The sequence below is a fragment of the Centrocercus urophasianus genome, unplaced genomic scaffold, assembly GCF_019232065.1.
Source record: "Centrocercus urophasianus isolate 14NV4802_14NV808 unplaced genomic scaffold, USGS_Curo_1.0 seq_12, whole genome shotgun sequence".
In the NCBI taxonomy this organism is placed as follows: domain Eukaryota; kingdom Metazoa; phylum Chordata; class Aves; order Galliformes; family Phasianidae; genus Centrocercus; species Centrocercus urophasianus.
This window is the reverse complement of record NW_024884364.1, coordinates 53,958,633-54,102,811: the sequence shown is the minus strand read 5'-3', so window position 1 is coordinate 54,102,811 and position 144,179 is coordinate 53,958,633. Positions and strand designations below refer to the sequence as shown.

The window sequence follows — 144,179 nt, the reverse complement described above, 5'->3', positions numbered from 1 at the left end:
CACAGCAGCTGGGATCTCAGTTAGTGGGAAGAAGGGTGGTGTGCCAAGACACTATGTTTTGCAAAGAGCTCTAAGAGAACTTGTTATGCTTTATAGCAGATCCTTGGCAAAGGTTGACAGCAAAGGACTATGAACTTAGCTCCTCACTGCAAACAGAAGAGGTTCCAATCCAGGCTGGAACTTCATCTTTGTATTGTATAAAAATAACCGTGACTTTAAGCACAAGCAAATCCGCAAGGAAGAGTTTCTTTAGTTTTCTGTGTGAGCAGAATAGGAAGGGGGGGAGGGGAAGGAGGAAGAAGCTGAGCTAAAAATCACATTCAAAGCCCATGACAAATCGTTCCACACAGACTTGTCACTATTCTTACACACAACCACTTTCTCTTTAGGGAAGCTGGTCGGTCTAAATTGAAAGGAGCAGCACAGATCCCAAAATGATGAAAGTTCAGTTACATTAAGGAAAGAGATTTTTTAAAATTAAAAAAAAAAAAAAAAAAAAAGGAACTCCCTTATTAAAAGGAACTTATTACAAAAGGGAGAGGGAGGCAGGAAGGAGTAAGTCTTGAGTAAAGCCAGCGTAAGCCAAAATGACAAATCACAAGGCAGTCCACAAAACAACACACACCAGAAGAAGCAGTAGCTGACAGCCCATTTTAATTTAAAATTAACAGGTTGCCCAAGGAGGCTGTGGATGCCCCATCCCTGGAGGCATTCAAGGCCAGGCTGGATGTGGCTCTGGGCAGCTGGGCTGGTGGTTGGTGATCCCGCACATAGCAGGGGGTTGAAACAAGATGATCACTGTGTCCTTTTCAACCCAGACCATTCTATGACATTCATTATTATCAGAATGAAGTGTAAACATTGTAGGGAGCAAAAGCAACTGCATTAGTTCTCTGCAATAACTTTCTCTTAACTATATTTTGGGTTATAATCTTAAACCTCCAAGCTGAAGTAGGTATGTTCCAATTGAGCAACTGAAGAAACTATCCTGCCTCAGTTAAGTCAGCTCCCAAAGCAAAGCACAAGAAGTCACCACGTGTGGCCAGTTATAGCCTAACCCCTCACAGGCAGGTAACAAAATGGAAGCAACTAAAGCTGGAACTTACACTTATTCAGTGAAGAAAATAACTGACAATCTGTAATGGCCTCAGGGACCTCTATTAGAGGAAGGTCTTGTGCTCCTCCCATATTCCAGCAAACCCATCCAGTCAGGAATCCAACACAGAAGTAAAAACCCTGCAGCTGTTTCCCAGCAGACAGCTCTATGAATACCTTCATGTCAATCATGAGGCAACAGTTACACAGCATGCTTTAAGCAAGGACTGCGTTTTACAACTACTCTAAAATAGTACTTGGTAATCCAAGATCCAGGAAATATTTCAATCCCAATACAAAAACAAACAAAAAAAAGAAAACACACACCACTGTTCTCTCTGCCAAAGATCAGACTGGGACGTAATAGCATTAGCATGAAGTTCTATCTACGAAGCCATCTCTTACAGCCCCTTTTCCCATAACCCAGGACCTCAGAATACCAGCAACTTAACCAGCATCAAGCTGACAGACAAAGGTTCAACTCTCAGTTTGGAGGGGAATAGAAGAGGAAACCCAGTAATGGGACAAAGTTCATTTGATACTTCTCTAATAGAACTTAAGATAGTTAATTGAGATGGGAATTCCACCTATGCAGAAGTTTGTGGAAACAACAAAAAATTAGATTTGTGAGGTTAACTGACATCTTCAAAACGTCTAGTTATGACTTCCTAACTTATTTCATACTTTTTACTCTTTTCAGTACACAGCTTCCAGTACAAGGTATTCATCTGATTCCAATCTCCTGATGGCAGCTGTCTTTTAAGTACATGTCATGCTACACCTGTATTTGGACATCACTGCTGTCACAGCTGTGTCTTTAGATGTTACTGGAAGCATGCAAACACATTTTGCTGAACACATTGATCATATACATCTTTCCAAAAGTGCCATGAATTGAAAACAAGCCTATTCCTAACCAAACGTTTCCACTAACAGGAAAAAAATATATACATATATATATTTGCACTTTCTTCCCAGAGAGAAAATAAATGCTTCACTACCAAAAGCATATTCTTCCAGTTTATTCCTCTGCTGATTATCCACTGCAAGAATGAAGTGCCTCTTCAGAGCAGCCCAGCCTGCAATAACAGAGCTGTAGCTGTAGTGAAGAGAAAGGAATTGCACACTAATTATAAGAGCCAAGAGCCTGAGAAGGCTATACTCAAATATCTAAACTATTGTAGCTTCACTTCACCCCTTCAAAGGAACAAAAAGGCAGACTACTCGTGCTACTTAAACCTAGCTAAAGATTCAAAGAAAATCTTTGCTTGCTTCACAGTGTCTCAGAAAACCAGTCTATCTGGTGTCAGTGCTACATTTAAGAATTAAAAAAAAAAAAATTTCAGAGATACGTGGGATTCTGGGTCATCCCATGCATCATCTTTTCATATCTTCAGCTCAGGCCAAACAATGGCAGCGAATCACTTTCAAATGGAGGAATACGTTCTGTGCATGAAGTTTTCTGAAGGAACACTTCAACTAGCAATATTTTCTGTAAACTACACTACTCATAAAGGCAAAATTAAAGGGTATGTCAAACCAAGCTACTTGAGAAAGCTTAAAACCATCCAACAACAGTTACTAATAAAACCATTCCTTCTGTAAAATCTTGAGCTTGTAAAACCTCTCACAAAAGAATGCGATTGTTCATCTGAATAGAAGACACAAAAAAAAGCACCCCGTGCTCAGTCAGATTGTGGGCATTTTTTAACTGACCTTTCAGTCACTTCACGAAGACACAAAATTTGAAATAGCACTACTGCCTTTACCCCTTCCTCAGCCCAACTCCTTTATACCACGGCCTCAGCTGTAAACACACTGAGCAAAGTAACCAAGAGGACACTGCCAAGCCTCACTCATCATAACACATCTGGTTATGATGTGTTCAGTTTCCAAAAGCTGAAACAGATTCAAGCCTTCATTTGAAGATTCAGAAGTTACCGTCCTGTAGACTTTTAGGAAACCACCTTCAAGTGTATTTCATTCAAAATAAAAACAGTGGCAAATTTATAAGCAGGTGAAAAGAAACCAAAATTTTGCTATAGAACAAATTCTAAATTCCATCTTCATCATCACTATAAAAGAAAAAAAAGAAACAAACGTTTAAGAAAAGTCATACCTTTTCTTGGAGGTAGTTCACCATTCTGTGTAAATTCTGTTCCAGGATACACAATCTCCCCATCTTTTACCATTTCATTCCACAAACCACAGAGTCCGTCTCGTGTAAAAGCAAGCTGTTAAAAATAAATTACATATAATTACTTGCAATTGTATTTTTCCTAGAATCAACCCAGACAAAATTAAAAAAAAAAACCACCATGTTTCATCTGACTAGTAAATTCATTGTGTGTGTTTGATAGAGGCTTGCATCATCCTCTGATTCTGCAGTTACGCTATTTTCAGATGAAAAGCTGAAAGCTTAGGTAGACTCAAAAACAGCAAGATGATCTTTCTTTTGTTGAACAGTTCTCCTCAAAAGCATGATTTGATCACCTCAAAACCGCACACGTATTCAAAATGACATCAGGCAGTAATTCAGGTAAATACGTGAGGGAAATCCTTTTCTCCCTTCAGGAAAAGCTATGCTACATAAAGTCAAAAAATGGGGAAGCACGAAGAAAGTCAGCACAGCCTCCTCTACAGTGACTGAGGAGCAGGGCAGTCAAAGAACACAAGACAACCAGACCATGCATCACAGGCACATTCAGCCAATTCAAACCACCCTGCTGTGCAGAGCTCTGGTCACAACACTCCCTTTTCCTTCCAGCTGCTACAATACTTCCTCTCACGTGCGGATTAATGCATTTGTGTGAGCATCTGCTGAACCAGATCATGGGACTGATGAAGACTAAAGCAAGCTGTGCTCAGGGGAAGAGCCAAGGGCAGTCTGAGCTTTAGCACAGGTCAGTTCTCAGTAAATTAAGTGTGTAGTGGAACAAACACGGCGGATCAAATGGCAGAACCCTGCCAGCATGAAGTGCTCACAAAACTACCAGCTATAAGACTGGCAACCCAAGGATTTACCAATTTGCACCTCCCTTGAAGAACCCCATTGACCAAAATAACCTAATATTCTTCTGATGATCCTCTCTGCTTTCCAGAATGCTGTAAAACAGGTGCCTGCATCAAGTGAACTCCTTAATAACCAGGCTACTATTTGCAACCATATAGCCTAAGGGAGAAGGGGAGTAAATGAAACTAGAAAACAGAATGCCTTCAGTATTCTAGAGCTGTGCAATGAAGACATCTAAGGAAAATCCTGAAAGCTTACTTAGAAGCATCTTTGTAACATAACTGTAACTAACATACAAATCCAAAATGTTTTAACTGAGGAATAATATAAATAACTTATATAACTGCTGCAAATATTTGCCACTATACATACAAGCCCATTTATACTTTATCAGTTTCCCAAAGATGTTTTAGGAAAGGTTACAATTTTTATGAGTCTCAACCAATAGCACGGAAATCATTAGCTGATCTAAGTAAGCTAAGACAAGAAAAATTAAAGTTGCACCACCGTAGCAAACTGTATTCCCATATCAGCTTTTTGACTTCCCACTGTGCACTCCACAAATTCAACAAGTCCTAATGATTTCATTCTTTTTTCAGCATAAGATACAAGATCACAAAGCATACGCATTTCTCACTTCCTGACCTCAAGGGGATACGAGAAATAAGACAGTCTGACCTAGACCTTATTCAACTTACCTGTGATTTACCAGGTGTATACCACCAGAATTGTGCTGTTACCATACTTCAATGAAGGTGACATTCCCTGCTCTTCAGAGCTGGAGAAGACATAAGCCTTCTGCAGAATTCTGTGCATTGCTAAACACTTTACAGCTGGCTTATTGTTTTAAAAATTGGAATAGAGTGAACTAAAGTTGTACTCTAATAATGTAAAAGAAAAGAAAGAAAAAGAACCCTTTTCCATCACTGTGTTTCTCACATTGTTCTACATCTATAAGTATTTCAACAGTAAGAGAGAGAGAGAGAGAGAGACACCCACCTCTTTCATATGATGTGGGCATGTTCTTTAGTGGGGCACCTAAATCATTTAATTTTCCCAATTCTTAACAATAGCTTTGGTTGAAAAAAATACCTAACACAGCTATTTCAGTGTTTCTGGCTCCTATATCATTGAAGGATTTACACAGAGACTTTTGTTTATTAAACTGTATTCTCATACATTTTACTTTATATTCTCAAATCACCCTGATATAGAAAATAATTGTCACTGCCCTTCAGTTTACACACACTAAAGGCCTAAAAGCTTTGGATTCAAGGTTCTTCATAACGCAACAATATTTTAATGATAAAACTTACTACCTCTGCAAACACAGCTGTAAAGCAGAATGAAAATTCTCTCCATTTCAACCTCTAATCTTTACACATAGCACAAAGCTCATGCAAGTCTTCTAAGCAACTAAACGCTGAAAAAGTAAAAAAAAAAAAAAAAACTTCTTCTGCCTTGGGTTTACTGACTGAATTCTTATCCAAGTCATTTTCTTGGTATGCTGCAGAAAGATAAAGCAACCACCGAGATTATAGGTCAGACACAGCTCCCCCTCCTTCTCCAAATATGCTGCATGGAAGTTTACACTGTAAGCGCTCTCCGGAAAAACAACCTTTCTTTCATTCACTCTGTAGTTAACATTTTGTCAGAGGTTTAATGGGGAGGGGGGAGGAGGTAGGGGGAGCAGAAAAGGAGGCAAGTTTGAAGGTAAAGAAACACTGGACTTTTCTTTTAGCAAATAATTATTATCTTGTAGCCACCTAAAAAGACGTTTAAGGAATAGTATTTACAATTAATACATGCGTGATAGCTGAAGGCAACTCAACTCCAACTGTAGCAAGTTCACCATTAATCTGTTCAGTGTCCAGCAGACACATTAAACAGTGAACTGCTGCTACAGTAGCCAACAGTTCAAGCAAAGTTTGGGTTTTCAAAGAATGATGGGGGAACACAGTTGAGAAGCAGCTCTGCAGAACAGGTCCTGGGGGCCTGGTGGACACCAAGCTGAACATGAACCAACAACCCTCCCATGCTGCAATGCAGGCTAATAGTACTGCGGGCTGCAGTAGGCAAACTCTCATCAGCAAGAGGGAGGTGATTTTTCCCCTCTGTTCAGTACTGGTGCCCAGTTCTGGGATATCTCAGTACAAAAGAGACATGGACACGCTGGAGAGAGTCCAGTGAAGGGCCACAGAGATGATGAAGGGACTGGAGCACCTCTTTGATAAGAAAAAGGCTGTAAATGTCCACAGAGGACTCAGCCAGGCTCTTTTCAGTGGTGCTCTGTGTCAGGACAAGACACCATGGGCACAAACTGAACCCAGAACCCAGTCTAGTCAAAAGTTAAAGACAAAAATACAAGCACATCCACCTCAGTTCCTTCAGAAACATGGCTAAACATGCTCCAGAAGTTACTTCATATTAACAAGGAACAAAAGAGGTTCTGCCTAAATACTAGGAGCACTCCTGTGCTGTGCAGGTGATGGAGCAGTGGCACAGGCTGCTCAGAGGCTGTGGGGTCTCCTCCTTGGGGATCTCCAGCAGCAACCTGGATGTGGCCCTGTGCATCCTGCTCTGGGTAGCCCTGCTGGAGCAGGGGCTGGAGCAGATGAGTCCTGAGTTCCTGCTAACCTCAGCCAGCCTGTGATTCTGTGAAACCAGCAGCTAAAGGTAGCAATAAGTCAACTCTATGGCATAAAAGCCAAATTTCTGCTTTGATTACATAATCTTGGTTGCTTTCTTTCTACAGCGTTTTAAGGTTTATCAGGAAATCTGTTGCATTCCTGGCTTGTCAATTAGTAGGTTTTCTCACCACATTTTCCAATTAGTTCACTGGGCACGCAAGTATTAATTACAGTATACTAATATAGGGAAAGCCCGTATGTTTCAATATGAATAAATTATTAACAGAAAGAATTTAGTACCTTAGGTTTATTGTGGGAGTCTGTATCATACAGTCAATTAAATACATTAATTATTAGAAAAAGAAAGGGTTTGTGATGACTTTTCACAGATATTCTTCAGGAGCGCATCATACTTTCCTGTCCCTCATCACTCCTGATGTACTGGGGTTGCAAGTACAGGAGTACAAGCCTAACACTGTCCCCACCAGACACTTGACTTATGCAAACCTTCTTCCCTCTAATAATTTAGTAACTTCATTTGTGAATGTTTAAAGAGATTAATTTGACAAACGCAGTAAGTTTTCACTGAATGTTTGCAACTAGCAACACCTCCAGCAATGTACCCTCTGTAAATTTACCACAAGAACCCCCAGGTCTGTTTGCCCTACCACCCACACACTTTCTTTCCAAGCCTGAGACAACAGCAATGCCCTACTCCACCCCACTAACCAGCAACCCTTCAGCCTCAGAACACATTCTTAATTCTCTTACTCCTTCCACCACATTAAAGGCCATTCCCCAAGCCCAATATCTCCCTCATCTTTCCCATGACACCTCCTGACTTTCTTTCAAGTAAGACCACAGCAATCTCATCTTCTACACACCTCATATTTACAAACCGCAGCCCGCTTCCATCATTTACCACATATTCTCATATTCAGACCATGTCTTCTTATCTTTGCATTTCCAAAGTACGGATCACACCAAATTCATACTTCCCTCACAGACCAGGACTTCAGCCCTAACCACTTCTCTCAAGTCAAAAAGGGCCTGAGGAGCCTTCAAAGTGAACAGTACTGTAAACTAAGCAGACCTCTCCCTAATCTTTTGCTAATCTTGTATCTACAGTTAAACTGTAATTTATTCCGTCTGGTACAAGATTTAATTAAAGTCAAAAGTGTATTCAGTTTGCTGACATATGCTGTTGCTATCATCCAATGAGCCTAGCTGTGAAATTCTGCCCCCTCACATCACTTTCCCACTACCCTCTACAGAACAAGGCACTGGCATTACTGTTTCCTTAAATTTCAAGAACACAAAGCATTGCAACCACAACTCGATAAGCTTCTGAGAACTCTCAACACAAGATTTGCTTTCAATAGGTTATTTTAAAAACAATCATAAGCTGTGACTTGGTTCTAAAGTCAACTGCTTTAAATCAGACAAAGCTTATTCCATGTGGGCCACAGATGTTGTCCTAGATGTGGTTTCATGAACTTTCCTGCAACAAGTGTAGAAGCCTCTATAAAACTTAACTGGAGCTCAAGAAAAATGATGCAAGGACAGAAGAAAAGAGAAAAACATCAGAAGGACTCATCCAGGTAGGATTGCTGTTTACATAACTGCATTGGAAACAGGAGATAATCATAAATGTCATTATGGATTTAAAATATAAGCTACTTAATAACCTTCACCTCAGAACTGTCATCATTTAAGGGGTGGCGGTGGAGAGGAATCTGTTCCTCTACTCAGCTACTTCTGCATTAGCTGCTTGTAAAACATTAATTAAAACAGATTTTTCTTTAGAAACAGATGAAAAATATTTTCAACACAGGAACAGTAAAGAAAATCACAAGAACAAACAGTAAATCCTTTCCCAAATCTGTCTACTGTTTTCACTCTTTTGATTATTTTATATTTGTTTCCTTGTTCTGTTGTCTTTCATTTCAATGTTCCATCTAGCTTCCTTCCTTTCCTGCTAACATATGCCCTGAGACCCCAGCTGCTTATCATACCTATAAAAAGTACAGTGAACATCATTAGGTTTAACACATTGCTCTGATAACAAAGACAATAAAGTTCAACAGTCTTCTAATTGCTTCAACAGATTTGGGTTTAAACTAGAAATGTCCATTTGCCAACAGACTACCAGGCTGCCATTTGTAGAAGTTTATATATAGTTTATGATAGTTTATAGTTGATAGTCATGTGCCCAGAAAAATCAAATCTTACCCTTAAACTTGGAAGAGAAATTCTCTAACTTCCTCCACTTGCACAGCAGTAGCTCTGACTAACCCAAACACCTGCACATTGCATTTAATTTCTCCAGCCTTTCATTTCACATACAGCATAGTCCTTACCTTTCCCCCTGTTTTGAAGGGACAGCATTACTTCCATTTTTAAATAGCTAAAAATTCTATATTGCAAACTTTGCTACCCTTAAAAATGTAGCAGCTTTGATTTGCAGTTTATCCTTTTTTTTTTTTTAATCAGAATGCTGAATCTAAGGAGAAAACAAACAGGAAATCCACAAAACAGAAAAAACAACTTTGACTAGTTTCTTGCTTGAAACAGTCAAGATACCATTTATTTGCATCACCTTACAAGCAGGAATACCAATCTAGATGCCAGGATAGTTAATCTTTCATAAAAATCAGAACACCAAATTAAGCTTTAGATAGAAGGTGAAAAGGTTTGGGACAAATGCAACTCTTACAGGTGGCTGATTCATCTCAAGACTTCTCTCAGATCTGGGCAAAAATAAAATGACAAATAGCCTGCCAGCCATGAACTGAATGAAAACTGATGAAAATGCATCCTATTCTTACCGTAGATAGCTTTTGTACCTTCACTATTGCTTAAAGTATTTCTCCCTTCTGCAGGAAAATGAAAGCTTTTCTCCCCTATCCTCTGCTATTAAGCACTATAGTCCTCCCCAGGACACAGAATAAGCAGACCAATAAACATCAAACGCACACAAGCATCCCATTAGCTGACTGACTCTACTTCTCCATTATTCAACCATCACTAATTAAAGTTCTCTGTGTAAGGTTCTAAAAGGGTAGCACGGTACGCTCACTTAATTGGAACTATTTTAAGCACAATTTGACTTGGCAAAGTGGATATCTAGGTTTAAGTAAACAATTTTAATCTTGCCTGCCTTCCTTTCTTTTTTCTTTTTTTTTTTTTTAATGTTTCTCTTTCAAAAACGGATGTCTTTATTAGAGCAGCCATTAAAACACAATCTCCCCTTGCATATAGATTTTGTGATAAATGAGACAGTTCCCACTCATTAAAGATAAACGCGGTAGTGTTTTAAAATGCATTAATTCAAACCTAAAAAAAAAATACTAGGAATGTAACAGGTGATCTTCCAACATTAGCAGCAATGCCTTATTTTATTATTTCCTAAGATTACTTAGCTGTTAGATAACACAGTATATTATTGACATTTGCATTCTGAAAATGTTACATATTGTATTGCTGATGCAATCTCATACTTGAGCTAAACCATCTGAATTTTTGAGCTACTGTAGCAGATTGCACTCTTTCAAACAACACAAAGCCTAACTTTGGTCCAACAGGAATCAGTAATTTAGTAAGAACAGATAAAAATAATAACATTTGTTAAGTAAAGCTCACAAAATGAATGTGTCTAGACACTAGTCTAGTTTTAAACTACGCTAGCAGCCAGAAAACACAATAGCAGGCCAATTCCTTATAAAAACCTGAAATTCCTTATAAAAGATCTGAAACAGTCGTGGGCGGCAGGCAGGTCTTTGTAGAGCATTTAGGCTTCCTATCATAGTATGGATTAAATTAGTTTCAGATAAGTTTCAGATCAGCAAAAATTATGTTGCTTACATGCAAGTTTCTACTAACATTTCATACCACTTCAGTGACTGCTGCAAGATAAAGGCTCTCTGTTCCTACAAAAGGACATGTGTATTTAATATTCTCTTAACAACAGTAAAAAGATGCTACAGCACACTGTCTTTGTCTATTAACACAAACATCATAAAACTGAATAAGGGCATTTAAATTTGGACTGGATACAAGCTAGAACAGTAGCTCTCAAAGATGATTAAACACAATCTGTCCTGAAGTCCACCTATCATTCTTTTCTTATTACAATAATACCACCATCTTACATACTGCTACTAATGCACACAATGTTATGGTATCATTTATTACATTATTAATGCAACACTGTCTTGAACTAAAATAAAGAAGAACCCAATGATCTTCAGAGAGAGTTCAGTGCCTTTAAGCTTTTAACAATAGCTGCCACAGACATCAGTCTGATAGCAGGGGCAAAAAAATAAAAGCGGAGGAGTCAGAATTTGGAGACCACTAGCCAACCTAAAGAAATATTATCCTCCAATTCTAATTATATTCCTCATGTTAAGCAACAACAAGGAACTTCAATAGCAAAAAAAAAAAAAAAAAAAAAAAAAAAAGCTAATTTTAAAGAGAATAACCTCTGTATGTCTTCTAAGCATAAAGATTCCCTAGTATAACTTTCTCCAAAGGATCCTACCAACACGCTCCTTACCTGTTGTACAGCAGAAAGATATATAAAGCTAGCTGCAAAGTAAAGAGTTTCAGAGTCAAATTCTAAGAAATACTTTGTAGTTGTTTTGATTCATTCACTTAAATTGGCGTGTCTTTCTTCAAACCTCTCCTGTGTTACAATCTCCAGTATTACAATCGTAATTCCAATTTCTGTTGACAGTCCCTTGAAAACTGACAGGGCCTTTCAGTAGATAGCAAGTAAAAATACACACAGCAGGAAATCTGCATGTTCAGAACACAGAGAGGTATAAGATTTACACCTGTAAAGAGATCTCACACATAGCTAGGTCGTGCCAGTTGATCAGTAGCTAAAATAGTCAATCATGCAATAGAGAAATTCCCCAGAGCCTAAAACCCCTTTACTTGACAGAAGACATCTGCCATTTAATACACCCAAAGGAGAGATACGAGATCCATATATACCACTAATCCTTTTTGTTGTTGTTGTTGGACCTGTGTAATACCAAAACCTGCTAACCTCGTAAGAAAATCGTATCATACCTTGGTGGCCTCTTCACATTCCAGAGAAGAGAAAAACGCTTGTGTCCAGGAGATCACAAACGATTACTGTTCTCTTATTTCATTAATCTCATTATTTTGGCTGGAGTACGATTGGAAGAAAGCAAAGGGAATACCCTGGCAATTACAAGGCAAGTAAATAACAAGTTTAACTTGTTATTACTCAGAAGAAAATTTTATGAAACAACTTGCTCATAGAAATTTGTCATAAATTAAAACTTCTTATTGTTTAATGGAATTGTTACAACCCATTGGCTGCACAAACATCCCATAAAAGACAAGTACGTCACTGCAATTATATGCACTTAGTTGAAAACAATCCTTGAGGTACGAATGGCAACACTGCTGTCAAAAGTGCACATAAGCAGAAAAAAAAGAAAAAAAAAGGAGGCATGTTGAAAAAAGGCTTTATAAATGAAAGGAAAAATAGGACAAATCACATCAACAGTCACATTTTTCATCTTGTATAATAAAAGAAGAAGCCAACACACACTCAGCAATAGTTAAAAAATGATTGTCACTCACCAGCTACAATTTTCTTCTATACTACAATAGCCAAAGCAACACTACAACTCAGCAATCAGTGTCCAGAATAGTATTTTTATATTTCTTCACACATTCATCTCTTCAAATTGTTTTGTACCACACTTATTTACCTCCTATGCCAAAACAAATAACTTTGGACAGAAACTTCAAAGTCTAGAAAGAATAAAAGAGGAAAGACAGAATCATCTAGCTAACTCAAGACCAACCCCTGTCATTTTATAGTATTTACATACAAAACTTACTGTATAATGTAACCTTCAAAGCTCTGTTATTCCAGAATCTGATTTAGCTCATTAGAAGTAAAATACTGCAGGTAGCTGCTTCTGGATCACAACTGCAAAGGAACAGTTCCTTGTCTAAATGCAACAGCTGAACTACCCAGACCATCCAGGATATAATTTTGGGTAAAGTCACTCAGGATGCCATTTATTTTTTAAAATTTTTTATCTGTATCAAAACATTAACATCAGCTTGCCTATCCCAACAGGAACTTCAGCGATTTGAGCAGGAAGTTGGAGGTCTATTCAAAGTAAGGCATCTATGTGTAACATCTGGAAGAAGGAAGAAGTCATACGACTCAAGGACTCGCCCATTTTATCCAAAACTGACCTATATCACTCTAATTAGTCAATGTTTTCCTCATAGCTTTCACATTTGAATTGGGAAAACAGGATAACGTGCTCATTCTTGCATCACACAGTCTAAATAAATAAGCAGACCATCTTCTACAGCAAAACTTCCACCAAATACCAGTACATCTCAACAAAAAACAGTTCCATTTTGGCCACACCTCTTTGACAGACTCAATGCAGAATCAACTCCCTTGGGGTAAGAGAGCATTTAAAAGGAAGCCTATGCCTGTTAGCCAAAAAAAATGACGGTAAAAGCATATCTGAACCCTTTCAAATATAAATTATATTCCCATTATCTTTTGCAGCAGTTCTCTCGTGCACTAGAACCACTAGCTTTTAGGCACACAAGAAGTTCAGCGACAGCCTAAATGGAGAACTTCTGAGTTCAAACAGATGTGTGCTTTGGCTCTCTATAAAAATAACACATGTAGCCCAGCTTGCTTTTCTGCAGAGAGACTGGAGCAACAATGCAGCTCAAAATGAATTTGTGCTCCTTCAAGTTCAGACTGATGCATATGCATCTGGCTCAAGAGCACTGCTGCTGATGTCTGTCAGCAGTTTGGATGACAAGCATCCCCAGTCCACATCCGAAAAGCGCGACGCGGCAGTCCGATGCCTTACCTGCAGGTCTGTCTTCAGCCATTTGGAGTCAAACCTGGCCTGAGCAGCCAGACAGAAAGATTCCGAGGACATCTTCCCTTCTCCAGCCTCCTCTCCAGGCTGGCCGAGCAGCCCCACCTGCCACACAACGACACAGACAGCCAACCAGCACGTGAGATAAGCCACACAAGGTTATTTTCGTCCTAGCCACGACGGCCTCCGCTTCATCTTTCAATACTACCCGCCCCCCCCCCGGGGCCCGGGGGCTGGGGCCCCCCCAACGCCGGACAGGTCAACGCGCTCGGGGCAGAGCACCGCCGGACCACCGCCCCCCAGCAGCCCCGCTCCCCTCCCCGTGATGCCCGGAGGGCAGCGCCCGCGGCCTAACGCTGCCCCTCACCCAAGGCACAGCGGATCGATGGCGGATTACGCAAGACACCAGTCAGCGGCCAGCGGGGCCGCCTCACCCGCCGCTCCCTCCCCGGGGCTCAGCCCCTCCCCCGCACGGCCGCCCCACCCCCACACTGCGGCCATATCCACGGGGCTGAGCCAGGCGATGGGGGGTGGGGGTTGGTTCCCTTGGTAGTTCACCCCCACCTCGCGGCAGCGGACGGAGACGTCAGGGTACGACCAGCACTCACCGAGCGCCCGCGATGGTGGTGGCGGTGGCTCCCCGGCCCGCTCTGTCACCGCCCGCTATCCCCGGATTAATCCTCGCCCCTCCTTCCCGCTCCCCCCCGTCCCCCCCCCCCCACCCTCCTCCGCCGACAGCGGCGCTGAACGCTCCCTCCCCCGACACTGGAAACTGGGGAAGCACAGCCCCCTGCTCCCCCTCATACACACAGACGTCAACGAGGCTATCGACAAATCAGGAAGGGAGAGAGGCGGGACATCCGGTGCGAACCATCGAGAGAAGCGGTGCAATGGAGATAGACGGGTCAAGCGGAGAGGGGTCGGGGGTGTGACCCTCGGCCTCCTGGTTCTGGGTCTTGATGCTCCTGTCGCCGTGGTGGATGAGGGCAAACCCCAGGGCGGCTGGGTGGTGAAGGTGTCATAACGGAACAGCCAGGCCTGGGGCTGTTAATGTGCACTGCAGATGGAGCCTAAATCAATCCAAGAGTAGCAAAGTAACAGTCACAGATTCACAGAATGGCCAGGGTTGGAAAGGACCTCAAGCATCATGAATCTCCAACCCCCTGCTACATGCAGGGCCACCAACCTCCCCATTTAATACTAAACCAGGCTGCCCAGGGCCCCATCCAACCTGGCCTTGAACACTTGCAGGAATGGGGCATCCACAACCTCTATGGGCACCTCACTCACAACCTCTCCACAACCACAACCTCTCTCAGCACCTCACCATTCTCTCTGTAAAGAACTTTCCCCTGACATCCAACCTAAACCTTCCCTCCTTCAACTTAAAACCATTTCCCCTTGTCCTGCAGTTTTCTACCCTCTCAAAGAGTTGATTCCCCTCCTGTTTGTAGGCTCTGAAAGGCTGCAATGAGTTCACTCTGCAGCCTTCTTTTCTCCAGGCTGAACAAGCCCAGCTCCCTCAGCCTGTCTTCGTAGAGGAGGTGCTCCAGCCCCCTGATCATCTTTGTGGCTCTCCTCTGGACTCTCTCCAACAGCTCCCTGTCTTTCTGGGGAGCTGTTGGAGGGGGCTCCATACCTGGACACAGTACTCCAGATGAGGCCTCACAAGAGCAGAGTAGAGAGAGACAATCACCTACAATCACCTACAATCACTTCCCTGTCCCTGCTGCCCATCCCTGTTCTGATGGGATATATTCCCTTTAGAGACCAGCTTCAGTTCCACATAAATAAAACCACAATTTCAAAGCAAAAGGATCAGTAGTGAGCAGTTCATTGGCAACCAAAGTGGCAGAAACAGCGTGAAGAAGTGAGGCCAAAGGGAAGGGTTGTTCTGGATGGAGTACGAAGAAGGGAGGTGGGCTTGGCAGGTGGGATGAAAACTGGCCTTGGTCAACTCTAGCATGTGAAACCACAGGCTGCACATCCATGAAATTCTGACATGACTGGGACCCGTACCAGCATTTAGACAAAGATACATAATATTTATTATTATTATTTATTATTTATTATTGTTGTTTAAGAAACAAGACATGGAGTTGTTGGAGCGGGTCCAGAGGAGGGCCACGAAGATAATCAGAGTGCTGGAGCACCTCTCCTATAAAGATGGGCTGAGGCAGCTAGGCTTGTTCAGCCTGGAGAAGAGAAAGCTCCAGGGAGACCTCATTGTGGCCTTCCAGTAGCTAAAGGGGCCCATGAGAAAGGTGGAGAGGGACTTTGTCCTGTAACGTAGGGATAGGACAAGAGCTTTAAAATAAAGATGGGTAAATTTAAATAGGTTTAAACCAGACATTAGGAACAAATTCTTCACAGTGAGTGCAGTGAGGCACTGGAACAGATTGCCCAGAGAAGCTGTGGATTCCTGTTATGGTTTAACCCAACAATAGCTCATCACCATTGCAGCCTTTTGCTCGCTACTCTCTTTCTGCCCCCACATGGTATGAAGGAGAGAATTGGAAAGAAAATAGAATTTGAGTGTTGAGATAAAAAACTATTTACTCAGACAGAAGAGGGTATGGAAATACAAATACAGTTTTATATATATGTATATATAAACATACACATGTGTATGCATAATTGCAACACAATTACTTGCCAACCAAAGCCCCGCTAGCAATGCTAGGTCTCACCCCCTGCCAACTGTCACCCCTCAACCTCAGAGCAACAGCTAGCGGTGGTCAACTACCTACAACTCTATGGCTTTCCATGTGGTTTCACATGGTATGGAATGGCCCCTGGCCTAATTCAAGCCACATGTATTAGATTTTCCCAGCCACCCAGGCTGCATAGTAAAGGTGGTGGCTCTTCCCCAGGTGTGCTTCCAATGGTCATGGATTCATAGAATTACCAAGGCTGGAAAAGATCTCCAAGATCATCCAATCCAAATGTCCACCTACCACCAGTATTTCCCTGCTAAGCCATGTCCCTTATTACAACATCTGAATGTTTTTAAACACCTCTAGGGACAGTGACTCCACCATCTCCCTGCTTAGCCCACTCCAGCACCTGACCACTCTTTTGGAGAATGCATTTTTCCTAATATCCAACCTGAATCTCCCTGACACAACATTCTATCTAGTCCTATTGCTAGTTACATGGAAGAAGAGGCCGGCCCCTTCTTGTCGTAGCCTCCTTTCTGATCACTGTAGAGAGCTACAAGGTCTCCCCTGAGCATCTTCTTCTCCAGACTCAACAATCCCAGTTCCTTCAGCCACTCCCCATAAGACCTGTGCTCCAGGCCCTTCACAGCTTCACTGCCCTTCTCTAGACACACTCTGGGGCCTCAATGTCTTATTGTAGTGCAAGGCTCAAAACTGAACACAGCACTACAGTTGCAGCCTCAACATAGACAAGCACGAGGGGATAATCACTTCCCTGCTCCTGCTAGCAGCACTATTTCTGATACAATCCAGGATGCTATCGGACTTCTCAGCTCCCTGGACACACTGCTGGCTCATGTTCAGCCAAGTGTCGACCAACACCCCCAGGTCCATTTCTTCCACACAGTCTTTCAGCCACTCTGCCCCAAGCCTGTAGCACTCCCTAGGGTTGTTGTGGCCAAAGTGTAGGACCTGGCACTTGACCTTGCTGAACTTCATCCCATCCCTTACTTGTTGTCAGCAACAACCAGGACTTTGATGTGCTATTAATGCTGTTTGGGCTGAAACCAAGATAATGCCCCATTCCTGGTTCAAGACATATTGCATGTGGCCCTGGGCAGTCTGATCTAGTGAGTGGCAACCTGCCCACATCCGTGAGACTGGAACTAGATGAGCTTTCAGGTCCCTTCAACCTAAGCCATTTTGTGATTCTAAGAAGCACTGTAATAATTATTACTGGTAAAGAATAGTGAATTTGACTATCTGGTGTTCATTTTCAAGGTAACAGAAAAGGTGCTGCTATGACCTAGCTGCTCAGCTTGTCAATCACAATGGACCTCCCTGAAGTCAAGACCTGGTCTCCTTAAGTGAAATGCTGTACAGCATTTCTGAACTGCCTGAAATTTTATATAAAATATAGAAAGTTCTAATTTCACATTACTCTCTGAAACTTAAAAATATGAACCTTTAAAACAAAAGTAGTTTCCCTTGAAAAATCTGCCCAAGTGTGAGCACGTCAAAAGCTTTATGTTAAATATGAGGGAACTGAAGGTTCTGTTACATGTTTCATGTCGTGTCTACTCTGGCTAGTCCACAGCCACGGACTAGCACACCAGGATGGAAAATGTTTTAGTCTCCTCTTTCCTAGTAGTCTGGAAATGTAAGGAAATAGTTATATTTTCATATTAAAATAATTTTAAAAAGCACTTTGCAATTCACAGAGGCCAAACTAGAAGGAATTAGTACAACTTGGTTGAAACAATAGTCCCCACTGATTATGCCTATTGCTTTAAATTATTTGCAAGTTGGATCTCATTGAGGTACTTTGCATGAGCTACTGTCTCTGTTATTTGTTTGTTTGGCTCTCCAAAAATGTCATTTGCATACCTTTCAGACATATTTCTTACTTTTATTAAATAGCAAGCAGCAGTAATCTTCTGGTGCTCTTGATGAAAATAGTTTGAAGAGTGCATAACTAGCTAACTTGTAAGACTTGAATCTCTAGTCCAATTAGCAGGTAGTCACTGGGTTCAAGAAATAACAAAACATATTTGGGTGCAGTAACTATGGGGATTCAACAGATGGAAATACTTTTGAAGAATTTGTGGATTATTTTGTATTTCCAGATTTAGATTTCACTTTTGATGAGTAATTTTAATTTGCATTTGAAATGTGCTGTAATAGCATGGTACAATCTCAAATGACATCTTATTTACAGAAATACTATGTACCCATCAAATTTTCCACAGAGAAAAGTATGCTCAGTAAAACAGCTTCAATAATTACTTTGATGACATGAATAAAAATCATTTTATTTTAACAAATAATCAGAAAATGCAAAGGCTCTGATGCCTGCAGTTTGTCCTTATACACAGTATTTTATTAATTATTTTACCAGTAACTAAGTTATTGTGAAGTTGTTTAAATGACAGCGCTTTGTTGTTTCTCTACTGAATGCCCAAGGCAGTGAAGGTGGTAATACAGGCGTCTGACAGACTTCTGAAGGCAAGTAGCTGAAGTGCTGTTGGCTGTTGGCCACTCCACAGCCAAGCACTCCACTCTTATGATGCATATTTCCATCTCAAAGCAGGATTATGTGATCCTTTAAATCAGTTCTCCAGGCATCATTCTCTGTGTATCAGCTTGCTAAAGCAACCTACATTAAACTCAAGAAGATGATTAAGTAGATTTGATGTCCCTGTCTTAGAGACACCAACATCCTCAGGAGTTGCAGGGCAGGCAGCTAGTGATGGTGGAAGAAGGCTCTCAGCTTCCACTGCAAGTCTGCCAAAGCCTTCACAATATTTTCTTGTTTACTCTAGAGAAATGAACAAATGTGGAAAAATCTAATTTCCATGGACAGATACAGTCAGTCGTTCACATGTATCTGCTTCAGGGCATATTATCAAATCGCTATTAATACAGACTAAAGAAAAAAGTAAATATATCAGAATGCTTTCTAAGAGGATCCCTCTCCGCTGCACTTCTTATAGCACTTGCAAACAATACAGTGTGCTCTAAAAATGCCTGGCTTTGTGCACGAGACCTCTCTTTTGCTGTGAACGTGTTGCAGGGGACACAGTAGCTTCCACAAAAGAAGAACAAATGAACAAATGATGGGAATGATATTTTTTTTAATCATCGAGGACCAAAAACATCAAAGCATATGTTTATATGAAATCAGTATCCAATCCTACCTACAGACATTTTAGGTATAACTGTTCAATTTTTACTAATAAATATTTTAAATGTGTTATAACAGCAGTGAAATATGGGGCATTCTTTTTTTTTCTCATTTGATCTCAATAATTGTTATGCACGGGGAAGAGACAGAAAACCATCTCTGTAAGAGCAGCACCCAACTGTTCACTGCAAGACAATACTTTTTTTGTTTGCAATTTTTTTCAAGAGCTATTTGTGTTGAGCTCTCCCACTGAGCTTGGAAGTCTTTGTGTATTATTATCCGCAAAAAATACAAAATCCAGTCCATTCTGAGCTTAAAACAGGTCACAAAGAATTTCCTGGCTTATTCTTAGTGATGAAGGCTTTCCCAAAGAAAGTAAGAAACTTCTACAATTAGCCTTTATTATTTTAAGCCTTTGAACTGAACTGTGGGCCAAAATTTCAGTTTTACACAATAAAAGCTCACGATGGGGACCATTATTTCTTCATTTTATTATTTGTAAAGAACGCCGTCAGTTCAAATCGGTCAGTACATATTATTCCACATCAGTGCTTCCTACTGAGAGAAAACAGAGCAGAGTCAGAATGTAAAAGGATTCTCCTCCTCCTCACACGCTAGTATTTCCATATAGTCATCATGACAGTTACTAGTAGCCGTTTTTATTACTGAAAAAAGAAATATGATTTACATAAGCAGAAAAACCAAACAAAGAAAGCAGCTTCTGTGTTCAAAAACCAAAGCCTTTCATGATCAGTACCCCAATCCTCTTTCCCTATGCATCCTCAGGACAACAAAGCAACGTCTGCCTCTACACATGACTTTCTGCTCCTTTCCCACCTGCAGTGCTACCTCTCACTTTTTTCTCTGTTCTAACCCATAGGCTTCACGTTCATCCACACACCCAAGATGATCTCACTCCACCTTTACTGGACAGTGACATATGCCCGTTTGAGTTTGTAAAATGTACTGTTCCACTATAACATAGAATTAAGTTAAATCTGCCCCTTCTTTTTGCTTTACCTCGATCTTAATGACAAATATTGTTTACACACAGAACTTCAGCACGCTTTTCTCTTGTAACATTTTTATTTTGTGAAGCATTCTACCTAAAAATCACAGAGCATTGTACAGTTGATACAGTTCAATTGCAAAGGTGGTGCTGGGAAAGCAATTTGTGTTATTAAAAAGAAACGAAGGATAGAGCAATTAAAAACTGTCACAATAAAGCCACACTTTCCAAAGGTAGCTAATTAGACTCCATTGTTAATTACATTTTGAACAGTTAATTATTTTTAAAACTAAGGTGAATCCTGTCCTCATTAAAGCAAGCAATAAAGTTTTTGTTCTCTTAGCTCAAAATTCAGCCTCATGTACCTTATATTGCTCATCCAGTGCCAAATACACTTGTTTTCATTCTCCCAGAAGAATGCTATCCCAACAGTTAATTCTCCAGGTGACATCCCCCATTACAGAGAAGAAAGGTTGTTTTGCCTCCCCCAGGCCAGCCCCAGTTTTTCTGTCCAGAAATGTTCTTGCTTTACAGCCCAAACCAGTCTGGTCTGATTTGCATCTCTGAACACAGGAATAAGGAATTAATTCTCTGTTTCTGTGTCTGTTCTTTAAATTATCAATTCAAAATATTCATTTCATAAAGTATTTGAGATAGATGTTGCTCTCTGACTCACATATTAGCTTTGGAAATGCCAGCTTGAGTATACTCATTAGGCAGATCTTCAGGAGACTTTGGAAATAAATGCTACATAAACATTCAGATATCCAGTACAGACCTATGGAAATGAGAAGAATTTGTTATACACGAAAGGGTATAGCAGAATTTCATATTGCTGCTCATCAACAAACATTAGATTTTCAAAATCATCAAGATAGCATTTTAAAATCCACCAAAGCATCAAGGAAATGCTACTATCGGTACCAATCCATTTTGTTTTGCATTGAAATTCATTTTACTATTACTCTGACCTGTAAAGTGAGGACAGAATGATCTCTATTATCATAATATTGTGCAAATAGATTATCAGTAGGTGAATGCGTTCTGACTGGCAGAAGGCTAGTTGCCTGGTTAATGTTTAGAAGGTAACCCATCACAGACACTGCAACATGCTTCACAGTCAGTATCCAATTAGGGCAGTGAGTACATTCTGAACTTTGAGTTTAAGCAGATAAACAAAACTGTTTATTTCCACCTAAATTAGAATGCATAGAGTAGTTCATTGCAGAAGACTTAGGAACAAAATTGAAATGATTTGGCAAAATGAGAAAAGCGTGAGATCACTCGAAGATCTAGACTTCAAGTCTAAGCCCTTTAGATAGTATAGGTGGATATAGGAGGATGAAATTTTGCTAGACAGAGATAGGAACAATATCCTTTAGCCAATAATCAAAGCATGAGAAAAATCTCCAACAATATAAGAAGGTATGATGCTAATTTTAATTCTTTCCATTTACAAGCTACCAAGTATTGAGTTTCTTCTAATGCTTGGAAGATAGCCAAAAGCATTTTAGCTTTTATGCGGGGAAACGCTACGAACACTGATGGGAATCTTTACTCATTCAAACAGGAAAGGAAGCAGTGTTTCTATAAAGAGTTTGTTAACCTACAGCCATATGGTATCCTTCCATACAGGAGTGCTTCATAAGGAAAAAAAAAAAACAAACTTACTTAAAGAAAAACGTTTGAATATGTTGGACTTATGCCACGCTTTGTCCTTGCTGCCTTGTGCTAAGAGAGGTATTAGCAGCCAAATAGAAAGGTCAAGGACAGGTTGATGAAAGCGTAAGCCCAGGGATATCCATGGGAAGACAGGAGGAAAGGGAATCAAGATAATTTGTTGGATCTGTCCCTAATATGTACAGTGAATACCAGCACAAAACAGCCTCAATCTGCATGGCTTTTGAATCAGGAAACTGAACGCGGCTCCCCTTCCTCAGATGTGTAAGAACGGTTGTAGACAATCGCTGTCATGTTTTTCCAGTGTGCCAATTTATAAAAGGAGATTTTTGCTCCTTCTTTGTTTTGCCAACTCTCACCCCATTTATTACAATTGCAGGAAGTATTTTATTCCCAAGGGAGAATCACATGATATTTCAGCCGTGTTAATGTGTTTTGTACCCTAAAAATTGAGAGAGGGGATGCCAGCAGCATGGGTGATCTAAAATGATGTAACTTGTTCAAATAGGAAGGAAAACAGCCCACCCAGACATTGTGTGATTCATCTTGTTCCTGTGCTAGTCTCTGTTGGCTCTGTGGGATGTGCTGAGCAAGCAAATTCAAGTATTTCAAGCAAGAGCATTCACACCTAATTTTCTGCTTCAGGATGAGAGCACTAAATCCTAGGTAGTACTTGTACCTTCCTCCTAATGCTTTCTTCAGTATGATAGTTTTGTGTCACCAGATCACAAACAGATCACAGATTTGTCTCTCTGTCATGCTATTTCAACATCTGAACCATCAGTATTTTTGAAAAAATAGACCTTGAAAGGTTTTTTCATCTTATTTTGTTCATAATGCTTTGATGAATATTACAACCAGGAAACCTGCAACACTGGTAAACAAGCCTCTTTAAGTCTTCTCTTCCCTACTTAAGATGAATTTCTGGCCCATCTGCTGCCATTATATAAGATTTTAGTGAATGTCTATGAAGCCTTTTCTATGAGGTTGATTGACTGCTATGGTATAAAGCTGAGATGTCTACACCATGATGGTAGGACTCCAGCCTTATCCCTGCACACAGTAGCTCCTAATATTTGTCTGTAGTTTTCACCCTGTATACACATACATTTCAAAGCACTGAATGTATGTATGTTCCCTCCTCCACCATCCAAATAATGTGATCTCTGTTCCTACGTCCATCTCAAATGGTCTCTAGCTTTTGACATGACATGTTTGAGACATCAGTATTTTATAAAGCCTTTACCATATCAACCCTTCTCGATGGTACATTCGTTTTACTTCTCCTACATCCTCTTTTCTCTTCAATTTTGTTATTTATTCACACAGCTGAAGAGGAGCAAAGAAAACCTGAGCTGGCTTTGAAGCTCATATACTACATTTATAGGATATCCAAGAGGTACAATACAATATCCAAGAGTTTATGGCCTTGCACATTTACAGCAAACTAATTCTGAGGCTGACATTAATGGAGTCATTTATCAATATGTTATTAATAAATAACTTTTTGTAGGTAAAAAGATCCCTTAACTTTTATGAATTACTCAGTCACGTAAGCTTCCTTCCTGTTTTAAGGATAGGCAGCTAAATTTCCATCTGGGGTCGTATTTACTTCTCACCTGGGTAATACAGATGAAGATACAAAGTTTGATATTGATTAAATCAGGTATAAATGATTTACAGTGGTACATACTACACATACTTGGAGAGGAATGAGCAGGATTACACAGCCCAAATAGAAAACTATCAGAAACTCTAGAACAAACTTTTTTTCATTGTAACCAGTGATCCTCAATTCTCAACTCACGCTTCGTAAAATACAGAGAAGTCTCATTTTGGCTAATATCAGCCATTCTCCACTAGGAGAGTCCAGTCCTTTGGACTGTCTTGGTTCTCTCAATGATCTTTAAGAAAATATGAAGAAGAAAAATTGAAAAAAAAACATGAAGAAGAAAGGTCATAGCACTCCAGTCTCATTTCTGTGTTAATTCTGATAATGAATTCATTCTACTCATTCCATCTATGTTAATTCTGCTGTGTTGTGTTAGACCTGGCCATCTGGAAATAACAAACTGGATGTAGTTCACATTTTGTGTGGTTTTTGACTGTAGAATTTCCTGGTTAGAAAATGGCAGTTCAGAATGGCCACTAAAAATTCCCTGAAATATCAGAATAGTATTCCTCCCAGGTTTAAACAAATTTCATTAACCTTGGCCACTACGGCAAAAATATCAACACAAATGCATTGCTTTGTCCTACAGTAAGTTTTCGTTGTTTAATATCAAAATATCAGGCTAGGATAAAGAGTTTCAAATGCCCCTAAAAAACGTGTTAAGAAAAAAGTAATTCCAGAATACAAAATGACAGCATCGATAACAAATGTGTTACTCCACCTGGGAGCATGTTGAGTTCTTTAAGCCTGCAGCCACAGCAGTGCAGCCTGTTCCCTGCAGTCTTCCTCCTTTTTTCACTTCCTTCTGTTCTTTGGATACAAAAGAAGGCTGAAAAGAATCTGCTGTCTATTTGCGTTATTCATTAACTGCTAAATTAATAGCCATTTCCTTCCACCTTTCCCTCTGGGTACCAGATGCATGAGTTGCTCAGACCGCAGTCCAAGAAAATAACGTGCCCCTGAGACATGTTGTCCCAAAGGGCGTTCTTCTGACATGTGGCATGGTGAAGTCACCTGCAGAAGAGTAGTCACAGCACAGAGAGGGTGAAACAAAGTTTGGCTATGGCAGCACGAAGGCAAATGGACTGAACATGAGCAAAAGGCAAGAACTAAAAAGGCCTACCCACACACACGTTGCTGCACGTCAACCAACTCTTTCCCTAATTTTTCAGCTTTTACAGATTGTCTGGAGTGTTGGAGACCATGCTGAGGTAATATCCTCACCACTATGTCAATCCCCTATTTATACGAAATATTGTAAAGTAGAAGATGCTACATATATATGTGCAAGTGTTCCCCGTGCTCAGGAATAAGTGCAAGTTTTTATTCTCATCAACATTTTGAATAAAATGGTATTTTACAATAGATTTTAGCATCCTTTGCTATTCTGTGAAAGTGTTACACACTTTATTAGCTGCAAGTTAGCTTGACTGATAGAGACCAATGGAGCCAAGAGCAGCTAACAGCTCTCAAGAAGACCAGACCTTCAACTGAGTAACATAAGTGGCATAAGTAGTCTCACAGATACTTCAAGTGGTCAAAAGTACATAAGGGCAGTTTTGCAGACTTGCATTTGCACAACCAACTACAATTCCAGCAGCTAATATATCACCAGTGCCTCTGCATGTAGGAAAGATTTGTAGATTGCTGGCATTACATCCTGTTTAAGTGGAATTTTAGTAGAAATGAGGGCACTGATGTAGCTTTAGTATTTCACTGCTCTAAAACAACAACAAAAAAAGAACGTTCTACAGCTGCTTTTGTACTACTAAACCATTCCCTAGTAATTTTGATGTATTTTAGATTACAGTGATCATGAATACAGAAAATGTGGACAGACTCTAAGGGCTGCTTTGCCTTACTCCACTGGCAAATAGCTCCAGATATTAAATCTAAATGAGAGTCTTGTTAGATTAGTTTATCTAGAAAGGGTTGCTACTTGGCTGAATTAAGTCAGAGTTAGCCCTATAAGCATAAAATGTCCACCATATAAATGCAATAAGGACTACACTAGTTTTAATATGTCTAAAATATTACACCAGCAAAATAATGAATAATAATAACGGAAAGAGTACAAAACAAGTAGCTCTGCTAATGAAAATTATTTTGCATATATTAATTTGGCTCTGCTGTTTAGGTTTTCAAAGCCTTCTTTCCGAACTCTTCCAGAGACACAGAGTAAATATGATTTTGCATTGTAAAACATTTTTGCCTATGTTATATGCAAATATTATGTTCAGAGTAAGCTCCTGTGTGTTGCCTTGACATACCTACCTCACACATGAAAACAGATGAGAAATGGTCTACAGTTAGTCTGTAGACTAACAAGTCAGCCAGAAAATAAAACAGCAAATGATCCATTTTTTTGATCAATCAGCACCATTTATCATGAAAGCATTTTGCTTGGCATCTTAAGTATGTAAAGAATTCCTCTATAAATCAAAGGTCACAGCTCTTGAGAAGTCCTGATCTTCTGTTCTTATGTCTTTTAGAATGCCATGTTGACCACACAAGCTTCACTACTGTCATCACTATAATGTATAGCACTTTGCTGTGTACTTCAGTAATAATGTCAGTTGATTTCTGCATGTGTTTTTTTTATTTGCTGCAGTTCAGAAGCAAACACATGACCTCCTCTATTTTGAGTTACAAACCTTAATGTAAGCATTTTTCTGAAATATGTTCAGAAACCAAGGTATTACTAGAGAACATCAAGAAGGTTAAGAAAAGTACAGCAGTTCCAGTGCAATGAGCATCAGAATGGCACTAAAGGGAAACTGAAAACTGTAACTAAACAGAACAGACTGAATTTCTGAAGAATGTCACCATCTGCCTGACCACTGCCCACTTGGAGCACATGCTTGTAGACCTAATCTGCACAAATCACATCTTTCATTTTCCATCCTACAGGTACTGCTGTGTCATGGCTAAATCCAGAACGATTTTACCACTGCATTTTTCTGAGCAGAAAGTCTCATAAATTACTTATATTCCTAAAAATATTCTCTAGCATTTACAGCACACTATGTAAGCAGATGAACAACCTCCAGAGCACTTTGAGGAGAATCAATTAAAGATTTCTGAGCTGCAGCAACCAGATGGCCAAGTCTGAGACCACATCTGGACTGCCAGAAATTTTAAGCAAACCGCGTTATCTCAGTGTGCAAAAATATCACAAGAAAAATCCCAGATGATCCAATAAACTTGAAAAAATCCTCTCCAGTTCTAAAATAGGCTTATGGGTATAAAGGGATCGATGCCTGGGAGAGGCGCCAGAGATTTATGCAACCACTGCATTTGAAACTGATCGACAATGAGGGCTAACAGCTTTGAGTATTTTGGAGCTCGCCCACTTTTCTCACCCAAGAGATCAAGGGCAGGAGATTATGACCAGCCCTACCACAACCAGACAGAAGAAAAATTTTAGGAGATGCAGCACTGGCTGGATGCCTTACAGGTAATTAGATTCATATTTCCAGTACTTTACCTGCATATTTAGAGGTGGAGTTATACTGCAGCAGTTAAAAATAAATGAATACATTAGATTAATATAAATTGCAAAAAATCTGTTGCTTTCTAGGATACTAGGAGGCTTCCCACGGAGATGGAAGTAGGGTATTTCTACTATAGTCACAGAAGCCTTCCTTAACTTCAAACATGTAAGAGGTCTGGTGACAGGGACCTATTTCAGTGGTTGATTCAGTGCCCCTCTTATACAAGAGTTCTTCTGCCTTTCAATGCCAAAAAAAAAACAGAACAGCTGAAATATTCACCTTCTGTATTTTTAGTAGGAAGGGCCATGGCCATAAGTTTCATGGAATTCAAATATGGCCACTTCTGCTTCTCTGTCCAAGGTCTGTTTATGTAATTTTTAGGATGTTGAATGAACTCAAGACCTGGCTCAGAGGCCACTTTGCGTGATGCAGCTGAGCCTGCCAAGAGCAAGGCCCACCAGCCTGCAGCAGGACCAGCAGGCAGAACAAACACTGTGCAAGGCTCTGAGCATCCATTCACGTGGTGAGAAAGGTCTCTGGAAGATGCTCGCCAGCATCTCAGGGCAGCAGTTAGATGGCCAGAACCCAAGGAAGTGTGACAGAGAAATTCAGGCGCTGTAATCCATGAAAGCAAAGCTACTGAGATCAGTAGAGGAGGACTGAATACTCTGAACACAAGGACAGCGATAGACTTTGTGTCCCTGAACCAAATACAGACTCATGGTGCACAGGTGAGCGAGAAAACCTGGCCAGACATAAGGGTTCTTCTTTGAGAAATGCTTTCTGAGCATCTCCCACCGAGTTGCATTTAAACACAACTATAACAACTTCAACAAATGTAATTTCTGCAACTTGCTTACGCACATGAGCATTTCAGAATTGCTGTGTCATCCAGTCCATTTTCCAATATAGCATAGGCTGTAAAATTTTGAGTGGCTGATTCCAATTTTATGTCTTTGAGATCAAACATGAATGCTATAAATACACACCTGTTCTAGATGCAAAGCTGTCAAGAAATGAAGAATTGTCGGAGGGTCAAAGTGTGTCTTCCTGCAGCTCCTGAGAATTGGCTGCATAGGCTCCAGGCTAATCTGCAGTGCAGCTGCCAAGCCTGTAAGAAGCACCTCAGATAAAGTGATTTTTGGATGACACTTCTGGTCTGGGTCACTGCCTAAGCCTCACAGCAGTTTCCCCATGCATTCCCTGTGATTGAGACCCTGACTTGCTGTCTTAACTTCAAGCTTGGTCTCAGAACTGACTCACCACTGTGGACTTGTCCAGTGGTCTGAGCTGCTGGATGAACCCGCTGATGTTCAACCCAACAGGTCCGCAGCTCTGATCAGTGAAGAGACTTCTACTGTCCTGCTGTCACAACCAGCTCTCCTCCCTTTATGGTTACTGCTCCCAGACCAGTTCTTCCATTATTTCTCTTGGGAGCTCGCTTCAAAGGTTCATCTATGCTAAGGACAGTTCGCTATTGCTAAGGAAAAATCAAGAAATACACCTCTTTCTAACCGGTACACTCACTCTTGATGTTTTTTCCCACTGAACTGAAAAATGTCAATACCTGCTCCCCATGAAGGAGGGAGCACCCTCTGCTGCCTGCTGAGATGTTTGCTATCAGACATTTTCTTTTATCTCTCAGGTAATTTACAAGACCCATCACTAGCTTTTCAGCATGTTTTAAAAAACATTATGAGCAGAACTACAAAAAGTAGTAAGGTAGATAACTGCAGGACAGGTACCCTATCTACAAAAGGGTAGATAACAGCAGGACAAGGGGAAATGGTTTGAAGCTGAAGGAGGGAAGGTTTAGGTTGGATGTCAGGGGGAAGTTCTGTACAGAGAGAGTGGTGAGGTGCTGGAACAGGCTGCCCAGAGAGGTTGTGGAATCCCCATTCCTGCAAGTGTTCAAGGCCAGGTTGGATGGGGCCCTGGGCAGCCTGGTCTAGTATTAACTGTGGAGGTTGGTGGCCCTGCATGTGGCAGGGGGTTGGAGATTCATGATCCTTGAGGATCCTTCCAACCCTGGCCATTCTGTGATTCTGTGATACACATTCTATTTCAGTATGCTATATACAACGCTTCAAGCACAGATGTTTTTTTTGTCTTCCAGTACCTATCTCCATAAATCCGTTTTGCTTTGGTTTATCCAAATCACACATTTATATGCTTGTCCACTAAAGCATCTAATCCTATTCACAGCAAACTGCTTTTGAGGATATAGTTCCCCTTTCTCTTCTTACCCAGCTTCCACTCCCATTCTACAAGTGGTAATCAGCCATACTTGCTCTTTGGCTGAATTTCACAAAACCCAAATTAGCTGACAGTGCACGTTCCTCTGAATGATGGGAGTAGAATATTCTTCCTTCTCCAAGTTTCGTTATCTGTTCCCACAGTGCAGAACCCCACTGGTTCTGTCTATACTCCACAGGGACACCTGAAATAGTGTGTGTTAGTGACCTTTGTTATTTCATCTGATATACACTTATCTGTTCAAAAGTATCCTCTGGTCAAAACACAGCCAAACATATTTGCAAAGCTAAGTTTATTAAATATACAGAATTTCTTTTAGCAAATTTGTCAACTCAGCAAAGACAAAGATCTGTTTTGCTTAACAAGGAAGCTTTCAAAATCTCTTAACATTGATCCATTCCCTTTTAACACTTCTATAAAGTAATGCTTCAGCATTTTTTCCCCTGTTATTTTGCCCAGAATCAATGTCAACCAAACAAATCTAATTACCCAAAAAACAAAAAAAAAAGGACAGTGAGGTGCCCTAGGGCTGGGCAAACATTAACACCCCAACTTTCTTTAGTTTTCACAAATTTCCAAATACATTAGCATAAGCAATGCAATCTCTAAGTCATTTAGAGTGGCTGATTCCAAAGCAGCCACAGAAAGATGATGGTGAAGGCCTAATTCCACATCCTTTGGCTCCTTATGGGGAAAAACAGAGCTTTTAATGAGGCCAGAGGAGTACTGGAGAGGGCTGACAACATAGTGACACTGCCTAAAGCTACTAGAGATTGAGCTGTCAGTCTCAAAGTGCTGGACAAGGGGAAGCCTGTAAGACAGTGAGTCCAGACACTCCCTGAGCACCTCAGCTACGTCATTGATGGGCTTATACCATGTGGTTTGAGCAGCCTCCAGCAGATGTACATGGGAGTCTCCAAAAAATACCCTCTTCATTGCATATGTTATGAACTTATGTGTTACACAAGGATCAACAGCTTATAATAGTGTGGTGAAGAGATCTGAGGGTCACTTGTAAGAGCTTTTTCATTCCATGTCAGAGAACATGGAAATGCAGCAACTGCAGTAGACCCTCATCCACAGCATAGCAGGGCAGTCACCTAATGAACAGAGAGACAGGGTTAATGGATTTATCTGCATCTGTTTCCTAGTATGGCTTAGATTTGTACTCTTAATCACGGATGATGAAGAATGGGTTTGATTTTGGCTTTTTAATGTCAAAAGCTCAGTCTAATTCCCTCAGCCATCATCCTTACAGAATCCTTTAAACTTTCTCAAGACACCAATGCATTTATACTTCAGTCTAATTTATTTCTTAATATTTTCTTTCCATCTCTTTAAAGCACATTTCTGGACCAACGCAGTATTAGCTGTCTCTCTAAGGAAGTAAACTTAAGTCATATTCTGTCTTGTCCTCCTGCTTTTTTTTTTGTTTTTTTTTTTTCTTTCCTCTTAACTGCAGCAATTTTGCAGGAATACTTCACAACCTTTTTTTTTCTAGAAGGGGAAGATGCCTCATCTTCTTTTCTGAAGGGGCACAGCAGAGGGCAGCACATGGCATATGTTCCCCCAGCTGTTCCCAAGTGCCTCCCATGCGCTGTCCGCGCTCTTTGACTTTACAGCTTCTGCTTTAATGCAACACGTTTTCAGCAGCATCATCACACCAGAGATCAAGCCAAGAATTACAATTATTGATTTGTACATGGGATGCAACAGTGAGCAGGAAAACAAATGTTTCAGCGCCTCTATCAGCATACATTACTATAGCTGTGGGATGTATTCATTTTTACCCCTGTGCCATCAGACTTTATCAGCTCCATCGTATAAAAGAAGGAAGTTATTCTAGCAAAAAGTATTCCACTTCTGTTTGCAGTTGGAAGTTGAGGGGAAAATGTTATGCAAGCATTTCTCCCTTTTTACTTCTTGCTCCAGGGTTTCATTTCCAAGACCTCTACTTACACAATAATTCCACAGCAACTGCCTTTTAGGGAAAAAAGACCACATGTGAGGGAAAAGACTCTGAGCTATGCTAGCAGAGATAATTCTCAAGCTTTATTTTTCCCAGGGATGCTGAGGAAGCCACGACTGTTAGAGACCTCTGCTTTCTGACTTCTCCCTCTCTGCAGCAGAGGCAAGGGCCAGAGCTGGCTTACCCTCCTGATGCATTGCTGTTGAGGACTCACCTACCGCCATTGGTTTTAGCTCCTGCTATAGATAGACACAGCCACCCAGAAGCACTTCCTGTTTATTCAGCCACATCCACTGTCTTATCAAAAGCAAATCTGCAAATCTTCCTCCTCAACTAGCAAGTAAGGCCTCCAGACAATAATTCAGCTTGCACAATTAGTGGCAGCGAACAATCCTTGAACAGCAGAAGCATGATTAATTATCATCAAATAACATCTGCCTGCCTTTAGCCTGCAGTCTCCTTCCTGCTGCTGATGCTATAGGCTTCAGGGAATGGTTTGCAGGAGCCTGGAGCAATGGGAATTCTGATCTGAAGTTTCCTTTCCTAAATACTTTCTATCAGGCTTAAAGAATAACAGGCCATACTTGTATTTAGACATAGGTTCATGCCATAAAGAATCATATATCTTTTCTTCTATCTTAGTGTCTGATGCATTAATATTTTGAAACTTAACTCTGTAACACTATAGGTCTTCTATTAAGCTTTCTGTAAGGCAGCACTATCTTCACAGTAACACTGTATATGATTAAATGCTCAGTACTGGGGATCTGTTCTCAAAAATATCCCCCTCTAACTGTAACTAAGTCTCCATTGAATTGAGACCAGAAAGGAAAATCTGAAGCCAAAGTGTATAATTCCATAGTTACTGAATGTGAGAAGTATTTACCTAGCATACATCTTAGCAATTGTATGAAACATTCTATAGTCCATTTGTTTTCAACACAGATTACACCATGAGGACCTTGCACAGTCCATTTGGAGGCTGCACCTTTCTCAATGGCTCAGGGGACCGTGAATCAGCCAACAGCAGCACCGGATTTCACTCTTTCCTCCCTTTCTCTCAAAGTAAACATGCCAAAGGGCTTCCATGCAAACTTTGTACATTGTAAATGTCCTGTAAATGGCAAAGCCTCAGGAGTGCTGGCAGAGCCATTTTGAATTACTTTGAAAATTCAAGAAAGATAGGGAAGTTCTTGAGAGAGTCCAGTGAAGGGCCACAAAGATGATTATGGACCTGGAGCATCCTCCCCATGAGGAAAGGCTGAGACACCTGGAAATGTTCATCCTGGAGAAGACTCAGAGGGGATCTTATAAACAATTATATATATTTAAATGACAGGTGTCAAGTGGATGGGCTGCTCCTTCCATGGGAGCTGTGGTATCTCTCCTCCCATGGGGTTCAGCATCACCAAAGATCAGCAGCTGGTGAGGAGGCCAACACGCAGCCCTTCTCCCTGCTGCCCACAAACATGATTTTTTAAAAGGTATACAGCCTGCAATATTCCCTCATTTAAGCTTAGGCAATAATTCTGTTAAAAATAATTCTGTCATGGTGGTAATACTTCATACCCATAGTAATCTTCTCCACTTTCATAGCCACACAGCACAGGTCTAAAATACATCAAGACCTGTAAGACAGCCAAAATCTTTCAAATTCATTTGCCCACTTTCGCCATAAAGCAGGAGAGAAAACCATGCAGGAACACATACTGGTGTAATCAGCCTGCACGGGTACATTAAAACATGGCTGCTGGCATGTGTAAGCCGATCTGAATGTCTCACAAGTGAGATTTCCAAAGATTTGGGGTCAACTCTTGCCTTAGATCATACGAATTTTAAATAAGTTATATCCTGCAAAGAAATTTAAACTGTTCCTCCCAGATAAGCACTTGAGAACTTATTTCTTGCATATTTTGTAAGAGTTGCCTGTGTCTTTTAGCTGCTGAGCTTTCTGACATCTTGCCCTTGACTGAGCTCTTGATTGTCAGCATACATACTCAGTACTGGTGAGGCTGTACCTCAAGTGCTGTGTACAGTTTGGGCCCCACAGTACAAGATGTGGAGGCCCTGGAGTGTGCCCAAAGAAGTGCAAAGAAACTGTAAAGGATCTGGATCACCAGTATTATGAGTAGCATCTGAGGGAACAGGGATTACTCACCCTGGAGAAGAGAAGGCTCTGGGGAGACCTTACTGCTTTCAACAATGACCTGATAGGAGGTTGTGGTGAGGAGAGGTTGGCTTCTTCTTCTGAGATAACAGTGAGAGGACAAGAGGGAATGGGCTTATGTTGTTCCAAGGGAAGTTCAGGTTGGACATCAGGAAAATTTCTTTTCCAAAAGAGTGGTGAGGCACTGGCACTGGCTGCCCAGAGAGCTGGTGAAGTCACTGTCCTGAGAGGTGTTCAAGAACTGTGTAGACATGGCATTGAGGGATATGGTTTAGTGGGCATGGTGGGGATGGGCTGATGGTTGCACTAGATGATCTGAGAAGTCTTTTCCAAACATAATGATTTTATGATTCTATGAGCCATAATTTATAAAAACCTCAATTGGTGTTTTGCAGGAAGGGAAGAGGACCCAGGGACAAAGGACTGCAAATCATTTTACTGTTTACCTTTACCATCCATTTACCTTGGGCCAAGGTAAACTGTATGAGTTTTAGTAGGGCCAAGTGTTGGGTCCTGCATTTTGGTCACAACAATCCCAGGCAACCCTACAGGCTTGGGGAGGAGTGGCTGGAAAGCTATCTGATGGAAGGGACCTTGGTGTACTGAGGGACAGTAGGCTGAATATGAGCCAGCAGTGTGCCCAGGTGGCCAAGAAGGCCAATGGCATCCTGGCTTGTATCAGGAAAGATGTGGTGAGCAGGAATGGGAAGCAATCCTGCCTCTGTACTCGGCATTGGTGAGGCTTCACCTCAAGTACTGTGTTCAGCCTTAGGAACCTCAGTACAGAAAGGACATTGAGGTGCTGAAGCAGGTCCAGTGAAGGGCAATAACGCTGGTGAAGGGCTTGGAGAATATGCCCTATGAGGAGAGACTGAAAGAAATGGGGCTGTTTAGTCTGGGGAAAAAGAGGCTGAAGGGAGACTTTATTGCTCTCTTCCAATATCAGAAAGGTGCTTACAGTGAGAGAGGGGCTGGTCTCTTTTCTCTGGTGACAGGTGACAGGACAAGAGGAAATGGCCTCAAGTTGCACCAGGGTAAGTTTAGGTTGGATATCAGGAAACACTTCTGTACAGAAAGGGTTGTGAAGCACTGGAATAGGCTCCCCGGGGAGGTGGGTGAGTCACCATCCCTGGATGAGTTTAAAATCCGTTTGGATGTGGTGCTCAGGGACATGATTTAGCGGAGGGTTGTTGGAGTCAGGGTAGTATGGTGAGGTTGTGGTTGGACTCGATGATCTTGAAGGTCTTTTCCAACCTGAGCAATTCTATGATTCTATGAAATAACTTAAAGCTGTACGTGTTTACCCAGTGATTTGCAGCTGATCACTTACCTTAAACAGTAGATTTCCTGAAAATCATTTAAAGCATTAGAAAAAGGCATTAAATTTAGCACTGATGCACTCCACATTACTAACCATCCTCCCTTTCAAACTGATGGCCTGTTATCTAAGAGTTTAGCATAGTGCTGTTCTCCAGTGCTAGCTTAGGATTTGGTAGCATGTCCTTCCATTTCGCTGGTGAGAGAGCTCCACGCTGTGGGAGGAACATGCACCATGAGCAACAAGACAAGGGATGCTGAAAAGAGAAATTATTGCATCCAATTTACTCTTATTATTTCACTAACCATTTCTTAGTGTGTGTGTCTGACAAAACTCCAACCTCTCTCTTTCAAAGGGGATGGACTTACACTAAAGCATTGCTTTGCTCTTGCCAGCATGTGGAGAAAGACACTGCACAGAAATGAGGAGAGAATGATTCAGAGATCTCAGCTCAGCCAAGTATTTAAGTATATACCTAGAATAAGCTGGTGGTAAGGTTAGACCTTTTGAATGATAGGTACAGATAGCATCAAAAACAATCTGAAGTTCGGAAACATTTTCGTCTCACTGAAGTGATGCTTTATTTAGAAAATGCTGGCACTAGAATTTTCTATGCCATCATTTTCATATGTTTAGTTCCTCTATCCGTTTTAGACATCAGGATCTTAACTGGCATATTCTAAGGGACATGCTTACCACTGTCATTTTTAAATAAGGGTAACAAACAAGACATTCTCTATTATAACTGAAATGCAGGCTATGAGAATCAAGGGGCCATAATCTTTAAAAATGAAATCGCTTAGTATCATGACATTTGCTTGTGTGCAGTGATCGGGTGGCATTTCATTGCACTGATTTTGTACCTGACAAAAATAAAAAATAGAAATTAAAAACAAATAAACAAAAAAAAAACCACAAAAATTATCTCATTTGTTCCACCCTGTTAGTGGTCAGTTTTATTTCCTGTGACACCTTTTCTCTCAAGGACAAATTCTGCTAGCTATAGGAGGCACATACTTTTCAGTGTCAGAACCATGCCTTCTCATCACCTTGTGCTGACCTATACATTTTCTCTTGGGTTCTGAGTTTCACCTTTTTGCAATTGCCCATTTAGTGACCTCTTACTCTACTTACAATCCCTTCATTCTGTTAAAGTTAACAGGCTAGCCATCATCCTTTTCACTGCCCTTTAACCTTCCATGCTTGTTCCCTATTGAATCCCAGTGAACAATAAGCCTCTGCCTCCTTCCCACTCTGGCACTGCGGTTTGGATCCATCTCACTGTTTCTGGGAATAAGAAGTGGATTAGGCTTTTGCAGAGGATTAAGCACGGATATCATAGGGGTGGTTATAGTTAGCAGTATATGCTTGTACCACAGGAATCGGATGTTTCATCTTCTGGTGGCCCCATGTCCAGCCGTAGGTGCATCATGACACTGGCAAAAGGCCTGCACTCACAGTGGGCCTTAAGGGCTGTAGAGCTGGTGGCAGTCTTCCTGTTCTCATAGGTCGAGGCAGGTTGAGCCAGCCTCATGCTGTACCAAGAATGGTCATCAGTGGTGGCCGGGCAAACTTCTGCAGTAAGTTCATCATTTGCTTGAGAATGAGGATTAGGGTACAGGGGAGCATGCACAAGGAGTGCCTCCACATTTTTGTTGTCCTTGGATGGCAAGACATCTGAGTTACAATTCCATTTTTTTCAGGCACATCTTCTGGGGAAGGATAGCCCCTATGACTTCATCTGAGCCATTTGTCTCCATAATTAAATTCTGTCTGGATTTTGAGTAGACTAGGATAGGAGTTAATGTGTGACTGCTTATATGAGCTCCTGATAAACTGCCTGTGCTTTGGGTATCTGTGGAAAGTGAGACCTCTTCTGAGTGAGAACCATTATGGGAGCCACAGACCAGGAAAAGCCTTTCATGAACCACCAATGATGTTTGCAAATACTGGAAGACATTCCACCCCACCATCACAATGGTCTCGGTCTCCCTTGGAGTCCCTACAAAAGCCTCAGGTGCTTGCCATGCAGTCCATGCTTCCTGTGGAAAGATTTATCTCTTGGATTTGGCACAGCTGTTGTTGCTGCTAGTGATTAAAGACCTCCCAGGAATGGTCTGTATGTGCCTTGAAAGGTGGAGAATATAAAAATGCAGTCTGTGTATTCCACAACACAGTTATCAAATAATTCAAGATATCTTTTACAAAATGCGGGAAGGTGGTTGGAGCATTATAGAGGTCAAATAGCAACACAAGATGTTTTCAGTGGCTGCATGTGGTGCAGAGAGTGTTTTTTTCTACTTGTTCCCTCGCCAGATTTGGAGCAAACTATACTCCTCTCTCAGCTCCAGCTTTGTGAAGCAGCAAATCTCTTGCATTCACATTGCTGCAGAATGAGAAGCAGAGGATATCAGCTCTGCACAGTGATGTTGCGAAAGGAAGCAGAGGTCTGTGACTACTGCAAGCCGCAGGGCCAAACCAGTGTCCCTCAGAAGGGACAGCAGAAGGCAAGGTAACAAAAGACGACTTTTTCCAACCGTTCTCAAAATCCATGGACAGACTGCTTCAGAGAGTCAAAGAATGCCCTAAGTTGAAAGGGATCCAACAACAAGGATCACTGAGTCCAACTCCTGGCTCTGTACAGGATCACCCAAAATTAAAACCAGTAAGTCTCAGCCTCAGCCCACTGTGGTCTCAGCTACCACTTTTGATGTTGTGTCTTCCCACCCAGAGGGAATCTTACTAGCACATCTTCCTCTCCTGGCTCTATTCCCAGACCATTTTCTTCCATCTCTCCTCCTCCTTCTCTTACTCACCTCTTAGCAGCTCCTGGGGACAAGCCACCTCCCTGGAGACAAGCCATCTTCCCACACCAGCAGATGCAGTCCCCAGGTCCCTAATGCAGCAACCACTGTCAGTCAGAGAACAGATGTACTAAAACGCCATGTCCTCTCCCAAGGTCACAAAGTATATCCTAAAGAACAAGGTCCAGTTAATTAATTAAGATATGTGACTTTATTGAAGAAAATTGTTTTTGAGCAGTGTGAGAGCTAGGTGAGATAAAAAAGGTGCATACATGCAGACACAAACAAAAAAAAAGTGAACTTGTTGACTCATGCTAGTTATTAACTCAAGGCCTCGAGGGAAGAGCATTAATGTGAAAGTTCTAAAGCTGAAAAAATAATTTAAAAAAACAGAAGGCAGTTAGAAGACTGTAGCTCAGAAAGGCAGAGGCAGAGGATTAGCCTTCACCCAGGAGTAACAGGGGTTGCTGGCTTTTCACATGACCGACAGCTGTATGACCAATGAGAGCATGTCCTGCACCCCAATAATAATGAGCCTGTGGGAAAGGATTGCAGCCTTGAAGCTCAAGTCTAGGCATTCCACTTCCTGTTCCACACTCCGATGTTAGTAGATCCACTACCTAACCACAGAAATTGAGAAAAGCATCAATACGTGTATCTCACAATTCAGATGAGCAAGAGTTTGCATGCATTTAAGAACTAATGCAAATGGTAGGCTGTTTTCTTTCTTGACAGAAGAAAAATAACTTCCATCCATTTTGTCTCAGAATCACAGCATGTCAGCCATTTTCTCACTCTCCTGCACAGCTGTGGCCTGCTTTCTAGCAGCAAGGCAAGCCATGGCTTTGATTCTGCTACTCGTTATTAGATCATTTGATATGTTTGTGTTTTTACAACACAGATGCCCAGGTTCTGCAGAGAAGAGCACTTTTACATCCCACTATACTGTCAGTAATCACTCAGTCACACTCTCATTGCAAAGGCAGAAGGAAAAATGGGCTAATGCCTGGTCCCCCCACCATCTGTGCAGGGCATGTGTACACAATGCTCCTTAGCTATTATTACTGCTGGAAGAATTGGCACAGGTGTAGGAACCTGCAAAAAGAACAACCAGGCAGGCATGGCCTCTACCCACATTGTCCCTACCTCCTAAGCCAAGCAGTGGTTCTGGGTGCAGTGCAATGTTACTTCTGGTTCCTAGACTAAGATGTCTATCTTCCCACATTATACTGTATCTGGCATATTTATGGAATCACAGAATCGTTCAGGTTGGAAGAGACCTCTCAGATCATCTAGTACAACCATCAGCCCAGCCCTGCCATGCCCACTGACCACATCGCTTAGTGCCATGTCCGCATGTTTCTTGAGCACCTCCAGGGATGGTGACTTCACCAGCTCCCTGGGCAGCCTGTGCCACTGCCTCACCACTCTTTCAGTGAAGAAATTTTCCTAATTTCCAACTAGAATTTCTCCTGGTACAACTTGAGTCCATTCCCTGTTATCCTGTTGCTAGTTACGTGGGAGAAGAAGCTGATCCTCACCTCACCACATCGTCCTTTCAGGTCATTGAGAGGGCGGTAAGATCTCCCCTGAGCCTACTCTTCAGGCTGAACAATCCCAGTTCCCCCAGCCCTTCCCCCTAAGACTTGTGCTCCAGACCTTGACAGCTTTGTCGCCCTTTTCTGAACACACTCCAGGATCTCCTTACAGTGAGGAGCAAAAAACTGAACTCTGTACTCAAGTACCACCTCTGAGTACAGAGGGATGATTTTTTCCTTCTCCATACACAGGTGAACAATGTCCATCTCAGAATCAGCTGGCTTTTCAGCTGGAATTCCTGATGACTTTTTGCATTTTGGGAAAAGGGAAAAGGTTTAAAGGTTTAGTGCTTTCCTGCACTAGCCCTAGCAAGTGTTAGACACCTGCCATTGTCACTGAGGTAAGAGTGAAGCAGAAGTTAAAAGGAAACAAATATATAAAAGAATGATTTATTTAACAGACAAAGGAGGGAAGTCTCCCAAGTATTAATTTTGAGGGTTGGCAATACTGAAGTCAGCCAAACAGAGTCCAAAAGAAACATTAAGGAAGAAGATTATTCTGTTTCAGCTACTTGCTAAATCAAAGAGAGGAAGAGGCTTCAGACGTTCTTGTTGTTCTATTGCTAGACATGCTGAAGTAGCAATTATCCTACCTACCTTGCACAGTGCTATTATGCAGTCAGCTTCATTTGAAGGAAAGATGTCCTGAGACAAAAGATTTAAAAATACTCTTCTGTTCACAGGACCCTTTTAAAAAGTGTTGTTTCTTTCTGTTTCTTTTTTCTTTTCTTTAAGTCATACTTATTTGACAAATAAAGCTCATTGTTTCACTGAGTTTAAAATTAGATCATTAGACCACAGATGCTACTATTTGTTACAGTCATCCATGACTGAGCCACACAGTATCATTTCAACAGTGGCTACCACTAAATTCATAATTAAAATGGATTTTATCATTAAAACTAGAGATAGCATGATGTACATCGAAGAGCGTTGTATCAGTCTACAGTTTATACATAGGAACACTTGTCTTTACGGCTGACTTTACCTACAATATTTGCTAGGTATCCCATATAGCCAGAAAATATTTATAGGTACTTTCAAGTTAGTGATAGCCAAACGGCTGTATTCCCATTCTCAGTTCTCATTATGACAGTTTAGCGATAACAGTAGCTTTTGTGTGCAGATTAGTTGCTGTTACAGATCTTCATATATCCAGTATAAACATATCACTGCCAACAGCAAGTAGCCAGCTAAGTAGTAGAACTACAAAAAGGACTGAACCCTTCGGAGTAAATATTTGAGGAGCAAACAATATCAAAGAAATCTGTAAGACAACTGCATGTAAAATGCAAAAGTGGAATAGCTGAAATAAATAAGAAGAAACTCATTGAGTGACTCTAATAATTGGGCTGTATCCCTGGTGCCTCATCTGCTAACAACATGAAACAAGACTTCCAATTTAACCTAAGTTAGCTAGCATTCCTGTCTGCTGCATTGCGAGAACTCAGATTTAACCCAAGCATTTTACTCATTACTAAAACTCACTTTATGTTAGGAATCATAACATACTAGAGTGCATTAATATCGATTCATCATATAATAGACACTTTGACTACTAAGGAAACCAACTTTTCAGTATACAAATTGCTAGGACTTGAGTGAATTTCCTTGGATGGTAAAAATGACTCACTTTCTGACGTTGCTTAAGATCTTAAAGTTGTGCTTAGTGTGAGTATAGCCTCATCTTATTAAAATGTGTAAATCCACAGGTGTGATAATTTTGTGATAATGCTGAACAGCTGATGAACACATTAAGACTAACTGCATGCCAGTTGGTTTCCTTTCAGCTTAGATAAATAACTACCACAGTCACCTTCCATTATAGCTCTTAAACCAGCTCTGTTACATTAAACTTAGTGTTAAATAGAGTAGTAGTTAGAGAGACTAGACTCTACTAGTTAGAGTAGAGTTAAATAGAGAGTAGTTAGTTCTGTAGCTATTTTTATTTGAAGCAGAGCTTCATGGAAAGCCTTCTAGCAGCATGCACTTTTTGGTAGTTTCTCTATAGAAAGCAATACCATCAGCCCTTTACCTTTTCTCACAATAGGGTCCTGCTTAAGCCCAACAGCTGGGCTTGAGTTTTCTCAGTATGTTTCTCCTAGTGAAAACAGGCTACTTCACTGTGTCCTTGGGAAGATCACAGGACTCACCCTGAAGGCAACAGTGAGTGAAGCTGGAGATGTAGTTTTCCTGCTGAGAAGGCGATTATTTAGTAGGTAAAACATATTACTAGAAAGGTGGCATATTGCATATACTGAGAACTGAATGTAAGATAGCTACTGCAAGCTCAGTGGCTTACAGTTTGCAAAGGCATGGTTGGTTCAAAGCAAGGCTTCAAGTGGAAAATAGGTTAGAATAATCAGCCATTCTCTTGTTGAAGTTGGTATCCTATTGTTTAGTTAGATGACAAAAAATTCTAGTTGAGGTACATAGTAGTGAGTATGCAATCTCGCAACAATATAGCCTTGAAACTCTATTCAAAATACCTATATAAAAATAAACATTACAGTGAAGTTCAGGTTTGGAGTGCAGTATTATAACAAAGGATGTGCTGTACCTTACGAAAATTGATCTTTGAGCAGGCAGCTGACTGCTGTATTCCCTGAGGTGTCTGCTAGAAAAGATGATTTCCTGAGCAGCAATGTAATAGAAAATCCACGTACATATTGTTGGAACTACTCAGCAAATCTCATGACAGAGTTTATTTGATGAGTGAAAGGAGTTCCTCTGAGTTCTTCACTTGGGAGAATTTGAATTGCCCAAGTCTCCAAGGCATACCTTGAAACATAGTCAATTCAGCAGTTGACTGATTGAAAAGAGCAGCCCAAAGGGAATTCAATGACTATGACATGGTGGTTTGGTATGCATCTGTATACCAAAGCAGTTCTATAAATCACCACATCAAATCTAACAACACCTCTAAGTCTTAAACGTGGTCCAGAACTCCCTTAAACTCAAGCAGAAGATCAACGTGGCTACTTAACAATGAAGGCATGGGAAAGGCAGGCAAATTCTTTGCACCCAGGACTGTAATAGTCAGCTTCTTTAAATTACTGTGATTATCATGCCTTCATTGGAAGACTTGTTCTAAAGGTTCATGATAAAATGCTAGTACATGCTAGGCTTTCATCATCCTCCCAAAATACAAAGACAGAACACTAGGCATACAGGTACTATATGTATCACATCAGTTTGCAACTAATGTAGGTGGACTATACCATCTGCTGCAGAATTATCTGGAAAACCGGTGATTTTTCCTGTCTTCTCTAGTTGTTGGGGATCTAGAAGTGGTCTCTGCTCAGCATGTGTGAGTAGGCATGGTATTAATTAAATCAAGTTCTCTGCAGCATGTTGAGAAACATACATCAGAATTACCTGCCTAGCTTTTGCCTGTTGCAAGCTGGAGAGGTTCCTTCCAAGGACCTGAAAGAGAGCTGAAATGGCTCTATCTATCTGTGATACACCTGCTGTGCTGCCAGTGCCAGTAACCCAGCATCAGTCTTGCGTGATCTGTCTGAGAAGGAAGTTGCAGTTCTCCAGCATTATAAGTGACCGCTATCATTTAGCTGAACTCTGATCTTCATTTACTCCAGGCTTTAAAAATCGCACACTTACAGCAGCTCTAATGCGCAAACGTGGCAAGGCAGCAAAGGAAACCTTCCCTGTCCTCACTTCTCCACTCATTTGCAGACTACATTAGGTTGTGCTGATTTGCAGAACGCTATTCTGCCCTGGAAGGCAGTTGGTATACCCGACTGCTGTTTTTCCAGTGGTAAGCCATGAGAAGGAGAGTCTATGGAAGCTTATGAGACCTCCCATATTGCAGATAACAAATAAGGCAGCTTAATGTTGCAGATTCAGATGTCCAGTTTTGGGCATCAAGACTGAATGTGATTTTCTTAAAGTGCCAGCTTCACAGGATGTTTCAGGAGTCCTGCTGCCACTGTCTACAATGCAGTAGAGCTCAGCGCTATGGTTTCATTTGACAAAAACCATTACGGATTTAAAAGCTGAAACCTGGGCCCAAAGACTGTACAGCGTATCCTCTGATTCTTGTTAATGCAGCAGGGAGGAGAGTCAGAGAGCCACCAGGATCCGTGATATTTCAGGATACCAAGGCTTCCTTTCATTCTCTCATCTGCTGGTATGAATGCCCACAGCAAACCAAGATTCACATCACTTCCTTTCCAAAGCAGGACCAACTCAGACCAGTGATGGCCCACTTGTACCAAATCCACTTCTGTGCTCCAGAGTCCTTAGGAAGGATTTTAAGGTAATCTTCTGGCCAAGTTTCAGTGGACCAGTACACAACTATCTTCACATAAGTGTACTAATTTTGGGTTTTGATTCTCAAGGGCCAGAAAACAGAAAGGATTTCCACTGTTTTACTGTTTTCTCTACAGTCTCAGTTCTTACTGCTTCACTTGCTGGCAAAGTTGATTTCTTTAGTGCTTCTGCCAAGCAGAATTACTGCTCTTGCCTCAGGGTCTGATACAGCTGTTGGTTGGCTTCCACCCTGCTCTCCCAGCTACTTTATAAGAGTTTCAGATCAACTTCTGGGCATACACAATACGTTCTCAGGCTTGTGCCAGATACAGAATGATCTGATTTTCCTTTAGCATAGAAAACAAAACAACACTACAACAGCTGCTTTAATTTATTTTTTAAATCATTTTTATTTCATGTACATAAAACAATCACAACAGAGGAATCAAAGCAGCTACAGAGGAAGCAGCATATTCCTTTAGACCACGTAGATCTAAAGCATTTTTCTTTTCCCTGCAGATCAGGAAAAAACTCATCCTAACCAGAAAATGTCCACTCTGCACCCTGCCCTCCCCCTATGGCAAACAAAACAAAAAACTGAAACAAACAACAGTAGAACCTCTACCAGCTTTTTCATCTCCTTCTAAGAGGATCTACCTCCATCATTCATCCCTCCCTAAGAGGAGAATCCCAAGATGAGTCTGTTAAGTACAGACTGTACCTCTTGACTGATCCCAAATACCTGTACTGTTATTGAGTTTCAGAGTTGAGTTATCTACCTCTACAAAGCAGTCTGTAGACTTTTTACACCAGTCCTCACATATTGCCTGAATTAAGCAAAAAGTGGCTAACAAGTGGAACCAAGTACTATGAGTGCTTAAAATCGAGTTGGATGAAAGCAATGGAGAGGAACAGTTTGTCAGAGGAAATGCTACATACATCCTGGTGTTCCTACTGTTGTACTGGTGTTCTGTGTGTTCATGAGACATCAGACCGCAGTGGCATTCAGTACACTGTAGTACTATGATGTAAAAGCTATGCTAATCCACAGCATGTTGTTTTGCAATACTACAAACATGATGACAACTGCAGCAGGAGGAGTGCAGGACAATTGCAACAGAAATCAGAAGATTGTATTTACCATAGAAGTTTACATATACTGGGTATATGCAATTTAAGTTTGAGAAAGGTCATCTGATTTCCATTAACAGTTAAGAGCTGCAGTACCTCCCCTGTGACAAAAAGCTGAGGGAGCTGGGCGTGTTCAGCTTGGAGAAGGCTCCAGGGAGATCTCATTGTAGCTTTCCAGTACTTGGAGGGAGGAGGAAGGAGACCAACTTTTTACACAGTCTGCTAGTGATAGGATTAACAGGACTTGTTTTTAAATAAAAGAGGGGAAATTCAGGTTAGATGTTAGGAAAAAAACCTTTACACAGAGGGGACTGAGGCACAGGCTGCCCAGAGAAGACATAGGTGTCCCATCCCTGGAGGTGCACAAAGCCAGGTTGGATGGGGCCCTGGGCAGCCTGAGCTGGTGTGTGGAAGTAGGTGGTTTTTAAGGTCCCTTACAACCTAGGCCACTATATGAATGATGTGAGCTGTTATTTCTAAGGTATGCTTATGCGTTGGTTCAAAAGGTTTGTAAAATAGACAATACAGATGTTTTGAATGAAATGATCTGGTGGGATATTGGTGGAGTCAGGCTCTGGTTTTCAAGATATTTGCAAAGTCATTATTTATCATCACTGTTTCTTATTTTAGTCTGTGACTAGTCCTGGAGAACCTTTACATGGCAAGAGTAATGGTAACCAGCTGAAAGAGGCAGCAAGTGTATGTGGAATTACCCATCCAAACATGTACTTCAGCAAGACATAACTAAGCATTACAATTTAGAGATTAAAATAATATGGATAGAGAGAAGTAAACTTTTCTTACAATGTCTGATGCCTGTTGGTTTTTGGTTGGGGGTATGTCAGCTTTTTTTTACTCTTGGTTTGACCACACTGCAGAGATTTGAACTATAAAAATCGTTCATGTTTGAGCTCTGTTTGGAAATTTGCTTGGTAATTGTGAAAGCTGTTAAACATGTTTCATCCTTCCACAGGGCAAAGCACAAGTTATATTTCCTGTAATGAATGTCACTGTACGTGTTAGTAGGCTGTATATAGATCAGAAGCTGGTATAACTACCCTGTGTTTGCCTTCACCTCTGTTCTTGTTTTGTGCTTTGCAAAATTCAAAGGGTTGCTATGGATAATTCTTCTTCCACCCGATGGAAGATTCTGCAGATCTTGTGAGTCTCACAAGGACAAACCCTCTATCCCATAGAATAAGATATTTATATATTCCCTACTGCAGGGAACCCGCTTTAGCAGGAAGTTTGGACTCCAGAGGCCCCATCCAACCCCTACGGTTCTGTGTGGTTCCGTGAGATGTGTGCCGCGCAGTAGCTCCGCGGAGCAGGAAGGCTGCTCTCAGCTCGGCTCTGCCGGGGTCTCTGCTACTTCCACACTCTTTCAAACGCGTCATGGCCAGGAGTCACGCTGCCCCTGAGGACGCGATGCCTCCCGTGCTGCCCGAAGAACGCCAAACCGGCAGCGGTAAGACCCGAGGGAGGGGCTCAGCGCTGCCTCAGGGAGGCTCAAGCTGGAACCCCTCTCAGGCCACCCCGCTGCCCTCACAGGGCCCGCGCCTCACACAGCGCCCTGCCGTGACGTCAGAGTACGTGTGTATATGGGGGCTGGCGGGGAGGCGATGGTATGACGTCATCCTGCTGCCGTTCCCGAGCCCGGTTCAGCACGGAGCCGCCCCCGGCGGGCGGGGCGCGCAGCGCGGGGCGGTCCCGGTGCAGAACCGCTGCCGGCAGCGCTGGGCCCGGCCAGTCGCCGTGCGTGAAGCCATCGGCTGGGCGATGCGGATGGCGGTCGGTGCGGCAGCGGGGGACGGGGCGGCGCAGAACCCCGGCCCCGCCGCCGTGTCGCTGGGCTTGAGCGTGGCCGTGGTGTCCAGCCTGGTGAACGGCTCCACCTTCGTCCTGCAGAAGAAAGGGATCGTGCGGGCCCGCGGGCGAGGTAGGGACCCCGCCGCCCAGGGCGCTGCAGTGCGGGGGGAGCGCCGCAGCGGGCTCCCGTTCCCCTGCGGCACGGCGGCATCGAGCCGAGCTCCGCCTGCCGCGGGCACGTCGGGTCGCCCCGGGCGCGGCCAGGGCGGGCCGGGAGCACCTTGCAGGCGGCCGTGGGCTGCGGGGAAGGTGGGCTCGTTGTCTCCGGTGAGGGACGGAGGGCGCGTTCGGCGCAGTCATCGTCACCGCTCCCCAGCCCGCCTGTCTGCTGTCCCGCTGCCGCGCAGCGCTGGGAACCGCGCCTCTGCCGGCACGCGATGCTCTTTCACTTCCGTGTGGCGCCGCCGCGTTGTGCCGCTGTCTCGGGCCGTTGTGGTTCGTTCTGCGGCGGGGCCATTCCGAGCTACGGCCGCCGCGTGGTGGTTTCCTTCGGTGGAGGAAGGCGCGCCCACAGCGTGAAGTCGCTGGTCCTCGTGTTGAAAATCCCATCCCTCGTTATTGTTTTCTGATGTAAACCTACTCGGGAACTTAGCGTGCTGTCTGAGCAGCCTGGCCAGAATACGGATGTGAGCTCGAGGCGTGGAAGTCTTCTGTGTTTTGTGCTGCAAACAGCAGCATCTCGATGCTTAGAGTGTAGGGAAACTGCAGTGGGTGCATGGAGCAGAACAAACTTCCAGCTCTGCTACCACCAGCTGACAGCCTGATCTAACAAGTTGTTACACTTCCTACAGTGACTTCACATTAAGGGTCTGGGGTAAATCACTGTTTTACAGGTGTGCTCTCCCTTCAAGATAGCTGTAATCTATTTTTATTGTCCATAGAGGAATTACACTGCGTCATAACTACTGAGCTTGTTGTAAGGGAAACAAAAGAGAAAGGAAAGACTTTCCAGCCCAGCTCTGCTAAAGGTATCATCTTGTGGTACAGTCGGGCCTCATTACCTCAGTAGTGCCCTGAGTTAGGTGACTGATGGGAGTGTGTTTGTGTGGGAGCTGTGTCACAGCTGTGAAACATCTGCTCTGGAGATATGAATGAGTTTCACTTGTGTGTCTTCCCAAGTGTTTCCTGTCTCTGCATTAGGGGTTGGACTAGGTGACCTTTAAAGCTTCCTTCCAACTCAAATGATTCTATGAGACATCCAGCCAAATATCCTGTTTCTCTCTATTTAATGTGAAGCCATGTAGCCTTGAACCTAGCAGTCAGAATGAAGAACATGAAGATGTTCGGTGTCGGATGATGTCTTTTTTTCCACTGGCTTCAGCAGGTGCTGTATAATTAACAAGGAGGCACTGCAAGTCTTTTCTGTCATCTCTCCTGAGTCAATAATATCAAGTCGTTGCAATTAGTAATCCTCAGAAACGGCAGCGGGTGGCAAATATTTTGCAAAGTTATCTTACTTGAGTCAATATTTTCTGTAATTTGTGCCCCCAAGTGTTTTAATTTTATATGCAATAACAAAAGTCTAAAAAACGATTACTCCCACTCTAAAGCTGGCCATTTTCATTAGTCATTTTCTATCTCGCTTCAATTATGTAGTGTGATTTCCAAGTGCTTAATATTTCATAAGTTTCCAGAGTTGCAGATTATTATATCTTTCTTTCATTTGGGATTTCACAATGCTTGCTGTAGAATCGTAGAATAGCTTAGGTTGGAAGGGACCTTAAAGATCACACAGTTCCAACCCTGTGCCATGGGCAGGGCTGCCCCCCACCGGCTCAGCTGCCCATGGCCCCATCCAACCTGGCCTTGAGCACCTCCGGGGATGGGGCACCACAGCTTCTCTGGGCAGCTGTGTCAGCACCTCACCGCCTCCGAGTGAAGAATTTTCTCTTTATACCAAATCTAAATCTCCCCTCTTTTAGTTTAAAGCCATTCCCCCTTATCCTGTCACTATTAGACTGTATGAGAAAATTGGTCTGTCTCCTGCTTATAAGCTCACTTCGGGTACTGGAAGACCACAATGAGGTCTCCTCAGAGCCTTCTCTTCAGACTAGACAAGCCCAAGTCCTTCAGCCTTTCATCATAGGAGAAATGTACTCACTGCAATACTGCCTATTGATCCAGAAGATCTTGAAAGAGAGTGTTTTCCCAAGTAAAGGCAGAGTGGGATTGCTGGAAAAGCTGGCATATGTTGTTCTCATATTCTGCTCAAGTCATGTTTGATGGGAGCTAGCATTTGGTTTAGTAACTAGTGATTAGCATTGATGCTCTTCAGAAACAGAGCTGATAAAATGTGGGTACACAGGTTCCCTGGTGCGGTCCAGGTCATCATGAAAATAGTCATCCTTGAGATGGGAAGGCCCAGAAAGACCATCCTGAGGTTTTATGCTTCTTGGAAATGCATTGGTATGTCCATAGCTCAGAGGTTTCAATCATAGCATTTTCCAGATATTCAAATACAGAATGATCTCTCCACACTACCATACTGCCAAATCTGCTTGCATGACAAATTCTTGATACTACTTCACTGAAGCTATGTTAACAAATGAATTTATCCAAATAATTCTTTGTTTCCATATGTTTCCTATTCTCCTGGTAGTGGCTTCTATGTGTATGTTAAACTTCTTTTAAAGTGGCATTTGCTGGTGTTTTGGACACTCTTCAAACTCGTATAGCATTAGTGTTGCATAGGTATTCCAATCTGGAAATCAGAGCCTCTGGCTGTTATGTTCCCTTAAGCAGGTCTGACTTGGGCAGTTTTATTTGCCCCAGGCCAGGTCTGGACACCTTTTATTTTCTCTCTTGTTTTCCTCCCACTTGTCTGCCTTGAGGAAAAAGGTTAAGATAAAAATCCTTAATAGTTGAGAGTGTTGGAATTGTTCTATTTTGTTGTTCTGATAATGCAGTTTCATATTTTTCTAATACATCTTCCTATATTTCTTCTCCCAGGTACTTCATACTTGACAGATATAGTATGGTGGTCTGGCACTATTGCAAGTAAGTATCCTAAATGGTTTAATTTTTTTTTTTTTTAATTATTATTTTTTTTAAAATTTTTTTGAAGGGGCAAGTTGTGGTTAAGTGGCAAAATGAGGCAAGAGCTGGTTTCCAATCTTGCATCTGGCACTCGCTTGTAGTGAAGTTGCTTTCCTTCAGAAATATCCCACTTTTACTAAACTGCCTCTCTGGCTGTTCTGTCTGATGGTGTTAGAAAAAGCTAAGAGCTGGGATAAACCCAGATCAGATGTTTTTTTTCTGGATTTTCTGAACCATCCGATACTTGCAGCTCTTGGCACCCACACACTGCTCTGACTGGATTCTTGCATGTTTTCTGTTTCTGGATTGCACTGGTACACCCAGTTTTTAATAAAAGTCAAAGCTGAATAAGAAATTGTAGCTCTGCACAAAGGGGCTCATTGAGCACATTATGTTTTAGATCAGAAAGCACTTAGCCTCAATTTTAAAAACAGTATCTTTTTCTATTTCTAGTTTGGTAGCTCCGGTTTCGGCGTCGTTTTTAATTTGCTGGGTTAATATGAAGCCTTACGTGGTGCTGATTATGAGATCTGTGCAGTTCTAGTTTTAGTGTCTTTGTAAGTAATCCTCACACTCAGTTTACTCTCCAGTTTTAATCCATGCAGAGTAACTAGCTTTCTCCTTTTGTAGTTCAGTCCTAGTCTTACCTACAGGAGTTTAAATGCAAAGCTGGTTTATAGACACTAGTCCAGCCTTCTGTGGATTATTTGGAAATGTTTTGATGAGTTTCTGAGAAGCGTATGAGTCCAGCTATGTCCTTTGCTTTGATGCAACAAAGTACTTTGTTGTCCTCAAGCTGCACAAAAGGAATGGAAACTGATAGATCCCTCAAAGGATGAGGTTCGCAGCAAGAGTAGGAGCCAACAGAGCTTCTAAAGCAAGTCTTCAGCTAATTCAGGCTGAGTTTAATTAGTGCTCTGTGGGCTTCTGACTCCGTGATCACTGCTGCCTAGGAAGCAATAAATCTGTGCTTTGGTCACTGTTTTTGTTCTCTGTGAGGCTTCTGTATTGAAGTTCAGAACAGACAGTTTACATAGGAGATTTTTTGGTACAGGAGTAAGAGGAAACGACTTCATGCTCAAAAGAGCTGCCTGAATTGGCTGAAGGTGCAACAGCTGAAGGGGTTGATTTAAGTTGGCTTTTGGCTATCAGCTAGGTGCAGGTATTTCAAAACACAGCCTCAATTATTTTACAAAGAAACCAATTAAGGACTTTATAGGTTCATTATTGCAACACCGTTACAAACTGCAATAGCAAGGGCTGGGCAGGCAGGCAACTGTGGCATCTAGGGAAAGGTAATTCTTTGGCAATTAGTTGGGTGAGATTTCATATTTTTTTTCAGGTGTGGAATTTGGAGTTAGGACAACTATCAAAGCCAGCATCAACTCTATCAACTTGTTTTTCCAGTATTTGTTCAGACACTGAACAAGCATTTCTGCGTTGGCATGCTAACTCAGAATAACACTGCCTAGCTATTTTGTGGCCTTGGGATCCACTGGAAGACTTCAAAGGAAGGCTTACAGATTCTACTGAGGGACTTCTTTTTTGACTGCTAAATTTTTTTAACACTAGTCAAGAGAGTGATTGCAGGTATCTCAGTTGGCTTTACGTTCGTTAGCTAATTGATTACTTTCAGTGTGAGCTGAACTTTTTTGTGATAAAACCAGGCTGGTAGATGTGCTGTAGGAACATTCCTAATGTGTGTTAGCTGTGAATAGATTCAGTCTGTGGAAAGAAGCTAAAGTTTGTTTGCAGTAAAGCCCCTGAGGTGCATGAAGCAGACAGCTTTCACTGTTTAGATCTGCTTTTACCAATCTTCTTGCAGATGTAGACATGTCAGTGTGCATCAAGCTTTGTGTTGCAAGAATTTCTGGGATATCAGTGCTTCTTTTGCAAGCTGGAAGCCTGATGTACCTTCACAAGCTGACGTAGTGACTTGATTTACAGCAGTGATGTATCTGGAGATGAATTTCTAACCACTGAGGACTGGATAGGTTGGCAGCAAAGGTCCTCAACAACAGGCAGATGGTAACTATTACTTAGATTTGATTTTTTTAATTGCTCTTAGTTAATCCTAGTCTATTGTTTACAGTGGTTACTATTCTATGGTAATGCTGAAAAGTTTTGGTAAGTTCACTTGGTTTATTACACGTGCAATGTGATTAAAGCTTTGGAGACCTAATTTATGAGTCTTGAGTTGGTGCCGTATATTAGTGTTCTGTAGTCAGAAAGATGAGTCAGCTGATCTACACCCAAAAAAAGGCACAAACTTTTGTTAGAATAACTTGGAAAAGTGTGAAATCTGCAGATCCACAGCATGCCAGGTGGGTCCTGCCTTCCATAAAAGGTGTCCCTGAGAGCCATTGGATGCCTTGAGGATAGTGGCACAGCTGCCCCATGTGCCTGCCAAAATGCAGAACTGGGGCTGGTAGCTGAGTTACTCCATTCCCAGGGGCTGAAAGCCTTTCAAAAGACCAGTGCTGACTGAGGGACCAGCTTGTGCTCTAGCAGTGCTGCTCATTAGCTTCTCTGGCTCGCTCTTGCATATAGAGAAAGCTTCAGTGACTTCAATTAGTATAATCTTGCCATGTTTGCAGTTTTTGCAGTTTGCGTATCTCCTCCGTGCTTCCTGTGGGTGACAGGTCTTCATTTTTACTGATGTAAATGTGAGCTCGTTTAATAAATTAATGAATGTTTGCACTGTGCTTTGCAGGTGTGAAGAGCAGTTTGATGATAACAGTTGATAGTTGATGGCAGTGCCAGCCTGAGCAGAAAGACAGTGTGGATTCTTGAAATGTTTTCAAATGTTTATAATGGCTCTTAAAATCAACTTGAAATTTGAGCTGTATGTAATCTGTGTTCAGTCTCAGGGTTTTTGCCAGTTACCAAATTGTAACTGTGTGAGAATCATGTTGACCTATTATAAACGTTCTGTAAACTTGCCAACACTTGCAAAACCATCCAGTCATTTTCTCTTTTTTTTTTTTTTTTTTTTGTTTACTGGAAACTTGAGCGCATTTATCGCAGCTGTGGTGTGCAATAATGTGGTAAATTTTAGAACTGGCTTTTATGGAGTGGAGAAGTGAAAATACGATTGTGAGGCTGTTAATGTGATTTGGTATGGATATATATATATATATTTTTTTTTTTTACAGTGATCAGGAATTTCTTCTGATATTGCATAATGCTGTGAGAAGTTGAAGCATTCTATTCTATATTGAAGAGCTTTTATATATGCAGTTCATATTTCATTATTAGATTTGTTTGCTGTCCTTATTTTTCCTCCCAAAGGTAACACTGCTGTTAGAAACTGTAAGCCAGTGTGTTCGTTTTATACGAATGCACATTCTGAACAAATCCTGCATTAACACATAAAAATTCCAGCCATTTGGGTTAAGTGCAAAATTAACAGAGCTAAGCAGATCTGTAACATCTGTTTTCCACTTAAATCGATCTTTCTCAAACAATATTGGGTAACTTTTCATTCCTTCTTTTTACAGAGAGGTTTAAAAACTTATTTCTGGTTCTCTTGACAGTGGCTCTTGGTCAAATAGGGAATTTCTTGGCCTACACTGCAGTCCCAACTGTGTTAGTGACCCCCTTGGGAGCGCTTGGTGTTCCATTTGGGTAAGAGTTTATTTTTCTTGTTTTTATTTCAATGTTGTTACTACTTGGTATCAAATAGACTCTGTGATCACTGGGCATCTGCTAAGGAGATGCCAGGTTTATGAGTGTAGTGATGAGTTGTAACTTTGCCTGCTCTGCTTTGCCCAGTGAAGTATGTGTATAGACTGGTGGTGGTGGGAGTGTGGTGAAGAAAGGATTCCTGAATCTCTTCTTTTTTTCATTTGTTCCAGACCGTAGGGATCATTAAACAACTGTTTTTTCCCCTTCATTTTGATTATTCTGGACTCTTCTGCTCATTCTCTTACTCACAGTTCCCTTACTATGTAGATCTTTCTCTTTGTTTCACATTTGTTCTCTGCCCTGCTATCCACAATCCACACGTGTTTATTGATGCTGATTTTAATTCAATTGGATTTGGCCCACTTTCCTGAAGTGAGAGGCTTCCCTGCAAATGGGTGCTCAAAGTTTCTTCAATGTTATGTTCACATGAGGGGAAGGGGATAAAAAATAAGGCAGCGAATGTTCCTGGATGGATTTTAATATACAGGTAAATATTCTGTGTGTGTCTCAACACTATCTATGAAGCTACCGCAGAGAAAAGGTACAATTATTTTAAAACAGTGCTGAGTGCTGCTCTGAGAATTTTTGCACCTGCCTACTGCTGTCTGCTGAATTATGTATGACTGGAGTGGTTATCTACTTGAGGATATACATTGTGTGGGCCACGTCCCTTTCTGAAGTTTTGTATGCTAGGATGCTCTACACTGGTGCTCTACTCACCACCTATTATTTTATTCTAGACCACATAGCTTTTAATATTTTGGTCAGCTACATATTTGAGCTGAGTCCTTGGATCTTTGTAATCAAAGATGATTTTCATCTCATGGTTGTATAGCATATAAAAATTTAATGATATTTCTCCAAATCATTAACAGGTAGTTATCTGCTAATGAGTTTTTTTTCTTGGTGGATTTTTTGGTTTGCTTTTCTTGAGGTGAAACATCAAGGATTGAGTAAAACTGAGACTGGATGAATCTTCTGTTTTATAAGTAAGAAGTGTGTTTAAGGCTATTTGAAGATTCATTAATGTTTGATAATATTTCTTTAAGAAGGAAATTCATATGGCAGGTAACTTACTGCATTATTAACAGGATGTATTCGGGCTTAATTTTCTTCTTTTTCTTTGTGAAAGGTCCATTTTAGCTTCTTATTTGCTGAAAGAAAAACTGAACATTCTTGGCAAGCTGGGATGTTTGCTGAGCTGCGCTGGGTCTGTTGTTCTCATCATTCATTCCCCAAAGTCTGAGAGTGTAACGACTCAGGCTGAGCTTGAAGAGAAACTTACAAATCCAGGTACTTTGTTCCTTTTTTCAACTCGGAATGATTTTGTGAGGCTGACTGAGAGAACACGTGAGGAGGAAACTAGCAACCTAAATGACACAGGAGAGCTGACTTCTGAAGAAAATATGACATGACAGAGGCAAACCGGTGCAGCTTTTGTGTAGGAAAACTGTGACTTGATACCTCAGATTTATTGATCCATCTATGTAGAAAGGAAAACATAGATGCTTTTGAAAAAGTTTTCCTTCACAGGAAGCTTAGAACAGTGGCCATTTGAGCTTTTAACTTTCTAAAATTTTGGAAGAGTGTATCACTTTGTTAGACACGAAAGCTATAATTCTAGGATCTTGATTTACGTTGTTTTATACAGAACAAAAAATTCTCATTGTCTTTTCTCCTTTAATTCCACTCTTTTTAAATTTTAAGTTTATATTAAATGTTAATTATGTTCCAAATGAATTTTTTTTGCATGATAAAGGTGTGTATCAATAGACTGTTGAGATGTATGCTGAAATACCTATTCTTTTTCGTAACACCCCAGAAGTCCCAGGATAACACATACCAGTGCTGACACGTGCCAGATCCACTTCTAATTTTCTTTCATAAGAGCTAAGCTTCCAATTATTGTTACTTTAATTGCTTTAGGTGAGAGAAACTTGAACCTAACAGCATCAGCTATTCATAGTTACGGATGAAGGAAAAAAAAATAAAAGCAAAGCAAAAAAATTGCAAGCAAAGAAAACATATACTCTGGTCTAAATTTAATTTATCTGACCAAAATGAGTTGGAAATGTATTATTTAAAGTTTTAAAGCATGCAACATTTTTCACTAGTCCAACTTGTATACTAACACTATAATGTAAATGATATGGTCTCCCAGTTCTTCCATCTGTCCTCTCTCATCTCACTCAGTTGATGCAGTCAGTTTTTATGCTTATGCTTTTTGCTGGATCCGTGTGCTGTGCTTTAGTAAAATGAGTGATGAATGAGGTATTATCACAGCTGCCCATCATAAGGGACTTTAACTCTGACAGAAGAGAGTTTTTTAAATAAAAACAAAAAAGAAAAGGCATCTTAAGTTCTGTTCAAATGTGCAGCTGTCTATTTTACTACTTGATGATTTGCTTTCCACAAAGAATGTGAGGACATCATTAGTTTCAGGTGCCCACAACATCACTGAAAGCACAGCGTTTTGGCTCTGCATTCAACAGCAAATCATAGCTGTGATGTGTACTTTAGGTTCATTGACAGGACGTGATTTGCCTGCTAAAATCTTTAGAATGCCAAGAGTTCTTACCTTGCTGTTATCTTGTTTTGTTTTCCAGTTTTCGTGGGTTACCTCTGCGTAGTACTGCTAATGCTTCTCCTGCTAATCTTCTGGATAGCTCCAGCTCATGGACCTACTAATATCATGGTTTACATCAGTATTTGCTCTCTCTTGGGCAGTTTCACTGTTCCCAGCACAAAAGGCATTGGGCTGGCTGCTCAAGATATCTTTCACAATAATCCGTCAAGTCAAAGGGCTTTGTACCTCTGTCTGGTACTTTTGGCAGTATTAGGATGTAGCATTATCATTCAGTTCAGGTACATCAATAAGGCACTGGAATGTTTTGACTCCTCTGTGTTTGGAGCCATCTACTATGTTGTGTTTACGACTCTAGTCTTGCTGGCTTCAGCCATCCTTTTCAGGGAATGGAGTAATGTAGGAGTGGTCGATTTCTTGGGAATGGCATGTGGATTCACTACAGTATCTATTGGAATTGTTCTTATACAGGTCTTCAAGGAGTTCAACTTCAATATTGGAGACTTAAATAAACCTAACATGAAGACAGATTAATTATTTTTTTCTTTTGAGGGGAAACTGGATGGCTCAGGGAAAGATAAAGAACCTTTCATTTCTAGGTCACTGATTCAAATATGATTCAGGTTGGTAGTCAGCCTCTGATGATTTGGTGGCCTACGTGAAATGAATTGGAGGCCTCCATCCAGTTTCAAAGGAGCAGTTTTCCATTGTACCCCAGTCAATACAATAAATGACCTTAACTGGAACCGTGGATTGAGTTAGCATAGAGACTGTTGTATTTCCTTACTTTAAAGGATAATCAATCAGAAGAGATGTGAGGATATTCTGACAGACTTGTGTGTGAATCCTTGTATTACGGCTGTCCCTGAGGTATTGTTTTTGTAGGTAGAAAACATCAGTTTCTAATGCACTCAATCTGATTCCTTTCCATGAGTGATGTGTACCTTAAAAATAAGAGGGAAAAAATGCGAGTTGAACAATTTGTTAATACTGCAATCTGTTCACCGTCAAGGCTGTGAATTCTGAGACTAATGTTGGCTGAACTATGGACCGCAGATCTGTCCTTTTTAGTGACTGTCTTGGCAATTTGGTCTGCCATGTGGTGAAGACACTGGGGAGTTTTAAATTGAATTCTTTACACAGAGCAGTGAACCCTTAAAATCCTTCACTACTTACTTATCAGCTGATGGTATTGTTCAGGGTATGCATTTTCCTTTGTAACATGTGCATTAAGACATACCGCATTCACCTGAGAGTTTTTAATCGGGAGACGAAGTCTGTAAAAGATACGGAAACGATGCACAGACTCATTGCCTATATGGTGGCTTATTTCGTAAGCAGCTCAGAACTATTTCAGTGCCTTTGTAATCCAAAAATACTGCGTAAATGCGAATGTATTTGTTTCAGATGGCCTATATCGGTTTAATAATTCAGTCTCACTGTCAGTAATACTGGACTGTATTCAAATTCTAAACATGTAAAGCATCCAGGAGAGACACATTTTGGAAGAATTTACTAGCCTGAATTGAAACTCCTAGATGCTTTGACAGCTTTGGCATAGTTGTAATGGGAAGAGGTAAACTATGAGAGGACTATTCAAAGCCAGCCAACATACCTTGATTCTACTAGTTACTACTTGATTTTAATTGACTAAACACAAGAAGCTATATTGCAAAGTAGTTAATAAGCAGCAAAACCAAAATAAATGGTTGAGACAGAAGAGCATAAAATTTCTCACTGCTCAGAAAAAGATGGCCTTGTCCTCTTGTAACCTGGGAAAAGGAGATTGAAGCCTGACAAAACACAGGCATTCAGAGAGCTGAGTTTCAGGCAACCAGCTGGAACATACATTCAGATCCACTGACTTACAGACCTTTATGAATAGTTCAGCAATAATATTTTGACAGGTAGTACTCAAGTACACAGCTTAAGCTGTGAGTGGAATGATTCTGAACTGTTTAGGTTAAACCTTTTAGGGAACATTTGTATGTCAAAAATACTTAATTTTCACATGTTTGTATTTGGTAGTTAAAAAATCACAAGTCAAAAATTTGTGAGGAAAGCTTGAAAAGTAAGAAATGTTTGTTTTTATTTCGAGTGCAAAAACAGAATTCAGACAGTGGAACTCAATGATCTCTGGGTCAGGATGTTTCTTGAAACAAGCAAAATCCCAGTATGGTTCCAAGACAGCATTTGGAAAAAGTTCATGATGTTTTTTGAAGAATTCGTGAATCTTTGTGACTGGCTGAGGGTAATACAAATGTTGATTAATGAAGGTAATAGTGTTCACTCTGAAGTGGTTTTTTTTTTTTTTTTGGTGTCTGTGTGTGTGAATTAATGCTATCTTAAAACTCACCTATTGTTTGGAAGCCAGTTTGACAACTGTGAACTCCGGATTCATGGTCTGAACTGGCAGAAATGTGCTCTCTTACAGACTGGCACAGAAATTGGGTGTCTTGACGTAATAAAATAGCAGAAAAGGGGCCATCTTGGATTTGCAGATACTTCATATGATTTCTAGAAAGTTTCAGAATGGTAGACGGGGCAAATTGGACCATGGAAGATAGTTACTAATCTCTGTCGATATTGATTAAAGATGGCATATTGGTTATCAGCAGACAGTTACGTTTTGTCACCCTAGTTCCCTTTTTTTTTTTTCCACTGAAATCTGAATTGTACATATGTTATGAGACCTGTAGTGACCTACTTTTTAAAACAATGTTAGCTGTTTTCTGAAGCAGTCAAATTGCCTTTTCAAAATCCGCAATCACAAGTTGCATGTTGGTTTTGTACTAGCCTTAAATCTCCAAACGTTTCCATGAAGATCTTTAGGTTAAAGTGAAAAAGTTTGTGGTCTTATCTCAGACCTCCTTTGGCCATGTTTGTATGTTTTGTTTTAAAACATTCTTATTTATTTAGAAAGTGCCTATCCTAGTACGTTAGGTGCATATGCAAATTATTAGTTAATATTGTATCCACTGTAACTTGACTGCCCTATCTAACTCTTGCCATTTTCTGCAACACACAGGCAAGTTTACTTGATGAGCGCTCTCTACGCAGAGTAAGAATTAAGTAGCAACCATGGTCTGTGGTCCTTTGGCCATCCTTACAGCTGATAAATGTATGTATGGGTGTCTTCTCCCCGGCTGCTCCTCATCCATGATGAGCTTTCTAGAAATGTCTGGTTAACCTTGTTTAAAACAGATGTCAAAAGCCAGCACATAAGATGAAAGAAATTCTCGTGGCCTTGCACATCATTTATATCTGCAGCCTTTTACATCGTGAATGCTAAATAATGGAAGCCTTTAGTTTTGCTACTTTGTTCATTGTATAACAGTGTTTTTTGAGTACTGCTGCACCTGGACCTGGTTCAATTCTAACTTTAGAAGTGTATTAGCATTTTGTTGTCACTGTTGGTATCATTCTTCCTCCCTTTTTTAGTCTTTGCCAGTTGCTTTTCTGATTTTAAGAGGAGGCAGTGTTGAAGTTGAATTTTAGCTGTTCCCTCTTTATTTTCCCCACCTCTGTCACCTCTGTCTGCACTTGAAAAAGACATCCAAGTTCCGTCATCTCAGGGAGCAAATGTGCATAGCTGTTTCCTGAGCTTTCCCTCATGGAAGTGATGGAGCCTACATGTGTAAAGTGGAGTGATTACAGTAGTGGAATGCATTTGAGTTAAATTCAAACCCATACAAAAGGTGTTTCACTCTGTACGTCTGGCATCTGTTGTACTTATCAAACTCACTTACTTGTTACTCACTTGCCTTTGATGATTACCCCTTCAGTGTATGGAGGGTTTACATGTGTCACTCCCAATCTTTATTAGGTGTCAAACACAAAAATTCCTCAGATGCTCAGTAGGAAAATAGAAACATTTTTGATACAACAACCAAAAAAAATTTGTTACCTTAAGTACTTACATAGAAATGAAAAATACCTAAGGTTATCTGCTGTACTGACTTTCCAACACGTTATATATGTAAATAGAGCCTATTTATTAGTGAGCTGAAACTAATGTTAAAGAGAACCTGTCATATCACAGTTTGACAAGTGAGGCTTCCTATTAATAATCTTGGTTTGTACTGAATGTACGTATTTTTCTGAAGTAGCTAGCACTGAAAAATGAAAACACTGGATTTTGTTTGTTGAAATACTAGAATCTGTGAGGTTTAGCTTTGCTTTTTATTTGAAACATAGAGGGTTTGTATTTGAAGAAAGATCTGGGGTTAATAAGTATGGAGTGCTTAAAACTGGACTTTACATGTTATACCCTTCTTTCTTCGTAAATATAAAGCATTCTGCACATGTTCCTCAGCTGTCTAGCTGAAGCTGCACTGTTAAATCAATTATTAACAAATATTGATCAATTACCTGATGTCTTTTCTTTACAGAGACCAATCTTTGAAATAATTTTTTGGTGCTACTGAATACAGGCTGAAGTGATGCAGAATGTTAATGTACCATGTGAGGCACCAATGATGCAAAAAGTTATTACTATTAGTGCCCAAGTGTTTCAGACAACAATGTTGAAATGATTACAAAGTTAGAGATTAAGAAATCTTTCTTAAAAACTGAAAATATGTGGTTTTGGTGGGTTTTCTTGTGTTTGGATTTTTGTTTTCTTCTTTCTCTAAACAGCTACTCTAGAGAGTAGGAAATGTTACACAAATGGGGTATTTTTAACTTAATTCTTTTTTTTTTTTTTTTTAACTGTGGAACTTTCTTTTTTTCTAACTTTTGTTTTCCTGGAATGTAAAAAAAACAGTTCTGATGCGATGTGGGGAAAAAGTGGACGGCAACAAATACACAATATCAGGTTGCTTCAATGCTATTGCAATATACTCACTATGGATTACATACAAATGGTTTATTTTATTAGCTTTCAAATAATGTGTATATATATATATATTTGTTAATGGCTTACCAGTCAAGCTTACTCTTTGCTTTTTAAAAAATAGTTATAGGCATGTTGTATTTGCCTTGTGTAAATTATAAGAGGCTATTTATTAAGTTTTCTGATAACTAATCTATTTATTAATCTGTAATGTTTTAAAATAAATGATTTTATTTCTAGCTCAATGCTTGTTTTGTGACTCCTCCTCTTTATCACACAGGCCAAAAAAAAAAAGTATTTTCCCACTCATCTAATTGTGGTGCAGCCTAATCCCAATTCATGAGCCCAAGCTATTTTCCTTACTTTTGTAGCCTTTCTTTTACTGGTGATGGACTGTTCTTTCATGTGTACAGATCAATTACCATCTGAAAGGCTCAGTCATCATGTGGTGGCATCTACCAAAAAGTGCAGCCTTGATGTTTTAATTGCACTTGAGGTATGCTCACATATAAAATAAACCCTCCTGGCAGAAGTGTTTGGTGGAGCTTGAGTCAGTTCAAACTGGTTTAAAGGTTATCATACTCTCCTGTACATAGGCTAAAGAAACCTGTGTGACTGGTCTAATTTCTTGCCAAGAGAGCTTTCCACAGAGGGAATCATTTCAGAAGATGGTGTCCGCCCAGGTAATCCTTCATCTGAAGTTCATAGCTACTTGTATTAGGTACTGGCACAAGCATGACTTTCAGGCATGTCATTTTTCAAATGGTGGGATCATGATGAGGAACTGTTTCGGTCTTTAGGCTTGTGTCTTAGGGAACAGACCAGTATTACTGCTGGTGAAAGTTAAAAGTTATTTTAAAACAAGCAAAGTGTCTCTTGAGTATAAAATTTGCATGCGTTAGAAGAGACCGACATGGATTCCTCACAAGGTATGGATTGAAATCTTATTTTTAAGATACTGCTGATATTAATGCAATGTACTGAGATAGGAAGACCAGGAAACCAGAGGTTTTCTTTCTGTACACAGCATCTCTGATTTCCCTTTTTTAATAGCCTTTTATGTATTTATTTTTAAAGTAAGCGAGTATACCGTTGTTACCACTGAGGCCTGTGACATAACCAGTCATGAGTGTGTGTGCATCTCATCCCGTCTCACATGAGGAGGGTGTTAAAAAGACCAAAAGCTGATGGTGCCGTTTTCTCTTTATTTAACAAGAGGTGGTGGAGGGGAGGGGAAAAAAATAAATAAAGTGCTGTTGATTTTTCTGACGTGTTTGTTACTGTTTTTGTTCTTATTTTTGAGATCTTAAGCAGAGCTTATTAAGTTGCATGTGGGAGCGCAACCCTTGTAGGATCAGACTCACAGATACAGATCCTTTGTTCTGCTCAGCTGTCTTGGTTAATTGCAGCAGGGACATGGCCACCAGAGGCCGTTACAGCTGCCTGATTTCCTCATCAGTTTTCTGCCATCTACAGACAGCACTGAATTTATTACCCTGGTGGGATGCTTTAAAACTCTGCCAGCTTGTGATATTTTGCCAAGGGATACCAGACAGAGGCTCTGGGTAGATAGCTTTTTATCGCAATCCTTTCACTGTTTGTATGGGGTTGGAAATTACTGCACGAGAGTCAGCTAGCTCATATGCAGCACGAACCTGCTAACCTGCTGATGTTTCCCAGGGTTGTGTGAGTGGCAGCCTTGCTCTTTATCCTGAAACCTTGAGGGATGTTTATATACACAATAGATACTGAGCCCTGAAAAGTTCTGCTCATAGCTTTGCATAATAACTTATACTAGCAGACTTTTGCAGTGAAATTCACTGAGTACAAAGAACATGCAGCGGTATTGTGAGAGTGGATGAGGGTAGGTAGCTTACTATCATTCTTCTTTTCAGAGTAGTTTCCAGATACTCTGAAAACGTGTCTGGTGTATCATGCTGTTGTAAATTATCAAGAGATGCTTTTTGATAATTTTCTGTTAAGCACAACCTCTGGCAGTGAAATAAGGCTGCGATGACTTGTGATGAACTGAGAGCACTCAAAAATGTGTTCTGTGTGAAGGAGTAACAGTATGTTGATCAGAACTAACAGCTGGAAAAAAATAAATCAAGAAGAGTTTAAACAGATATTGAACTTTTTCAAAGACTTCACGGTTCTGGTATCTTGCACAACACAGAAAAGCCAGCTGTGAAGTGCTTAGCAAATAGCTGCGTACTGTCTGTTATATAGATCATCATGGAATCATAGAATGTCCTGGGTTGAAAAGGACCACAATGATCATCTGGTTTCAATCCCCCTGCTATGTGCAGGGTCACCAACCACCAGACCAGGCTGCCCAGAGCCACATCCAGCCTGGCCTTGAATGCCTCTGGGGGTGGAGTATCCACAACCTCAATGGGCAACCTGTTCCAGTGCAAAATTAATGTTGCATCTAACAGTCTAGTTTCAAGCCTGGGGATAGAATGTTGCCCTAGGACATAAAATAGGCCTAAAAATTATTTCTTTGAGTGTCCTGGAAAGTGCAGGACTTAAAGTGACAGAGTGAGGGGCCTTTTTGGTCCAGCTGATGAGCAAGATGAGGGATCGTGGGAGGGTAAGCCAAGATTGCTGCTCCAATTTTGTTTCTGAGTTTTACAGAAATGAAGCAGCAGCCTATGCAGACTGTGCTCATGTTCTGAGAAATCCTAGCAAAGTGTTGTCACTGGGAGATGTGACCAACAGGTCTGTCCTACTTGAAAGTCAGAGCTCTCAGGTGGAGCTATCGTGGACGTTTTGGGAGTGGTGGCAATCTAGGCTAATGTTCCACGGTAGCTTTGGAAGGTGTATATCAGTAGTTTTGAAGGAACTGAAGGGCTCTCTGAGCCTGGCACTTATCAACTGATAGAGCTGCGTTCCAGAGTCTAAACTACAAGCTGAGGAGAAACATGCCAACATCCAGTCAGGCATATGAGATTCAAGTAGTCTTGGTAGGAAACTGTGTATGAGGAGCGTGGGATTTGGCTTAAATGGACTAATAAATCATACAAATCATTCAACTATTTAAATGGCTTTTTTTTCTCTTTTTTTTTTTTTTTTTTAAATCTTACTGTATATGGTCTGTAAATTTTCCTGTAAGAGTGTAAAAAGAAAGGGGAATGTGGATTTTTGGAAGGGATGCTTGGGGTAGCAAGTCATAACAAATGACGTGCGGCTGCGAGGAAACACGCTTCTTGTGAAATATTCTGCAGTGCATTAAATGGCTATTTAAAAATAATAATATAAAAAAGTTGCCCGTAGAAGGCAACAAAGCCGGCTCAGAAATAGCGTTCCTAAGCGGAGTTACGTCCCGCCCCGGGCTCAGGCAGCTCTCCCCTTCGCTCTGAAGGTGACGGCGGTTACGCGGCCCGCAGCCGCCGGTAGTGCTGACGTCACACCGCACCCCCAGGGGGAAGGAGAGGGGAAGGCTTACGGGAGAGGCCACGTGACCGGGACGGGCGGGGCGCGGCCCGGCCCAGAGCGAGGCGGCCGCGCCCTTTCCGGCGGGCGCTGCCGGGACCAGCGGGGCGGGGACAGCCGAGCGCGGGGAAGGCGGCTGCCCTCGCCTCTCGCTGCAGCTGCACGCCGTCAGTCCTCACCCTTCCATCCCCTCACCTCATGGCGGTGCAGAGCGTAGGGGCCGGCCCCTCCCACCGCCCGCTCCGGCCTCCCCCTCCTCCTCTTCCGCGCGCGGGAGCCGCGGGGCTCCTCCCGACGGGAGCGTGAGGGGCGGCGACCGCAGGTAACGGGGGAGAGATGAGGGCGGAGGAGGCCTACCGGCCCGCCACGGGAATGAGGGCGGCCTGGAGCTCGCGCTCCGAGGGGCGGGGCTTGTGGGCGCGAGGCGCCGCCCCGCCTCGGGGTCGAGCCGCGGGCCCCGGTGCCGGCGTGCTGGGAGCCGTGTGGGTGAGCAGCCGTGAGGCCCGGGTGGGCCGTGCCTGGCCGTGGTAACGTGTGCGTGCGTGCGTGAGACTGGCGGCAGGGTGTTCGCGTTGCCGCGTTCGTCCCGTGGAGATGAACGGGTTCGTCCGCTGGTCTGTGTGACGCAGAGTGCCCGGTGAGCACCGGCAGAGCTTCCCAACCCGAGCTCGGCTTCGGTGTGAGGTGTGAAGGGAGGTCTTGGGTTTGTTTCCGTTCTGTGAAGGTAAGGGTTGCGTCTGGCGTCTCAGTCCCGGAGCGTCTTTAGGTTGCTTGGAACGCGAGGCTGCCTGTCTCAAAAGCTCAAGGTGGAACTTGAGTGAACTTTGGTCGTGTGGCTGAGGATGAGGTAACGAAATAGTTGCAGCAGGGATGGAGGAGGTTGTGTCATTGACTGTTGGGGCCGTTTTGATAGACTTCTGGGAAATGCAGGCAGGAGGGCAGCAGCTACGAAACACGCTGTAGTTGCCTAGTTGATGAATAACGCTCTGTTTTAGTGAACGTCCTGCCATTGAAGATTGTTCTTTATATAAAAGAGGATAAGTGTAAGTAGCGCAGGAAGAATAGGATGTACAAAAAAGGTAAAGAATGGGTTCTTTTCTTTTTTTCTCCCCCAGTATCTTAAAATTGAATGCTCTTTGTTTTTTTCTTTATTAATGCCGTGTTGAAGGAGTACACTTCCTCACTGTTTAAAAAACCTTCTTAAATGGGCTTTTTGAAACTGGTGTGTCTTTTGCTTTGAGCACTTGTGCCTCTGATGTGCTATCTATATGCACATGTATGACATCCTTGTAAAAAAAAAAAACAATAATAATAACATGAAGATAAAGCATATTTCCTTGTTTACCTTGTCTGTGTAATACATAAAAATAAGGATAAGACTGCGCTCTCATGGACAAGGCTGGAAAACTTTATCTCTGCTTTAGGAGATAAGGGGAAAGTTTTTCACACAGAGGGTGGTGACGCACTGGAACAGGTTGGCCAAGGAGGCTGTGGATGCCCCATCCCTGGAGGCATTCAAGGCCAGGCTGGATGTGGCTCTGGGCAGCCTGGTCTGCTGGTTGCTGACCCTGCACATAGCAGGGGGTTGAAACCAGATGATCATTGTGGTCCTTTTCAACCCAGGCCATTCTGTGATTCTGTGATTCATTCTGTTGGAATTAGAGTTGTGCTACAAAATTGGAGGTGCTCTTTCCTACTTTCTGGACTCCTTGGGCTCTGGATGGCATGCATCTTGGCCTTTCAAAGGTGCACGTGACTGAGATTTGAACCAGCAGCTCTGAAGTCTGAATTGTGTGTTAGGTCTGTCCTTTATGTGTTCTCTGCCCCCGTGTCTCAGACAGATTTTCATGAGTGCACATAACTGGACTGAGGAGGAAGACTTGGGTTACAGAGTTACCTGTACATTGCAGATTTAAGGAATCTTACTGAGAATATCTGCGTTGTTACTTTTTTCCCCAACTTAAGAGTTCTGTATATTAATATCTTCTAAAAGCTCACTGTGCCAAAGCCAATGCTTGAAGCTTTAGTTTTTCTTACCATAAAAGTGCTCAGGACTTAAGTTACTGAACAAATATGAAGGGATGACAACAGTATTTCAGTTCAACTTTTAGCATGTTCCCTCCTAAGGAATGGCTTAGATTGCACGCTCATTTCTTCAATTAGTGAAGTGAAAAGCAAAGGGATGGGAGAACTGTAAGGTTCCACATGAGGCGATTGAAGGGAATGTTGAACTGGAAAATCTCTCTACTGTGTTACTCAGGCATTTTTAAAAGTGTGAGCTCCCTTTGTGAAGCATAGGTGAGACTGTGTACACTTCTGTGTGTCGTGCATGAAGGTGAGATTAGCATTAAGTTATGGACATTGGGGTTTTCTAGCTGAATTCTTAATGTACCAATCAATATTCTTATTAACTTATATTTTAGAAACCTAACACTGGAGATACTTAAGAAGCGAATGCCTCTGGATTTTGGAACAAATTGGTATGTATGTAACAAGCCTTGAAAGGGTACATTACTGAACACTTGTGCTGTTAGGGGGTGTTTCTGGTTCCTGTGGATTTATGCCTCTGGAAGGGAAGAAGAATAACAGTCACTGTACACTTGTTTAAGCTTTGGTTGCTTGAACCCACTCTTCTTCCACATAAGGCTTTGTGGATGAGAGGGCATTAAGCAGGTGCACTATTTGAAATTCAGAAACACAAAATTTCTTATGGAGCTCTTACAGGTGAGCAGAATTGAAAAGACAGCAGAAAAGTTAAAAAATAAAAATAAAAATAAAAAATGGTGAGCAGCTGTACCTGGGGTAACTCTTAGTAATGTCATATCAAAACAGGCCTGTTGTTTTCAGATCCTTCTGGTGAGTCATGTAGTGTTGGTGGTGTGGCCGAAACAAGAGTGGTAATTAATGGCAGTGAGCAGGGAAGGGTTGCCAGTGAGTAAATGCTGTTGAATATTTTCAGGAAACATTTCTGTAAAAGGAGATGTTTCTGTAGGAGGAAATGAAAGTTATTACGTCCAGCCAGGTGGAACTGGCTAAACAAATGCAGTTCATAAAACAGTAGTTCTGCAGAAAAGAGTTTGGAGGTGGTGTTTGTGTAGTTTCATTCATAAGAATCTTCCTTGGAGAAGAGTGTTTGAATTGCCTGTAGTGAGGAGCAGCATTAAGTGATGCTGTACTTGGGCAGATGGTTAAAGTAAATGGCTTGTTAAAGTCTGCCTTAGTTTATTGATATAATCTCATTCACAGTTAAAAAGATCAGGCTTTGGAGAGAAAATCCAGAATTCTAGCATTCAGAGATTTTAGTGTACATTTAGGCTATTTCTCAGAGAAAAGACAGTCTACTTAGCTCTTGAGGGCTGGTGGCCAAGTAGGCAAACTTAGAACAATCCACCATGTTAACTTTTACTGACTGTAATTATTGCTTTCATATAAAGTACAACAATTAGAGGTGATAATTAATTTTCTTTGGCTGATAACTCCCTCATACTTTCTTAAGCTTATCTACTTTCAAATGTAAAATATTATTTCATCTCACAAAATCACTTCTAATGTTTCTGAATATGTAGCTAATTTGTTACAATAAATATTTAACATCTTTTAAGCTCCGTACCTTGTGCTCCTGTGGAGAGAAAAGGACTTCTGAGCAAAGAGGAAAAAGAAATGTTTCCTTGTGTTAGGCTGGTGATGCACTGGAACAGGTTGCCCAAGGAGGCTGTGGATGCCCCATCCCTGGAGGCATTCAAGGCCAGGCTGGATGTGGCTCTGGGCAGCCTGGTCTGGTGGTTGCTGACCCTGCACATAGCAGGGGGTTGAAACCAGATGATCATTGCGGTCCTTTTCAACCCAGGCCATTCTGTGATTCCATGATTCACTCTAGCTTGTCAGCAGCTTTGCTTGTTATTTATGCTATTTCCCCGATATACTCAGTGTTAAAATCAGTTGTGAATTCAGTTAAAGAATCTTTGCAGAACAGTTACAAGTCCAACTAAGACCACCACCAACCTTCCTTCCCTCCTGGTGAGCCTCTTCAGTGAGGAGCTGGATTTGCCACAACCCTGCTGCAGAAATAGCCAGTGAAAGGAGACATCAGGGTGAACTATGCATGAAAGTACGGCACTCCAATCCAAGCCAGAATAGGACTGGCCACATCTGCGAGGGCAACTAAGCTTAGGAAAAAACAGCAATGTGAAAAATAATCAGATTCTTCCTCCAAAGAAAGGTGATTTTGTCAGTTTGAGCTCTGTTTTAATAAAAAACTACACCAATAAAATTATTCTCATTGGTAATATAACTGGAGTAGCTTCTGTTGGTCTTCTGAATTCATAGAATCACAAGGTTGGAGAGGACCCACAAGATCATTTAGTCCAACCGTCCTCCCATCCCCACTGCCACCACAAGCACTAAACCATATCTCACAGCTCCTCATCCAGATGCCTGTTGAACACTGCCAGGGACGGCGACTCCACCACCTCCCTGGGCAGCCATTCCAGTGCCTGACCGCCCTGAGAGAAAAAGTTCTTCCTTATGTCTAATCTAAACCTCCTCTGATACAACTTGCGGCCGTCTCCTCAGGCCCTGTTTATTGCCTGGGAGAAGAGGCAGTTCAAAGCCAGGAAGTGTTTGGAGCTGTTAGTGAGGTGATTTGTTGTGGTCTGGCTCTCTCACTCATGAGTTTTGTTTGGTAGGTGTCTTTGAGTCATGCATGAATCCACTTCAGGTTTTTTTGTTGTTTGTGTTGGTTTTTAAAGCAGATCTTTGCAGTTCTTTTATTTCACTTTTTCCTACAAAAGCAGATACTGAAACATCTGCAAGGATAATCAGAGGGGGCTGGAGCTTTTTGAACTGCCGATCTTGTAGCGTTTTGGATAGTGCTGTGTTGAGTGTTTGTGGAATAAGTTTGCTTTGCTTTGCTTTTTCACAGCCTAACAGGGTGCAAACAAGGGGAGCTGTGTTCACTTTTAATGTTAACCTACCCGTGTTCTCTGCTGGGTTTTCCTAGGAGAGTAGTGAATTAATGGAAGTTGGCAGCAAGAGCATAAAGGGAAAGGTAGTATTGGAAGAAAGCAATAAATTTAAAGAAACAAGAGCAGGAGTTGGAGCTGTGAGCTTGCCTGGCAGATTTGCAGTGTACTTTTATGAAGTCCAAAGCTTGCATTGGTACGCCCATCTCTGCCAGAGCCTGGGTGCTTGGTATTGCACTGCCTTGGTGCTGGCATTGTCTCTCAGTATTAGAATCTGAATTCCATGACTTTAATGAGCACCTGAATGGAAACATTTTTTTCCCTCCTGTTCTTTGCTCCCTTTCCCTTTAAAGTCAAAAGCTTGTTAATACAACGTGCAGCAGCACATGCAGTGCTTCTGATTATGTGGAAAATGATTGCTTGGGGAAATCAATGCAAATCTGTGATTGGTGTTTGCAGGAAATAAAACTACCTTTATCTATAGGTGTGTTCTCTTCCTTTCAGCCAGTTCTCTGAATGTTCGTAATAACCAGCAGCCTTAAAATAAAAGCCTAAATATAGTTTCCATTTCCCTTCATACTAGAGGAACGTTAATCTTCTTGAAAGGACTTTGGGTTGGGTTTTGTTTTGCGTTTGGTTTTTATTCATTTTAAAAGGATTTATACAGATATCTTAAATTTAAATCTTACGTATTAGATGAAATCCAGGAGATCTTCATTGCAGTAGATAACAGGAGAAAGGATGCACTGAAATGAATTTCCGTATTTGGCTAGAGGATGAGTATGTAAAACCTACATTTGTACTCCAGTCTAGTTAGTGCTTTTTGCTAAGCTGTCATTGAAGGTCTTACATAACTAAGGCTTAGGTTGGGTGGGTGCTTTTCAGCAGAGAGCACATAGTTGCTGTAGCTGAGCAGAAAAATGCTTCATGCAGGTGTGGGAAGTTCTTTGTACAGTGCATCAACAGAGGCATTTTCTTGTTCCTTGTTTATAGCTAGTACATGCACGTGCTTACATCCAGGCTCATTTGTGTCAGGCAAATTGCTGTAAATCTGACACTTGTTCTGCTCTTCTTTCACTTTCTCTAGTGAATTCATGTGGAAGAAATGCTGTGGCTGTTCTCAGGCTCTCTGACAAACTAATTTCAATGTAAGTAATTATTTGTTTGGTGTTGTCAGCTAAGTGGTGTGCAGCCCACAGGTCTGTGTACGTAAGGAAAAGGAAAATAAATCACATCACTTAGAAGTTTTCCTTTTCTTTCTTTTCTGGGAAGCTTTTATGTTTCAAGGTTTCTGTTTTTATATTCTGGGTCAGATAAAGATGTTAGTTGCTCATCCGTGAGTCAAGCTTACCCGTACTTCTTTCTTTCCATAGGCCATTCTCAGGAAGAACCAGCCACACGAACTGCTGAGGAATCCTCTGTGTGTTACACATTTCTACCATTTTAATCGTGTTTGTTCTGTGCAGGTTTCAGTATTGCATCACCTTGTGTTGAGTAACAGAAGCTCTACTGTTCATTGATCAATGTGACAGTCCCCAGAAGTTTACGAGATGAGCCAAGCCCGTGGGAGATATGACTTCTGCATTGGGCTGGTGTTGGCTATGAGCTCCAGCATCTTTATTGGAGGGAGTTTCATCCTGAAAAAGAAAGGCCTTCTCCGATTAGCAAGGAAGGGCTCCATGAGAGCAGGTAAATGCATGTTTAAGAAGCTTGACAACATTCTGGTTTTACTGCTTAATAGATTACTGAATTTATGATCTCCTTCTTACTTTTAGGTATATGGAACCTAAAATATTTATCCAGTGTGTTTTTGTTGTGTTTTTTTCCCTCTGGTGTCAAATACACCTAACTCAGCGTGTGACACATACTGCTAGATTTGCATACAGTGCCCTGTAGGGACACTTACTATAAAACTATTCCTTTCCATGTTAGGTAAGGCTTGAATTCATTTTGCAAATTGGTCTTGGAACCAGCACTCTTAACTGTATCTGTGCTCCTAGGAGGGTGGATTTAACTGCATTTGTCAGGAGATGGTGTAGAAAACTCAGAGTCACATGTAATGATACGCTGTAGTGTTGTCTGTTCTCTGGAGCTGCTGGAAGTGTTTGTCTCTCATTGTTGCCTTTTTAAAGCCAGGAACGTTCTAAGCAGTGCTCAGTTCTACTTATGGATTAATATATTAATTAATCACACAAAAAGCCATGTGAATGGACACTTGTATACATTTCCAGCTTTATTTTGTTGAACTGAATTAAACAATATTAAATCACTTTCAGTATAGCCGTTACCATTTTGGGAATCGATTTTTTTCACCAGTCTGTCAATGTATTGATTGGAACAATAAAATTCTGGCCAGCACTACCTAGATTCTTTCTTTTCCTTCTGCCTGTTCCTGGGTTTTCTAAATGAGGCTCATGTTTGCAGTGTTTAGTAGCAACCAAGTCTGAGTTCTGCCTGTAGCAGGGAGAGGTCCAACTTAAGGTCTTAAAGATTTTAAAAGCCACTTCCTCACACCTCAATGGCTGTAAAGGAAATGAGGGATTGTTACAGTGCATTGGAGCTGTAATAGAATATTGGTTTGAGAGCAGCATGCGATGAGCATGCAGATAGTTGCAGAATCCTTAGATCGTTCAGAAAGCTGAATCTGAATATTTGTAATTCAGTGGCAGTCCTGTCTGCTTTTGAAAGATGGTTGATTCTGTGTGAGATACACAATTCATTTTGCCTGGTTTGGAATGGGGAAGTGTGACTGCATTTCACACTGACGTATGTAGTTGATTGTCTAAGCCACACCTGATTTCCACAGTGTTTTTCTGAGATGTGTAACTTGGCTTTTTGTGTTGTTACAGTGAGTTGAAAGAACTGTTTTTCATTGTAAAGCCAGTAAGATCATCACTGCCACTTCTAACAAAAAGGAAATAAATAATCAGTTTTCAAAGCAGGCTGTAAGAAGCATCTGCACGTTAGTGCTTGACAATGATTTCAATTCCTCTAGCTCAAGAGACCATATAAAAGAGACAGTAAAGACTGCCTGTATTTTTAAGAGCAAACAAAAATGTTTTGGCAGTGTTATTAGTGGCAGAGCCAGCTGTTTGTTGATCTGTATTTTTAATGGAGTAACAAACACTCTTTCAGGTCAAGGTGGTCATGCATACCTTAAGGAGTGGCTGTGGTGGGCTGGACTTCTTTCAAGTAAGTAACTGTGACTTAATGTATGCTGTAGCCTGTGTTTTGCCCTGTAGCCTGGCACTGCAGATTCTTCCATGCGAAAGTTCATGATTCCAGTTAGCAGGCTGGGGAGATACAACATGGACACCAAAGTAAAGCACCTCTTCTAATTTGGCAGAATTAATTTTAGGGCCTGTTGTAGTCCCCCAGCCTGTTTGGTGTTGAAAATAGCAGTGGACGCTTTGTGTTCTACAAGTACTGTTAGCCCAACACCACCATTAGATTTTTCCCTTGTTCCCTTACTGCATGTTCATGTGTGCAAGAAGATTTGCATGGATTCACGCGTTTGTTGCATAAGACACCCTAACTTCTTTTTTGTTATCATTACTACTCTGCAGTGGGAGCGGGAGAAGTAGCTAACTTTGCTGCCTATGCTTTTGCACCAGCTACATTAGTGACTCCTCTAGGAGCTCTCAGTGTTCTTGTAAGGTAAGAAATACTAACAGAAAGCAGTGTGATTGCAGAGAGTGAAGCTAAATATTTGTAAGTGCCTGAGATATGCTGTAGTAAATGTGGTTTGTTCTTAACTGTAAATGAAGAGCAGTTATAAACGTCAGAAGTAACTTGAAGTTTCTCCAAATTCCAAGTGACTGCTTTAAAATGGCTCCGGCAGTTTGCACCTCAGTATGTGAAAAACTGTTGCCTTCTCCATTTTAAAAACACATTGTATACAACACAGGAGTATTTTCAAGATTTTTGTCTTTTTAAAATTGATTTTTACAAGTGCCTCAACGCAGAGTTCAGGGGAGGCAGCATAAAAAGGTGCTGCAAAATCCTACAAGTTAGTTCTGCCTGCAGCAAGTATCCTGATAGTGACATAGTTGATTTTCTGTTTTGAATAAAAGCTTAACCAGTGGAATTGCTGTAAGTGATTTATGGCTATTAAGGGTGTTCCTGCTCACCAAAAAGTGCACATCCAGTATGTAACTGGCATGTATGGTCAAATCAAGCTGTAAGTCGGTGAGCAAATAAATATTACTGATTGCATGTTTTGTTCATTTTTTCTTCTTCCTAGTGCCATTTTGTCATCCTTCTTTTTAAATGAAAAACTTAATCTACATGGAAAAATAGGGTGTTTGCTAAGTATACTTGGATCAACCGTGATGGTAATTCATGCTCCACAAGAGGAAGAAGTAGAAACTTTAGATGAAATGTCCAACAAACTACGTGATCCAGGTAAGAAAAATGCTGGCTTGATTTCTAAGTAGTTAATACAGAAAGATGTGTACTTATTCCCCTCTAAGCAGAGAGTTTTATTACCAACCTCAGATACCACAAAGATGTCCTGTGTCTGCTTCATGTTGTCACAGCGGAGTAGAGATTTAGGTTCTGCAGTGTGATTCCATAGAGAGTCTTCAGGCTGACAGAGTGGTAAATATAATGTGCCCAAGTTTCATTATTTTAGCAAGGTCACACTAAAATCATTTTAACTTCAGTGTTGGTGGAGTAACGAGAAACTTGCTATCTTTTCTATTCAAGCTGAGTCAGTCGCCTTATTAGTGTGCTTTTTCTTGTTACCCTTAAGGTGTTTGATAGAGTACATAAATAACAAGATGCCTTTTCTCCCCAAATGCAGGTTTTGTGGTCTTCGCAACAGTTGTTGTCATTGTGTCTTTAATTCTAATAGTCGTGGTGGGGCCTCGCCATGGACAGACCAACATCCTTGTGTACATCACAATTTGCTCTGTCATCGGAGCATTATCAGTCTCCTGTGTGAAAGGCCTGGGCATTGCTGTCAAGGAACTTTTTGCAGGAAAGCCAGTGCTGAAACGTCCCTTGTCTTGGATTCTGCTGCTAAGCCTTACCGTCTGTGTGAGCACGCAGATCAACTACTTGAACAGGGCTCTGGATATATTCAACACTTCAATAGTGACTCCAATCTACTACGTAATCTTTACGACGTCCGTTTTAACTTGCTCTGCTATCCTGTTCAAGGAATGGCAGCACATGGCGGCTGATGATATTACTGGCACCTTCAGTGGCTTCCTTACTATCATCGTGGGGATCTTTTTATTGCATGCCTTCAAAGATGTTAACTTCACCCTAGCAAATTTGCCCGTTTCCTTGCGGAAAGATGACAGAGCAGCAAATGGGTCTTTGCTGAGCACGTATGACTGCTTTAATCACGATGAAGAAAGTTCTACCTGCCTCAGTGAAATACAATCCACAGAGAGTCTCTCAGCCAGGAGAAATGGAAGTCTGTCAGCCTTCTGAAAACACCTACTTGTTAAATAAGAGAAGAACAATTCTGTAACTCTGGATTTATTTTTTTTTTCCTGCTGTGAAATGTCTGAGCTTGTCTGGAACCTCATGTACTTCTTAACAGTGTGGGTAGACAATCTTTAAGTTCGGTTAGTTTGGATCACAAACACTGAAGGGGGTTTTAATTTGCCTTATTTTTACTTTACGAAAATAACTAAAATGACCTCAGACCACAGCTGGTGTTGTTGCTTACGTTATGTAAATACTTTCATTTCCCTCTTCCGTTTCAAGATGTATTGCACTAATGACAATTTTATCCAAAATAAATGGCTTTATTTCTGCATTGGTGGTAAACGGATTGCAGTGGGCCTGAATCCTTTGTACTTATTGTGCCCCAAATGACTGCTGAATGGCTGTAACATCTTATCACAGTGGGAGCTGTCCCAGCCTTTGGCAGAAGAAAGCTATAACCGAGCAGCAGTAATCCTTTGAAAGTCCTACTTACCTAAAGCTTTGTTAGACCTGGAGGATTTACATCAACAAACCAACCCTAATCACAGAACAGTAGTTCTGCTTGCAGTAATGCAGTTGCTGCCTCTGTCAGTACTTCAGAAAGTGGATAAAAAAAAAAAACAAATCCAAAACATCACTGCTTAAACAGTGTTCTGGTGGTAATTTTTTTAAGCAAGTTCACAAAGGCAGAAAATAAGTATTAGTGATGTAGTTTTATAACAACGTTCCTCCTATAGATGGGGAAGGCTAGAAGCCAACTGTTTACTGCTCTCATTTTGTCAGTTTCAGTGCTTAATGTTGAAGAGTACAGTTTATTACCAGGACAGAAATCAAGCACCTCCCAGCTGTGAAACTGACTCTGCTGCCTTCCTTTTCATATGTGGAAGAGACACCAAGATGTCAAACAAGAAAAAAGGTCCTTGAAATTCTGGGTGAAGAACAGGATTTGAATTTCTGTCTGGTTTTAAGGAGCATCACATCTCTACTGTTCAGGTACAGAGCACAGCTCCCTCCAAAGACCCTAAAAACTGCAGGTTGTGCAGCAGTAGCACCAGGCTGCTGCCTGCCACTTCCAGTACCAAAACACCAGCCTGACTCAGGCTAAAATTTCATGTAACATTTTACTTTATACTGTAATAGATGCTTTGGATTCCAGATCCCTTGTGTTAGATAATTTAAAACAAGACAGTTATGCCTTTTGTGTGCTTTCTTTTTCCCCTTTAAGGTGAGCAATTCTACTAAGTGAAGAAGGTGGTGGATTTTTTTTTAAAACACTTAAATCTGGTGGATGAAATAATAAGCCACCTTTGAAAATATGAAACTAACAAAGAAGTAATGTCTGAAAACATATTCATCAAAGGGAAAATGTCATCCTAAATCCACACTAATGCTACTATTTCTAACATGTTAGAGATCAGTCCACCTGATGCTGCTAGTTAACCAGTGAGAATTATAATTTACTTTAATTACACCATAATTAATTATTTTTACGGAGTTCTTAAGCCAAAAACCAAGCTCTATTACTTAACTGCTTATGTAGCACAGGGCCAAGATGAAGCCTTGGGTATGTGAGACTTGGCTCTAAACCACTAATGATCTCAGGAAATTAAGCATTTCTTCAATTCCTTAATTGAAGCCTGAAGCAGAGGGGAATGTGTGACTGACTAGAAGGCTTCCTGGCACTCCACTGTGAGGAAATAACAGTTTTCTTGAAGAAACATTTCTTTATCTAGTAGAAGAAAAGCTTGAATCAAGGACAAGCATCTCCCACGCACCATGGCAGCCATGTGTGCCTGCTTGCCAGAACAGTGGCTCCTAAGCACTGACAGTCTGGGAAAACCTGCATCAAAGTAAATTTACTTGCAGCCTGCCTGGCAAATCTCTATCTTCTGTTTTGTGAGGAATTTTAGCTCATTTTTTTCTCCTTCCTCAAGGAGAAACAAGAACTCCTTATCACTTGTAAACATGTTTGTATCTCCAACCAAAATACAAGCTGGGGAAGAAGCGCTTACGAGGAAAAAACAGAGATTCCATTCTAATCAGTTAAAGTTCTGCCACTTAGAAATACCAGAAGTACTATCAGTCACCTCCATCTTAAGTAACTGTAGAGCAGTCCCCCTGAGCCAGCCTTCATTTCCACAATTAATGATCACAGAATACTTTTGTGTAGAGAAAGAACAATCGACTGAAAAAATCAGTTATTCACAAAGCAGCTGCAGAATTCATTGTTGTTTTTTTTTTTTAATAAAGGCTAATTAAGCAATTAATGCTCTAATACAATTAGGCATTGGTTTCTAAATCTTTCTACAGAGCCCAGTTTCTTAAGCCTCCTTAGCCTCCGCAGCTGTTATTTTGATAGCTTGGGGGAATGTTTATTCTGATCCGGTCTGAGATGGCCACCTCAGAAAAGGAATGCAAAGAGGCTGCAAGAACAAACCCTCTACAGCTGCAGGCTTTTAATCAAAGTATATAAAATTTTAGTCTAGAAAAATAAGTATGGATTGTATACAGTTACTGTGCTTGGAGAGTGAAGAGGACAGTGCATCACTCAGATGGCACAGGTGGACTGAAAAGGGCAGATAAAAGGATTTCTTCAACCTGCTGGCATTTTGTTTTTCTCCTTTCTCATACTTTTAGCCTAACCAGGTGCAAAAAGTATCATTAGGGAGGAAATCTAGTTGCTGGCAAGGGACTGGTGAATGGGCGGCTGGAAGCAGCGCACGTGTTCCACGGGTGTGCTCTCTCCATCTCCAGACTTCAGATACTTGTCCAAAATAGCAATTATTTCATCATTCAAAATCTGGAACTTGCGAATTCTTTCAACCATTTTCTTCAAAGGCTGCAAAATGTAAAAAAAACCAACAATTAGCTCTGGAGATGAAAAGCACCAAATGCTGTGACGTCACTTCGTTACAAACGTTTCCCCATTACTGGTAATGCAATCAAGAAATCCAAGGTGCATTCTGGTTTCTGACACTGCAGCTTTTTGTACAAAAAGGGCAATTTACAACTGCCTTCATGTGATCATGATCCAAGTGCAAGTGTAGGAGATGAGCAGCGTTCAGAAAATCCTTACAGCCAAGTAATTACAGCCTTCAGGCTCCAGTATTAGCATCTAATCCTTTGTACTCTCATTTTCAACATTTCATTCCAAAAAGCGATCAGTACATCTGCAAAGCACCTGAATACAAACAGCTCTGATTTTTTTGTTCATTCTGGAAAGAACAAATATTTTCAACATACCACATTCTTTATAACCTCATCTTTGCCATCATGCTTTTGGACTTTCAGCAGGTGGTAGCAGAAATCCAACACGTCAAAGCGACGCTGCTGTCCCAAGAGCACAATGATCATGCAGCCAGCCCAGTGCAGGCCATCTCCAAAGCACTGCCTGAAATAGAAACCAGAACAAAAAGAGCCTTCAAACACAGCTACAGGAAACGTTTAGGAATCAGCCATTATAATAAAACACATATTAAATAACTCCAGAATATGACAAACATGAATCTAAAAAATACTGTGAAGTCTAGTAGATCAATTTTGCTTTCCAGGTTCCACAAGTGATGCAAATGAATGCTTAACACATACACACACAAAAAGGAAGCCTCCACCTTCTGCTTTCCTACAACTTACAGTTAGTTACTTCAAGGACATTTACCCCCTCCCCCACTTTGGCTCTAGCAGCATACATTTCATTTTCAAAGAAAACAAAGGGGGAATTCTGCACTGTCACTCTGCTTTGGGCTGCAGACAGGAAAGGAAGCAAAGGTCATTTCCCCCATAGCTGGTCAGTGAGAAGCACTCGACAGCAGCAGTTTTTCAAAATCTGGATATGCACAGATTACCAAACCCAAGAACCGTATGAACGTGTTAACTTTCAAATGCTCATCCTTGCAGAGAGGAGTCAGATGAGAAAGTACTGGCTAGGGACGCTTGCACACGTCCAGCTATTTTATTTGCATTCGGCTTCTGTAATGGTAAGGCTACCATTGAACAACGTGTGCTAGGGCCTGCTTGTCATGGGATCATTCATTCTACTCTGCCAGCACTTAAAATACAGGGTCATTTTCTTTAAAGATACAATCATCTCTGTGTTCACGCGTTACGAGCCCCTGCCTGCGATCGCATCGCTTCCCTTGGCTTTGCAGTAAGCAGACACACAAACAAACCCCTCTATTTGGTGCAGAAGGAACAAAGGAAGGGCTGTTGGCACAGGTGCGCCGCCGGCAGCTGCCCATACGTACTCCACAGTGAACTCGTGCGTTCCCACGGGGATGCAGTAGACGAACTGCATCGCGCTCCAGAGGCGGTGGAATTCTACACACTCGTCCACGTGCATCACACCATTGCTGGGTAGGGGCCCACGCCAGATGGGATCGTCCAGGAAGGATCGGATCCTCGTCAAGATGACCTCAAACATGGACAGGCCGCAGCAGAGGCGTTCCTTGGTCAGCAAGTCGCCTTCCCTTGCGATTGCTATTTGCTGAGAATGGAAAGTGCAAAATCCCAGTCACACAAAGCACTCAGTTTACAGGCCTTCTTCCACACTGACTTACTGCACACTGAATTACTGAAGGAACTGGGGCAGTTTAGTTTGAGGAAGAGGAGGCTGAGGGGAGACCTTATTGCTCTCTCCCAGTATCTGAAAGGTGCTTACAGTGAGAGTGGGGTTGGTCTCTTCTCACTGGTGACAGGTTACAGGACAAGAGGAAATGGCCTCAAGTTGCACCAGGGTAAGGTTAGGTTGGATATGGGGAAACACTTCTGTACAGAAAGGGTTGTGAAGCACTGGAATAGGCTCCCCAGGGAGGTGGGTGAGTCACCATCCCTGGATGTGTTTAAAATCCGTTTGGATGTGGTGCTCAGGGACGTGATTTAGTGGAGGGTTGTTGGAGTCAGGGTAGTATGGTGAGGTTGTGGTTGGACTCGATGATCTTTGAGGTCTTTTCCAACCTGAGCAATCCTATAACTTCTAGAAAAGTACCATCCTGAGCTAATAGCACAGCACTGTTCACATAACTGCTCCAGTTCCCACACTGCGCTCTCCTTTGGAGCATGTTGATTGGAAAACATGTAATAGGAGCTTTAAAAAAATATAACAACCATAATTCAGTTTCACTTGGTTTATTCTAGAAGTTCCTCTTGTCCTTGAAGTGAAGTCAGAGTTCAGTTCAGTGAAAAAGCACTCAGAGAAATCTAAGGGCCTTTCCTGTCCTAAGTAAGTTTTAAGGGGTTTTGCTTGCACGGACAGATGCAGAAAACCAGAAGAGTGCTCAGTGGCCTGCTGCTAGTATGGGCTGTAGCAGCTGCAGCTGCTAGATGAGAAAGCTCCAAAGACAGTAGAAATGGACTCAGACAGAACCAAAAAATGGCAATACCAAGTCAGTGCTTGTCCCACTTACACCATCACACTGCTCTCTTCTGCAGCACAGCAGCACCCACCACCGTGCATTACAATAGAACAGACTGAAGGCTTTGTTTTAGAGCACTCTGCTCTACACAGTTCACATCTCAATGGCTTGTAACCACTACAGTTCACAGAGTATTACTGCGCCCCCACAGTGACAGAAAAACAGTGCTGAAGCTACAAAGGCAGTGGAAAAAGAATGTCCCCCTTGGTCATCAGTTTGCCTGGAGAACTCAAGCGACCACTCATTTCTAGTGGTTTTCTAATTTACTGGCTGAAAGAGGAAGAAACTGTTTTAAGAAAATTACATACATTAAAATGGATCACAGTGAGTGGAATTTGCATTAGCAGCTCACAGCCTGGCCTGTACGCTGAGCATGTATTACGTAGCAATGTACATGAATAATACAATGTTCCTCCAAACCTGTCACCCCCACCCATCTCAAATATTTTAAACTTCTGGGCTACAGAGCTTTACCAAATCCACGGATCTAATACAATTCCTGTCATGTGAGCAAGCTGGGTGTGCGGGTTGAATTCCTGACACAGCTATCTGTGCTGTGTCAAAGAACAGGCTTCTGAGTGCCCAAAAATGTCCTGAATTGCCTCAGACAGAAATGAGAGCAAGATTACCTGTGGTGTTCCCAGTCTTTCAATGAGAGGGACCAAGTGTAATGGAGCATATTTTGATTCAAGTCTCTTCATTTTAGCATCAAGCCTTTCACCCTCTGAAAGAAAAATAAAAGGAGCATTGATTCATCTGGTTCATTTGATTGATATCTGGCAATTTATTCAGTGCAACAGAAAGCTGAATATGTTTTTATTTTTATAGGCCATTTCAATTCTAAACAGTTGGTTAATCATCAGTGTGGTTTTAGAAAAAAATACGTATTTAAATCGTACATTGGTACATCCAAACAAAAAAACGCCAAGTATTTATAGTGGAATACATTTAATGCATTACTAGATTCAAGACAGAAAGTAAGGCTCTGTTATGCTACTGCTGCTGACATATTTGACTCCCACTTGTACTAACCAACTAAATTGCCTGACTGTAGAAGGTGGGTTATAGTGAGGGTGGAATTCTGTGTATAGTAAGGCTTAAAAAAAGCACTTGGCAGCCCCTTGTCACTGGCAAGTAGGAAATATTCTCTGGCAAGTGGGAAATACTGCTTACAATGGTCTAACAAACGGTTTGCTTTATGTACAGAGATGCAAGAATCTGAAAACATTCTCAAAGATTTTTAGCTGATGAGATTTCTCTGAGCAGAACAGATCAGCTGCTCTGACAGTGAGAAACAGAGGAAATGAGACGGAAGAGCAGCCTGGAAAGAAGCAGAAGAGCAAGGGGAAAAAAGCTCACTTCCTAACAGTGATGGATAACAAAAGGGGATACCCAAGAAAGCAATCCTACAAACACTCAGTGTGCATCAATGTAATTGATTGAAAAAGAAAAAAAAAGTAGAAAACAAACATACGAAAAGGCTACAGGAACTGCCTGCATTTACTTTATCTGCTCCCAGGCTTCTTATACCTCATTGCGATTGACAGCTATGTACATCAGACAGTAGTTTCAGAAAAGCCTCTCACCTTACCCACATTGAGGCATTACTGCTGCCCCAAATACCCCACTCATCTCTGTCAGAGTATTCCTCATCTCCCTCTTGCAGACTGCACTGCAACTCGCCACGAATATATTCTTCAGCCAGGCAACCAGGCTTGAATCGGTTACCTCTACCATAAATGTAACAGCAGTGTTGTAAAGGACTGGAAGCGGTCACCAGCAGTGCAGCAGCATGTAAGGAAAGCAGAAAGCATTGCCCAAACGGGGTGTTTTCATTCCGTACCTTTGACATGAACTCTGGGCAGGATGTTTTGGAACGGTGCCGCATGCAACAGGTCACACACTTCCTCTAGGGACTGGAACAAAATGGAAAGGAGCAGTTAGGAATAAAGAGTCTCCAGACCACACCAGATACAAAAACTGGGCTTCCAAAAGCATGCTGATGCTGGAACAGCAGAGGGCAGCCAGCCTCTGCTGTCAAAGCTGCACACATAACTGCTCTGGTGCTTTCTGCACAGAAATTCTTCCTAAGACTAAATGATTTCACCAGGTTACCTTGGATTGACAAAGCTATCAGCAGCTCTCCTCCCACCCTGAGCTGGCTGTTCTTAAAGGACAGGATATTTATTAAAAAGACTAATTCAGGATGAGTAATTTCGGTGTGAAAGTGGCAGACGGATCCTGAGCAGACAAACAGAACTGTGATGGATGACGCACAGCTCAGCTATTTTTACCAGCACTGCTCCCACAACACATTATCACGTTGGGCACGTCTCCCAATAAGGCTGAGACACCTCCCAGGAGCTGCTTTACTTCTTCAGGGATGTGGGGAAGGAAGAGAGATGCCTCCTGCTTTTCGGTTGCTGTACGTGCAGAGATGACCAGCAGATGACACACAGCTTTGCTGTGTATCTGTCTTTCTTGGAGCAGAGGTTCTGGCTATTTGCAGTCCTCGGTGCTAGTATTAGATGTTCAGCAGCCATAGCCCTACCAAGGCCAGGGTACTATGGCTATGTGCCTTTCCTAGCTCTAATCCTCGATGTCAACAACACAAAAACGGACATGCTATGCAGTAAAGATTAACAAGATCCAGCCACTAGCAGAGATGCACCAAAGACCCTAAATTTTGCACTAGTTATGGTAAATGACCACAGTGGAAAAACACTGGAATACAGATAGGACATCAGGGCACCACTGAGAGCAAAACCAAGAGGAGAGGCAGCAAGCAGGGGTGTGTTTCTAGAAAGTACCTTCAAGGTCATGTCCCACTGAATGTGACTCCAGCACTGGCATCACTTCAGTGCACCCTCAGACAATTCCTCCAGGCAGCAGCAGGGCCTTCACATCTCTGGCCTCTCACCTCGTGCCCTGTTAACCTGAAGCCCACTCCAAAGCCCAGACTATGACAGTTACCCTGTCACAAGATATGGTTTCACTGCCAGTCACCTGGCCCTCCCATCACCCACCCATCATCCCTAGGGAGGGATGCTCTAACATTGCACAGCTCTCCTGAGGAACAGTGTGCCTTCATTATCTCAGCTAACATTAACAGTTTTAAACACCTGAGAAAAGGACTCTTACATGAGGATTTATGCTTGTGCACAGCAGGCCCCCAGCCAGCTTACTGAGTGAGCTAATGTTGGGCTGGTTGGCAGTCAGCAAAGATCTCTCCTTGATGGACAGCCCAGCCTCAGTACCTGTATGCACAGGTGGGGAATCTCTCCCCACCTAGAATGGGCAACACAGGTAAAGAAAGGGAAAACACCACTCTTGTTGCTTTCATTGCTCATAAGCAATGTCCATCTTTCCCTCTGTGAGCACTCAAGACCAAGAGATCAGCGTAGGAAATTGTTTCTACCTATCTGTCCATCCACAACAGCAATCCTGCAGATTTCAACCTTGTTATTTGTGCCATTAGTAACACAAATTTGAGAGTACATTTGGAGACACAGCAGGGTTTTAAACCAGCACAGCAGGTACCTACCAGGCTCTGCTCAATAAGCAGGCAAAACAGGACAGCATTTCCCACTTCCCGCAAATTCTGGAAACAGACAGTCTTCAGCTCTGCGTATTCAACTATGTCCTTCAGCTGATGATGGAAAAACTCCAAGATACCTGAAATCAACAGAGAAGCAAACAAATGAAAGGAAAAACAATAATCAAAACTCAGGAGCCAGAAAGAAATCTAGCGATGATCACACCAGTACAGCTCTCCGTATCTCTACGTATTAGCACGTGAGGTTGTTTTTACTTTATGGACATGCTTCCCAGACAAAACTGAAAGGAGCAGTATTTAAACATATTAACAATCAGAGGTTAATGTTAAGCCAGTGATGTGTTGATCATTTCAACTGGATAAATCATGCAGAATGGAGTGCCTACATTCTGCTGGATGGAGCTGCTAACGTAGGAGGTAAGAGAACGATTTCCAGACGCAGAAAGACAGAGCAGGGCTCTTGTCTGCTATTAGTCCTGTTCCATCCTCTTATTCTTGATTCTATTCCTGTCCCCCAGCCTGCTGCACCACCCAACATGTTCAGTTCACAGCTCTTCTTCCCATAGATGACAGAGCCAGCAAGGAGCAGAGCACTGAAGGGAGTACAGGCGATGTCAAAATAGAGCTGCAAGCACCACAGCCATGCAGACACGATCCATAATCTCTCAAGACAAATACAAAAAAGCCAAGTCAAGCTCTGCTGACAAGGATGCACTACATCCTGCCTGACAAGCAGTCAGATTGGTTCATCTATCAGGTTTTCAAAAAACTGCTGAAAAACAGCTAAACTGTCATTTTCAAAGCCACGCAACTTATAGAATCATCTCAAACCTCTCCAGTAAGGCTTAATGTATTGATGGACTCTGAGCTGCTTTCCCCCCCCACTCCAGAGAAAGGCTGCATCTTCTCCTGGTTTACAAGCAATTTCAGGAAGCCCCTGGGTTCAGGTGGCTCCTGCAGGTCAACAGCACCGAGGCTGAAGAGATATGCAGGGTGGGTGAGGAAGAGCAGAAAACTGCAGTAGGGCAGACAGCTTCCAGGCTCTTTATAACATATTTCCATCAGCATTTTTCCATCTGTTTGCATAAATCTGTCCTTTTCAACCTCAAGAATAGTGATAGAATACATAATGCAAAGCTTTTGGATTGTATGCTAGATAAAGCAGTTTCCATTACACTCAATGAGGAACACAGAGAGCCTCTAGCACCTTCCCATGTGCTGCTTGGATGCGGATGGAGAACCCTTCCTATATAGAGGATGAGCCTTCCATATTCACCCAGCAAGGCGACAGCCCAGAGGGAGCACATAACACAAAATATACGCTGGAGCGTATTCATGCCAAGGAAATCCCTCAATTTCAGAAGAGCTTAAGTATTTACAGAGGAGGAAAAAAGAGTATGGCTAACCCACGCGTTTCTACAGAACGTCTCACGCCATTAAATTTAGCAACAGAGAACATCAGTAAAGTGAACAGTAAGGGGAGCCAGAACTGCCTGTGCTACATCTCAAAGATCTGTTTGTCAACAGAAAATGCGCAGAAAAGGAGTGATCCTCCGTGCATTCAGTGAAGAGAGGTTTAAGACCCAACCTGAGTAACTTAATGACTGAATAGGAAAACAAAACAGACACCCTAACGGAGGTCATCAGTTGTCATGAATGCTTGCTGACTTTGATGGATTCAAAGAAGAAACTGAAATGTAGCTGAAGGGAATGTTATTGATGTTACATAGACAGCTCTGCAGTGAAATCCTGAGAATAACTGATGTCACCTACAGCAAATGTAAAAAAGGAGGGAGACAGCACACAGCGAAACCAAGAGCAGCACAAAGAACAGTGACCAGCAATAAGGAAAACTATTACCTAAACCCATACTAAAACTGCAACAGAAACCAAATCAAGGCTGTAAGTCCACCCAAAAGCAGCAGGAGCCAGAGAAGTGGGAGGTTCACATCATGAACACCAAGTAACTACAGACCCGTCAGTCTCACCTCTGTGCACGGCAAGATCATGGAGCAGATCCTCCTGAACGCCCAACTGAGACACACAGAAAATAAGGATGAGGTGATTGGTGCTAACCAGCATGGCTTCAGCGAGGGCAAGTCACACCTGACAAATGTGGTAGCCTTCTATGATGGAGTTACAGCATAGGTAGATAAGGAAGAGCAAGTGACATCATCTACCCCTACTTCTGCAAAGTGTCTGACACTGTCCTGAATGACATCCTGATTGACAAGTTGGAGAAAAATAGATTTGATGGATGGAGCATTTACTGGATAAGGAATTGGCTGCCTGGTCACAGTCAGAGAGTTGCAGTCAATGGCTCAGTGTCCAAGTGGAGGCCATTGATGAGTGGCGCTCCTCAGGGATTGGTGTCATTTAACATCTTTGTAGGCAACATGGACAGTGAGACTGTGCACCTTCAGCAAGTTTACAGATGACACCAAGCAGAGTGGTGCAGCTGACACACTAGAGGAAAAGGATGCTATCCAGAGGGGCCTCGACAAGCCTGAGAGGTGAGGGTGGTGTGACACTGAACAAGTTGCCCAGCAAGGTTATGAATGCCCCTGGCCCTCCTGCCCCCTGGCCTGCATTCAAGGCCAGGCTGGATGGGGCTTTGAGCAACCTGGTCTAGAGGGAGCTGTCCCTGCCTATAGCAGAGGATTTGAAGTAGATGATCTTAAAGGTCCCTTCTAACCCAAACCATTCTATGATTCATTCTATGAAAATTACATGTTGTCTTCTACAACTGCTCCAAGTTACCGAGTTCCTTTCAAAGTCCTTAACAAAGACTTTTCTTTCTTCCCTGAGAGCTCCCATGGCCATATGCAGATACACAAACGCACACACCCACACACAGGCACTCATGAACAAAATGGTGTCATTATTTTGAGAACCTGACACTCCATATTTATTACACAGCTGTTCCAAAAGCCGTATCAACTACCTCCCTTACATGCAGTGCTTGATTCAGGGGCGAAGCAGAGGAAAGTTCACAGAAGTACACAGGCAATTTCTGATGAAACAGAAACGATGCTGGAAGTGCAATCTGCTCCACAGTGGAGACCTGGGGCAGCAGAACATTACCAAGTCTCCATTAATATTTAAACGATGGCGCTCCTGGTTACATCTACTTGCATTGCACAGCACACAGAAGGGCATTCCTATGGGACTCCATGCTCATAATGAAGCCCTGCAGAAAGACCAACTGTCTTAGTTTCATTTAATTACATGCAGCCTCCATCCTTCTCCTAACTCTGTGGGTGCGAGCTGTAGGCAACTGAGTTAACACACATCTTGTATTTCGCAAATTAATCCGTTTGCTCCTTCTTTCCAAGAAAGCAACTTTAACTAAACCTCCCTATTCCTGCAGATGGGATGATGCTGGGTGCAGTAATAACTGGTCGTATAATCCCAGTTTCTGATTTACACAGATAGCAGCCTTAGCTTCTGCTGAGATCAAACATCTAGTACAGCACAGGAGATTAGTAAAGGATTAGGCTCCATCTCAACTGTGCTCAAACAGCAGATGCCAAGTTTCAGCTGTGCAGGCTGTACACTAATTAATTTAGGAAGTCAGACTAAATAGACACATGGTCAGATTTCTTCACTTTGACCTTCTCTCATTTTCTATAAAACAATTTCAGTTCACACCTAGAGACTCAAATCAAGCATGTTCCAAAGCTTGTAACAAGCCTGGTACCTCAAAGATTAGCTATTGGCTATTAATTATAGACCTAAGGTGCTGACTAACAACAAACCTGATCTTGAAAATAACTCTGGATCTACCCACGATATGGCTTATTTTCTGCACAGTGCTGACTTAACAACTGTGAGGTGAAGTCTGCTAATCTGCAGCATCAAAATTGTTCCCAAGAAACCAGGTGATGAAATGAACTTTATGCTCATTCCCCTACAGACCTTCAAGTGCTGTCTATGATTATTTCTTTAGTTCAGTAGAGACATCGTTAATTAGCTTTGCATCTCAGCAGTCACACCATTCCTTTAAAAGAAAAAGGAATTCTGACCACAAAGCCTGTGCACTGCTTATTTTGCTAGAGATAAATATCCTATTGGTCTTTGTATCTATTGTGTTACTCACTGTCCTTTCAAAATCATCTAGGATTTTGTTTTATGTAAACACAACGTACACTTCTGCAGTGTTTTGTCAACAGAGAACCAGGATTACCTTTTTTTCTCATTAAGTATGGACACGTGAAGGGCATTTCCCTCACCAATGCCTCTTGAAGTCTTTCAGTGTCATTTCTCAGCTTTCTTTCTGCTTCCAAATCAGACAGAAGGAAATACAGTATGGAAAGCTTCTGAAAGTTTGGCTTTGCTGAATTATCTGATATTGGAGCTCAAAAAATGGCCTCCCCTGTGTTTTTCTGCAAGTCCTTCAACAGCACTCCTATCTTTTCCTGCTGCGCATCTCCCCATGTCCCAACATTCTTTTCCGATGGACAAGTTTCAGAAAAATCTATGAATAAATTTCCTTCATGTTCTCCCCCAAGGAGAATTCAAGACATGGCCCCCCAGCAAAATTAACCTACACTTCAACTGATCCAAGTTCAGTCAAAATACCAGGAATACCTGGAAGCATCTGCAGCCTCTCTGCTATGCCCCAAGCTATCCTTCCCTTTCACTACTACTGCTCTCTTCCAGCCAAGGCTCCCTCCAGTCCTCATTAGATACTCCAGAAGATGTACAGGGGTACAGGGGGAGACAGTTACCTGCTGGGTTGCTATGTTGAGCAGAAAGGCGCAGCCAGCAGCACAACTGGTCAAAGGAGAGACGGCAGCTCAGCTGGCAGCCACCTGGAGCCACAGAGCTGGGGGCTTCTCCCACATGGAGGGCAAACGTGATCACAAGAGGTCACAGCCTTTTGCATGTTGTAATGCACAGTTTGCCTCACAGAAGGCCTCTAAGCCTCATCAAACAGCAGAACTGAGGAACTATTTTCCTTACCACAACCAATGGCATTCCAGAGTGGCCAGGACATGAAATACTTGTTTATGAAAAGAAGGAAAGATGTATTTAAATTCTAGGAAAACACCAGAAGAAAAATTTTACTTCCAAGATCAAAAGTCAAGTTCAGACTTTTACAAACTATTATTCCTTTCAAGAGCTTCAGAGACATTAACAGGTCCCTTCAAGAACCCTTACACTTAATGTATTTTTAGACAGATATTTTTATGACTACAAGATGAGCCAGTTCCCCACTGCTGTAAGATTGTTTCTATGGAAACAAATCCATTGGTGAGCAGGAGTCCTGAACAATTCTAATGCCACTGTCTGTACTCTGCTCCTTTTAGCAAGAATAAACCTCTTCAGAAATCCACAGGTCCAGAGGGCTGATCATGTAGAGCTCCCAGTACTGCAATCAGTGGAGTTCAAATAAAGCTCTCAATCAAAGTTTGGAGCACATGAAATAGCTGGAGCCTTACTGAGCAAACTTAAATTGCTTTGCTCGTGGAAAATGGACTCAGGAAGTTAATTCTAAATTGATGAACTAATGTTACATCAAGGCAGACGAGAGACTGTGTACCTAATCCATAAATTGGAGTCATAGCTTTGGTCTTTATGTGTAGGCAGCGGTAGGTATAAAGAAGTGATGAAATGAGTTAGGGATGAAAAGCAGCATACAAACATGTTCTGTAAGATGCAAACTTACTACTACAACTACTGAACACTGCTTCTGCAGCAGGCTGCCAGAGGCAGAGAAGGCAAGAGACAGCAGTTGGCATGCACTTGCTTGCATTTTCAGTGTGAGCCAAGTGAAAAAGGTGAAAAAGTGGCAGAAACTGTACAGAGATTTTAGCACAGAGAAGAGAGGACAGTTTTTGAATCAAACGTGGGTTGAGCCTTTTCCTTCCATACTATGACAGTTCCTCTCAGCATGCCAGACTGGGGCTAAAATCTACAGCAGGTTGCCATCACAGAGAACATTTTCCATCACCAATCAGACACGCTCCAAGGGCAGGCAGCTCATGATGGAAAGGCTCCAGAGGCAGCAGTGCAATTCTTCAGTTATGCTACAGTCAGCTGAAAACCCCCTGAGTTTCCACACATGTTTTTTGTTTAGTAGCTTCAGTAAGAACACACAGAAAAGATGTGACTGTGCTACAAAGACTGCCTCTGCCGCTTCTTGGAAGAAGTTATCAAGTGTTCTTTGCTAGAAATATTTCAGCACAGAAAAATACCCATCGAGACAAAATCAGCCTGTGCACCAGCCACAGACATGCTTAGGGGACAGAATCAAGTGGGTTTTTTGAGATCCAATCCAATTCAAGTTGCTGTCTTCTACCGTAACATGAAGAACTCTGATACCTCAGGACAGCAGGAATCCAATCATAGAGGATTTCTTTTCAAGTAGTAATTATGAGGTCGAAGTTGTTAGCCTTCTCTAGAAAACCATAATGTTAAGAAGATTTTAAAAGGTTTAGGTCCTACAGCAAGAGTAGATAATCTCTGTGAATAGTTGCACAAGTAATGTTTTGTCTTTCTTACAGGATAGATTGCCTTTTTATCTCAGGAGAAAGTTTCTGTTTAGGTCCCTAATACTTCTGAAAGTTGAGGATTTCTGGCAGAGAACACAGGCTTCCTAACCTCACCAGCAGCACACCTCAAGCCTCAGTGATGCAGAGTCTGTATCTGAGAATACATGCTATTGTGGCCAGGACTTAATGAGTGGCTAAAAATCTCAGAAAGATTATTTTTAAGCTGCTAAGTACCATGAGTCATCCATTTCTATGCTCCAGGGAGAAAAACAGGAAGGAAACACTTAGTGAGTCCTCGATTTCGTTTAACATTGGTAATGAGCGTCAAGCAAGCTGTGGGAAGCAGAAAAAACAACCTTACTCCATTTGGAGTGGCATTTAATAAACCTGAAGAACTCTGAAATAATAAAGATATGCTCAGAAGGTGGGTGGCACATGGGAAGATTAAAAGATTAATTTGTGTTAATTAGATATTGTGGAGGAGGAATATTTTGAAGGGGGAAGCAGTTTCAAAATTTCAGAGAACAATGTGATAAATACTAATTAGCCAATTATTTCCCCACAGGGGCATGTAACTTTCAAAGACATTTCTTCTCCAACTGTTATACTTCCTGTTAAGAGGCCGAGGTGCTCCCTGCACAGCCTTCTGACACAACTGCTCTGGCAGGACCAGTCTGCCCCTCAGCAGTAACGTTCCTTTTACCTTACATTTCATAAGGGCAAAGCAAGAGGAAATGAAGGCTCTCCTGGAGAGTCAGGATGATCTAAATGAGACATTTTAACAGCACTGGTACAAAGGGCTAACTTGCAGAGGGAAAACTCAACGTGCTTGAGATAAAGAGCAGAATGAGAAACTATAGTGAGTATCCCAGCTCAAGGTAATCGTGTCATAAAGCTATCTATGGACAGACTGCCATCCTTTCACATTTTCCCTAAGGACTGAAGTTGTAAAACACCATCTAATCCTTTATTAAGTATTTTCAGAAAGCTCAGCCCTTAACAATACTTGCTATGAAAAAAATGACTAAGTTCTGTTTAATGGGACAGAGAAGAGAGGGAGGGACAGACAGAGGTACATATAATCCAGGAGACGGTAATTAGTATCATTTTATTAAGTTTATAGTAACACCAAACGTGAACTAACCTGGAGAACCATACTCGTGCCTTGGCAACCTACAGATCTTAGGCATCACCTCCATCAGGGTCTTGACATACTGAAGAATTGTCCCTTGTAACTAAGAGAAAAGAGGCACTTGTTAATGTGTTACTAGAGAAAAACAAAAATTGTGTTCAAGCCACATACAGATTGAACATGGTCCTGAATTTAGCCCTGGGCCAGCCATCATCCTCAAAAAAGGTCACTCTTTCAAATGAGGACAGCTGCATTTTCCTTCACATGGTATTAGCTGCTTTTTGCTACAGGAAGAATGGCTCGACAGCTAAAGCCAGGAAGGAAAAAAAAAGTACAGGAAATCACCAACTTTTCTTACAGCCAGCCTCAACTGTCCAACCAACTTTCTGATGTTAGTAAACAAGTTTATCAGAATGTTTTCAAAAGGAGCAAAAGAATAATGCTTAGTATGCTTAGTATGAGGCATGTCTGTAGTAGCTTCAACTGGCTATTCTAGGCACACCAGTTAAGACACAGCTCCAGTCCATAGTCCTACCTTCCTGCCATAGACACCTATCTCCCAACATCTGAGCATTCAGATCACTCATCCCCCCACCTTGAGGCTTTTCAGCCACCTTAACTAATGCTTACTTGTTCCATGCTGCCTTTAATAAATTGAGGTGATCTGCAAAAAGTAAAAATAATCCCCCTCAAAACAATTAACCAACACTCAGCTCCACATGAAAATTACATTTCCATCTTTCCCTGAAGATTATACCATAGAATCATATAGAATCACAGAATTGTAGATGGCCTGGGTTGAAAAGGATCACAATGACCATCTAGTTCCAATCCCCTGCTATGTGCAGGGTCACCAACCACCAGACCAGGCTGCCCAGAGCCACATCCAGCCTGGCCTTGAATGCCTCCAGGGATGGGGCATCCACAGCCTCCTTGGGCAACCTGTTCCAGTGTGTCACCACCCTATGTGTGAAAAACTTCCTCCTAATATCCAAACTAAACCTCCCCTGTCTCAGTTTAAAACCATTCCCCCCTGCCCTATCACTATCCACCCTTTAAACAGCCATTTCCCCATCACTCCTCCAAACAGGCTCCATCTTTTCAGACATTTCAAAAACATACTTAGAACATTGTTGGAATGACAATAAACAATTTGTCAACTGCCTGAAGTGAGCTTAAGAATAGTACAGCTATGCACCTGCTACATTTGGACTAAGTTGGCAGCATGCTCCTTACAGAAACATGAGCTGGAGAGGGAAAAACCACTCCTGTAGATTAAACTTACTAGCAACACATTATGATTGTATGCAAAGATGTTCATACAGTAAACAAACAGCCTCTCAACTCCTAGCTCCAAAAAAGGTTGTTTCCAGTACTAGTATCCATAGGCTGTATGGGTAACTCCTCCAACATCTGATGGTCTGAGTACTTCTCTGAATAGGCCTGATGCTACCCACTTCTAGATAAAGCACTGAGATTAAGCCTTCCTTGTGATTAAGGCTCATCCATCAGTGACATTATTAATCAAAGCCCTGAAGTCACAGAAGGCAGAAAGCACACTCCAGCTGCTTTAAAGCATTCTGAGAGGGTAAATTTATGGTACATTTTTTAGTTTCAACCAACTCAATGGAAACATTTATACTTTTCCAGAGTTTATCTAGGATCCAGCAGCATAGATCTCCACAAATTGAATTAATCCCCAAAGCAGAATTCAAGATTTTCAAAACACTGCTCAGCTTCCCAAGGTATATCTTCTATTGCTTTCACAAGACACCAGGCATTCCCAAATACAGCTTGTACTGAACTTCAGTGGGTGTAACATTTTAATTTAAGCTGAAATCTTAGTTTCCTTAGACATCCTACTTCCATTTTATTTTTCTTAGGATATTTCCTAGCAGAAGCTATTCGGAATAGCAAAACTGACAGACAATGGCATACCAGGCTCTTGACGACTTTCAGCAGCTCCTCCATCACCACAGCAATCCCCTGATAGCCAAGAAGCCTACAGATGACTTTAAAGTGAGGGGGGCCAACAAAATTCCTATAGTTGCTGTAGATGCTTGAATATGCCAGATTCAATGCCTGAAATGAGGAAAAACAGATTGCATTAAATGAAAAATCTAAGCTGACTGCATCTTACAAATAATCCCATTTAAACACCACTTTGTACAGTATTAAAAACAACATAAATCTTGTATCTCACTCTCTATCCAGAAAGTTAAAATATAAAGCTTCGTTTTCGGAAGGCAGGAACTCTCTTGCTAAGCAAGAAAAGCCCATAAGAAGTAAAAAGAACAAGAAAGTATTTACTCACCAGACATTTTTCACTTGACATTTATAAAGTCACAAACATTACCTCATGTATTTTTCTGTTTACACAAGTAGAAAAGGATGATGGGTGCACGAATTTGAAGCACAATTTCTATTCCTATGCAGTCCATTTTACATACAACACATCTTAAAAGAAGTGACTTCAATTTTCAGCTCACAATAGGTGTCGTAAACCTCTGTAAGAGGACCCCCTTACAGAAAACAGCCTTTTGCAGTTACTGCTCTCTCTAGCTAATTAATAAGGATCTCTTTTCTGCAACCCCCTTAGCTGTACACAAGATTAAAGCAAATCCAAGTCTGGGATGCACCCTCACAAAAATTCTTTTGGAGTTTATAAAGAAACACAGGATCAAGTTAGAAGGGACTCTTAAAGGTCACCTAGTCCAACTCCCCTGCAATGAACAGAGACACACCTACAGCTACATCAGGTCACTCAGAGCCCTGACCAGTCTGACCCTGAGTGTCTCCACGGATGGGGCAACCTGTGTCAGTATCTCATAACTCTTATTGTAAAAAACTTCCTTATATCGAACCTAAATATCCCAGCTTTTGGTTTGAAACCATTTCCTCTTGTCCTATCACCACAGACCCTCCTAAAGAATCTGTCCTTTTCTTTCTCAAGCCCCCCTTTAGATACTGAAAGGCTGTGCTCAGCTCACCAGGCTGAACAGCCCCAGCTCTCTCAGCCTGTTCTTGGAGGAGAGGTGCTCCACCCTTGGGTCATTTTTGCAGTCCTCTGGACACGCTCCAACAGCTCCATGTCTATCCTGTACTGAGGACTCCACATCAGGACGTGGTACGCCAGGTGAGGCCTCCCCAGCTCAGAGCAGAGAGGCAGGATCACCTCCCTCACCCTGCCAGTCACTCTTCTTCTGATGCAGCCCACAATTTGGTCAGCTTTCTGTGCTGACTTAGTAAGCAGAAATATACAAACGGATGCTGGATAGGGATTTAGAAAATGTTTGCTAAAGCTATGGATCAAAGGGGAGTTGGCCAACTTCACCTGGGGTGCAGCAAAGGACCACAAAGAGAATTAAGGGCTACAGCATCTGTTCCACAAGGAAAGACGGAGCTAGGTTGGTCAGCCTGGAGAGAAGGCGGATCCTGTCCATGTGTAAATGTACCTGGTGGGGAAGTAAGGGAGCTGGGCTCAGCTCAGACGTGCTCAGCGCCAGGACAAGAGGGCACAAACAGGAAACTCCAGTTAAACACGTTATTACTGGAAGAGTGGTCAAACAGGGAGGCTGTGCAGTCTCTGTCCTTGAAGATGTTCAAGGCTGCAGCCCTGAGCAACTCACTAGAGGCAGCTCTGCCATGGCTGATGGCTGACGTGTCTTCTGCCACCCTGTGAAGACAATGCTAATTCCAAACTCCCAGTGACTGGACAGCACGAAGCTGCAGACCCTCGTGTACAACAAACCTATCTGTGCAGATTTCTGCTGACACTGAGAGGATCTGGGACACTGAAGAGGATGAGAACTGGTAAAATATTAAGCATGCAGACAAATGTTCCAACATATGAAACATTTTATAGAGTTATCCCAAAAAGGAAAGACTCCTTTTCTTTCTCCTGATGTTCCCAATCAGATAAATCTACACATTAAACACGTCCAAAGTATTTCAGCCACAGCACAAAGAGAATTTTCCTTCACTGGCTGAAAGCATCCCACTGCCACCAGCTCTCTCGTATGCTGGTTAGAAGGGAGCTCCCTTCATACAGCAGAAATCTGTCATAGAAAGGCAAGCCCTAAAAACATGGTTTCATTATAAATAACTCACCAATGCATACCAGTAAGTCTGCCAATCTAATAATACACCTTTTTCCAAGTACCCTTTGCAGAGAAGCACCTGACATAATCTACCTGTAAGCACGGGATCAGCAGTAAGTGAAGCAGGACCGAGGATTCAGAAAACCCCATCACACAGCATTGCTGCTTTCCCCGCATGGTGCACTAAACCACAAAACACCAAGGGAAAATGCCACTAACACAGAGGGAGGGGAAGGTAGAGAGAGGGAGCTTACGTTTGTTCAGCTACGCCTTGCTCCCTCCCCTCCTGAAAGTGAACAAAACAACAACAAAAAAAAGAGTTGCTGGTTGCTGATGTCATCCAAGAGCTAACATAAATCACTCACAGCACCACCAGTACAGGCACAGGAGCATATAACAGGGATGTGCAGGCAGCGTGCTGCCCAACGTGAAGCAAGCAAGGGAGGGGGGGGAAAGGACATGATTTTTTTCCTCTATGTTCTTTGAAAACCAAGGCAACAGCACCTTTAGACAAGATATGGCCCTGCCTGAATTTAAGTAGAAGAGACAAAGAAACCATGTACCAGCAGTGCCGTGAGGAAAAAGACAGGAGCGAGCAGTGAGAACTCAGTCCCAGGAATCTGAAGGGAAGAGAAAGCAAACTGGCAACAGAGAGCATGAAGCTCCAGTAACTCCTGATGAAAACGATGCAGAACGTTTGGTGCCTGTTCATTCATTTCCTCGGCATCACCACCCGACAGTCCTGGTCTGACCTTTCTCCCAGGAGGCAATGGTAAGTACTGACTTCACAAAACACCAGATGTGCTTTCCAAACATTTACTTGTCCTAATTACGCACCTTAAAACAAATGATGTGTTATAATTACAGAAAAAAATAGTATTACTGTTACTTAGTAAAGCACCAAATACTCTACTTAAAAAATGCTGTGATGAATAAATGTTTCTAGACAGTATTAGGAAGTGTTCTATAAAAAATAATTACATTTTTAAATAATTGGGATTCACCAGCTAGAAAGGAGACAATTGAACAATGAAAAGGTCTGCTCCTACCAATGTTCAGAAGTCAGTTACGTGTCAAAATGTGTCTCTCTGTTAAGCTTATCTGATAGAAAACTCAGTTCCTTTATCCGGCTGCTGTACTGAAAAGAGTGCACTTAACTTGATCAGGAAGGCAGCACCATACCATCACAGAAACATTAAGGCTGGAGAAGACCTCTATGATCCCCCAGTCCAACCATCAGCCCATCCCCATCATGCCCACTGCCCACATCCCTCAGTGCCACATCCACGTTTCTTGAACACCTTCAGGGACGGTGACTGCACCACCTCCCTGGGCAGCCTGTGCCACTGCCTCACCGCCCTTCCTGACCAGACTTTGCATAGGAAAGAATATTAGCAATTAAAAAAATAAAATAAAATAAAAAAGCACTACAATGATAAAAGCTGTATTTCACCAACTAACCCCAGCTTGAGAAAGCTCTTCTGGAGTGCATCAGTGCTAAGCACCGTGACTGACAGCAACAGTGTGCGGCCATCACAGCAGCTGCCTTAGCTGCGGATACAGAGGTGCAAACTCACCAGCAGGAAAGGAGAACAGCAGGGAACATGCAGTTAATGTAAAACACGAAGGGAGACAAAAATACTGGCTGGTGACGGCTCTGCATGCTGTTTTGTTTTCAGTTAGCCATGACTGGAAGAAATCAAAGACTTGTGGGTGGCGGAGGAATTTATCACTCAATTGCCACTCTTACCATCCCTTGCCAAGTAAGAAAATCAGTTGCTCATGAATTGGATCACAGAAATCACCATATAAGTAGAATAAAATGCTAGATACTCAGTGAGAAAAACAAATGCTGCGTTTCTTAAAACAAAACAAAAAACAACACATACAAAATCAACCCAAACCCCACTTATCAACACACCCATCAGGCAAGAAGTAACTGCAACAGGTAAGCAGTTAATTAGTTGGGTGGTTCATCTGGCTGTCTTCAGTCTAATGCCAATTCAGACAAGAATTTCAGTTTGATTTAAGGTTCAACATTACTTTTTCGTAACAGTGTCCCTTAACATAAGATTATGCTACGTACAAAGATTTTTTTCCTAACAGAAATGCTTGGTTTACTAACCAGAATACTCCAGCACTGTTGCAGAGAAGAGATGTATTAATGCATTTGTTTAAACTTCTGATCATTCACTTTTTCCCTGTTGGATGGCTGCATCTTTCACAACTGTAAAGGATGTTTTCAATCTTGAGGAGTTTTTGTTTTACCTCATGTCACCTGAATACAAACTCTTCTGGCCAAAATACCTACAGACTTTATTCTAAAGACTGTACCACATTTATGCACCTAAAAGAGAGCAGGCAAATTCTGAATGGGATACTGAGGGCTATTACCCCTTGGCTCCATGTTATGAGGGCACAGTAAAATGAAAATCCCTTTGGAAGAAAGTGGCTCCCCAGAGCCAAACCCAGTAGAATACACCATCTCTCAGAGACAAGATGCAGCTGGTCACGTGGACAGGCAGCAGCAATGGCTGAACTAATACAGGCGCATATTTAGCCTTTAACCTGGCGAAGAACTATGTAGTTTAAAGCTAAGAGCATTGTTTCCTAACAAATTCCTTCTTTGAATTACAGAGTGCTATGATCCCCACAGCATCCCCTGTGCTGCAGCATCTCAGCTGCCATTCTGGGAAGCAATAATTCCTTTGGGAAGGGGGATCACTGCTGGCAAAGCCAATACACCACAGCAACACCGCAATGGGAATAACTGTCCAGAACATCACAGGGAACACAGCGATGGTGATTTGGCCCAGAATGGCCAGCTGTGCCGACAGCTTTTACAGTGTCATGTATCACCCCAACTGGAACAGCGTGCTGTCCAGCTACTCCAGGAAGAGTTTCCAGAAGGAGGAGAGGGTGCCTGCCAGCCGCTCCTCATTCGTGGTGGAAAACCTCACCCCGCTGACCACGTACCTCCTGTGCGTCACCTGCCAGTCCGCCAGCCCTTCCAGCGACCAGTGCCAGGTGTTCAACACGCTGGAACAAGACCCAGCATCTGCTAACACCACCAAGAAGGAGCTGGCATTGGGCATCTGGCTGGCCAGCAGCCTCCTGCTGCTCATCATTGCCGCAATCCTCCTCTACGGCTGCCTGCACCTGCTGTGCCGCGCTAGGCGTGAGCGGTCACAAGGCCAAGCCGGGGCCTCCCAGAGGGAGGCACATGACTTGGAGGAGCCCAGCAGGCAGAGCCAAGTGCTGCAGGACAGACAGGAGAGGCAGCCAGATGGCATCCAGCTGGCCACCATCATTGAGAATCCTGCAGTCTGCAGGGAGCCTGGCCAGCCAGTCTCCAGCAGCCGGGAACGAGCGCCAGCAGCAGGACAGTGCCCTGCTGTCAGTTGGGAACCATAGGTCACGGCAGAGCTGTACTCCCATCTGTGCCTGCTACCTTTGTGGCCCTTTCCAGTGCCCTACACAGCCACTGATGCCCTGGGCGAAAGCTCAGGTTCACAAAAAGTTTGCTAGTTAAAAAAGAAGCATGGAGCAAGCCATTGGCTTGCATCTGGGGGCAGATTTGGTTGCTTTCCTTTCATAGAAATGAGCAAACAGACATAAAAACAAACATAAACAGTGACCAAGTTAATTTTTTTTTCTTTTTTTTTTTTTTATTTTTTTTTTTTTTTTTTTTTCTAAAAAAAAAAAAAAAAAAAAAAAGCTTCCACGTGAGAGCTCAGTTTGCCATATTGAAGCACACGCCCTGATCATGAGAGCTTGCTGGTACACGTGTCACTGCCCAATTCTGACCACTTCTCACTCGCTCTCAGTAGTGCCCACTCTCAGCAACAGCTCAGTCACAGCACATCAGCTACACTCATTGGGTTTTCATGGTGTCCTTTCATCTCTCAGAAATCTCCACTCGGCTGGACACACACAGTACAGCGCCTCTGCAAGGACAATTCCACACAGCCTAAGAGATGCTCCAGGCTAACCTTACTTGGCACTCTCTGGCTCCTACCAGAGGATCCTTTCCGCAATGCAGGCAAGTGACTTCCTGCAGGGGCAATGCAGTTCAGAGAAGCAGCTCCTGGTCCTTCCTCCTTTTTTGACAACAGAACTCATCCAGCAGCTGCCAGTTTCCAACCACACTCACAGTTTTGTACAGCCAAGAGGCAAGGAAGTAAAAACGTACTGAAATGCATTTCCTGTTTGTAACAACCAAATCTGCTCCTCATCTCACTCTGTGTTGGACTTCATGGCAAAGTATCAAGCAAAGTCCTCAGACAGAAACCTGTTCACCTTTGCAAAATGATGAATCTTGTCTCGTTTATGTGTAAAAGTCACCCTGCTTGAAATCTCTTTACATTCCCTAAAAAATATAGTAAATCTTTGCATCACTGTGTAACACGGTCTTTCTGAAAGAAGGATGCACTCACTGTGCCTGCAGGTATTTTAAGCAGCCACTGGCACAGACATCCACGTACAGCCTGCCCCACTGACACAGCCTGGCTCTGCCAGCAGAGGTACAGGGTGGGCAGCCACTGGGCCAACATGCATCCCAGCAGGCAGTGTGGCTCAGCAGCTGCTCTGTTTTGACCACAACTCCCACAGCCTGTGAAAAACCTCAACCCTCGTCTTGCTGGAAATAGATGAGCACACCTAAGCGTCAGGCTTCTTTACTTTTTTCTCCCAGGACAAGTGAAATATGGAGAAAGGTGTGCCAAAAAAAGGAGAGTATTTCTTTTCCAGAAAAAACCACCTCAGAAGGCATCTTTGTTGCATTAAGTTGGCAACGTGTTCTCCATCCCTGCACAGCACCTCCTACAGCTGACAAGTGTTTGTCTGACACCAATCTTAAATAAACCATGAAGATGACAGCACTTCTCTGTTGTTTGAAGTCAGAGTGAATCATGAAATGCACTGATAAACTCTTTAGAATGTAAGGGAAACACTACAGGTTTGCTTCCAAAAAAGGGTAAGGGTGGTGGGCAAAGATTTTAATTAATAATTCAGCTGATAACAAGATGCGGCACCGTGCAAACTGGTGTCTATTTGCACACCAACATAGATAGAAACCATCATCTTTATACTGAGAAGTATTTTCCAAAGGGCTGAGGTTTTTTTCACTAAATAACTCAGCACATACAAAATGCAGAAGACATACAAGTGTGAAAAAGTTCCGTAAGCGTTGCTTAAGGCAGAAAGCTGACTATTAAACTCTGGCCTACAGGACCAGGCACTTTATTAATCAGGTACTCTTGCCAACAATGCTCTGGAGGTGCTGCAAGCACAGCACTGACAGCCAGGCAAGGGCAGCCACCGTCACAGAGAAAGGACATAAACCTGTTAAAGAGCGTCCAAAGGAGGACTACAAAGATGGTGAAGGATCTGTAGGACAAGGTGTATGACAAGCAGCTGAGGTTGTGCTCAGCGCAGAGGAGCTGAGGGGAGGCCTGATGGCGGCTGCAGCTCCTCACAGGGAGTGGAGGGGCAGCGCTGAGCTCCGCTCTGTGTAACAGCGACAGGGCCCGAGGGAACGGCATGGAGCTGTCAGGGGAGGGCAGCTGGGGGTCAGGGAAAGGGGCTGCACCACAGCGCGGTGGGCGGGGAACGGGATTCACGGGGCTGTGGGCACGGCCCCAGTGCTGCTGGAATTCGAGGAGCGTTTGAACACTGCTCTGAGACAGCGTTTGATTTTTGGACTGGTCCCATGTGGAGCCAGGGGCTGGACTTGTTGATCCCTGTGGCACCCTTCCACCTTGGGATATCCTACAATTCTACCAGTCATTCACATGTAATGTTAGTTCCGAACGCCCAGAACAGACTATTTCTTATGCCTGCATTACTTTCCTGCATCCAGCCAACACTGCCAAATTTCAGACTGCCGACATTCATTTTGCTAATCCTACACACATTTCAGTGGTGTAAGGGGATTGTAATGTCAAACACTCCAGCTCACTTTCAAGGCCAATAGCTCCGTCCTGTCTCCAGCTCTGCTCCCAGCTCAGCCAGAATAAGTTATACCTATGGTCTTCTGCTTTGATAATGAAGATACTGCTAGGAAAACTTTGGATACAGTTAAGAATGCGGACACAACTGTCTACGCTGAACATGAATACACATTAACATAGACCAAATGATTTAACCTATGTAGAAATATATGAGAATGAGTGAACCCCTTGAGATCAAAACTAGAAATATCATCAGTGGTTCACAAACAAGTTCTGTGCTTATGCAAAAATTCTGCACAGCAAGTGTGTAACTATTACAATCCCATACACGCCTAAGTATTTGCATGCACAGGGAGCCACCATGCCTCTGCCCTGACCTAAATAAACACCAACAATTGCTTAAAACCAACCAAACAAAAAATCCAGTTAGAAAAAGAAAAAACAAAAAACTACACACACATTCCTTGGGTATCTAATCAATACAAAGTGCTTACCTGAATATTCCAAGTAGTTCAAATACTCAGAAAGACAGCAAAAATAAATACACAGCTGTTCCATATTCCTCCATTACCCACACATGTAGCAATTGAACAGTTTAACAGTTAAAAGACTCAAAACTTGTCACAGAGTGAATCTACTGGCTGTGCAGTACACAGAATAACATCTCATGGTAATATCACTGTGGAATTTGTAGCACCCATCGTGTAAGAAATACCACCTGTTACTTGCTGTAGAAATTTCCTTACAATTCCATTCTGATATTCTCAATTCCAAAACGCACTGGAGTCAAGAATAAAATACGTACTTCCGTAAAAATTCAGAACTAGTAAGGAATCCTTGCTAACACAGGTGCATCTAGTTACAAAATTTGCTCCAGAAACACACAGAACCACAGAATGGCTTGGGTTGGAAGCAACCTTGAGGATCACGAGTCTCCAACCCCCTGCCACAGGCAGGGCCACCAGCCTCCCCATGTAATACTAGACCTGGGGCCCCAGGCTAGTATTAACCTAATTAGGCTAATACTAGGCTGCCCAGGGCCCCATCCAACCTGGCCTTAAACACCTCCAGGGTGTTCAACCTCCACAACTACTCCGGACAGCCTGTTCCAGCACCTTACCACTCTCTTGAGCCAAACATCTAAGAAGCCCTTTGATGGCTTCTCTTTATAGCACTACAGAAAAATATTCAGATATCTAAAAACGTATGGCTCTCAGAGTAAGGATTACTGAACTCATTTTAATAATGTAACCTTACTGATAAAATGTTCCCTGGCAAATCCTCCTCTCTCGCCCCACTGTGTCATCATTTAGATAAATTACGCTAACAATCTGCACTAAATTCAGTGAGCTTTCTGGTCTTTACACAGCATCTGGTGAATTCCTAAAATAGTAAAGAACACAATAACTCTAATGTAAGAGAATCCTGTGCTCCTACAATTTACCATTGCCAGCTGGAGAACAATTACATAAAAACACTTTTCACAGGACCAGATGATCACTTGTTACTGTTCCGTATTAAAAATAAAACTAAAAGGTGAAGCTTTCCAACTCTTTTACATGCTAAAGCATGAAAATTTTAAGGGAGCAGCACATTCATTATGTCTAAGATGTGTAACTGCACAGAGTAAACAACTACAAATCACACAGGCTTCTGTAGAAATCCTGCATGAACCCGCAGAGCACCATGAGGCCAATACAAGATGAAGAGATGAGCTGACCAGAATGCCAAGCTCATCACAGAGACTGTGACATCCTCAGTTTGAAGTTGCCAAAGAAATGGTACATTTTCTCTAGAATAATTCAAGCAGCTTAGTATCTGATAGTTTAGGATAGTAAGAGTGTCTATATTCCTGCTATGCCAGACAATAACTGAAGCTGTTTTTCCCACCTGTTCTTGTCTTTCCTGCTACACCTTTAGCAGCATAGCAAGGAAGTGGCTGCACTCAGGATGGGCTCTCATTTTCCTTTCCCCAGCTGACTACTCTCTGAGCCTGCTCTGCCACTACAAGCAGCTGCAGTGCAAGGTGGTTGAGAGCAGGAGCTGTTTTTAGCCATCAGATAAGACTATCAGACTAATCACATTTTGGCTAAAATATACTGTGGACTTCGTGGCACAGCCTAAAAACAAAGTGAACATTGAATTCAACACAACCACAGAATGTACTTGAGTCCATCTCTAGTATAACTTTCATATGCATAAAATATATGAATATTTTTGGTAACATTCATGTGAAACAATACCCTTAAATACTGGCAAACCACAAACGTAAAGGGAATAAACTCCAACCTTTGATCCGTAGAGATACTGGGGCTGAGCATTGGGCTGCTTATCTCTCTGGAACTCCTGAGAAAATGGTAGCACAGTCCGAACAAATCTACAATAATAAAACAAAGACATAATTATTAACCCTTTAATTACTAGGTGTGTGTCTACTGCACTTTGTCCTGTACACTACTGTTGTCTATGAATAACACCAAAGCCAGGCCAGTACCCTTTCAGACCTGAGGATGGGAAAGCACAGAGCCTCCAAACACCTAAGCACAATGCAAAACTCAGTGGCCAAACTAGTGTTTGAATGTTTCATTATACTTGACTGATGTTCTATTATGTACATAGCAACAGAAACCACGCCTACCAAACAGCGTTACTGCTGTACATCGCACAAGGGGAAAAGAACTACAAGGACTTGGAATGCTGCAGAAGATGTGAACAAACATCCCCTCCAAACTGAGGGCTCCAAGAGCCTGAGTATCTGCCAGTCTGAATCCTCTCCTAAGCTATCAGCCCTGTGATAGAGCTGTGTAATCACAGAATTCGCATTTTACAGCAGTATGGTTTTAGTGGAGGAAGAAGTTAGTCAGCACCTAGTACAACTTTAATTCTGCTTTAAATTTAAATGAAGCAAAATGAGGGACAGGATGGGGGTGCTTGTGGGTTAGGCATTTCTTGGTAAATGGCACAAAGTTCCACAGGCATAGGGAAGCTGAAAATGAATCATTTAAGAATTGCACATCAAGTGTTTGCATCCAGTCAAGCTGTTCCAGCTGATAGTGTCCAAAACAAATTGCATTTAAGAAAAGGTTTCAGAAGGGGAAGTCTGCAGCATTTATAACATTGAAAAATAATACCGTACTTGCATGTGTTTTTGTTTTAAATATGTCCAAATTGAATTGAAACGCAAAATAAATGATCCATTAATCATTTCTCCTTGTAAATACCTAGGTATTCTATTTATGACAATTTTGTAGCTGAAAACAGGAACAGCGACCTAAACAAAATCTGTTCCGCCCAAACACGTACAAGTTGTACCATTCTGTTAAAAATTATTTGTACTACTTTTATTTCTGAGTAATCTGAATTTTTCTTCTGAGAATTTATAACTTCAAATAAACCTAACTTGAATTAGATGTTAGGAGGAAATTCTTCACTTAGAGGGCGGTGAGGCGCTGGCACAGCTGCCCAGAGAAGCTATGGTGCCCCCATCCCTGGAGGTGCTGAAGGCCAGGTTGGATGGGGCCCTGGGCAGCCTTAGCTGGTGGGGGGCAGCCCTGCCCATGGCAGGGGGTGGGACTGAGCAGGCTGTGAGGTCCCTTTCAACCTAAGCCATAAGTGATTTTTTCCCCACAACACTGAAAGATATACATAGAAAACATTAAGTCCAGCGTCACTTGCACTCCTCCATCTTTTTCAATGAGCAGGTATGTTCTCTTTCTGACATCCTGCAGGTTGCCTTCCTCCTGCTCCTCTTCCAAGAAACAGAAGTACCACTTTCAAGGACTGAGGAATCAACTCTCTCTCAATCAACCTATGACAAAGCGAGACAGATTTTACCTTCCCTCCAGCGCTGCTGGCTGCAGGTTTTGGCACATTACAGGATCACCAGTTCTTTTCATTTTTAATCACTGTTGATGATCTCAGTAATTTATCCATTTTAATCAACACAGGTTGTAAGCAGCCAAAGTAGATTAAGTGGATGAAAAGCCTGCTGGCTTAACAGAGCTTTGCAGCAGTGATTGCTAAAGGATGACACGAGCCCTGAAGTATTTTCAGGATCAAACCATTTTATGTCAGTGTCTCTGTGATACTTCCCAGGAAGGAGTTCATAGTGAGCACTTTACAACCGACTGCCATCATCTATTTAAAAATATAAAGAGAAAACTGAAAAGGACCACTACGGTTAATGATCCCACTTCCTTGCTGCCACAGGCACCAGATCAGGCAATCTCATTCATAAACTTACTGAGCTTCAACTCACAGCAGTCCCTCCCTCTCTCCTCATGAAGTGTGCTTCTGGACTTCCCTGTCCAATGGATAGGGATCTTTTCAATGCCCAGCCTACCAGCTCAAAGCACAGTCCCTACTCCCTTCTGGAATGCTAGATCCAGTGCACTCTTCGTGAACGTGAATGTCAGGCATACCTATCTGCACATTATATGGTACAATGCACCTTAAAAGCATTTGCATGACATTGCTAATGAATCTTGACCCCTTCTCCAAGCTGCTGAGTAAAACAAAGCATGCTATGGGAGCAGCACAGGGATGAAGTGATTGCTTTGGCTTGACCAAAACTGCGGCTACTACAGTTCAGCTCTGCCACTGGGACAAGCTCCTGTTTAGGCCACGGTTTCTTTGAGCTCTGAGGATTTAAGACCACACTGCACACAATCACCACTACACAACCCTTTAATTTGGGTTTTCTGCAGCTTGCCCATCACTGCAGTATCTAAGCATGCTGCAGTGTGCTGCTGCATGAAGTGCCAAGTACCATTCAAAAACAAGACCAGACCAATTGGGAAGATAAAAGCTACAGGAGTGCACAAAACGTTTCTAAGTCATCCCCACCGTCTGCTGTTTTACAGGGTTTTTTTTTTACAGCTGTATTTCCAGTTGCTTAGAAATTGCGTGTGTGGCAGGGTTGGGGGTTGTTATGAAGGACGTTGAGAAGAACAACTGGCTGACACTTAAGGATGGTGCTACTGGAGAAAAAGCAAACAAAATGGGGGGCATATTTAGCTAGAAAACAAGGCTTTAGACCTTGGATTAGTACAAAAATGCTATGTCTTAATCTTTTCAAACAGCAAATGCCTGAGTATCACAAAGGAAATATCAATGTTCTTTCAAAATATAGTGGTCCTGCGTTTGGCGTGATTAAAATAATAGTTGGACTTAGCCCAAAAAGAAACTGATAAAGAATTTCTGTTCCAAAAATCAGGATCACATTAAAATCCATCAGTAACTTAAAGGGTCATTATAGGCTTATGTGAGATTCCCCACAGAATTCAGGATTTGTATAATATGCTGAGAGAAGATAGGACACCAGGACTGATGGCTGTCCTGGGAAGCTTGCATCAGTTTTTCAAGAAAATTCAGAAACCCTTAATCCCAATAAGCATCCAGATTGTCTTACACTTGTCTCACTTTCTTAACCCTGAGCACAAAACACACTGTCAGCTCAGAAATAAGGCAGAAAACATGGCAGAAAAGGGAACGCTAGCAGCAATACTTGAAAAGGAACAAAAAAGAAAAATCCATAAGTTGCCCCTGAGCCTTCTAAATCTTCTGGATGGCCCAGTCATCCTAGTGCCACAAGTACAGAGGGAAAAAGCACAGGTATGGGCTTAAAATATGAAACAATTTCATGGTGCAGAAAGCCTTTCGGCTTGGAAAAGCAGGGAGCAAACATGAAGAAAGCTCTTAAAAGAAGTCCCAAGCAACACAGAAAAGACAAGTGAGAAATGGCTGCTCATGATCACTCTCAGAGTAAGAACTGGCCAGAACAGTTCCAGAACAAACTGAAGAGAGAAAACCCTTTTCCTACAGCATACAGCTTCCCTGTGAACCCTCACAAAGCATCTCATGAATGTGAAAGCTTCACATAGCTTTTAAAAAGGACTGGATAAAGCAGTGGGAAAAAAAATAAAAAACAGTCTGCAAAGGGTCAGAAACACAATAACATTCAGAAAAGCAGCAACTGCAAAAATTAAATTCCTCTATCTTTTGATAACAGCTTCATTGTTTTATCTCAGTACATCATCACGTATGAAAATATTCCTAAATCCTAAATAATTAAAGATGCCACATGTTTCAATTACTTCTGCACGAATAACGGCAGTCTGAACAAAACCCACAGGCTCTGCAAACATTTCAACTCTTACAAACATTTGAAATCACCAAGTTCCAGCACTGCTAGGAAAAAAGCTCAAAAAAAACAAAACAAAAAAAAAACAACCACTAACTTTAAAGGAACAATCCTCATGCCTCAGCTCCACTCAAATTAACAGAAGGCTGTTAATTAATTAACAGGGACTTCATTGTCTAGGATCTCTGCTTCCAGCTCCTCACCCCAAGCACCTCCATGTCTGTTGTCCACCATACTCACTGCTCTTTCTTCCAACCTTTCACTGTTCCATTGCTTCCCTTGCTTCCTTCCTACCTACCTTCCTACCTTCACTACCTGTCAAGAGTTTAACTGACAGCTCACACAGAGCATGTCGCTGGGTGCCCATGTACTTGTGCACAATTACTTGTGCTCAGTTAAATACACTGATAACTCATCAATCTAAAGCTCATGCAAGGCAGTAACAGAAATAATGACCATGCTGGAAATGACCTGTTCCTCTACCAGCAAAAATACCAATGGGCACCATAGTGTGTGTCTGTAATTCTCACCACACTCCCATTTTCACCTGAAACCAGAGCTACTTTGAGATGAAAACAGATCTGCCCAAGATTAATAACTAATAATGTAATAAAATATTATTATTATATTATTAATAACAATAATAATGTAATAATAATCGGGATACATTAATTATCCTGAATTAACTACCTAACCAGCCTGAGGACCAGCCTAACTCAATTTGTGTGCAGTTTTTAAATAGGCAAGCAGCTATCCTATTGGTATCATGGTCTTATAGCCAAAATGGAAAGAGAATAACTAATTCTAGGAGCCACCAAACATATTTTATTAAAGCTGCCACATGAAATAGCACCCTTTCATCAAAATTTTCCTTTAATATTATGCTTATGTAATTCTTAACGCACCACACTGAACATTCCAATACTGATCTCCAGACATACCAACATGCACAGTTCAACACTGCTGTGCAAACAGATGCGTGAAATAAAAGCTTCTTGGTGAAAACTTAAACACAACATTCACTTTTTTTTTTTTTCCCCAGACAGAATGTTGGCTCTAAACCACAATAAAACCATCAAAAAGAACATGTCAGACAGAGGAAGCATTCCAAGGAGAGTGAAAAATGACAACAGGCTTTTCTTCCTACCATAGCTCTATAACAGTATTGCTTTACTGACTCTTCACAATGCTTTAATCAGGTTTTGCTTAAAAGCCAAAAGCAAACACAAAATCAGGAAGCCTAAGTGCTGTGCCTTCCACTCATTCAAACTTTGAATCCTATCATTTGCTTCCTATTTCCATTACTCACTCTCCTTCAAGGCTGCAACAGCAGGAAGGAAGTACACCTGGAACAAAGCTCTAACACTGCAGATACACACTGTTCTGCTGCCATAAGCTAAGCAAAACAAGAAAAGCTCACCAGCAGAGAAGATCTTTTAAAAGTAGCACTAACCACCTGAGAAAAAGAAATTAGAAGAAATACAATTTACAGCTTCTCTGAATGACCTAGGATGAGTTTCCTCTGCTCAAAAAGACACATGCTTCAAGGTAAGACTTCCCTGGCTAACAAAGGCTTAGTAAGACACAACCATCGGCCACGAAATAGCCACAAGTTCCAGAAACATGGCAGACAGCAGCAAGGCAGATAAAACCATACTGAGCAAGCACTGAACTCTTCCCTTTTTCTTCTTATCAACGCGGAAACAAGGAATATAATTTTACTTTCGTCATCGCACAGTTGAGGATCCTGTTTACCAAATGTCTTTCTGACATGCACGTAGCAGTATTTTTGGACACACTTTATTTTCAGCATATCATAGCTAAGTCATAAAATGTCATAAAATGTAACCTCAGCAACCAAATTCTATTTCTACTGTGGACTAATAACAGTCTTTCATACATTTGACAGTACTTAGTAAAATGACTCATTTTACCTCATTTCAAGAAAAGCACTAGCAGCGAAAAATACACTAAATGAATGGCGATGGAATTTGTTAGCATTTGCTGTGAGAGAAGTTGCAGGAGAGCAAGAGAACTGCTGCCAACAAAAGGCTACACCATGCCAACCTGTTAGTGGATCCATTGTAGCAGTAGTTTGGAAGGAAATCGTAATTGAGTTCCCAAAATACATGAAGAGTGATTCGTCCGTAAGGGGCTGACACATTGTGATTGGCTTCCCTGAACATGGCATCGAAGCTGTCCAAGGTCATGTATCTGCTCAGAAGTTTGTGAGTCATTTTGTTTATTTCTATCAAGCCGTCCAGCTCCTACAAAAAAATAAATCAAGAGGAAAGAAAACAAGCAGTGAATTTAACAAAGGAGAGAACCTCAGCAAAGTACATAAATAGCCTTAATTGAATAGGAGACTATCAGTGAAAAATGGACAGCTGACTCCTCTCCAGACTCTTAGTTCACTGGCAAAGCTGCAAGGAATCTGTGTTCCCAAGACTGCTCTGTGTCTGTATCCCACCAAACCCTCTGAGATGCTGAGGGCATGACCTGTCTGCACTGCTGGCAGGTGTCTCAAACACAGACATGGGCCAACTAAGCTAAAGTTAGAATTCTAGCACTTAAGTGGAATCAGAAACAGATCGAGAAACAGCTTCTGCATTTCCTACATTACAAGCATCTGCAAAGTTATTTCTGCTGGGCAGAGCAACTGGTGACCGAACTTACGTAGTAGTACTGCTAGGGATAATACTAGATTTATCATAAATCCTTCTTGTGGTTTAGTCAGGTAAAGAGCTTACTAAGAGGCAACAAAAGATGAGCCGTTTACAAATGGAGTGAAAGTACCTACAGAATCACAAGCTGTGGATTACACATATGGGCACTGCCTTTCATAATGTTTCTTCTCTTGACAAGACATTTCCAAGTACGGTCTCTGGCACTTTCTTTTAAATAAATTACAATAGAAACAACGCATCTTTGACACCGGACACTGAAACACTCCAACTTATGGAACAGAGCACTGAACTCATTAATGACCAGAGTTGACCTAGCAATTCCAAGGCGAGTTACAGCACAGCCTCTAACCAGTATGTACCAAGGGAAAAAAAAATAAAAGCAGAGAACACAACCTTTCATTCCAAAAACCAACGAGCATTGCTTATAGTTGTGCAATGACATATGAATGAATATCCAGGGGAGACTGGTCTTCATTTGGCTGTGTAGATATATTCCCATACAGTGCTATCTGATTCAACTGCTCCATTTTTCAAAGGATTTTCAAACTTGTGAGTGACAGTTAACTTAAGAAGACAAAAAGAACCACTGTGATCATTGCAATAGCACTGAGTCCAGTCTGAGAGCAGAGATAGATTGATCTTTTAATTGCCTTCATTTATTTAGCTTCAAAAACAGCAGAAGTTATTTACAAGTTAAGCTATTAGTACCAGTTTCTCATAGAGGAAACTAAGCAGTTTTCAGCAGAAGTGATTCTGTGTAAAACCAAAGAAAAAAAAGGGAAGATGGCAACAGGGGAATGGATGGCAACTTAGCCCTGTCAATCTCTACCTCAAAGAAGAGTAAGAGCCTATGACCTAAGAATCATCAGTGGCTTCTGTTCACTTAGCCAGTAACAAAACTACATTTAAGTAATTCAAATGTTATAACATCATGCTCCGAAATGTCATGAAAAACCTGACCCCTGCCCATTTCAGGGCCTTAGAATTCTATTTACCCCCAGTAAAGGATGACATGAAATTGGGCGAGTTAATGCATGTCAAAATCTCACAGGTGAAAAAACAAACATATTACAACAAGACTGACAGTAAACTTTCATTCCAGCAGAACAGAATATAGCTTACAGCTGGCATTTCTGACTGAACATTAACTTGTCAAATTCATGCAGTTTGGCAATAAAAATTGCCCACTAACATTTTCATCAGGAAACTAACTCAAAAAGACACTTCAGTATTGCACAGATGCTCTCCTTTCACATGCCAGATCTCACCCCTTCGCAAGAAAAGCTTACCTTGATTTTGTCACGCTACAAAAAACAAGCTGGTGGGCTAAACAAACTCCTTTTGATTCTACCAGGCGCAGTGTTGTTTTGTTTTGGTCTGCAGTATATGCATAAGCACACACAGAAGTGGGCATTTCCAAAAACTTAAGTCATGAGAGTGCTTACTCTCCTTGCCTGCTCACAGCTCCTAGAACACACTTTCTCTACAGGTGCTGTTTACACTTACAGCTCCTGTGGAGCTCAGCCTCTTCCCCTCTCTCCAGGTGTGACCGTGCAGTTAATCACTGAGAGAACACCTAGAGGGCTTCCAGCCAAACTTGAGATTGTTTTTTTCTTTTTTTTTCCTTCTACCATTAAAAAAGGAACACATGCTTTTAATGAGAAAAGTAAAAAAAAAAAAAGGTGGAACACTCACCACAATGGAAGTCAAATCCTCACTCTCAAATCGACCAATTGCCAGCTCCATTGATCTGTACATAGCTGCTGAAATTCGCTGAGTGATCAATCGGTTCAGGTCTATTGACCTACCCAGAAGCTGAGGAAAAACTGCCATCAAGCTTTGAACTGAACATCAAATCACAAGACAAGCTGTACACGAACTACAAGGTTCCACAAATTAATAGACTTTTAAACAGTGAATTTGCATTCCAAACACACAGAAACAAAGTATACGAATAACATTTATAAATCCATGAATAAATGAGGTGTTACATTTTATATCTTATTTCTCATAAAAAGAAGTAATATCACATGCAGTATTCTTATCTAGGTATATATGTATCATCATGTAATGGCTTCATTACATTGTGCCAACAACACATTAAAAAAAAAATGTTGAAAGATGTTATTAGGAAGACAACATTACTACACACATTTCTCCTATTTGGCTTGCATTTGCTTAACTTCAACACATACTTGCAACTAAAATGGGATCTTTCAAGATTTTAGTTAGTTTATTCCTCCTACAGACAAAAAAACCTTATCTCAAATATCACTTCTGCCACTTACAAAGCAGAACACAAAGCACAGAAATAGTTTTGCGTATCTACAGAAATCAACACCGCTGGAAAAATGCCGAGCAACGCAAATACAAGAACATGAGTTCACTCACTTGGACGTGTCTTTGTTTCAGCAGCGTCTCATAGCGGTTGGACTGCAGCAACTGAATGGTTGCTCCCTGATTCTTACATTCTGAACGCAAACGTTTATCCAAAAGCAGGCTATCAAGAAAAGAAAGCAAGAAGTATAGCAAACAGCAAACCCAAGCATGAATAAAAGTTCTTGCTACTGAAATATCTACCTGCCAGCCATTGCCTTGTAGTATGCAAATATTTGGTCTGCCAGCTTGTAGACAAATTGGTCAAAACACAGGTTTACCTTAGGAGAGAGGAAAAAAAGTGTATTTATGGCTACTCAGTATTAAAAAAGAGGAACTTCTCCAAGACTTTCCACCACTTAGTAAATATAACTAGAACAGTTAACATTTCTAAAGATCCTTGCACAAGAGAAGATTGTGGGCAACAAAGCTGGTGAGGGGTCTGGAACACAGGCCACATGAGGAGAGGCTGAAGGAGCTGGGAATGTTCAGCCTGGAGAAGAGGAGGCTCAGGGGAGACCTCATTGCTCTCTATAACTTCCTGAAGGGAGGTTGTAGTGAGCTGGGGGTCGGCCTCTTCTCTCGTGTCATTAGTGATAGGACCAGGGGGAATGGCTTCAAGCTACGGCAGGGGAGATTCAGGCTGGACGTGAGGAAGTATTACTTTTCAGAAAGGGTGGTCAGGCACTGGAACGGACTGCCCAGGGAGGTGGTGGAGTCACCGACCCTGGGGGTGTTCAAGGAAAGACTGGATGTTGTGTTGAGGGACATGGTTTAGTAGGAGCTATTGAGAATAGGTGAACGGTTGGACTGGGTGATCTTTTAGGTCTTTTCCAACCTTGGTGATTCTATGATTCTATGATTCTAAGATGACATTCAGCCTTCATCATTAATGTGAAGTGTTTTGTAAAGATCTACACATGTCCTTGCAATGCATCAGCAAATCAATCATCCATATTCTGTCTTTGCAACTTGTTCCTCATCTGTTATTAATCTTTTGCAGTAGGTCTCATCCTTTAATTCAGCTTCCTTAGAGGAGGCTGAGGGAAAACCTTATTGCTCTCTTCCAGTATCTGAAAGGTGATTACTGCAAGAGTGGGGTTGGTCTCTTCTCACTGGTGACAGGATAAGGGGAAATGACCTCAAGTTGCACCAGGGGAGGTTTAGGTTGGTTATCAGGAAACACTTCTTTACAGGAGGGTTGTTAAAACACTGGAATAGGCTCCCCAGGGAGGTGATTGAGTCACCATCCCTGAATGTGTTTAAAAACCATTTGGATGTGGTGCTCAGGGACATGATTTAGCGGAGGGTTGTTAGAGTTAGGGTTGTATGGTGAGGTTGTGGTTGGACTTGATGATCTTGAAGGTCTTTTCCAACCTGAGCAATGCTAGGATTCTATAATTCCACATTAACATACAGACTACTTTGCTCCTGTAGGTAAGGTTGCTTTACCTCTGCCTCAATCTCATCATAGAGGAACTGCTTCTTAAATTTAGTAAGCGCATAATGAGCACTGTCATTATAAAGGTCCAAAGAATACAGAACATACCTGAATGAAAACAAACAAACAAACAAAAATGTTACATATCTGTAGAGATGCGGCTCTTCAAAATGGTTAAGTCAACATACTTAAAGCCTGTGAATACTATGACCTACATGCGTGTCATGTAAACAAGATTTTTTGTTCTTGGAGTTTATATAAAGATTCATACTTGCTCATTTAAGAAAGTCTTTTGTTAGTTTAATAATTTTTACAGATAAGTTTGCAGTCTGAAACTTGCTTTGCAGATACAGTTTTTCATCAAGTGAAACCATGCCTGCTCTTAGTACCCTAGATTACATTGAGTAGGTAATCAATTATGTTGATTATATTGAGTTATTAATAAGATCTACTGCAAAATAAGCATAGAAGGAGAACTCATCCAGGGAACAATACATTTAGCTACTGCAATTACATTTATATTAAATACTTAATATTTTATTCTCTTTGAAAAAAAAAAAAACAAAAAACCACTGTGAGTTGTGGAAGTAAGCAAAGAGGAAAATTGTATGACGGTTTAGAATACCTTCTCAGTGACTGCTTGTTAAAATCAATTAAAGCAGTAACATTATAATAAAGAGTGGCAATCATTAAGAATAATCATTCAGTGGAAGAGCACGAGTAGGTCTTACTCCATCATTGATGCCTCTTTGGTCTCCAAAATATGGTCTGTCAGAATCCAAGGCATTGACATCTCAATGGGAAACTGGATTCTTCTTCCCATGGTCAGCTCTAAGAAGAATTCCCTGAACCACAGCTGGGACAGATCACAGCACTGCTGCAGGGTTTCTTTTGGGATAAATAAGGCAGAATTACACTTCTTACAGAAGTACATCAAGGAGAATACAACTGTGATTCTGATGATGCAAGGTGAAACAAATAAAAGCAGGCGTTGAGTCATACACAAGCCAAATGTGTAAACTCAATTCAAAATGCAGAGCCCATGACTTTTTGAAATAGTTCTGAACTCCATGTTGGCCCCCAAAGAGGTGCCTTATTACAAAAAATACTGTGGGAGTGGACCAGACTACCAGTTAAATGGAAAAATTCTGCACACTATTATGGGGGGCTTCTAATTTAATTTTTCATTTAGGGTCTGCTCCTCGACAGTGCACTGAACTTGGGAAGTAACTGGTGAAGGAGACCACACAGTACTGGGACCGTTAGTACTATCCATCCTTATGGAGGACTGAATCACTCCACACATCTCTGTTCATCAGACAGGTCGTAAGTGACACACAGACACATGAAGAAGAGATTAAAACAAAAAGTTTCTAAGGCCACTGTCAGGGACACAGATGTACGTTTTCCCACCTCTCCAGTAAACACTCAGCACAAGCCTTCATTTGTGTAAGGCTTCAGAGCCAAAACAAAAAATAAATTTTTTACATTAAAATCTCCAAAACTGAATGTGCTGCTCACCAGCAACATTATAACAGAAATTAACAGGCTCCCCCTTCTTTGAGGGTAAAGGAGTCCAGTAACAAAGCAAAAATGAAAGACAACACAGCATGGTGATGACAAAGACTAAATACATTCAATGTCAGTAGGTGAATTCTTTAGGACAGCATGTTTCCGATTACAATTAACTGAATAGTAAAAGTGGTGAAATGACATCAAATTTACCACAATAGAGAATCCATTTCCTCTGTACTTGGGAAAAAAAAAAAAAAGAGAGAGAGAAAAAAAAAGAGAAAAAAAACCCAAAACACAAAAACGACTTTCTTTTAAAAATTTCAATGCACAAAGAATTATCTGTCCCTTGTTTGCATGAATACATTTGAAAAAAAAAAAAAATGAGGCAACAATATGAAATTTGACCCATTATAAATGAATGTGTTACGAGTCAAAATAAACCTACCACAATAATGAATAACACATCTCAGAAAACGTTTGGACAGACCAAGGTTTTTTGATCAATAAAACAACAGTAAGTTGGCTGAGGCAATCGGAAACATTTCCCAGGTTGTGTTAGAGGTGTTAGGACATGCTAAGCTGGACACTGATCATCTCCATATCTTACCACTGAAATTTATCAAATGAGTGTAGAAGAAAGACTCGCGATGGAATTTTTCTATGTCCAATATGGTGGGTCCCTCAAGGCTACTTCTCAAGGTTTTCTTGGAACCACTTTTGTCAGCAATGAGGGACTCTAACATAGTTCTCACCATGTAAAGCTGTATCATTAAAGGAAACAATTGTGGTGGAAGGGGGGGAAAAAAGGAAAATACACACGGCACATTAGTTGAGCAACACTAAGAATTACTATCAGTAAGCGACTGCTCCACTTCAAATTGAAAATTGGCACTGTGTGGGCAAAAGCCTTCAGGCAAGAGGAACGGATGCAGCACTAACCTACCCAGCAGCACAATGCCTACCCATGCCAAGGGGCCTCCACCGACTCTGAGCAGCAGACCATTTGCAGTGGAACAGTTCACATCACCACAAGAGTAGAAGTAATAAGTAACGTCTTACCACCAAAGTTTAACAGAGGCGGATAGATGTAGGACTGCCTCAGAAACTTGTGTGTCATTTGCAATAGCTTTTCCAGTCCCAGAGCCTTGAGCTGCTTCAACAGCTCAGCAGAGTTTAAGGACTCTGTCATAGTGCGAACCATGTAGAGCTAAAAACCAACAGAAGGGGCAGGCAGGGGAGAGAGAATCCGTTAATAAAAACACACAGGTAAATAAGGAAGGGGAAACAAAGCAGAGAAATTGTGTTAGTTTGTTAAAAATGAAAAGCAGCACAGTAAGCATGCAAAGGAAAATAATACACTTCTAAAACAGAAAGGTTTCTTCCTTCAGAACAATTGTTGCCATCCAGTGCTCCCTGAGGCGAATGGAAAAATCACCATTCACCTCAGCAGATGTGGAGCCAGGCCCACAGCTGTTGGCTTCTCAGAGTATTTCACAGAGATTTCCAAGCATATCCAATTCGTAAATAGCCATTTTAGAACTGCAGGAGATTGAGAGAGAAGTATCTAGAGCGGATAGCTTTGATCTCCTCCCCTCAGCAGAGACAAACAAGTGTGCCACCCCAAGAGCAGAAATGACAACAGAACTGTGTGCTCTAACAAGCCTGCAGCTGCCACTGAAACAAAGCTCTCAGACACACCAAGCATAGAGAAACACTGATGAATATATATATATATATATATTTTTTTTTTTAAGTTGATTGTATTTCCCTCAGAAAATTAGAAATCAAAACAAAATCTTTATTAGAATCATCCTAGAAAAACTTAGGCAGTCTTTTACTACCCAAGAGTGTTATCCATATGGCTTCTCTTCCCCACTGATGTACATAAGAATATTTGATTTACAAACCACAGTGGCCTTCAGTTTTTCACCCAAAGTGCTTGGTACCTCATGTTCTCAGTTGGACTATGAATACTCAGGCCATACACTCTCCAAAACAAATTTACAAATAAAATAAAACAGGAAATTACACAGAGAAAACAAAACCAGCATCTAGGTATGGGATTTTGATGACATTTTTGATGCCACAGAAAATGCACTTGAAATACTATTAATAGTAGCATAATGATATACAGATTTTAGGGAGCAGTTTCTTTATTCGCTGCTGAACAAGATGAGGGATCTTGTCAAGATTCAAATACTCTCCCTTGCTTTATATTTAAATTCTAAATATAATTTAAAACTATAATTTAAAACAATGTAATTTATGAGGTTTAACTAAAAGAACCAGCCACATGAGGGAGAATCTAAAATGGAAACAGTTAAGAAATAATCAAATCATTCCAAAATATTGCATTAAAATATTAGGAGCTCAAGGAGAAAATATTTCTTTGAAGTGAGTCAAATTACAGAGATGGAACACTTGGAAAACCACACATCAGAATAGAAAGTGACAGCAACCCAGACAGATGATTTGGTTAAGTATACGTCATTTTGTAAACATAAAACTAATCAAAGTAGATTTTGAACATTCCAAAAGAAAACTGCACTTTGAAGTAGTTTAGCCAGAGAGAAAATGTGATGTGCCATCATCACTGACAAGTGTCACAACCATTAGACGGGAACATACCTGAGTACTGGAGGGACCCACCGCACGCCTTGGGACTTTGATATCAAAGCCACTTTTGGGGTCTTTTTCCCCCCTTAGAGCTGGGTCATTGAACGGTTCATGACCTGCTTCCCAGTCACAGACCGTCTTTCTGATGGCCTGCAAAACACTGAACAGAATTCACACCGCTTCAGACTTGCACGCATCCAAGTGCGCAGAAACTCTGCAACAATGCTCTGGAGTTCAGAGGAACTCAGAGGAAAAAACAACTTTGCCAACAACTTCAAGATGGCCAGATCCACATGATAATAATTCTACACTGTTCCCTCAAAAAGAATAGTCCAGAGCGCTCCTCCTTTGTCCCAAAGCTGACCTATGAAACTGGTTCAAAACCCAATTGTCAGGAATTTGCCTTGTGATCCTTAGTAAGTGCATCAAGCCATTTTGCACTCGTGCACCATGAAATGCTGGCAAGTTAATCAAATAAAACCACACTAAAACAAGACAATTTGAGCTTGAATTGAAATAGAAGAAGATACTTCCTGTTTCCTGCAGAACTCCTAAATTCAGCTGGATTTTATACAAACGTTATACTTTAACTAAATTGAGAGTAAACAACTGATAAAGAAGTTAAGCTTAAAATCAAACAACTAGGGACACAAAAATACAGTGAAAAGTCATAGCAATCAGTGTGGGACAGAGCATTTGGAAAAGAAGTAGAAGGTTAATAAGGTAAAAGCAGAAGAAGTGAAGAAATAAGGCAAGATGCCAAGAGGGCAGAGAAAAGACTATGGGATGTAAATATCAGACACAAGGAAACACCTGAATCATAAGGAAGGTGGACAGCAACAATTTTATTCAAAATAAAAATACTGGTCTTTCTTTAAATATTACAGTACTTATCTCTCCTTAGGACAGACATAAATTATAGGCAATCCTGTTAGAAGAAATCCTGAGGTAGTGCAAAGAAGCTCAAGACAACCCAGACTCCTACGTTAGCCATACTGGCAGTCATCCACTCTGACTCCCAACATACAGTCAGGCAAGCTAACTCTGAATACTATACAGACTACAAAGGGAGTGTGGATTCAAGAGGCAAAATTTATCAACTGTGCAATTTTAATAAGAGTTGGAGAAAAAAAATACAGGGAGAGATGAGAAGAAGAACATTACCTCTGAATGACATTTTTCTTTTTTTTAATCGCTTGTCTTAATGGCTCTCTAAGCGTGACCTGGGCAAAGTCCTGAAGAGCTGCATAAATGGTATGGCGAATGGCATGATTGAAAACACTTTCCATCCTTCCCATCAGCACCTGAAGACCTTTGATCATGGCAATCACCTGGAAAAAAAAAAAAACCACAGTTGTTTTTTATAAATTTTGTTTGTATACTTGTTCAAAAAGTCATTTTTTTTCAATACAGAAAATGAAAGAAGAGGAATTAACAAGTTCAAAAGGTAGAGGAGAAAGGCAGTCTGAAGAGGCTAGTTTTCCTGTACCCCTTCTGTGCTTTGAATGTAGGAAAACATGCACTTTCAGAGTCAACACGGGCATAGAAAATGCTTTCAAAGAATGTTCTCTCTTTTGTACGGAATTAATCTTTGGGAAATCCATCTAAAAAGGAAAAGGAAAATTTCTTACCTCAACCAAAGCAAACTTCTCCTCACTAGTATAATTGTATCTTGTTGCTCTTTCATACTCTTCTGCATTGTCAGGACAATCTTTATTAGAGTATTTGTCAGTTGGGTGTACCAGCTTCCATGAATACTGCAGTTCACAAAATGGAAGAGGGAGAAGAAAGATGGAAACAAAAAAGGCCTGATAAACAAAACATATCTGAGCACAAATAATCTGCTTATAAAATACTCTGATGTTTTCAAGAACATCTGAAAAATACCTGGTACTATTCTCAAAACCTGCATAAATTCTGAAACAGAACATGATGTATGTAAAGGTTATGGATAGTGAGTTACTAAAAAGATTGATGGATACTGAGTGTGCTCAGAAAACGGATCAATAAGTGAGATACTCCATGCCAGGAGAAAATCTCAGTGGGAGGGCAGAAGAACTTACGTGACAAGCACTTGAGGGAATCCATACAAATCAGACAAAGAAAAGCATGGACCAAAAAATTGGCAGTGGTAAGAGGTAAAACAAACAAACAAACAAAAAACAACCAAAAAGCCTACAAAAGTAAGCCCCAACAAAACAACTGTTGTGGTTTGTTCTGGAACTGGGAGTATAAAGACAGAGGTAAAAATGAGAGATTTCTACAGAGGTGTAACAAATAGATCAAAGGATCAAATCTGTCTTCTCTCATACAATATATCACCTGTTTCAACCCCTTCTAAGTTGTGCTTTGCCGTAGGTAAGACACACAGCTTTTATCTAAGAGTCTGGAATGTATGAAGCATTCCCACAGTCTCCTCTTCAGTTTCTGCATTAAACAGTTTCTGATTGAAAAAAAATTTATAAATGGCTACTTTTCTAACTAGCATCTGTTTTTAAAGTAAGTTATTAAAATACAAACCACTTTGCAGGTTATTTCCTCTCCCTCATCTCTTCTCAAATTTTATATTATCTACATTTATCAACTAAAAGTCTTCCTTATTCTTCTTCCATTGGCTAATGGAAGCCCTTCCATCTTTTCTGTGTGTACAGTTAAGACGTCCCACATTTCAGTTTACTAAGTGACAGCATCTAACCATAGCCAACTGAACACACTGGCTTCCTATGTGACTGCATGTAGGTAATAAATGACATATATGGAAAAATAAATGAAGTCAGTCTACGAAACATGCGCCAAGAGCAACATAAAAAGCAATTGATCAAGGGTCACAGGTGAACACCTATCCAGTAAATGTAAAAAGTTAAATGCAGTGTATGAGAAGGCACATGCTACTGGATATTTCAAGCAGTAACATTACTCCTAGACTTTGAGAGCTGAGGTGCTGCTTTCCTCTGGGAACAGTCTGAATCAGGAGAAAAGGAGTGCAGGAAAAAAGAGAATTAAGAGAACAGTACATAACATGCATTTTCTGTTCTCTTAAAGCAAAGCCTGTCCAACCTCGTTTTCATCTGCTTTCCTTCTTCAGAAAACATACCACTTCCATGACATGTGCACTCCACTGAGAGAGAAGCTGCAAGCCTTGGAGAGAAAGATCAAAGAGCTTCCGATACTCTGCATCTGTTTTCTGAGCTTCCTGTCGGCCAGAACCAGTCACCACCTATGATGTTTTTAAACAAGCAAACAAAAAAAATTAAAACACCTTGTGTACAACATTTAAAGTCACATTTCTCAATATTTTTTTAAGCATTACACAGCATCACTTATCAAGACATGGGTACAAAAGACCAGTAAAAGTTTTTTCTTTTAAAGAATTATCTCATTACATTTCACAGACTTTGGTCAAGAGATAGAAACCACAAGGACTCCGTATCACCAAAATATCACTGCAGACAAACTCAAGACACTGATTATATATTAAATACGCATGTGCACTTGATTTTAGCTTTCAATTCATCTCTTAAATTGTAGCTTCACTCAAAGCATTATGGGCACACATTTGGAGTAAGGATTAGACAACCTATTCCCACAGAGACATGTCAAAAATTTCTGGGATACACAGACAAACAGAAGATGTCTGCAGTTTGTATGATGTATCAGAGTTTAAGATTTAAAATTTAAATAATATCATGCTGGGGATGGGTACCAGCCTTGCAGCCAGCTTTTCTTGAGTCAGCTCCTTGAGCTCTATCCTTTACCCAGCCTGAGATTTGCCTACTTTTTAGATGTTTTACAATAACTGCTAGCCAGTTATCATCATAGAGCCAAATAGCTCTAATCTCCCACACCTCACTGTTGCTGTAGCGAGCCAGTTCAGATATGAAACGCATATGGTCTTCTCTGATTTGGATCATCTGCTCACATATATTGTACTGGGGACTGCTGCTGGAAGACGTGCACGTCCATCTGTTGCAGAAGACAAAAAAATCCCCAATCAGTTGATGCAATAAAGAGTACAGCTGATACTAAAAAAGAAAGAACAAAAGATGCGTGACTCATTTTTCCCCTTAAATCTTCCTTCTCATCCACGTGAGGCCTTTCCTGTCCTCTCTCACTCTGCTGCTGCTGTGAAATACAAACTGCCATCTCTCTTCAGAAGCACACACTTAGGGACAGGACCAAAAAGGACTGAAAGCCAGGGCAGAGGGACAAGTATAGGAGGCCATAAGATGTTTAGCTGCTTTCAGCTTGTTTTTCTTCATTCATGTTTAACTAAGAAGAGCTTACAGTATGCTCCAAATATAAAAATAGTTATTATTAAATACTATTAACACGTTATCAAGAGAGACACAAAATACATGCTATCAAGTATTGTGTTAAACAGCCTCATACTTTTAATAGCATAGTAGGTTCGCTACTATTGATTTTCTCTTAGCAATTACATGCAAGTTACATTTTTTTTTTTCTGCAGGAATTAAAATGCAAAGCACTACATTCTAAATTCACATAACTGCATGGAGGGAAGGTCTCAGAGGAGCACAGAAACATTTGCTAAAATAAAGCAACAACCATAAACCATGGAACAATTTATATAAAACATCTGCATTTTCCAGCCATTTTGCTGTGTTGTACTCCTACCAAAACAAAGAGGGACACAAGCTAAGTTTCTGCTCCATGTACAATATACACATGCACTACTGCTCACCTTGCTTAGTATAATCCTTCATTTCTTTTAAAGAAAGTTTCATATTTAAAGGAAAAAATAAAAATTACATTAGTGTAAGATAAATTTTACATCCTCCAACTCAGGTGAAAAACAATGCCACTGAAGCAAGAAATAACTCAGCAGCACAGAAAGATTTTTAAATAACCTGTCCTTTACATTGTATCTACTATGTGAAGTACATTAATGGTGAAATACCCACACCAAAAAACGGACCAAGGTGAAAATCCTATTAATGTAATTATCACAGAATATCAGGTGATTATGAAATTATACCTTATGGGTCTGACCTTCCCCAGCCCACATGCTCCCCTCTCTGTATTCTCGTCCTACCTACCTGGATTTGTTTTCCTCATAATGGGCACTTGTCTTGATGTATCTTGCAAGTTCAATCTGCATATCACCAAAGAGCGGGACAACCTGCAGCTGCTGTACACAGGGAATAAATCAGATTAGATAAATGATGAAATATGCGCCCTAGTGAAAGGAAACTGCTATTTACCCAATGATAGTTTCAAAGTCATCTTTGTTTTATTTGATTTTATTAATCTGGGTGTATATTTAAAACGCAGGGGAAATTGCCTTCTACATTACATATTAGGAAATGCTTCTCTTAACCAACCTTGAAGAATTTGTCAATCTTGGCTAAATTTATCCTCTTTTTTGCATCCAGCTTGTAGATGTTACTGACACTTCCATCCATCAGGTACAATCCAAAGCCCATAACCTGGCAAAAGAAAAAAAACAAACCTCTCTGCAAAAGGAGTTCAGGGGTATAAACACGCTGAAAATATTTGTCATGAGACAAACATTCAGCGTTTACTCCATACCTTTTCATTCACTGCAACACACAGTAGATAATATCAACCAACTTCACATTACCTGGCACTCTTCATTAGATGTACTTATCGCTCATTTTTTCTGCTTACTAACCCTAATTTTTAAGTTACTTGCTTCCTCAAAGCTCTGATACATAGCATCAGCTTCAGAAGCCTTTTGCACAAATTTCCCACCTATCTAGAACTAAAATTTCCTAGTTCCTTTCTGTTGTTGCTATACTTCACAGAGACGTTAGTATAATCCTTCATTTCTTTTAAAGAAAGTTTCATATTTAAGGGAAATATGCAGACTTGTTAGGAAACACAGCATTAGTTTCCTAACAAGGCTGCAGTTCAGTTAGACTAACTTCAATTTATGAAGAACAAAAATGGGTTAGAAGTTTTCTTAACAGATTTAGTGTTTAAAATAAAAGAAGGAAAAAAAGAAAGACAAAGACACTGAAGAATAAAAACAAAGGGCAACATTTGAGTTACTTGGTTCATGTGGTTCTGGCAAAAGGAAACAAAAATCCAACAAGAATGCAAACATCTTTGTTCTGCTTCAACCTTTTTTTAAGTTTGTACTGAAAAGAAACTCACTTTCAACAGCATGTGTTTCTCGCTGGGGGTTAGATACATTTTGTTTTCATAGTAGTCCACACACAAATTCACAATATCTGCAAGCAGTTCTTCATAGCCAACAATCACCTCCAACTGCTGCTGTAATGACTGACAAAAAAGAAGAAAAGGACACGAGTCAAGAAGTTACAGTCCCACAGGATCAGCAGCTACTACCGAAGGGTTTTCTTTTAAAGGCTTCATACAGCATTCGGTATTTTGGAAAAAGACAACTAAAGCTTACTTGTGTTATCTTGTTGTGGTTAGCAAGGAACATGGAGAGATTCTGGGACTCTTGAATGGATTGAGGATCTGCCATTTTCCGTAGGAACTGAGCAGCTCTTTGCAAAAAGAAGAAAAGAAAACAACAACCGTACTTCCTTTCAGTGGCACTGCTTGTACGCAAATTCATCCCTGCTCAACAGGAACACATTTGTCTCTGCATTTACCAGGTAGTCAGCAGAACTCCAAGACATCAGTAAATCTGAAACTGCCAGTACAATGGCAACGCCATTTGTTGCTTTTACAAGGTTGTTGACCTTAGCACTGCTACCTCCCATCTCATGAATAAAGCAGAAAGAGAATTTGACACATAAGGCCAGTGCCTTCTTGCCACAGCTTCGCAAGAACATGTTAGCCAAACCTACCCTCTTATTGACAACCTCTTAAGAGCTATGCTGAAATATCATAAGAACAACTTTGATTTACATGCATCAAAACTGGATGCCAAAAACTGGAATAGAACAAAAAGTCAGCTTTCTCTGAAACTTGAAAAGAAAAGCAGTACTGAGCAATGCATATCCAATAGATGTAGTGAACACCAAGATAGAAGTATTTGCCTGTTTTGCCTTAAAAGACAGAAGAATCTTTAGTTGCTGGAAAGTCAATTTAGTCAACAGTTTAGCTGCAGTAACTGCAGAAAAAGCTGCCCAAAAAGGAGCTACTGCTGCCATCTTGTGGGAGCTCTGTCTCCCCACAGCATAAATCCTGATCCCGTCCTGAACAGCTTACCTCTTGTAGGCTGAATGGTCATTCTTCACACTGCACTTCATATTTTTCAGCTCATCCAGTACTGCAAACATGTTGATAAATTTGCCCAGTGTGATCAGATACGCTTCAGAGACAAAGTCTTTTCTCCTCTCTGCATGGCACAAGCGTCTCACCTCCCCACAAAACCGTTCAATTGCATTTCTCTATCAGAAAACAAAAGAGACGAGTCAGGGAGTAAAAGCCATGATGTTTCCAAGAAAGATTTATCACACACAACTGGAGATCTGACACCTGTCTGTCCTCCCCTCTACGTGAGGTCTTCCACTGTCACAACGGTCCACTTCGGTGCACCTGCAAGAGCTAATGAAAAGCACCAATGGAGCAGAAAAACATTTAAGGCATGTGAGGCCAACAACACACCAACACAGCCTTTCCAGCTTCACATCTGTGTACTACAAGTGTCATAAAGAACTTTAGCCTGGCACAATTGGAAATATGATTTGTAATTTAAAGTCAGAAAAAATAAATCCCTTTGAAACAAGTGATTTTATATCAGAATAGTGATTAATGCTAGCACATGCCAATTTGCAAAACCATGCTTGCAGATGGTTATTTGAGGGCTTATTTCCAAGTGTACACCAGGACCCTCTGAGATTACAAGTACAAACAGAAACTTCAGACACAAAGAGGAATCTGTTCTGAGTTTAGGGCAATAACCTCAAATGAAAGGAGATTTTTGTAGTCAGTAAGATCCATGAGTTTAGGAAGATGACAGAAAATGCTACCTTGCATTCATTCTCCTGTGTGCTCCATGGTTTGCAAGCCCTATTTGCTCTGGCTTCCTCAGAAAAATGCCAAGAAACATCCTCCATTCATTGAATAAAGTGGCAAGCTGCTTGCACAGGAGGAGAGAGCAAGACAAATGGCTGTTCTCTAGTCTATATTTAGTTTGGGTAGCTGGCAGGTCAGAAAAACTGGGTTAGCTTGCTTCAAGGATGAATTTCTGCAGCAAAGTTGCACTGGGTGCTACGATGTCGAGGCTTGTAGAACCCTCAACCACCCAACAAATGGTCTCTGTGCCTCGATGGCCTTATGTATACACATGAGATGTGTTTTATTTCTATCTCCTTTCCTTCCAAGTGTCAGGGACCATGTGCAATTATCTTCTATTTTATGCTCAAAGTCTTAATGGAGGAATCTCTTTTTGGTGGCGTGCAGCAACAGAACAAAAGGCAATAGGCAGAAAGTGGAACACAGGAAATTCCATACAAACACAAGGAAGAACTTATTTACAGTGAGAGTGGTGGAGCACTGGAAGATGCTGCCCAAAGAGGTTGTGGAGTCTCCTTTTCTGGAGATACTCCAGAACCACTTGGATGCCTCCCTCTGAGACCTCCTGTAGGGAACTGCTTTAGCAGGGAGTGGGATTCAACGATCCCTAGAGGTCCATTCCTACCCCTGATTCTTTGATTCTTTGAAACTCCTGAAGTTGTTAAAACAGGCATTAGAAATGCTGCCCTTCTGAGAGACCTTTTTTTCCCCCAAATTATAACAATTAGGTTGAGTGACCGAGTATACAATATTAAGCATACAGAATAAGCATATAAGCTTGCTAACAGATTTTCTATTCCTTTTACCTGGAAATACATAAAATTCATCAGTTTTGTGACTTCTGGCTCCAGCACTTCCACAGTTTTCTCATAAATTTCTACTCTGTTAGGCTGCTCGTTGCACTTAACCTGAAGACAATTAGAGAGATCGTTACACTTACAGCTTTCCCCGATACAAAATTTCCCTCAGAAACTAAGATCCCAAGTGACAAGCTGGTAAATGTATTATTATCACCTTGACAATACAAATTTAAGGCATCTATTGCTGGCTTTACTAAATCTATGCCATTCTTCTAAGATTCATTATGAGTTTAAAAATATAAATTGAGATTTTTTCTCTATTCTCTCTATTCTTTGCACTTTTGCATAAAAATATTTGCAAGCTGTTGCCAATTCACAGTTTCACTTTTGGTCAGTTTCCTGATGCATCTTAACATTCTTCCCATCCCATCATCATATCACCAATCCCAAACACGTATTCACAGGATTTAATTTTTGTACGCAGATCAAGAAAACACTACATAGCTCTGATGAGAAGAACCATCTAAAAACCTAGAATGTTTAACACAAATGCTAATTATTACATGCTATGTCACCTGTTAAACCTGCTCTGAATTTAAATATCTGGGGGAAAAAAGCAAGACGTCCAACTAGTTCCCAAGTGTTAAAACACTATTCTACAGCATGCACAGCTTGCTAATTCAGGGATCAAAGCAAACTTAATTTCACAACTCATTACTAAATCTCTAACCAAAACAAGATGGAAGTCCACATGCTGCATGACGGTTTAATTTTGATCCTTTACCTGGGGAATGGCTCTTGAGCAGCTCCTCCATGTATATAACATGACAGCATATTCCTGGCCCTCTTCTAACATTTCATTCTGCAAGAGAGATACTTGATAATAATAAGGCATTGTAAAATAAAGGAGTTAAACTCACTTTTTCTTATTTGAAAGTGTATGTGCAAACATATATTGCAAGCTAAATGATATACCTTACTGCATATATGTGAAGTAACATTACAATAATACACAGGTGCAAACTGTGCTGTTTCTACCATTAAAGAAACATAATAGTTGAATTGATCAGCTACAGTTGCCCAGCTTAGGCAACAGCTAAATTTTTCTATCTACTCACAGTCATGTTTTAACATTCAATCTAATTCTGAGAAAATTCTTATCACCTGGGGACTGTAGGTAATCAAAACAATCAAAACAAGTTAAGAACTTGCCAGATAATTTTAAAAGCAGATTGATGTAAATTGACGTAATTTTCAGTTCCATGTAACCTATGCAGTTTATGAAATGGCTTTTAGAATGACAAAATGTATTAATCCTCATTTTTCAAAAATGCATAAAACAACTGATGTTCAAAATGGAACAGTGTTTGCAACCTGCAATTTCCTTTGTACCCCAAAACAGCAATACCACCAGCAGAGGTAGTTATCAGTAAGAAGTCTCATCTTCCATTGTACAACTGTTAAAAACCACAAAAGACCTTACACAAAACCATGCCAATAAACAACTAATGTATACATTATACAGTGAGGAAGCCAACAAAAACCCTTACTACCACTAAACTGACAGAGAAACATTGGAAATTTGGGAGGATGAAAGGTAATTTTTTATTCAAGTTACAGCCGAAAGTCATCAATAAAACTAACCCATCTCCAAATACTGAAAGAAATGCACAGTGAAAGCAACAAACTTTTGAACAATACTGGTTGATCAAGAAAAAGGACAGCTTTTAAAACTGCCAGCAATTATACGCAAGAAAAGAAATGCCACACACTTTTGTGTTACTGCCTCTTGGAAACGTTACAGACAGCTTCTTTTCTGTGACTACAATTCTTTCAATGAAATGCAAAATGATACATCATTCTCCTTTTATTCTAGGTAGCAGAGAAGTATCTACCTGGACACCTACTTACCATACTAGAGTGGACTGTAGCTTGCTCAATGTATCTCGCAATGCCAGTGACAAATGCATTCCTGTCCTCAAAGTTAGTGTTGAAGTTTGGCTGCAGAGAAAGCAAAATATTGAATCAAATTCTTGGTAAGGAAAATAATTTATGTATATCATAAAAGTGAACACCTTTGCTATTGTTGTTGTTTGCCTTTTGAGAGTACATATTCTTGCAAAAGAACTGCACTATTTTTTTCTGAAATGACAGCAGACCTGGTAAAGCAGAGATGATGGTGGAGGTTCAATACACGGTTGCTGATCTGGCAATGGTAATTCTTCCAAGAGATCCACATTGGATAAGGCATCCTCCAGTGTTACTTGAGCAGTCATTTTGCACCTGTGGTTAAAAAAATACACACATATATATGTATGCATACACATATAGGCGTGTATACATACACGTACCTGTAGTTGTTTTATATATATGTACATTTAACTATATAAACAGAAAACAAACACCACAAAGAGCAGGGAACCATTACTACTGTGGGAAACAGGTAGTTTCCCTTTGATGAGGACATATCCTAGGCATCATAATGGAAGGGGACACAGTCAAACCAAAACCCACTTGGTTTCAGTATGCAAGTTTAAAATGAATATTAGGATAACATCCTCCTCCTTACTTTTTGACTTCAGAAATACTTCTCTTCCTCCCTGCTGCACCAAAAACAGAGAAAACACTGACATCAAATTCACAGGAAAAAAGGACTGCCCACAGATGTAACCACGAGGACAGTAACATCAATCTGAAGTTAAAAATGAATAAATGAAGAAACCACCAAAGATAACGCAGTAAAAGCAAAAACCAAAGCAAAGGGAAGGAAACACTCAGAACTGATACGCCACCTGCCCTCAGAGGCCAACCAACAAACCACACACAGAGAGAGCTCACCAACAATTTCTAACAACTACTGTCAGACAGGTCTGCAGGCATTTTGCTTCTTGAAACCATGGCTCCAGCTCTGCTTCGAGCCTGAGCAGGTTAGTTTTCATTACAATAAATAAATGAGCAGTGCACATGTTGTGCAACTTGCAATCCCTGTTGAAAAATGATGAAGGACAGGACTGACAGGAGTGCTTGCTGACAGAGCTGCCCACACTGAGCACAGCTTCTTCACAGCTAATGCAGTTATTCTTAAATGACGGGCAGGCAAAAGCCATGGCATCTTCCCTTCAATAAATAAACAAATGCCAAAAGAATTCCATATCTGGGCACAAGCCCCATCAGGAAGTTGAACTGTCAACAGTTTTAGCCTGGAGGAAAACAAGAGAGAGTTGCTAAGAAGTTAGAGCACCACAAGCAAACATTATTTTAATATTTTTGTTCTGAGTATCTATAGGTCAAGCTTCAGCTAAAATAAAAACCAACACACTTTACCTGGGATAGTTTAACTGAGAGGCTTCTTCCAACTTGAAACTTCTCCTCCCTGTAGGCTCATGACCAAAACAAACTCACACTCACAGCTCCCCTGGGCCTCACACCCATGGGACAGATGCATGCACAGCCACCCCACGCTGCCACAATGGGCAGACAAATGGCCACAAAACACTGCTCCATCCCTACTCCAAAACCCAGTGAAAAAATGGTTGCCTCTTATACTCTGAAAACTACGGCAGTTATTCACACAAAAAGGAGTTGTCATTTAATGGAATAGAAATGGCCAGGTCTCCCCTCACCAGCACCAGTGAGGCTACACCCAAAGTACCATGGCACAACTAGAGCAACGTTTCTGGACCCCGTGGTGGAAGAGGGACATAGATATATTGCAAAGAGTCCAACATTGGCCCACCAAAATGCTGAAGGAACAGAAGCACCTCTCTGAGGAAAGAGAGCTGAGACTGTTCAACCTGGAGAAGAGGAAGCTCAGGGAGATCTCATCGATGCCCTTAAACACCTGAAGAAAGGATGCACAGAGGTCAGGTCCAGCTTCCTGTCAGTGGTGCCCAGTGCCAGGACAAGAGGCCATGAGCACATACCAGCACACAGCAGCTCCCTCTGAACGCCAGGAGCACTCCTGTGTAGGTGACAGAGCAGTGGCACAGGCTGCCACTGTGGGGGCAGTGGCTGTGGGGTCTCCTCCTTGGGGGCTGGAGCAAGTGGGCCCTAGTGCTCTGTCAGCCTCAGCCATGCTGTGATCCTCGTCCCGCCTCCTCAAACACAGCCCAGATCCCCAGTGTGGAAGAAAAGCCAAGGATGCTGATGCTAAAAAAGTAGTTAGAAAATACGAACCAAAGGATAAGCAAAACCCAAACTCCCTCTCACTTACACTGCCGTCTTTTTAACAGCACCAGTCTAAGAAACTCCCCTCAGCAGGATGGATGCACAGGCTGCAAAAGAAAGACTCCCTGCTGCTCTTTACACTGTGAGAAGAAACACAGGAGAGTACATTTTTTCCAAGCCCTTCGGCATGATTTCACAAAGACAGAACAGCATTTTGTGAACTGGAGAATGTAAGCAAATGGGCGCAGACTGTTACAAAAGCCCTCTTGTTCTAAGGTTGCTGACAGACTCCCTTGGTAATTGCCATCCACACAGTTGGTGTTTGACTGGCCAAGCCATCATTTTGGCACGCCAGCCCTTCACTTTTCCTATCCTGCTGTCTAGCAAGACATGAAAGAAGAAGAAACTCCTTCCTGCCCAGCTTTGACACATTTGCATACGTTGAGAGCAGCAGAGGAAGGGCAGCTGGAGCTCAGCTTGTTCTTCGCACCAGCCCTGAGACCTTGGTGGGAAAGATTTTCTTCAAGGTTCCTTTTCTTTTCCCCCCCTAAGTATAATGAAAAGTCATTTAAGTAAACTAAAATTCCCAAGAAGCAAAACTGAACAGTTTTGCCTCCTTGACACTGATCAGTATAAGTTCTTATACGTGAAACTACTGGGCAGCAGCACTACTACTTCAACAGACTCCCTTCTGGCAAAGAACACAAGAAACTTCCAAGACCTCCTTTAAAAAAATCACAAACCACTGTCTGATTATGAATTCATCTCAATGAGAAGAGATTAAAACACTGTAGTTACACTGATAATTATAGCTATACTGGTCAATTTATTCAAGCAGCAAGGTTTACTTTCTTACTACAGTCCTCTGATGCTGTATTTTCAGCTGAGCACTCACCTGCGATTTTCCAGGACTGATTCGCTCAAGCAGAAGAAACATATGAATTACTTCAAAACAATCTTTTTTTTTTTTCTTTTCCTTTTTTTTTTCTTTTTCTTCTGTCTTTGCATCACAACCTATCATTACAGCACTGAAGTCAAAATGCATTCCAGGAACACGTTTTCCTGGACATACACAACTTAATTAAAAGCCATTTGTTATCTTACATCCTCCCTCCAGGAGAATCACACACATCTGCATGTTGGTTAGCTAAGTTTCAGTGTTTGATGAGCACACCCATCTTCCTAAGCAGTAGAAAGCTGTGTCTGTGCTGATTCCCAGGCTCTCTCCAGACTGCAAAGCCAGCAGACAAGAAATCCCTGTCTCCTGCACAAATAATCATCTTACCATGCAAATTCCCACTGCATCCAAGGGTCAGATGTATCAATCATGGGGTGGGGTTTTTGTTTTTTTTTTTAGGGCAACACTACTGACTAACTTAAATTAAGATATTCTTCTTTCTCTTCATTTGTGGAGGAGACAAGCACCAGATGGGCCTGACCTGCTCAGAACAGTTTGCAGTACAGAGAAGCTTACTGTGCCATCCCCATAACATTTTGTCCAGGTGAAAAACAAAAGAAAGGCACCAGACCCTGAAGTTCCTGTAGCATTATTTACATCTTAATCTAACTTCAGAGCTGGCTTAGTATTGAAACATATTCAAACAAAAGATCTGCCAGTCCTTTTTAAATGTTATAATTCTGCATCATTGTTAACAGCTATGCAACTGCATGGCACAAAACACTTTGCTCAGCGTTGCTCTGGTATTTAAAGGTGAGGGTCAATCCTAAGAGATAAACTATTTCCACATCTCCGTCTTAACAGAATAACGTCTTCGCTAAAGATTAATTCCAAGCATACCAGAAAATGCACAGTGTGCATCTTTCAGCCTTGCTCTTGAAGGCCTCTTGATAGTTGGGCAGCCTGGTCCACTGGTTGATGACCCTGCCCACAGAAGGGCAGTTGAAACTAGATGATCTTTCAAGTCTTTTTCGACTCAGGCCATGATTCTATAATGATTCTATGATGATAGTGCAGACTGTTTGAAAAAACATATACAAACAGGAACACATTATGGGAAAAAGCCTTTCAAACAAACAAACAATCCACCTACATGAGCGACCAGAAGAACATTAAAAAAACATTGTAGGTAAGGACTGAGAAAGCACAAGGTAGAGGAAAGAGTAGTAACTTCAGAATCACTATGATCTCAGTGATCATTTCCAACCTTTATGTTTCTATGATTCTATTTCAGAATGGAAAAGTATCCCCAAAATGCCATTTCTTGGGTGGAGGAATGATGTTTCTGGGCTGGTTCCTCTATAGAAATAAAGGTTTTTTCTTCTCATTTTTGGGGCAAGGATGTAGCTGTCCTAGCAGGGGCATGGACACGGCTGGACTAGATGATCTTAGGGGTCTTTTCCAACCTGAACGATTCTATGAGTCTACAAAAATAGGACTGCTGTAATGCTATTCCACTCTCAGAATCAACTTTTTTTTTTTTTTTTTCATCTCCAACACCCAAGGGAATTAAGGGACTATTTTTTTTTTTAAATGAGGGAAAAAAAGAAAAAAACACTTTCGAGTTTTTAAGATATCTTCTATCGACAGTTACATGGGTCAAATTACTTATCAAAGAAGAAATCAGAAGACAACTCACTCACAGTCTGTAATTACCTATAACAGGAAAATGATGTTAGATATTGGGAGATAGTTCTTAAGCGTGTTCAAGAAACAGCACACAAAATCCTGCAGATGTAAGTAAATTTAGGTAACCGTATGTTTCTTGAGACCTCCTTGTAAGTACAGAAATCACCAAGCATTTCCTCTTTCACTTCTTCTTCCAGAACCAAGGCTTCCACAGAAACAACCTCTAATGGCCTTAAGGATCTATTCAGCTGAACTTGAAAAAAACTTTGATTCTCAGTTCAAGAAGTTCAACCTCACAACTAGGCTTGCTAATCTCTACCTATATTCTTTTCCATCATTCAGTCAAAGTCCTGAAAATCCAGAAATCTTTATGGATTTATCTGCACAGGACCATCAGAGCAGTAACCCAGTAACTCTTGCTTAGAAGAGGGGAACAGCAGCAGGCAGTGGCCTGGACGCGGTGACAATTTCCAGGTGGTTTCTGCCAGCAGCTCCTTAGCGCAAATCTAAATCTTTACCCAGGACAGAGCAGGTGATGCTCTCAACTCCATCTATTGTGCCTTATGCTCACAGCATGCTCTAGAAGGAAAACCTCCCTGAAAAACAAAAGGTTTAGCTGATAGCATGGCACAAAAGAGATCTGACAAGTGAACAGGCAATGCCACAGAGGGAGAATCTGTGTTGATCACTGACTGGGGTTAGAGAAGCAGACACAGCAGCCAAGCTCAGGCTTTCATGACAGGAAGGACTGCAACAAGGAACTGTTGTAGACATGATAACCCTTCTGGACCTTTACTTCAAGGTGATGCCATTTATCCCATGGTTTTACACAGTGTGCAAGTCAGACCACAGGGATTCACCTGTATCACCATTTTTTGACACCAGTATCTTAAATAACTATTTAAAAAAGAAATTCCCAAAGTATGTATTTTCATTAAACCATCATTCCCAAGCATACCTGAAGTTCAAATGAGCACAAATTCAATAAGAACACAGAATTATGCTTTTAACAGCCTGAAACTTATAAAATCCACAAATGCATTAAAAAAAAAAAAAAAAAAAAAAAAAAAAAGAAGTGATACCAATGAAATTTTTTTTGGAAAAGCATACCCTATTGCTGCTATAACTACAGTACGAATCCCTGCAGCTCTACAGGAGAAGCTACACCAGCAGCTCTGAAGGTAGCCCATGCAGTCAGGGGATGCAGGCAATGTACAGCTGCACCCACAGCTATGTAAGCTCTTAAAACCAGCATGAACCCAACCCACGTGCCAGGGGCAGTGTGGGGATACTGCAAAGAGAAGCAAAGGGGTCTGGGGATGTTCAGGGAATTGGTTTTGCTAAGGTCATGTCCTACACGACCCAAGAAGATCTCAAGCATTGAAATTTGTGAAAGAAATATTTTTTACTCGAATTCCAAAATCGTTAAGGTTGGGTTTAAACAATATATTAGAAAAAAACTGCTGGATTACAGAAGCTCTAGAATATTTTATGATTTCATACATGAGAACACTGTTTAATTTGACTGAAAACAGGTGCTGGGAAGAGTTTCTCTCTGTCTTTTTGCAGATCACTGGAAGCATTTCTTATTTTGTGTTTAAATAGATGCACTGCATTTCCAAGTGCTTGTGCATGTTCCCAGGCTCAAAATAAGACAAAAAGGAAGTCTGTCTGCTCTTTAAACAGCACTTCCTCTGACACTCTCTTCTCTCCCAAGTTTGCAAAAGCATCTTTGAATTTCAAATTAAATGAAGAATCTTAAATTAAGCCTAGCGTGGGTACTGAAAATTACAATTGCATTGCAACTCAGGAATTTAAACACACGTCTATGTGTGGGTTTTTTGTGGGTTTTTTTTTTGTTTGTTTGGTTTTTTTAATAAGCTTAAATAAGTAAATGAAAAATAAGCAAATCAAAATTTATCCTACTTTTTAGGCCAGGATACACTGATGAAAACGAGGGAAATTCTACATTCTCTGTAAGTAAGGCATTGAAGGAAGGGAAAAATAAGTACATCCCTGGCGTGTATCAGAAATAGTGTTTCAGCAGGAGCAGGAAGTAACCATCCCCCTGCGCTCAGCCCTGGTGGGGCTGTTGCTCAAGTGCTGTGTTTTGGGCCCCTCACCAGAAGAAAGGCACTGAGGCCTGGAGCATGCACAGAGAAGGGCAATGAAGCTGCGAGGGGTCTGGAGCACAAGTCTACAAAAAGCCGCTGAGGGAACTGGGATTGTTCAAGCTGGAGAAGAGGAAGCTCAGGGGAGACCTCATCACTCTCTACAACAACCTGAAGGGAGGTTGTGGCGAGGCGGGGATCGGCCTCTTCTCCCATGTAACAGTGATAGGACTACAGGGAACGGCCTCGAATTGCACCAGGGGAGATTCAGGTTGGACGCTAGAAAATACTTCTCCAAGAGCACGGTCAGGTACTGGAACAGGCTGCCCAGAGATGTGGGGGAGTCACCAACCCTGGAGGTGTTGTGCTGAGGTACATGGTTTAGTGGGAAATAGTGACGATAAGTGGACGGTTGGATTGCGTGATCTTGGAGGTCATTTACAACCTCGGTGATTCCGTGATTCTACGTTCTCTAAAGAAGAGGAGCAAAAGCATTCAGCAGGCCAGTAGGGATAAGCTTAAAAAGAGGACTGGATGGTCAGTTAAACTGCAGTGTGTGGGACCAACCGCAGTGAACTACATAGGAAACAACAAAATTCCCACAGTAACAGGCTTGGTCTACACAGCAGAAGTTGTTTAGTTTTATCTCCGTAGCAATGCAACATTTCATCATTTCTTTTGCTCCCTTGTGTCATTCTTCTATGTTACTGGCTTGCAGAAAATCAATTAAACCATTTTTCCATGAAGATAAATTGTTTCAGTACTCCTTGCAATGCTCCTACTCAGGATAAGTCATGAGACTGATCACAAAAGGCCCCTGAAGGTAAGAGTTGATAAAAAGAATTGATCGGCCCTTCCTAGAGCAGCACAGCAAAGATCACAATGTTTTGCTGTTTTTTTTTCTCCCAAACTTCCAAGAAATCTCCCAGAATTTCACTTTTGTTTTATGTTAATTTATGGTCTGATTTTTGGGTGGTCCTGTTTGGAGCCAGAAACTGGACTTCTGATCCTTATAGGCTCCCTCCGACTCAAGATGTTCTACAATTGTATGAATTAAACCTCAGAAGCAGCAGCTGATCAACTGTATATTCTGAATACGCAGAAACAATTTTATTAAATTAATAAGTAAACTGCTTCAGAGATAAGCAATCTCTCTGCTCTTTTTCAGTGCTGGGTTGACAGATCTGCTCTTTTTCAGTGCTGGGTTGACAGAATCTGCCTTTTTGTGATGGGGATTAATGCAGCGTGGTATTTTTGTGCAGGAGTGGAGCTATTCGGTGTTCCTAAGCAACAGATTAGCATAAACTGAAGAAGCAAATAAAAATGCTTTTCTCATCATTTATTGACCCACCTTATTAAAGTAAGGGACCAAAGGCAGCAGGCAGCAGCTGACAACCCTTTATGCAACAGACCTGACATACAGCTCAGCTTTCAAAAAGCAGTTTGCATTTGGAATAAACAAGACTCAGTAAACATGAAAGGGAAAACTAAAAATTCCAGTGCTGAACTGTGTTGCAATTCCACCCGACAACACAGCAAATCCCAGAAGGGTCAGATCAGGGAAATGGTTCACCTAGAACCAGGCTTCTGAGTGCACACAGCACTTGACTAACTCCCCTTCTCTTTCTCAGGGCAGCGGTCACAGCCTCAAGCTGCTGGAGTTAAAGGAGCATTTGGACACTCCACTCAGACACTGGGTTTGAATTTTGGATGGTGCTGTGTGGAACCAGGAACTGGTCTTTATGTTCCTCCTGGGTCTCTTCCACCTCAGAATATTCTATGATTCTGTTCTTTTCCCTTCACACAATTCACCTCACCCCTGTTGTTTAATCTCTTCTCCTTGACTTGCTGTGCTGTACCACTGCTCCACCTGCTGCAGCTGTTCTCAATGCATTTTCTCCATGCCTCCATTTCAGATTCTTCTGCTGCTGCAGGAGCTCTGCTAACCAGTTCCTGCTGTGCCACATGGATGTGCTCAGAGGCAACACTGCATGGCACTGCTTTGGGAATGACTAAGAAAGGTACACCTGTGTATGGAGTGTATGCAGTGACTGGTAGGCAGAGCACCTGTCTGCCAGTTATAAATGAGGGAACCAGAGGGACTGAAAGGCCAGCCTGAGTCCTTAGATGCTAATACAAAAAACAACCAAGTTTTCAAACTCATTGCATCAGAGTAGAGGAAATAAAACATAAAATATTGTGGTTTTTTTTTTCCAGGGACTGCACTCTAAGACATTTTCCAGAAAGAAAGCTAATAGTCTTTACTAGTGTTGTAAGTTTCCCTTTTCCTTTAAATGGGTTCATCACCTGATGAGTTTTATTCTTTCATTTTCATACAGCAAATTAAAATATGCAGTCTCAGTAAAAATGCTTCATCAAAAGCTCTACTTATGGCATCACCCAAAAAGTATCTACATGTGAATCTTGAGCAATGTATCCTAACAGTTCACCTGAACTTAACGTTCAGAATCAATAGGAGAGTGTGCTGAAATTAGTAGAGGTCAGGGAACCCACTTGAAATAATTGGGGCTGTACTGAGAGAAGAACAGAAGTCAAGCTCAGATCTATAGCATTTTTTTTTCGTGCCAATAAAGTGTCCATGCCCTCATCAGAACTGAAGTATGTTTAAGTATTGTGTAGCAACACTACATTTTTATCAAGATCTTGGAGACAGATCTCTTGCATAGCTGAAGTGCATTAAAGTCAGCATTTCTGGGAGCTCCATGTCCCATTCTACAGCTGGAATCCTACCTAGCATATCAGCTCTTGAAATGCACGTGCTAACACAATGTGCTGGTTTTGAAAGCTGGCTATTTCTACTTAAAAACAACAGCACTGCTTTACTTGCATTCATTCATAAGAGCATTACAGAGAATCAATTCTGGTAATTATTTGTGAGAGACAGTCATCTAAAAAGCGCTAAGTCCACCCTTTCTCTAAAGTATTAACATACCTTTGGGTGGAGGAAGGGAAGGAGAAAAGGCATTTTGTGCTCCAAATGAATAATTCTTGTTTGCCAACTTGTTTGCTCATTTTATTACAGACCTACAGAAACTTCTTCTATGAGAGGCCGCTGAGGGAAACACCACTGAACTGGAAAAAATCTAACTCCAAGTAGCTGCTCTGAGTATGAAGTAATTGTGCAGTTCCACTTGGAACCACAGAACAGCTGCTTGGCCCAAAGATCATCATATTCACCTTTATTTCTCTAAGAGAAGGAACACAAGTCACACCAATGCATCTTACGTTTGTTATATCACTATAATGACAGATGTTGATTAGTGCAAGCACACTCACAACAAGCAAGTTGTACTGTGAGCTATTGGTACCACACAGCAAAGTAGTGTACTCTGACTCCTACAAACATAAGCTTCCAGGGACAAATGTACAGCACAGAAGTGTCCTAAGCTGATATCTGTAGCTTAAAATACCATTTCTAAAGTCTCAGTGAGTTTTTCTGGGTACACAATCCTATTTCACAATGTTGAAATGTCCTTCTTCTCTGTTCCCAAGACAGAGTTGCACACACACACACAAAAGCCAAATATATGTGGGTTTGTTACACAGTCAAGTAACAACATAGCCAGATTTTGAAGTTGAACTGGATGATCTTAGAGGTCTTTTCCAATCTCGGTGATTCAATGACTCAAAACCCAACAAAAAAAGGAATGAGGTTATCTGATCTATCAGAGGCCACCTGTGACAACTTTCACATTCTAAATATCATAAGTTTCCAAATCTGCTACATTTACTACCAGCTCTCAAATTCTAACAAAACTCAGAAGCATTTAAAGGAATCACAATCCCACGCACATGCATGGATTCATCTGAAGCACCTCACTGGTGCACCATTCACACTTAGCTTGTGTCAAGTTCCTGCAGTTTCCCTACAAAAACAAGCACCAAATCTGGTTCAGGAATAATTGCTTACTAAGTTGGGGCTTGTCATAGTAAGTACAGCTATTTAAGATCATACAACAACAGTTCAGAAACCCACACTGTCATTGTTGAAAAAGAAGCCAAGTCAATCATGTGGCTGACTTCTGCTATGACATAACACACTGCCCAACACTGAAGTTTACTTTTATTTGGTACAGCAAAGGAACCACAAGAAGAATTTGCCCCAAGAATGCAGAGCAATGACAGTAAAATGAAGCTGTCTTGACTCACGTATAAAATATATACGGAAATTATACTAAAATTCGTTTTCTTTTGCATAACAGTGTAAGTGATCTTAGCAGCTTCCAGGCCAGCAGATAAATAAAATTGAGTCTGAGGAGCTTTATGAAGGCTTTTTGTTCTACTTTATGTAACTTCATAGCTCCCATACAACTCCTCCGAAGCTTTTAATAAACCTCAGTCTGAGTATCTCAAATCTCTGAGAAGCAAAACATGAAATAAAAGTCTGATGATCCTGAGAAACAGGTTATGGAAAGACTGTGACAACCACTCTCAGGAACCAGTCACCTTCCAAAGACAGCTCTCTCTCCAAGAATAAACAAACCACTAAGCAAAACCAACGAGCACATCAGACAAACTTTTAACATAAATGATGCAGCTGGAACTGATATCCGTTAATTACATGATTACACTTTAAGGCCTATGCAAGTTAAGAGAGTTTGTAGGTACAAGTCCAGGGGCAGATTTCTACCTAAAGCTAACTTAAAACCCAATAATTTTATTAATGAATACTTTAGATACCGAGTGTATATCATATAATATAGAAATACAATTTCTTCTATGTAAAACAAGCATAGAGGAATCAAACAATGAAAAATTCAGACTGTTTGTGAAACATCCCCATTCTACAACACCAATTTTTTTAAAAACAATTTTTGTAACTCAGAATCACTCAGTAGATAAATGATTCTGTGAGCTCTGGACATCACGTTGAGTTGGAAGGGACTTTTAAAGGTAGTCCAGCTCCCCTGCAATGAGCAGGGATCGCTGTCAGAAGCTTTAAGGTAACCCTGCTGGGCACAGCTCAGACGCTGCTTCATTCTCCTTGTGACCCTCAGCAGTGTCTGTTCAGCACCCCACATTTTGCAGGCTGCTTCCGAGCACCACCTCCTCTTTCCTGGTCCTGGCAGCTACAGAAGTACTGCTGCCCACACCAGCCAGACCTCACAGACTTCTTGTTTGGGAATGCTTAGAAAGCCTTTCGCTGAAAAAGCCAGGGTTTTGGAAAGGATGCAGGGAAAAGTGAGATAAGGACAAGAAGCAGAAGAGTGCTGATGTCAGGACCAGCACCAGTTTCAAGCACGCAGCTTACAAACCCAGTCTGAACATAAAAAAACTCTTTGTAGAAACGCAATTGTTAAGCACAGTCCAGAAAACAGAAAGTTATCTCATGATAATTATCAGAACCTCTGCTCTAAAAAACACACAGTAACGCACGGGGAAGTTTTCAGAATATAAATCGTAACAAGCAAGCAGAAAGCAACAAGGATCGGAGCTGCAATTAGAGCCCAAGCTTCGTGCCCCCCACAGTCACCGTAACGCTGTGTGACCTCTAACTAAGGAGAAGCCCCCTCAGACAGCTTTCCTGCCCGCCGTGCAGCCACAGGGCTCCCTGCTGTACATATCGCGCACATGCCCAAACTCTGCCCAGACCCCCGCCGAACGCCACTGGAACACGGCCCCCATCGTGGCAGCGGGAGCTTACGGCCCCAGCCCCATCAGCCCCAACCCACAGGACGGCATACAAAACCTAGGGGTGGACACCGGGAGGAGCGGTGAGACGCGCCCCGAGCGCAGCGCTCCGGACCGGGCAGGGGGCGAGGCCGCACCCGAAGCGCCGCCGCCGCCGTCGCGCTGGGCCCGGCCGGGCCAGGCCGCTCCGCCTCCCGGGAAGCGCTGCCGCGGAGGCTGCTCACCCGCTCGGCGCCGCCGGCTCCCGGGAACGGCGCTGCCCGGCGGCGGGGACCCGTCCAGGGCTCGGCTCGGCTGAGAGCGGCGCTGGGCCGGCTGCTCGCTCCTGGGCCGCGCCCGGCGGGGAGTTTCCTGTGTGAGTCACCGGACTGGGAGCCGCGCAGGGAAACACCCTTCCTGCGACCCAGCCCCTCCTCCCGCCGCCCGTCCCAAGCCTGCCGCCCCTTCCCTTCCTTCCCGCCCGGGCCGGCCCCTCCTCCCTCCCTGCCCGCCGGCGTCTTGCTCCGACAACGGCGGCTCGTTTCGTTAGTATACGAGAGGCCGTGCCCTGTTCGAGCTGCACTACGAATGGCGGAGGGGACAGCGGTGCTGGGGCACCCCGGTGACATTTGTCTGGGTGGAAAACTAACGAGGTTTCTTTCCCTCTCCTCTCCGGCAGGACGGTGATCCCAGCAGTAAGGGTGTTGGTTCTAACCTCATGGAACCAACACAAAACCGTCTAAAAATATTTCCTCTAGGTGGTGCTCATGTATGGCTTTTTCGTAGCTGAAGCGCTGCTGTTAATTGAAACCGAGCCAAACCAAGAGTTATCTATTTCCCCACCTTTGATTTTTCTATAAAGCACAACGAACACGTAAGTACTTCCTCCATTTAATACGTGCCTACTTTTTTCAGTGCGCTCCTCTCTGCAGTTCTGCTTTCCTTCTATTTCTTCATCCTTCATCAAATGAACGTGGAAGCATCAGCACAATGTGAAACTGCTGCTTCTTCCTTAAAGGTTGTCAGGATCGCTGTGAGTGAGGGTAGGCTGGGTAAACAAACATGCCTTGTTGTAGGGGTTACTGCCAGCTTACAGCTTGGAAAGTTCCAGACCATCTTGGTATTTCCCCAAAGCCTGTTTGCTTGTAATTGGACTAAGTTGTACCCAACATTTTTCACTATTGAAATCCTCTACAGTCATTAGCAAACGAGGCAGTATTGCTGTAGCAAGCAACTTTCTGCCTTTGCTTTCAACAGCTGATGGTTTGGGTTTGCTGAGAACAGAACAATTATTCCTTCAGTTGGTATATATATATATTTTTTATTTTTTTTTCTAATTTTTTTAAGTGAGTTTCCATTCTACTAAGCTTCCTTAAACAGCCTTCTTGTAACAGCCTTTGGAAAGTGGGAATAAGTTGCAAAGCCCATCATTCTCAGTACTTCATCTACTGTCTTATCGAATTATTCCACCCGTTCCACATCATCAAGAATTCCGACAGTTTGTGGAGAAATTCTGCATCATTTCAGACTGTTGCCATTTCACCATGTTCCTGGCATGTCTTCAGTAATTTTTTCCAGTGCTGTACCCAGAGCTGCAATCCAGTGCCAGTCTATTAAAGTTTATTTTCTAGGATGGGGTACTTACTCTTCTCTGATAGGATATTTCCATAATATATGTTGGGTGCGTACGTTATAGAATTGTTTGCATTGGACAGGAGCCTTAAAAGCCATTTATTTCAACTTCTCTATGAAGAACGGGAACACCTACAGCTACATCAGGTTTCTCAGAGCCCCATCCAGCCTGACCTTGAATGTCTCCAGGGATGGGGCATCCAGCACAGCTCCGTGCAACCTGTTTATATTGACAGAATGAATTTCACCCATCATAGCCCATGATCCCTAGGCTTCTTAGCTCAGTGAAAACTGCAGAAGACAACCAGAGCCAGATGCTTCCATTTCTAGCTGCTACTGCTCAATACAATTCATCATAAACCTAGTGCAGTGAGGTTGTTAAATTAAAAAAAAAAAAAAGAAAAACTCACCTTCATAATGAAGGATTGGTTTCATTTCCTTGTCCCAAGTGAGCACAGAGTTGACAACAGCCCTGTCTTAGTGCAGCACTTGGCCTACATCAGCACTGAGACCTCAGTTCCTAAGCCACAAGTGAAGCAAGGGAGACTTGAAACATGCTGTGTCTGCAAGCACTAGACAGGGAACTTACTCCAAAGCTAAAAGCTCCCAGTGAGATCCGATCTACAGCATTTTGCCTCCAGCAAATGCTGGAGTGATACTACTTAGGCTTCTCGGGAGTACAGCTCCCACCTTTGCCAAAAGTCACCCAGTGCCAGGAGCGGCTGCTTCACCTTATCCTAAGGATTGGCTGACATCCCAGGATCTTCCCATGCTCCTTCTGAAGCGTTTGAGTGATTGAGATACTTCCCCACTAGTGGAGCAATCTGCTCTTCACTGATATTCCCATACTCAAATTTATATCAACCCATGAAGTCAGATAAAAAATACTGATATTTGATTACATGTAGCTTTTTTTGCCTATCAAGATCTTTTCTACTTTTTTTGTATATTGCAATCATAGAACGACCTGGGTTGAAAAGGACCACAATGATCATCTAGTTTCAACCCCCCTGCTATGTGCAGGGTCGCCAACCACCAGACCAGGGTGCCAGAGGAATTAGAGGACAATTTCCCATTTCACCATCTGAACGTCTACACTATCATGTAACATGAGGCATACTTATCAGTATTACATTCTGGAATGTCCC

At 41.6% G+C, this 144,179-nt stretch overlaps 4 protein-coding genes across 12 annotated transcripts in view; 2 read left to right on the top strand and 2 right to left on the bottom strand.

Annotated features, from left to right (window-relative positions):
- Window positions 1-13,755, bottom strand: part of HERC2 (HECT and RLD domain containing E3 ubiquitin protein ligase 2) — a 102,838-nt gene extending 89,083 nt beyond the window's left edge. For 2 of the 3 annotated variants that reach the window (XM_042809472.1, XM_042809471.1), the window contains exons 1-2: window positions 13,632-13,748; window positions 3,215-3,329 (exon numbers count right to left, since the gene is read on the bottom strand). In XM_042809472.1, the coding sequence (XP_042665406.1) occupies window positions 3,215-3,329; window positions 13,632-13,703 (187 nt within the window). In that variant the 5' untranslated portion in view covers window positions 13,704-13,748. Of the gene's footprint in view, window positions 1-3,214; window positions 3,330-13,631 lie in introns of all 3 variants that reach the window. The other variant, XM_042809470.1, reaches the window with a different exon arrangement.
- Window positions 13,756-46,622: 32,867 nt separating this feature from the next.
- Window positions 46,623-61,109, top strand: NIPA1 (NIPA magnesium transporter 1). Its single transcript, XM_042810734.1, has 5 exons — window positions 46,623-46,793; window positions 49,673-49,720; window positions 53,296-53,386; window positions 54,579-54,739; window positions 56,053-61,109. The coding sequence occupies exons 1-5, from the start codon at window positions 46,634-46,636 to the stop codon at window positions 56,562-56,564; spliced, it is 972 nt and encodes a 323-aa protein (XP_042666668.1). The 5' UTR covers window positions 46,623-46,633; the 3' UTR covers window positions 56,565-61,109.
- A 3,308-nt stretch (window positions 61,110-64,417) lies between these two features.
- On the top strand, window positions 64,418-75,044 carry NIPA2 (NIPA magnesium transporter 2). 6 transcript variants are annotated; one of them, XM_042810404.1, is made up of 8 exons: window positions 64,418-64,621; window positions 66,723-66,779; window positions 70,348-70,408; window positions 70,727-70,949; window positions 72,396-72,452; window positions 72,827-72,917; window positions 73,504-73,664; window positions 74,065-75,044. In XM_042810404.1, the coding sequence occupies exons 4-8, from the start codon at window positions 70,811-70,813 to the stop codon at window positions 74,700-74,702; spliced, it is 1,086 nt and encodes a 361-aa protein (XP_042666338.1). In that variant the 5' UTR covers window positions 64,418-64,621; window positions 66,723-66,779; window positions 70,348-70,408; window positions 70,727-70,810; the 3' UTR covers window positions 74,703-75,044. The 6 variants fall into 6 exon arrangements, with proteins under 6 accessions (XP_042666338.1, XP_042666341.1, XP_042666339.1 ...); XM_042810407.1 differs by lacking the exon at window positions 64,418-64,621 and adding an exon at window positions 64,746-64,785; XM_042810405.1 differs by lacking the exon at window positions 64,418-64,621 and adding an exon at window positions 64,840-64,983.
- A 1,872-nt stretch (window positions 75,045-76,916) lies between these two features.
- CYFIP1 (cytoplasmic FMR1 interacting protein 1) lies at window positions 76,917-141,729 on the bottom strand. 2 transcript variants are annotated; one of them, XM_042810400.1, is made up of 31 exons: window positions 141,645-141,729; window positions 129,063-129,186; window positions 128,815-128,904; window positions 127,688-127,765; window positions 126,910-127,011; window positions 125,294-125,475; window positions 124,527-124,623; window positions 124,265-124,393; window positions 123,469-123,573; window positions 123,184-123,275; window positions 121,972-122,089; window positions 121,221-121,343; window positions 119,758-119,883; window positions 119,291-119,457; window positions 118,139-118,286; window positions 116,118-116,271; window positions 114,727-114,883; window positions 114,007-114,103; window positions 112,759-112,835; window positions 112,570-112,678; window positions 111,874-111,993; window positions 109,559-109,758; window positions 103,639-103,726; window positions 93,237-93,380; window positions 91,311-91,401; window positions 83,658-83,788; window positions 81,957-82,029; window positions 80,743-80,837; window positions 78,947-79,185; window positions 77,946-78,093; window positions 76,917-77,541 (listed from the first exon to the last, which is right to left on the bottom strand). In XM_042810400.1, the coding sequence occupies exons 2-31, from the start codon at window positions 129,177-129,179 to the stop codon at window positions 77,377-77,379; spliced, it is 3,762 nt and encodes a 1,253-aa protein (XP_042666334.1). In that variant the 5' UTR covers window positions 129,180-129,186; window positions 141,645-141,729; the 3' UTR covers window positions 76,917-77,376. The 2 variants fall into 2 exon arrangements, with proteins under 2 accessions (XP_042666334.1, XP_042666333.1); XM_042810399.1 differs by lacking the exon at window positions 116,118-116,271 and adding an exon at window positions 116,570-116,717 and having other exon boundaries at window positions 141,645-141,709.
- Window positions 141,730-144,179: the final 2,450 nt, after the last annotated feature.

Coding starts and splice junctions, on each gene's coding strand:
- NIPA2 (XM_042810404.1), top strand. CDS start 70,811: ATGAGCCAAGCCCGTGGGAGATATGACTTCTGCATTGGGCTGGTGTTG. Junction 72,453..72,826: donor GTGGGCTGGACTTCTTTCAA/GTAAGTAACTGT, acceptor ACTACTCTGCAG/TGGGAGCGGGAGAAGTAGCT. Junction 73,665..74,064: donor CAACAAACTACGTGATCCAG/GTAAGAAAAATG, acceptor CCCCAAATGCAG/GTTTTGTGGTCTTCGCAACA.
- NIPA1 (XM_042810734.1), top strand. CDS start 46,634: ATGCGGATGGCGGTCGGTGCGGCAGCGGGGGACGGGGCGGCGCAGAAC. Junction 49,721..53,295: donor GTGGTCTGGCACTATTGCAA/GTAAGTATCCTA, acceptor TTCTCTTGACAG/TGGCTCTTGGTCAAATAGGG. Junction 53,387..54,578: donor GCGCTTGGTGTTCCATTTGG/GTAAGAGTTTAT, acceptor TCTTTGTGAAAG/GTCCATTTTAGCTTCTTATT.
- CYFIP1 (XM_042810400.1), bottom strand. CDS start 129,179: ATGACTGCTCAAGTAACACTGGAGGATGCCTTATCCAATGTGGATCTC. Junction 125,476..126,909: donor TGAATTTTATGTATTTCCAG/GTAAAAGGAATA, acceptor GTTTTCTGATAG/AGAAATGCAATTGAACGGTT. Junction 93,381..103,638: donor AGTATCTCTACGGATCAAAG/GTTGGAGTTTAT, acceptor TCCTCATTTCAG/GCATTGAATCTGGCATATTC.